Source organism: Solea senegalensis, linkage group LG2, assembly GCF_019176455.1.
Source record: "Solea senegalensis isolate Sse05_10M linkage group LG2, IFAPA_SoseM_1, whole genome shotgun sequence".
NCBI classification, from domain to species: Eukaryota; Metazoa; Chordata; class Actinopteri; order Pleuronectiformes; family Soleidae; genus Solea; species Solea senegalensis.
Window position 1 is genome coordinate 4,486,019 of NC_058022.1, and position 121,896 is coordinate 4,607,914.

At 40.1% G+C, this 121,896-nt stretch overlaps 12 protein-coding genes across 31 annotated transcripts in view; 5 read left to right on the top strand and 7 right to left on the bottom strand.

Moving 5' to 3' along the window:
• Positions 1 to 2,209, bottom strand: part of LOC122761489 (immunoglobulin-like domain-containing receptor 2) — a 24,334-nt gene extending 22,125 nt beyond the window's left edge. For all 4 annotated transcript variants that reach the window (XM_044016761.1, XM_044016744.1, XM_044016751.1 and 1 more), the window contains exon 1: positions 1,646 to 2,209. In XM_044016761.1, coding sequence (XP_043872696.1) covers positions 1,646 to 1,685 — 40 coding nt within the window. In that variant the 5' untranslated portion in view covers positions 1,686 to 2,209. The remainder of the gene's footprint in view (positions 1 to 1,645) is intronic.
• Positions 2,210 to 2,261: 52 nt separating this feature from the next.
• Positions 2,262 to 7,980, bottom strand: LOC122784556 (cell surface A33 antigen-like). The gene is made up of 7 exons (XM_044049874.1): positions 7,772 to 7,980; positions 6,641 to 6,813; positions 5,943 to 6,156; positions 5,507 to 5,671; positions 5,301 to 5,417; positions 4,264 to 4,387; positions 2,262 to 4,166 (listed from the first exon to the last, which is right to left on the bottom strand). The coding sequence occupies exons 1-7, from the start codon at positions 7,851 to 7,853 to the stop codon at positions 3,512 to 3,514; spliced, it is 1,530 nt and encodes a 509-aa protein (XP_043905809.1). The 5' UTR covers positions 7,854 to 7,980; the 3' UTR covers positions 2,262 to 3,511.
• Positions 7,981 to 11,444: 3,464 nt separating this feature from the next.
• Positions 11,445 to 28,525, top strand: pou2f1b (POU class 2 homeobox 1b). 8 transcript variants are annotated; one of them, XM_044019899.1, is made up of 15 exons: positions 11,445 to 11,515; positions 20,263 to 20,328; positions 20,846 to 20,937; positions 21,915 to 22,010; positions 23,036 to 23,218; positions 23,763 to 23,862; positions 23,985 to 24,052; positions 24,450 to 24,623; positions 24,710 to 24,851; positions 25,026 to 25,180; positions 25,524 to 25,712; positions 25,822 to 25,936; positions 26,327 to 26,627; positions 26,720 to 26,808; positions 27,862 to 28,525. In XM_044019899.1, exons 1-15 carry the CDS (start codon positions 11,470 to 11,472, stop codon positions 28,104 to 28,106), a joined length of 2,061 nt encoding a protein of 686 aa, XP_043875834.1. In that variant the 5' UTR covers positions 11,445 to 11,469; the 3' UTR covers positions 28,107 to 28,525. The 8 variants fall into 8 exon arrangements, with proteins under 8 accessions (XP_043875834.1, XP_043875835.1, XP_043875836.1 ...); XM_044019900.1 differs by having other exon boundaries at positions 25,527 to 25,712; XM_044019901.1 differs by having other exon boundaries at positions 25,035 to 25,180.
• A 5,690-nt stretch (positions 28,526 to 34,215) lies between these two features.
• On the bottom strand, positions 34,216 to 40,939 carry LOC122762622 (high affinity immunoglobulin epsilon receptor subunit gamma-like). Its single transcript, XM_044017812.1, has 7 exons — positions 40,728 to 40,939; positions 37,450 to 37,553; positions 37,152 to 37,178; positions 36,973 to 36,996; positions 36,822 to 36,878; positions 36,690 to 36,719; positions 34,216 to 36,052 (listed from the first exon to the last, which is right to left on the bottom strand). Exons 1-7 carry the CDS (start codon positions 40,789 to 40,791, stop codon positions 35,996 to 35,998), a joined length of 363 nt encoding a protein of 120 aa, XP_043873747.1. The 5' UTR covers positions 40,792 to 40,939; the 3' UTR covers positions 34,216 to 35,995.
• Positions 40,940 to 43,539: 2,600 nt separating this feature from the next.
• Positions 43,540 to 50,426, top strand: LOC122764274 (lysosome-associated membrane glycoprotein 1-like). Its single transcript, XM_044018537.1, has 7 exons — positions 43,540 to 43,624; positions 43,778 to 43,982; positions 46,899 to 47,092; positions 47,186 to 47,314; positions 47,452 to 47,518; positions 48,060 to 48,230; positions 48,320 to 50,426. The coding sequence occupies exons 2-7, from the start codon at positions 43,925 to 43,927 to the stop codon at positions 48,457 to 48,459; spliced, it is 759 nt and encodes a 252-aa protein (XP_043874472.1). The 5' UTR covers positions 43,540 to 43,624; positions 43,778 to 43,924; the 3' UTR covers positions 48,460 to 50,426.
• Positions 50,427 to 50,561: 135 nt separating this feature from the next.
• LOC122764262 (growth hormone-regulated TBC protein 1-A-like) lies at positions 50,562 to 57,291 on the bottom strand. Its single transcript, XM_044018533.1, has 8 exons — positions 57,056 to 57,291; positions 56,409 to 56,551; positions 55,662 to 55,820; positions 54,772 to 54,896; positions 54,285 to 54,381; positions 53,032 to 53,204; positions 52,758 to 52,943; positions 50,562 to 52,271 (listed from the first exon to the last, which is right to left on the bottom strand). The coding sequence occupies exons 1-8, from the start codon at positions 57,115 to 57,117 to the stop codon at positions 52,170 to 52,172; spliced, it is 1,047 nt and encodes a 348-aa protein (XP_043874468.1). The 5' UTR covers positions 57,118 to 57,291; the 3' UTR covers positions 50,562 to 52,169.
• Positions 57,292 to 58,305: 1,014 nt separating this feature from the next.
• On the bottom strand, positions 58,306 to 65,852 carry dcun1d2a (DCN1, defective in cullin neddylation 1, domain containing 2a). 2 transcript variants are annotated; one of them, XM_044016606.1, is made up of 7 exons: positions 65,802 to 65,852; positions 62,863 to 63,079; positions 61,382 to 61,550; positions 60,997 to 61,127; positions 60,816 to 60,898; positions 59,876 to 59,972; positions 58,306 to 59,792 (listed from the first exon to the last, which is right to left on the bottom strand). In XM_044016606.1, exons 1-7 carry the CDS (start codon positions 65,802 to 65,804, stop codon positions 59,713 to 59,715), a joined length of 780 nt encoding a protein of 259 aa, XP_043872541.1. In that variant the 5' UTR covers positions 65,805 to 65,852; the 3' UTR covers positions 58,306 to 59,712. The 2 variants fall into 2 exon arrangements, with proteins under 2 accessions (XP_043872541.1, XP_043872533.1); XM_044016598.1 differs by lacking the exon at positions 65,802 to 65,852 and having other exon boundaries at positions 62,863 to 63,430.
• A 2,854-nt stretch (positions 65,853 to 68,706) lies between these two features.
• Positions 68,707 to 79,844, top strand: LOC122761346 (transcription factor Dp-1-like). Of its 4 annotated transcripts, XM_044016586.1 has the most exons (13): positions 70,283 to 70,334; positions 72,145 to 72,205; positions 72,368 to 72,453; positions 72,633 to 72,699; positions 72,853 to 72,974; positions 73,650 to 73,771; positions 73,898 to 74,063; positions 74,146 to 74,292; positions 74,381 to 74,449; positions 75,010 to 75,161; positions 77,093 to 77,259; positions 78,471 to 78,549; positions 78,647 to 79,844. In XM_044016586.1, the coding sequence occupies exons 3-13, from the start codon at positions 72,442 to 72,444 to the stop codon at positions 78,783 to 78,785; spliced, it is 1,242 nt and encodes a 413-aa protein (XP_043872521.1). In that variant the 5' UTR covers positions 70,283 to 70,334; positions 72,145 to 72,205; positions 72,368 to 72,441; the 3' UTR covers positions 78,786 to 79,844. The 4 variants fall into 4 exon arrangements, with proteins under 4 accessions (XP_043872497.1, XP_043872506.1, XP_043872521.1 ...); XM_044016562.1 differs by lacking the exons at positions 70,283 to 70,334; positions 72,145 to 72,205 and adding an exon at positions 68,707 to 68,847; XM_044016571.1 differs by lacking the exon at positions 72,145 to 72,205 and having other exon boundaries at positions 70,259 to 70,334.
• A 3,208-nt stretch (positions 79,845 to 83,052) lies between these two features.
• Positions 83,053 to 89,800, top strand: LOC122765474 (rhodopsin kinase GRK1-like). Its single transcript, XM_044019733.1, has 7 exons — positions 83,053 to 83,929; positions 84,964 to 85,091; positions 86,112 to 86,269; positions 86,358 to 86,441; positions 86,539 to 86,663; positions 86,764 to 86,965; positions 87,228 to 89,800. The coding sequence occupies exons 1-7, from the start codon at positions 83,231 to 83,233 to the stop codon at positions 87,515 to 87,517; spliced, it is 1,686 nt and encodes a 561-aa protein (XP_043875668.1). The 5' UTR covers positions 83,053 to 83,230; the 3' UTR covers positions 87,518 to 89,800.
• A 67-nt stretch (positions 89,801 to 89,867) lies between these two features.
• mettl21cb (methyltransferase 21C, AARS1 lysine b) lies at positions 89,868 to 94,660 on the bottom strand. The gene is made up of 5 exons (XM_044019734.1): positions 94,635 to 94,660; positions 92,395 to 92,517; positions 92,120 to 92,283; positions 91,922 to 92,039; positions 89,868 to 90,385 (listed from the first exon to the last, which is right to left on the bottom strand). The coding sequence occupies exons 2-5, from the start codon at positions 92,510 to 92,512 to the stop codon at positions 89,988 to 89,990; spliced, it is 798 nt and encodes a 265-aa protein (XP_043875669.1). The 5' UTR covers positions 92,513 to 92,517; positions 94,635 to 94,660; the 3' UTR covers positions 89,868 to 89,987.
• Positions 94,661 to 99,372: 4,712 nt separating this feature from the next.
• On the bottom strand, positions 99,373 to 104,200 carry LOC122783849 (probable inactive protein kinase DDB_G0270444). 5 transcript variants are annotated; one of them, XM_044048768.1, is made up of 8 exons: positions 104,047 to 104,200; positions 102,967 to 103,226; positions 102,853 to 102,894; positions 101,854 to 102,781; positions 100,896 to 100,978; positions 100,639 to 100,779; positions 100,446 to 100,551; positions 99,373 to 99,730 (listed from the first exon to the last, which is right to left on the bottom strand). In XM_044048768.1, the coding sequence occupies exons 1-8, from the start codon at positions 104,081 to 104,083 to the stop codon at positions 99,660 to 99,662; spliced, it is 1,668 nt and encodes a 555-aa protein (XP_043904703.1). In that variant the 5' UTR covers positions 104,084 to 104,200; the 3' UTR covers positions 99,373 to 99,659. The 5 variants fall into 5 exon arrangements, with proteins under 5 accessions (XP_043904703.1, XP_043904696.1, XP_043904709.1 ...); XM_044048761.1 differs by having other exon boundaries at positions 101,854 to 102,643; positions 102,680 to 102,781; positions 102,853 to 103,226; XM_044048774.1 differs by having other exon boundaries at positions 101,854 to 102,673; positions 102,853 to 103,226.
• A 2,944-nt stretch (positions 104,201 to 107,144) lies between these two features.
• jam2b (junctional adhesion molecule 2b) lies at positions 107,145 to 113,901 on the top strand. Of its 2 annotated transcripts, XM_044019188.1 has the most exons (11): positions 107,145 to 107,230; positions 110,060 to 110,125; positions 110,353 to 110,463; positions 110,583 to 110,732; positions 111,569 to 111,750; positions 111,844 to 111,952; positions 112,032 to 112,139; positions 112,820 to 112,849; positions 112,934 to 112,952; positions 113,057 to 113,105; positions 113,266 to 113,901. In XM_044019188.1, exons 1-11 carry the CDS (start codon positions 107,176 to 107,178, stop codon positions 113,302 to 113,304), a joined length of 918 nt encoding a protein of 305 aa, XP_043875123.1. In that variant the 5' UTR covers positions 107,145 to 107,175; the 3' UTR covers positions 113,305 to 113,901. The 2 variants fall into 2 exon arrangements, with proteins under 2 accessions (XP_043875123.1, XP_043875124.1); XM_044019189.1 differs by lacking the exon at positions 112,820 to 112,849.
• The last annotated feature ends 7,995 nt before the right edge of the window (positions 113,902 to 121,896 follow it).

The window sequence follows — 121,896 nt, forward strand, 5'->3', positions numbered from 1 at the left end:
GTATTGTTTATATATTTAAAGAATATATGGGTCACTTATATTACCAATAAACCTGCAAATTATTCATTGTTTTGTGTAAAATTGGCAAATGTATTACCGCACACCAAAATATTCATTCTGATGTCATAAATGACCAAGAAAAGTATCAAATCTTCATATTTGAAGGCTTGAATCAGAGAATGACTAAGTGTCACAAGATCAGAACAGTTATGGTTTAGTTTACTGTCGAAATCTGTTTTAGCTCTAATACATTTTTTAGACACCTTGATCGAGTTAAGAATAAAAGCTTTCCTAAATGTGGAGAAGTAGAGAACCAAAATGTTAATGTTACAGTTCTGGGAGTCAAACTATTGTGTGAACTCACTGATGAATTCAAATTTAAAAGTAAAACATTCTTTTATTTTTTTATGAATCATACTACAGATATTCTGGGATATTTATTTGATTGTAAATATAAACAACAAGCCTTGAGCTTCAGCCAATTTATTTTTTATCTACTATATAACCAATAAACAATAACATATGATCATCTAGATTGAAAGTGTACAATTTTACTCAAAACGTTGGCTTCTGTATGGCTTCTAACAGCAACACTGTGAAACTGGAGGATTACCAGGCTAGCCCTAAAATATTATTAATAATAAAATTAAAATAAACTTATTTGGAAAGCACTTGTTACAGAGTGCTTTATAAGATTGAAAAAAATAAAATCAGACATTGTTGTTTTAAGTATATAGAGATGATGAATTTGGTGTGTTTTTTGTCCTGTGTTTAATATTTGTTTAGTCATTTCTATGTTTTGGCTGTTTTGGCTTACATATATATACATATATATGAAAATACAAATTAAAAAGAAATACGTCATTTTGTGATTTTACTGCCCTCTAATGTAAAAAAAACAAACAAACAAACAAACACGATAATTACGATGCAATTTATAGTGTTACATAGGTAGGACTGCAACGATTATTTGATTAATCGATTATTAAATGATTGCGAGATTACTAACTGCGATGGACTATCGAGCTGTCCAGGGTGTACCCTGCCTTTTGGCCAATGTCAGCTGGGATTGGCACCAGCGACCCTCATGTGGAGGGTAAAGCTGTAGAAGATGAATGGATGGGTGAATGAATGAATGAATTAAAGATTTCTGATTTTTCAGCTTCTTAAATGTGAAGATTTTCTGGTTTCGTTTATCCATATAACAAAATGAAAACTGATACATTTTTCGTTAGTTGTCGCCCCAATACATTGGTATCACTAACAGTCAAGCATCGTCTACTACGAGGTAGAGGGAGGAGGGCCCCCCAAAATCAAATTCCGCTTAGGACCCCATAAAGGCTTGGGCCGGCACTGTTCTATATTGTTCTATGGATTTTAAGCTAGGACTTCTTTCAATAAGTACATTTCACAACAAAATTTGTACATTAAGTATGAAATAGGGTGAAATACGATTCGAAATATAATATTAGTTAACTTAAATGATGTATAAGGCAAAACAAACAAGCTGTTTCCCAGGGGTTCCGTTATGTATGAAGTTAACGGTGTCTGGGATAATTGTGGGATCAACCTGTTGCGCTGTTGTCGTGAAGTTTGCACATTTTTAACAAAGATGGCGGATTTCATGAAAAGCAAACACACTCACATGATGCTCCCAGTAGAACAGCCAGTCGATAAAAGGTCATTATATTGTCCGGTGTTACAGTGAAGTGTAGTTTATCCGCATGTTGCTCATGTCGGTGAAATAATCCTCAGACTGAAGCAGCAGACAACAGGCGGCGCAGGCTCCGACTAACGGGACTGTACCACTTCACATGGAGGGGGTGGGGTGGGGGAGTCCAAGACCGAGGAACACAACAAGAACAAGTGCTGACGACTTTTCGCGACACAGCACCAGGTAACACAACAGGATTGTGGTACTTTTGTGTGTGTGTTTTCAGTTCAACTAATGTGGTTTTATGTTCTTAAAACAGCAGCGTCACTTTTATTTAGTAAGGTCTATCCAGGTGCACGAGGTACGGTAGGTGGGGGTGAAATCTTCTAACAGCACACACAACAGCAATCAATTCAACTGAATACGAATTACCACTCCATAAACACATTATAGTCAATGTAGAATACATGATCTACGGAAGAGTATTCAGGCCACATGTAAAGTATCTGAGATTCTGAGACAGAATTCTGACTTTAAACTCATAGGTTACTCATATGATTAACAAAAAGAAAAACAAAAAAGCAAGGAATAAAACATTCCCACTAAATATGATTAAAAATAGTATTTTATTTGCTTATCATTGGATAAGGATTTTAATTAATAAATCAATTCAAATTACAAATACATTTCTTTTATGACAGTGCCTTGACATTCGTTTGATTTCTGAATCTGCCATTTTAATGCAGATTCAGGTCAGGATAATCAGAAGGCTGGTTTCTGTATCTTTACAGAGTACATCATTAAGTGTTTGTACTGTATAAAATTTTATTTTAATTGTATTAAAATAAAAGTTTAATTGTATTTTATCATGCCAAAAAAAATGCAAAAGGAACACAAACTATTCTCTGGAGCAAAAGAGGCTCCACAACATTTCCGTAGGACGAAAAACAAAGAGTCAAAACTTAACCTTTCTGAAACATAAAAAATTGAAGAATAAGTTGGAGTGCACTTGGCCCATTTCAATCCTCCAAGGCCTGGGTCATACTTTCTGTATGTGTTCACAGATTGCACACGCTCCCTATAGGACAACACTTTCCAGTCCAGTTGGTGGTGCTCACTTGTCCAAAGAGACCATGGAAAATCAAGTCCACCAGAGCCCACACGTCCAAGTAAGCTCTCAAAGAATACAATAAAATACAAAAAAGGGAAAAGGGAGATATGATTTCTTCTGGAGAGGAATATGAGATTGAGTCTGCATATGTTAGATGATTTGACTGATGCTGACCCTCGTTTGAGCATGAATGGAACCAGTTGCCAGTTTACTAGCATCGGTGGGGTTCATGACCTATCTTGCTGCCAGCCACCAAAGGGTGCTCAAGGTGGTTTGACTTCACTTTGGGGAGCCGTCTTGTCAGCTATGGGGAAACCAATGAAAGTAGATTTTGAAAGTTCTTCAGTTCAGTACCTGTTGTGAGAAGGGGTGGCTGCTGCTCTTTTAACAATATATCTGTCACGTTTTTCCAGATAACGCTTGCATTTCTTATCTAAACAAGGTCAATGTCGGCACTACCCAAACTGGTGCCCTTAGTAAGTCACCTGCCAAGTTTTGAGTCTGTCAAGCAAACAGCCAGACAGACAGATGTTGGAATATTCATGCATTCCTAATTGTCTACTCATTTATTTTATATCCATATTGTTTCCTCAGATTGTATGTCTTTTATTTGTCAGAATGTAAAGAGAATTTCAAGAAATTTAACAAAAAAATTCTGAAATAGTTGACGGACCCTGCCTTTATGGACGTCATATCATGTAAGTATATAAAAAAAGGGGGCATCAGTAACTCAAAGCTAAGTTAAATCAATCTCTGTACTGATCGTCACGGTAATCAAGGCGATCGCTGCTGCCACGGTATTGATCACGTTTCTCATCAAGACGGTCGCGACTACCATGGTACTGATCACGTTGGTCATCGAGGCGGTCCCGGCTGCCACGGTAATGATCGCGTGGCTCGTCGAGGCGGTCCCGGCTGCCACGGTAATGATCACGTGGCTCGTCAAGTCGGTCGCGGCTGCCACGGTAATGATCGCGTGGCTCGTCAAGTCGGTCGCGGCTGCCACGGTAATGATCGCGTGGCTCGTCAAGTCGGTCGCGGCTGCCACGGTAAGTATCGCGTTGCTCTTCGAGGCGGTCGCGGCTACCACGGTAATTGTCGCGTTGCTCATCGAGGTGATCACGGCTTCCACGATTGTGATCGCGCTGGTTTTCCCGGTTACGTTGCGAGTCAACATCACTGCCGTGGCCATCCTTCCTGTCTCTGCCACTGTTTTGACTGTGTTGATCATCCTCAAATTTGCGTCCCACCGGTTCAATGGGGTCATTTTTTGGAGTATGAGCAGCATCTTTGTCCTCATACTCTATGTGCTGCCTCGTCTCGCTTTTTGACTTGTCGTCCAAGTATTCCTCTCCAGCTTCAGGGGCGTCTTTGTCATAAAACTGCACTTTTCCAGGAGCACTAACAGACACAAACAGCCATGTTAACAGTCAATACTATGATAGACTTTTGTGGTGCTTTTGCAGTGGCATAAACACGATGGACATGTGATACATACCCCTCAGCATACTCGGCCTTTTGGGCCTTTTTCCGGCAGCAACAGAAGATGATAATCCCCACAATGAGGACACCAGCGACAACACCTACAATTATACCTGCAATGAGCGCCGCATTTGAGCTACCTGTGAAGAAGAGAAGAAGAGAAATTAGTTTTTTTCCAATGCTGGGTTTCCATCGCAATGCTTGCATTTCGACAGAGATTGCCTTTACTTGGTAGACGGTGTGAGGGCCGTGCATGATGGCTGCGTAGCGTGACGAACGTCAACAACTAACGCAACACAATAGACAACACTGGAGGACATCTAGCATTCTACTCTGGTACCCCAAGGGAAGGCTGCCAAAGTTTGGACAGCTAGGGCTGGTTATTCTGGTACTAATCCTAATGAAAATGCAAAGAAATACATACTGTACTCTACGGAATCCAACTGTTCCACTCGGTGGAAACATGGCTTTATAGTCCAGGTCTAAGATCATCCTTCAACATTTCTTTTGGCAACTTTGAACACATGTATGTGAGCTACATCTGTATTGTTTTTAAGCCTCTAGGTGGCAGAACAACCTGATTTTACTGTCCAAGGTCTGTGCTGAGGTCAGTCAGTCAGTCATCATCTAACCGCTTAATCCTCCACCAGAGGGTCGCGGGGGGTGCTGTGCCAATCTCAGCTACATCGGGCGATAGGTGGGGTACACCCTGGACAGTTCGCCAGTCCATCGCAGGGCCACACACAGCTAGAGACAAACAACCATTCACTCTCACTCACTCAATTTAGAGTGTCCAATTTACCTAATCCCCACATTGCATGTTTTTGGAGGAGGAGAACGGGGAGAACATGCAAACTCCATGCAGAAAGGCCCTTGTTCCAACCGGGGCTCGAACCCGGGTCTTCTCGCTGCAAGGCGAGAGTGCTAACCACTACACCACCGTGTGGCCCCCTGTGCTGAGGTGTATATTGATATATTCTAAGGTAAGATCCGAGTTACTGAGCAGAACTGCAGATTTGAGAGGAAAGTGAATCATGATGTCATCACACTCACTGGGCATCACAGCCAAGGTTAGGGTGCAGCTGGCGGTGCCGATTCGATTTGTTGACGAGCAATGGAAGAACCCGGAGGTCTCCTTTGAAATGTTGAACAGGGACAGAACTCCGTCTTCTGCAAACATGTGGAGACGTTTGTTCAGCCTTTATTCATGAACCAATGTTGCATGAAAACAAGACGTGTGAGAAGGAAGGCCAACATACTTTCAGTGGTCTTAGGTGGAAAATGTCTAGAAATATTTTCAACCGTGAAGCTCTTCCACTCATATGTAGGTGTTGGTGAACCTTCCTCAGACACACAGGTGAGGCTGATGTTGTGAAAGTACTCTGCCTCGCCCTTAATCCCGCAGATCGGTGGGGACGGAGGAACTGCAGAAAAACGGAGATTATCATGTAAAAAGAACTTAAACACTGTGATTCTGACTAATTTGATAATGTTACCTTAAAATTAAACACTTGACTTAGTCTAAACAACCTTTTTCTTCATGCTCAAATAGTTTCGATTTGAAAAAGACTTAATGGTTTAAGGCAATTGTATCAACTTCCTTCAACAGTACTTCTACATTTACCACAGTCTTTTATTTGTTTTTATCAGTAATGTCAGTACTTTAGCCACATCTGGTTTGTGGTTAATTCTCACCAAGCACCAAAAGGGAAGTGGAGGCGATTGTTGTTCCCTCGTCGTCGTTGGGGATCAGAACACTGCACTGGAATCTGCGACTGTCCTTCATGGTCACCTTAGTTAAGTGCAGTTTGCCCACGCGTTGGTCAGTGTCCACCACCAGAGTGGCTCTGCCTTCATAAGCAGGCGCAATGTCCACTGGAGTGTTTAGAAAGAAAGTGGCCACGGGTTTCTGAAGACATAAAAAACACAACTTACAACAATATCTTCTCAAGAGAACTTTAGATTTACTATGTTAGTGCTGATGCATGGGTAGATAGGTAAGATAAATGGATAGGTAGATAGGTAGGTAGGTAGGATGAATAGGTACGTAGGTAGAAATAGGTAGGATGGCTGGATAGGTAGGTAGGTAGTAATAGGAAGTTGAATAGGTGGTAGGTAGATAGGATGTGTGATGGACGGGTAGGTGGATGAATAGGTAGGTTGGTAGGAATAGGTAGGTAGGTAGGTAGAATGGATGGCCTTCAGTATAACCAACATCTTTACCATAATTCCTCTAATAATCGTCCTCAAACATATTTCTCATGTGTTAATATTTCAAATGGAAGAAAGTCAGATAATGACTTTGACTCATTGTCTGACTAATCTTAAAATTTGCTAAATTGTCTTTGTGTATCACGACACATTTTGCAAGTGGTTTCACTTGAACCTCTCACCATTGGATCGTCGACATTGTCGGGGTCTGCTTCCCATCTGAGGACGAGTGTTGTGAAGTCAGGTCGCGCTGGGGCAAAGTTACACATCAAGGTGATGTCGCCGCCACTCGCTACCTCGTATTCTGCCTGTGGAATAGAGACCTCTAAACTCCTGCAGCTGGGCAGCACTGAAACTGAAAGCAATATGTCATATTAGACCAGTGGTACCACCTGAGAAAATATTGAGCTCTTTAAGTTACACCACGTTGAAGTATATACCTGGTATATACAGGAGAACAGTATTTCTGATTTACTACCAAGTACCGCCAGAGGAAGCTGACATATGTCTGGTGGTACATGTACCACAGTTTGAGAACCATGGTATTAGCACAGCAGACTCCTCCCTTATCAGTTTAATGTGGTGTTTTTTGTGTCATAAAATACCTATTTTGTCTATTAATCAGGAACGTCCCATTAACATTAAGAGCAGCCTTAGCCCTCGTCAAACATAAAATCACATCTGTCTCATTGTTGGTAAAAAACAATACAGTACAAAACAAAAATTGGAGGACAGGCAGAAATCACAAAAATCATTGAATCAAACTCAGGCTGCAATGATTATTCTAAATTAATTGTCAACTATTTTGATAATCCATTAATCTGTGATCGAGTGTTGTTATTTATTAATTCAGAGAAGCTCCCTAATTTTTCAGCTTTATTTGCTCTATACCAGTGTTTCCCAGCCCTGGTCCTCAGGGAACACTGCTCTGTATGTTTTAGATGTTGCCCGCTCAAACACACCTGATTCAGAGGAACAGCTCGTTATCAGGCTTCTGCTTTGGTTTGGCAAACACCAATCAACATTTTCTGACATTTTATCAACCAAGCAAGTGCTCAAATAATTGGGTAACAGAATAATCAAGTATGAAAATAATCGTTAATTGCAAAAAATCACAAACTAAGGTATTAAATATATATTATACCTACACACAAACATAATAATGGTTATATCTACAGGTTTCTTTTGAGTCAAACTGCATGCGTTTCCCGGGTTAAGTGGTGAGACGTTAGGTGAATGATTAACAGGTGTAATAATCACAGAGGTGTGGCAGGGCTTCATAGAAAAGAGGAAGAATGAGGCTTGAATCTCACCTGTGAGTATCACAAATAGCTTTTGCCATGGAAGCTGCCTCTTTGTCGTCATCGCTGTGAGATAATTGAAACGTCCAACCATTAGCGACAGAGACAGAGAGAAAAAAGAAGAAATAAAGAAAAAGAAAAATCACAAAACTGTTGCTTTCAGTCCAGGACCTGAGAGCACGTCCGTAACCTTCACGGTGAAACTGCCAGGTGTGGAGAGGTCGACTCTTCCAGTTAATGAGTCAATGGCTATGGGTCACATGTCACCATAGGCCCAACCTACTGTACATATGGCACATGAAACTGTAAAATGTTGAAGTTGCAACAGTTTTAACAAACATTATCAAACAAACGTTTTAAATATTCATGAGGGAAATATTTACGTTTTCAACAAACTGCACTGTCGCTGTAAGCAGATTTATTTGTGTCTACAATACAAAAGATATTAAATACAGTTAATATTATAATAATAATAATTATTATTTGCATTTTGAATGACGTTATTCACAGGCACACAGATACTTACTGATTTGTTAAATATCATTCGTGGACGTTAACGAATGATTTCGATTCTATTGAATGCTGTGAAAACCAACGTTTGGTGCTGTGCTCAGTTTGACCTGCAGGGGGCAGTGTTGTATTGAACACACCAAGATCATAGCAGTCGACTTGTGTGCAAACATAAAAAGACAATGAATGTAACTGGAGAGTAAATGGCCTTTAAACTCTTTCATAGCACGGTAACAGTGAATAGTGTGAATGTGTCACTCGTGGGGGAAAATGACATAAAACTTGATTTGTTTCGAGGGAAAATACTAAGCGTAGTTTATTTAGGTTGTGCAAAAATAATCAGTGAAAGTGAAATAAAACCGTATAAAAATGCCAAAACTGCTGGTGCGGTCCTTTTGCAAAATGCACACATTAGATGTTTTTAATCAGCCTGAAGAGAGGACGATGATGTAAACTAATGGATTAAATTGCATTTCTATGGATAAAAATGCAGTTGCAAGTGGCTCCGGGATGAAAAGAAATGCGGCTCCACTTCACATCCAAACATGTCAGGGGAAGTGAAAATTGTAGGTTGTGTATAGGTCAGCGCAAGGCCACCGACTCACAGAGGATTCCATCATTTATCACATGCAGTTTATTTTTGTTTAAAATTGGAGTATGCAATGATGAAGCAGGTTACAAGGCTGTTATTTCCCACATTCTACATGATGAATAAATACAGTTGAGGTGCAAACAGTGACTATAAATGAACATGATTCAAAGTAGGGCTTAAAAATTACTGGATTAATTGATTATTGAATTAATATTTAACAGTTTTCTGATTTTTTTTGGCTTCTGAAATGTGAATAATTTCTAGTTTATTTGCTCCTTGTAACAAAGAAATAATTAAAACTGAATAATCTTTGGTCTGTGGACAAAACAAGACGTTTGAGAACGTCATCATTTCAACATATGGCCCAAATGATTAATCAAGACAATAATCAACAGAGTTAAATGAAAAGTTCCAGGAACTATGACATAAAAACTGTCTATTTTTTTCATGCCTTTTAAATAACATCAAATAATTATAGAACCAGAATCATATTTATTGGCCAAGTATGTGCACACATTGATTTTGACTGTGTTTTTCCCATCGCTTTCAGTGTGAACAAGGCAAAAAAAATAAAATAAAATAGTGCAATAAAATTAGAGCAGTTCTGGGCTTTTGTCAGTCTGGGATTAAATCAGTATATAAATAAAGATGATGGTGATTATGACAATAATTTGAAGGAGCTTTTGTTGTTTTGCAGACATTTAAGGAGCAACATTTATTCTGTTATGGTGATAGACAAATATAACATTAAAGCAATTTTTGTTCAAGGGATCGGTTGTTCAATGTTTGGCCGTTGTTGCTGTTGTTGTCGTTGTGTAACTAGAGCACATAAAGCATATGAAAGTGTTCACTGTCCTCTGTGACAGATCCACCCATGTCCTTGTGGGATATAAGAGAAAACATGTGATTATTTCAGTATGTAAATAAGTCACAGCTAACAGCACCCAGTGCACACTCCACCCTGTACTCCACTGTGTCTGGGTGTGTGTGTGTGTGTGTGTTCCAGGTATTACTCATGCTATGGAGACCTAAATCTGTTTACACACTCAAATTATGGGGACACCGTAGTCTCCACAATGTAAATTATTATATTTTAAGGTGAAGACTAAGGATGAGGTTAAGGGAATGCATGTAAGTCAATGCAATGTCCTCTGAAGTCATGGAGACCAGACTCTGTGTGTGTTTCAGGTATTCCTCCTCTTGTGGGGACCCAAATCTGTGTACACAGTCACATTATGAGGAATTGTCTTCCTCATGGGGACAAATATCAAGCCAGTGTAATGTTCCCTGAAGGCATGGAGACCAGACTGTGTGTGTGTTTCAGGTATTTCTCACCTTGTGGGGACCCAAATCTGTTTACACAGTTACATCTTCCTCGTGGGGACAAATATCAAGTCGGTTTAATGTCCGCTGAAGTCAGACTGTGTGTGTGTGTTGTCATTGTAAACACAAATGTAAGAGCACTGACTTTGTCAGGACCAGTAGTCCTCATGAGTCCCAAATCCTGGTTCCGATGAGGAAGAACATAATTTCTAAGGCTCTGGTTAAAGCACGGATTAAGTTAACCTGTGTGAATTGTGGTTAGTTAATATTGTGTTTAATAATAATAAGTCTTTAGTTAGCTGTCCACATTAATGGAAGTCAGCACATACCTGTGTTTTCGTGTGTGTGTATATACCACACTTTCTCACCTATTTAGGCACTTTCACTTGAATAAATACTGACTTTATCGAGGTCAGTAATCCTCACGAGGACCTAAGCCTGAGGCAAAACTTCGTTAGTTGGGGTTAAAATGTGAATTTTGTTTATATCACAGTCAGAAATAAGGTTTCGGTTTAGACCCCTGGTTCTCAAGCTGTGGTACCTCTTTGAGTAAATTGGGTATTGTTGCATATCATAACACACACACTATACCTATTCCCTGAAGGTTCCCCCTAGGTTCTCCTGTGGGTGATATGGAAGGTTTCCTTTACGTCCCTTTTTTTTGCTTGCACATTCGGTTCCCATAACGTTACTTTGTCACAACCTTCATACAAACTTTAGAGAATGTTCTCTTTTGGTTCCCAGAATGTTCCCCTTAAAGTTACTTTGTCCCAACCGTCATACATTAACATGACAGAATTCATTGTATATTACTAATACTATTTTAAACTGTAACACATTAGTAGACATGCTTGGATAAATGAATAGGCATTGATAGAATTAAAAGTTTTATTTTCAATGAACCAAAATATGTACAAAAGTGTATATGAAATAAAAATATAATCGAGTCAAAGTCAAAAAACAAACTCTAAATAAAAAAGAAATAATAAAAAGAATAAAAACAAATGTATACAAAAAGAAAACAATTTGGCAAAAATGGCAAATGTTCATATAAAGTTAAAATTACAGCAGGGGGGCAAACAGTGGCAGTCCAACGGGGCCCCTAAAAAAGTTGAAGAAAACACAGGTTGGGTATATTTACATAAACCCCAGCTGGTCTAATGAAGGAAAAGTCAACGCTGGGTCCTCACAGGAATAGCGAAACAAACCCCTGCGTGCACGCGCGCGTGTGCGCGTGCCATACACAGGCAGGCTCAGGGCTGGGATTTCGGGTTAAATATTCAAAATGGCGGACGGAGGAGCAGCGAGTCAAGATGAGAGTTCAGGAGCAGGTAATGATTACAGCATTTTACATATTCATACTCATATTCAAACCGCGTTACTCACAATCTATCACTGAACGGTACATGTATTAAAACCGGGTGCCGACTCACGGGGCCACGCTGCTGCCGGGCCGTTTTGCAAGCGCACACTCGGGGCGAGCTAACTGTAATTTGACAGAGGAGGAAACGAGCTATTGCAGTGCCACGGTAAATTACATGGAAACATGCCTCCCCCCTTTGTGTGATTAGACGGCTGTACGCCGCTACATATTCATACCACCGCGGACAAACACGGTTTAGCATATTTTATTAGTAAACGGCGACGCGGCTCGGTTCGTATTTGACATATTTGGATAGTTTGACGAACGCGGGCTGATTGTAACGGGGGATGCTAGCGGGCTAGCGTTAGCACGGCGGCTAGCGCCTGGCTTTGTGTTGATGCACAGTGGAGCTTTTGAAAGAGGTTTGCATATTCATTTTCTGGGGGGTGGGGGGGGAGCCGGGCAGTGGCTGCGCTTGTTTCTTTTCACGGTGCGGGGAAACATCAAAGTAAAGTTAAAGCTAGCTTTGGTGTTAGCTTTGTGTGTGAACAGAGCGAGCTCGTCGTGATTTTTTTTTCTACAGCAGAGCATTTTTGCCTCAGCCTTTTGTGTGAGTGAGTGAGCTCGGCGCAGGAGAGCAGCAGCTCCGGCTGCCTGTTGTGTTATTCATGCGGGCCTGCCTCAACCAGAGTGTGGACTTCAGCATAATATATCAGCCCCACGAGCAGCCGCCGCTCCCTCTGCGTGTCAACACACCACGTTTGTTTTAAATACGCATTCAAAAATATAAATAAAACAACAAGCGACCTCGTCATTCAGATAGAAATGTAAAGCGCTGGTGTCTGAGTGGCGAACCGGTTGACCACCTTTCTCTTTTAACTTGCTCCACTGGTTTAGACCCCCAATTTCACGTGTGAGGTAATTCGATCCCTGTTGGATAGTATTGTAGACGTTTAAAACGTTTGTTTTGAAAGTGCAAGTTTGAAGTCTTCAATCGACCTCATTTGAATCTATAATATATTCTTCCATCTTATCATCGCTCCATGTTCAGTGCCACTGTTTGTTCTCAACTCTTTAGTCTGTGTCTGTTCTGGGCATCAGTTACAGGAGTTTTGACCTGTGCTGAGTACAAAGATTGTACCTGTGTGTAAAAAACCCCCTCCGTCCTGCACGGGGAGGGGTAGTGAGGCCCACTTCCGGAAGGCCACAATAATAACAGGCAGGGCATTCTTACTGTTCACTCTGCTGGTTTCATTACTGGGCAAGACACAGCTTGACACTGCCTGACGACTGTGTGTGTTTTAAACGCTGGTACTTTATCTTTAGCTCTAGTTTTCTTTTAACAAAGTAATTTCAAGTCAGTTCACAGGAAGGTATTGTTGTCTGTTTATGTGAAAAAAAAAATCAAAAAACATTTTTTAACTTAAGAATTGCATTGTTGTGTGTGTTTGACGGAAGGTCTGGGCGATGAGCCAAGACACAGTAAAACAGTTTAAAATCAGTTGACATTGATAGTTGTAGGTTTCATGGCTGGGTTTGATACAGGCTGACGTCACTTTAATTTAAACTTGTATACTTAAGTTTGCGCTGGGATTTATTTAAGTTGTTTGAAGAAGGTTGTGTGATCTCCTAGTGGGTTTTATCAGCCTGTTTTTATGCACACTTGTGATTAACATATGAAAAACAAACTTAAATAAGAAACATTCTTAAAACATCACAGTTTTCAGATATGAACAAAGACATTATATATACGTTTCACATCAACAATTGTAGCATTAAAGAGTCAGATATATTAAAGTTTTTCTGCTGTAAAAGATTCTTTATGGACATCAATTGACAAAATAGAAACTTTTTACAAAACGAAGGCACAGCTTTTAATAGCAATTATGCGTTGTGTTTCAAAGTGTGTTTGCAGAGGACAGAACGTAACACCTTTTGTGGTATTGATATTAAAGAATGTTATATCACACTAATTTAGGTTGAAAAGTTAGCATATTGATAATGTGTAAATGTGAGTAAGTGCAACTGAGGTATAATAAGGATAGTGTTTCTTTCTCAGCTGTGTGAAAGCGTCAAATATTACTATAATGCATGGAAGCAGCAATGAACACAACCATGTATCAACAGGTACTGCGGCTCTTTATATCCATCATCAAGTTGCACCTTCTTGTTTTTCTTCTATGGTGAAACAGACTTAAAACATAGCATCACCCACTGATTGTCTCTGTATACTAACTCACTCAACTGTTCAAATATTTGTTATTTGATTGAAATTTGCAAAAAGATAGAATCCAGGTTGAGATTTCAACTCTAACTTTTCTGGTTGGTTTTAAAAGTCCCTCTTTAAAAAGGTGTAAACATTTTCAAAAATAGGTTCTAACCATGTCTGATTCTGAGTGAAAGCCATTGCATGTTGTAACAAAGACATTCAGCTTCATGTCTCATGCACTACTACTGTGTTGTTCTTCTTTGAGATGCATAACACTCCATTGTTAAAATGAGAATCACAGGGTAACCCTATCCACTACAAGCATAATAACACATTTCAGGTAATTATGCGATACATTTTAACACAGTCACCCAACTAAATTATATCCTTTATTCCAAGCCAGAATGAGTGGGTTTAAATAGTAAGTGTTGTAAATTGTTACATTTCTGTTAGCAGTTTGGAAAATTAGATCCCATAAATAAATAAAAAAGGATTGACTTTCAAAACTAGCCTACTTAAAGAACAGATGAGAAATAATTCTGTCATGCCCATACTTATGCTACTTTTCTCATTTAATCAGTTTTACAGTTCCACCCTCATTCCAGCCTAGTAGTTCCACCATGAATATTCATTGATGTAAACACAGTTGCTATGAATAATGCATCATTTGCTGTAATAAATTCTGAACATGCCGTCTCAAAGTACTGAGACGGCCTCGATGAAGGCTCCAATCAGACAAGTTTTTTCACTACGATGGAAAAACAAACAAAATGTGTGCTCTAAACTGAAAACAATTTTTAAAATGTGTAATTCCTGACGAAACAATGCAAAGCGTCCCTCTAAAAATCCTTTATCTTTAAAATACAGTAATTAGCACACCTATCCTTCAGGATATATTATAGAGTTGGCTTTAGCACTTGGTAGAAACACACACATAACCTGTTTAGTGAATTAATGAACTACTAAGTGAGTATTTGAGATTTTTCACCACGGCAGGTCTGCATGAATGCAAACCAGAGTTGCACGACTCCTGTGTCTGTGATCTTGTTTGGAGCGTCAGTAAATGTTTGTCATACTCTCACAAACTGGTTTTACACTTTACACAAATTAGGACGTTTTAAAACACAATAATGTGAATTAATCGGTTGCATCAAGAATGAACATTAATAGGCTTCTCGCATGTTCATACGGGTCCCAGAAAACCTATAACAAAGTTGTCAAATTTTCCAGACATGGCAAACACGCGGAAAATGAGATGTCCAGGAATTCCTGTGTTTTCCTAGAAAATAATTAAATCATTCCCCCTCTGCTGCGAATGCACCACTCGGATATGTCACACCTCCCAAAATGGTTAATGCACCCACGTCATGTCACATGGTTGCAAAACTTGGTCACTGAAACTCTGAATGCTGTAAATTACATGACCCTAAAGCAAAATGTTTGCTTTTGAATTATTCCTTTGTGAAATTGAACAATGAAACCAATGATCAAAATAGCCGACGATTAATTTAGTCATCGAATAATCGCTGCCCTAGTTTCATGACAACTCCAACTTTACATATAAAGCTGGATTTATGGCGTCTCACAAAAATTTGCATAGTTGTCCTAAAAATACAAAAGTGCTCTTTGACATTTTAAACAGTAACAGTTACAGTGTGAGGCTGAAACATTTGATGATTTCCCTTGATGGCAGAGGCCCCTAACATTTACATTTCCTGTCTTAGTCTCTCTTTTTAGTAAATCGTTGAGAGAGCTGTACTATCTGAAACAGAATCTTGTCAAAAAAACACTTCTTGAAGGTCTCGTCTCTAAATTGGATGCATTTTCTCCCAGTCTTATCTCATTGTGGATCATAGACCACAACATATTGGTCTGTATGAATCATAGATTTCCATCTCCAAATGCAACCATTGACTTTAGTCGTGAGGATTTTTTGTCATCAATAACAGCTGCTTCTATTTCCCGCCCTGTTTACACAAAGTTAAATTAGGTTCATGGAGACAAACTGCTTTTACAATTCTAGCACTACTCTGGTATTTTGCTTCTCCATTAGGGATAGTACCTGGTACCTTTTTTCGTACCTGCTCTGGCAAGGTTCCAAATGAGCTGAACCGATTGATTGATTGATTGAGCCACTGATTGGCCAGAGAGTGTCGTCACTGGAAAAGTCATGAGCGAGATGTCTGACACAAGAATCAAACCCGTCGTTTTTTAAAAGAGTGTTACAGTGAGTACACATGGCTGTTGTCCACAAAGATACAGACTGAGCAGGGAGTGCCACCATCAACTCAATGTCCCCTATTGTTTTTGTGTTGTGTTGTGTAGCATATAAAACAACATGCCGACCCTGCCCACGTTGAGGAGGTACTATGAAGTCAAAACAGCCTGCCTTTTTTCTTTTGAAAAGTGCCAAAAGAAAAGCTGTGTGTTTTGTCTGGGAGTGGAGATGTTGCCACGTTCTGCTACAAAGTTTACATAAAAATGTATTTGCATAACTACGTACAGCAAACACAACACCCTGTAGAACTGCTCCATCACTTTGAAGAGAGATAGAGATAAGACCGTAGATAATAAAGTTGAAATTATGCACCCCAATTTCTGTGAAAAAATGTGTAGCCTATCAGGCAGGTTACTCTGACTGAGTTTAAGCAGCTAGGGTGTTTATTATCAGTGATACATTTGTACCCAAATACACAGTTACGGATCTAATACACATGTCAAATCCTAAAACCCTGTGTGTTTTCAGTGTGATGAGCTGGCACAATTATAGACAATCAACTAATAAAACATTAATGTTGTATAAACTATTGGATATTAGCTGCTGTATTAGTGGGTCACAGATATATCCCATAACTTATTATAGCAAAGTAGCAACCTGGACTGGAAATGAATAGTCTGCATATGCTAAGCTCTGCTTTTCAAGAAGAATATTGAGTTTACAAAAAAGTTTAACAAACGTATGGGTCGATTATTCTGAGGTTTAAATACTAAAGTTTTGAGAAACGGGTGAGGGAAAATGTACATAGTTGCCGTAAATGGAGAAGAATCTAGTTAATATCTAAAAATTGGACATGAATAACAAGCGGTAGATGCTAATGCCAGCATCCTATTTACCATCATGAACTGTATTAGTGAATAATATCTGTCCTCTGCATGTGCTGGCTGGAAGTTGTTAAATACACCCCCCCCTTCCCAATTTAATTGAGTGGATAAAATGTTTCTACCTAGCCCGTAGACAGTTGGCTAATGACCACTCAGGAGATAAAACAGTAGCTGACAGTGGTTTAACTTTTCATCAGATTACCCTGCAATCTCTCAGATCTAATTTGCGTTGCAGTGTAGCACTGCTGTTTGTGGCTTTTACTGTGAGACAGTGTATATATGGACTAGTATTAAAGGCTCTTTCTAATAGTTTTGATATTTGTGTTGGATGTTGCTTTAAATTGGGACTTTTTAAAGTTAATAAGTCTTTTAAATTGAAAGATTATGTATCGTGACCTCGCATCCGGACTGTTGCGAAATCTGTTTAGTGCTCTGAGTGGTGGATGTGTGGAAAAGTGGCCATGATGTATTTCTGTGTTTAAGGGGAAGAATATAGGTATCGGGACAGAATGTGGATGTGCTAATTAAGTTTTTGCTCAGCCTCGTGTTGAATGTCTCCGCTCACATTAACGGCTCTGCAGTATTCAGTCAGCCCTCCCATATTACAGAGCTAATGAGACACCTATTTAAAATTCTCTTCACAGGATATTTGTGTAATGCATTGTTCCACAGCAGGGCTTTTGCAAACCATTCAACCAAGAAACTCTATATATGTTGAAGTGCAGTGCTGATAACTGCTCTTACTTTCACATCGCATTCTTTTCTTTCCCATTTTGGTTCCATGATTTGTTTGCTGATATTGTTAAGACAGGCTAATGTCTTTGTGTTTCAGGCACACTTTGTTTGGATGACCTGTTGTAGACATTTAACACTAGCGTGCCAACTGTGTATACTCTGTGGTAGATACCTTGGTAAAGAGCAGGCTGTAGCTAAACTTTACACTGTTTTGAATTGACAAACTGTAGAGCAGTTTCCAAACAAACTTTTAAGTTACTTGTGATTTGGATAAGAAAAGAAAAGCAGTCTGTTGTGTGAAGTTATATAATCACATCAGTATGATTACAAATTGGTTTAAAGCTGAATTTAAGTGTTCACATTGTCACGGTAATGCACAGCAGTTAAAACAGATTACAGAAGACACCTCTAACCAACCTGAGTCTGATGCAAACCACCACTCTCAAAGTTTGTGGCAGGTCAGTCGAGCAGGAACATTGAAATGAACTTCACTGCAAGTAAAATGTTTTTTAAAAAAAGGTAATTGTATAGAGGAAGTTTAATCAAAAAAACAAATAAATACATTTAAATAACAAAATAATTACATGTATTATTTTTATTTTAAGTTTTCTGTTAAATATTTATTGGTGGTTGTCACATTATGTCAACCTAATTTTAAAACATCTATGCAACTAAGCAGTTTGTTCAAAGTAACGCAGTACAAACCCAGAAGGTAATGAATAGCGATGATTCATGTGCTGTTGAACGTGTGTAAAAGCTTTGTGTGATTATTTTAGAAGCTGTGGTTTAGGGCCTCAGACATGTGTGTCATCATGACAACACGCTGCTGTACACAAACAGCCGCCGACGTCGCTGCTTTCCGTTTGAAGCCTTGCCACTCAGGTCAGGGCACTGCTGGTGAATGTCTGTATGTTTTTCAGTCTGTGTGTGCCATGTTATCACCACCATGCTCTCTTGGCATTGTTTGATCCGGTCAGCCAGTATGCAAATGTTTTCATTTATTGTTTGGCAGTTAGGGACAGGTGAAGGAACTGATTAGAGCTTTGGCCAGGAGCAGTTTTGTGGATTTAGTTGGTAAGCCCCTTCCTTCTGGAGACCACAATACAGTCATGCATTCCAGTCCACTCATTCTGAATCACTGAACACCTGTGCAGCACTTTCCCTCCCACTAAACCTCCAAGCAGGCTGGAAATGAATTTAAAAGGGCCTCAAAATGAAATAGTAATGGAATGTAAAGCTAATCTAAATATGCTAATCCCCAAACACTTCATAAACATAGACAGCAGAAGCCTGCCACCCACTCTCTGTAGTTGCTGGCTGTGGAATGCCTTAGCCACAGGGGGTCCAGCAGTAATGACAGGCTTGTGTCGGATTAATGTGGAGTTATTTATTTCCGATCGAGCGAGTCCCCCTCCCACTAGTACCCCCATGTTTTTAGCAGTTAGACTGGGTCTCCACGACTCATAAGAGTCTTAGATGTTGGACTAATGCAACACAGCCAGACCACCACTGACAGGCCTCACATTGCATTCTGGGATATCTTCAGCCATTTACCTGCTCTTAGCTAATTACTTTTTAGCCGTGCACTCGCACAATAATTGGTCTTGTGCTGCTGCCTCCCCTCCCTCTGCTGCGCCAAGTGCTAGTTTGAGCACTTTCTTTTTTCTGCCCTTTTCTGTGTCGCTCTTATTCCCCTGTTTTTTTTTTTATCGTCCTCCAAAAGCTATCCAATTAATATGCTAATGAGCTGATAAATATTTATAGGGGTTTAAATTATGCGGAAAGCTTTCAGGGCCCGGTGTGAAATGCGTCGCTCGCAGGACTTCAAAGCCTTGCATTGCTAACGAGGCAGTGGCAGATTTGCATACAGCTTTAATCAGCTGAATACTGATTATGCTTCATTATAGAGTTGGGTTTGGGGGGGCTGCAGAGGTAGAGGAGGCTGCCAGCTGCACTTGTCGTTTGTTTCATTCCAGCGAGAGAGGGAGAGGGTGAACTTTTACAGGAGTACAGACAGTTTTGGCATGAAAGAGAGAGAGAGAGAGGGGAGAGAGGAGAGGGAGAGAGGAGAGGGAGAGTGGGGGAGCTGTTTTCCTAAACGCTGTTGGCTTTCACAGCGAGTGTATCCCAGTGTTGCTCAGTGAACCGTGTGGTGGACAGTGCCACTGTGTCTGTGTGTAGCCGTGGTCACATTGAACTCTGCTCACTGCTGACCACTGGAGAGTGAAGGAGTGGGAGGAGGAACAGAGAGCCGGACACCCTGTCGGTGGGTTTGCCCGGCACAGGCAATTTCCCTTAATAGGTTCAGCAGCCATGCTGGAAAACACAGGTGGAACAGGAGTGGGTGAGTTTTTCATGAGCTGGGCTTTCTGTTTGTTGTGAGGCAGGACCTGACACAAGAGTTAATTCCATTAATCTGACAGTTGTGTTTTTCTTTTCCCAATGAATAGTGTTTCTAATGCAGCTGGTGTGTTTTTGATGATTTGTTTTTAGCTTGTTCTTGTTGTCTGCTGCTCTCAAACGGCGAACCTGATTAAAATACTATTGTTGAGAATTATATAGAGGTGACAAAAGTGAGACCACTCTTTATATGACTGAAATAGTGTCATGATCTTAAAAGCAGTGGGTGTGGGTGTGTCTCACCGTCTGTCTCTGTCTGGCTCTTCCAGATGCTAAAGTGAATAATCATTCAGAAACTACTAAATGTGCAATGGAAAGCGGTGATGGAAACACCGGTGAGTGACCTCCAGATTTTTCTCATGTACCTAGTTCTTTTTTTCTTTGTTACCTGATCTTGTCATTCAACAGGTTTTTCAAATCCACATCAAAAAATGTACAATATCGAAGCTAAAATTTGAAGAAGCTCGCTCATGTCCACTCTGTTTTGTTTTACTGGGTCATTTTGAAAAAGATGATGGCAGCTATCCAAAATACTTGTAAGCAGTTCTCCACTTTGAATATCACAGTAATTAGCTCCGTCACAACGATTCAGTTATACAAATGAGCATTGTAGCTTCACTGCTTACATTTATTTGTCATGTAATGATGCATTAAGAGTATATCAATTGTAATGTATGCTTGTAATGAAATTTTTGAGACCTCATGAAATTAATCATTTACATTGCAACTTGCAATTTTCCCCCTAAAGACTGAGCTTCTATTTTAATAGTAAATAATAACATTAAGCCGTACTGAAAAATATCTTTGAACTTTTTGAGGGCACATTTCATGAAACTGTATTTCTGTCCTCAGGAATCCAAATCAATGGATTGGACCTTCAGAGGCAGACGGCGACAACCACCAGTGCAATCACAAATGCACATGCACAAGCCCTCCTCCAACAGGTAACACATGCTGCACACTTGACCTCAAATAACTTTTAGTTTCCCCTTTCTTTTGTGGCAGGGGACGCATGTTAAAATATTGTCTTGGGGCATTATTGCCCTTTAATTGTAGTTTCACAATGAATTAATGTATGAAGTTTGAACAGAGGTATGCTCCTGCACTCAGACATGCACAAGCAGATCATTTAAGTGTGCCAGGCTCTACTGGTGTCGCCTGGCAACGAGGCAGATTAATCAGCCCTATATGCTAATTAGCTGCTCTGCGGTTGCTCGGAAACAGATGGCCGAGAATATGCAAATCTATGCAGAATTTACATGCACTGCATAACAGTTATTTTAATTAGCATCTCAACTCCCCCTCCTTCGCTATTCTCGTCTCTGAAGGCTGCAGCACATTTGCAATGCCCACTTTCTCACTTCCTTTTTAATTTAAATTCCTCTCCCTGCTCAAAGAAAGCTCAGAAGGCTTCTCAGGTACTCAGAGATTTAATCTTGAACTGGTTTCTTACTTTTATGCATTTTAAATATGGTAATTTAAAAAAAAAAGGTTTTGAGTGAAAGGTCCAGTGTGTACCATTTAGGAGGGTTTATTTGCAGTAATAATAAAATAATCGACCCGTAAGTTTGTTTTTATAGCGGGATAATCACTATAAGATAAAAATAATTGTACAATACATGTACTATTTTACGCTGTGATACTTTATTTATTTTATACTGTGATACAGCATCCCAAATAGACAAGTGCGTGCTTTACGTTTTGAGGCAGAAACTCACTCAAAGAAGCACATCATTTCTGGTCCTGTTGCAGTCTCACCACTAGACGTTGCTCAGTCTTACACACTGGATCTTTTTGAAACCTTTTTCTTCATGATAATCGCTATGGTACTGTCTTTACCTTACACTGTCACCAATGGTCAGTAATACCTGTAGGAAAATCTCCTCTAAGCCCCGCTCTTTGCTTCACCTCCCTCCACTAGTCAAAGTCGGAAGACTCGAGTGCTCTTCCGACCTCCGTCCAGCAGAGTGTATTGCCTCAAACCCAGCTAATGTTGGCTGGGGGACAGATTGCAGGAGTAAGTGGCCTGTTGCCTCACTGCCTTGAGTTAAATCCTAGTTGTAGTCGTGTTTCTGGGGTGACACCGGAGCGTCAAACCTGGCTGAAAGATTGGCTTGCCCTGATTCTGTGGCTAAGGCTGGTGTCTCCTCTGCCTGCCTGTGTGTCTGTTCATCCTCGTGGTTGTAAGGCTATGTCCAAACTCCTCCGTAGCGATGAGGAAATGGAGTGACTTTGCACATAGTCGACATGCATCTCCACACTCATGGTTGTGCCGACCATATATGACACAATTCATATCCATCTTTCGCCCTGTGGCTGTGATGTGGTTGAGAAGAGACCAGGCGGGTTTGAATGCGGCTGCTATTGTGCAATGCAGGAGTGATTGGCCCCTGTGCATGTGGAGTATGTGTGTGTGTGTTTGCATGTCTGAGTTTGAACATGACATCAACATGCTCATTTGTACTTGTGACTGGCTCAGCTGCATGAGTCTTCCCTCCATGTGCTTGCCTGGGCTCTTGTTAGTGTTGCCGTGATAGTTGAAGTTTCAAAGTTGCTTCGAAAAAAAACCTTTTGTGACACGTCAAATACAAATCCACATCGGCATCCTCTGTAAGGGCGTGCGCCGATTGGAATAATGAGAGAAAGAACGTCAAATATGTGGTGCTGTGGTTGGAGCAACAGTTTTAAATTGTTTGTAATCTAAGCAATTCACCTGCTGTCACTGTAACGAGATCCAAGAGGGAACAAGTTAATTGTCTAGCTAATAATATTTAATGAAGGCATGTCAAGAACCGTGTGTAAGATTTGTTACAAGTCTTTATTGCAACACACGTTCCTTTAACGTCCTGTCATGGTGTTATAGTTGCGATGTTGCATAGGTACCGAAGCCAGAACTCAAGTATTGTGACAACACTAACTCGTCCAGTCTGAAAGTGATTTTTCTAAACGGAGAGTATTGTCTTCCTGTCTTGCCTCCTCTGCATCTTTCTGTAATCTCATGCTTTCTGTGTCCCGTCTGCTTCTCTGTTGGTTTCTCCTCAGTTGACCCTGACCCCAGTACACCAGCAGCTGTTGTTCCAGCAGGCCCAAGCTCAGCTCCTGGCTGGGCTGGCCGTGCAACAATCAGCCAGCCAGCAGAACAGCAACACCGGGGCCAACATCTCAGCCACTGCAGCCACGCCCATTACCCAGCTGTCCCTTACACAGCCCATCCAGATCACCCAAGTAAGACACAAACATGCATGGAGTTTTTGCTAAACCTCCTGTGTCCCCTAAAGTATTGGAATCTATTTAGTGCTTACATTTTTGATCTGTTTCTCAGTAATCTAGGACTTGTATCTAATTTCAATCGGTTTAATAAAACCTGATAACATCAGAGAAAGTTTGCATCTGGCTTTAAAAATATTAAGTAAAAGACGACATTTTTACTTTTAGGTTTATTCCCGTGTCGCAGTAACTAATAAAAAAACAGATGTTTATCAGGATCACAATTAACTCGCAGCTATGAACATTTCCTGCAGTTGCAAGTGAATGCAGATAACAAGTGCTCTAGATTTTACGAATGGTGCGCAGGCCTCCGAGCACTTTGTTTTTCTACCACATGAATCCACTGCTGACGTCTTTCCAGTGGCAGCTGTTCACTAATTGCAATGTGGATTATATGAAAATGGAATATGTCATATTTGGTTTCAGAGGAGACAAATCACCACAAAGAAACCTGTTCCAGCACACACATTTTTGACTCCTTTTTATTTCCCTTTTCCATTAGCTACAGCAGCAGAATATGCCTCAGTTTGTTCTGCTTCAGCCCGGCCACCCGATCGCCACACCCCATCAGTTCATCATCTCACAGACACCGGCCCAACAGGGTAAGAAGAACACACGCACTCGTTGTGGTTTGTGTGCAGAATGAAATGAAAAGAGATGCATGTCAAGAATTAGATTGTAATTAAAAATGCTCTTCCCTCCCATGTCTTTGGCACGTTGCCAGCCCTTCAACTACCTCACAACCAAGGTAACCTCCTGCAGAATCAACCAAGCATCACCCTTGCACCTCAGGTTGGTAACGACACAAGCATCTCTTCTAAAATGAGATTTTTAAAATTTTTAATTGAAGCAATCATTGCATGTTGTGTTATTTAATCAACGAATGTTTTTACCCAAACCTTAAAAACATAAATATTATTGAGTGAATGTCAAAGAGGAGCAAAGAAACCATCAATATTCATATTTAAGATGCTGAAATCACAGAATTTTAACTTTTTATGACTTCTTTGTCATATGGATGGAAAGAAAAAAGAAAATATTTACATTTAAGAAGCTGAAAAATCACCCCGATTTGATTATCAAAACTTAGTAATCGATTAATCTTTGTAGCCCTATTACAGATATGCCTCATATATTATCTTCTAAGTGATCTAAGTGATCACATTGTGTGTTTTGATGTTCACTGCAGCCTGCAACTCCAAGCCGCACACCAGCAACCACACCTAATCACTCCCTGCCCCAGAGTCAGACACCACCCAAACGGTTGGACACCCCCACTCTGGAGGAGCCCAGTGATCTGGAGGAGCTGGAGCAGTTCGCCAAGACCTTCAAACAGAGACGCATTAAACTGGGCTTCACGCAGGTGAGTAGGACTAAGCGAGGAAAGACTTTGCTGCTGGCAAAACGGAACTGTGATGCTCGTGCTTACGCGACTGTGTCCGTCTCCAGGGTGATGTTGGCCTGGCAATGGGGAAGCTGTACGGAAACGACTTCAGTCAAACGACCATCTCTCGCTTCGAGGCCTTGAACCTTAGCTTTAAGAACATGTGCAAACTGAAGCCACTGCTGGAGAAGTGGCTCAATGATGCAGGTTTGTCCCTGAACCCACCTGCGTGAATGATACAGGAGCCAAATGGCACGAGGAGATGTGGCTTTTGATCACTGTGCATTCTCTATACTTCATAGAAAAAGGCAAAAAGACAGCTTGTGTATCTTTCCAGTACCTTGTCTTTACCTTCCTCCCTTTCCTTTTGTGATGATGCTGTTTGTGCAGAGAACCTGACATCTGACCAGGCCCTGTCCAGCCCCAGTGCCCTGGGCTCACCAGGCATGGGCATAGAGGGGATTAACCGCAGACGGAAGAAGAGGACCAGTATCGAGACCAACATCCGAGTGGCCTTAGAAAAGAGCTTTCTGGAGGTGAGAAACTCTTACATACTCAAGTTGCCAACATTGATGTAAGCAGAGGAAGCTGATTTTTATTGTTTTTTTTACAAAATTAGACATTTAATGGTGAAACTGCAGATTGCAACTAACATCACTTCCTTTCCCAAGCATATCAAGAAACTATGAAGGCTGTCGCCAATTAAAAGATGGCACCATGTCAAGGCTTAAACCCAAAAAGATTGTTGTCTTTTTAAAGCAAGACCCTCGTCTGAAATTACATAAAAAGGCTTTGATATATATATCGATGTGGAGGCAGTGAACGTTTTAGTCTCCTCAGTGCTGACAGGGAATCCCTGGCTTCTTTGCCCTCTTCAAGCAGAACCAAAAACCTACCTCTGAAGAGATCACCATGATCGCCGACCAGCTCAACATGGAGAAGGAGGTTATTAGGGTCTGGTTCTGCAATCGCCGGCAGAAAGAGAAGAGGATCAACCCCCCCAGTAGTGGAAACAGTGGAGGCTGCAGCACCCCCATCAAAACCATCTTCACCCCCAGCAGCCCACTGGTAAGAGCGGACACACCTCGTGTGTCAAGCTACATGTAGATTGTAGCTGCAGATGAATTTTAAAGCTGCAGTTCGTTGGTCCAATCCTCCTTGTTATTCTGACCTCCAGGTGGCCAGCCCAGCAAGCCTTGTGAGCAGTTCAACCATTAACACGCCCACCACGCTGACTGTAAACTCAGTGATGCCTCTCACCAGCACCAGTGTCTCAAGTTTGCCTTTCCCAGGTGTGTGTGTGTGTGTGTGTGTGTGTGTGTTCACCTTCATGAAAATGTGTTTCTTATTGCAAAAATAGACAACAATATATGCAAACGTTACTTAGAAGACCAGTAGGAGTCAGTGTTGAGCTCTCTGTCGTGGAAATGTCTGACCAATATTAACCCTGGTCCAAGCAATGACCTTTTCTCTGGAAGTGAATCAAGACAGTCACCTTCAGCTGGACACTTTGACATGAAACTCATAAACTTTCTGAGCCTTCAGAAAAGTTGAGAGTTAATATGACAGGGTTGGGTGTTCTGATAACGTACAGCGTTCCTGATGTCTTGTGCTACAGAAATGTTGTAATTTGCACCTTTTGTAAGGGTTACATGTTCATTATTTTTCACTGCATTCTCAAGGCTCAGTTGGACTCACAAACACCACGTCCGTCATCTCCAACGCACCCATGGTCACCACAGCCATCAGCTCGCCGCTGACGACTATTCAGTCCACGAACACGGAGAGCAAGGCCGGCATGCATGCGCTACCCGTCACATCCATAGCCACCACTTTAGGGACGGGTCAGGTGATGGTGGCGTCTCCGGGGCTGTCGGCGGCACTGCAGGGTGCCCAGTTACCCACCAGTGCTAGTTTTGCTGCTATGGCTGCTGCTGCAGGACTCAACCCAGGACTCATGGCTTCCTCACAGTTCCCTCCAGGGTTCGTAATAGGACATGGTCTTTTTGTTTTGTTGAACTTCTTTACATGGCTACTCTCTCCTGACTTACATGTTCTTTGCCTTGTGTCTTTAGGGGGGCCCTGCTCAGTCTGGCCCCTGGTGGCCTCGGCAGTGCGCTGAGTCCTGCATTCTTAAGTAACAGCACCCTGGCCACCATTCAAGGTATGTGCTCTCACAACAATACATTAACTCATATAATGAGATAAGTAAAGCCTGGAATGGTCTGATGAGCTTCTAGGCTGTTTATTTTTATAATCTGAATGGGTTTGGTCAGATATCTGAATGAATTTTGGATAAAAAAAGTGACAGCGCTAGTCTTCCGCTGAGGACACCACTCTTTGTTTTTATGTCTTGTTTGGTTGGTTTTTCACTTTCCTGAGTAAAAACCTTGCAATTGAGATGAATGAGAATACCGAATGACTTTAATGTGACTTCACTGTATTTCTTCTTCTGAATACAACTTTCATCATACCTCTGAATGATGAAAGGTATATAAAAAAAAAAAAAACGCACTCACACACAGTAGGTAGCTCACATACTGATGATCGGTTCATGCACATGTGATTTTAGCTTTCAAATCAAATTAATTCTCTCATCTTCTACAAACACAGTTTTGGTCTCTGGCTGTGGGATTTTGTATCTGTGACTTAGGTCCAAATAGAAATCGTCAGGAAACATGAAATTACAGAATAAATTGAGGGAAATATGGATAAGCAGAACAGGGCTGCAGCGATTATTAACTATTTTGATCATCGAGTAGTAGGTTTGATCCTTTTTTCAAAAATTAAAACATTTTAATTTTGATTTTTCAGCTTCTTAAATGTCAATTTTACAAAGAAATCATTAAAACTGAATAATTTTAATCGGTTAATCATCATCATTTCCAGGTTTTTGGTAAACACCGATCAACATAGTCTGACATTTTGCAGTATAAACTACAGATTAATCATTAGTTGCGGCTCTGAAGCAGAAATGGGTTCAGATATCTGAAAATTCAACGACATGCTGCATCACATTTGCATATTTTAGTTAAAATAATTCAGGCCGTGCATGTGACGTTAATCCTGCTGAGAGAAAATTACTTTAATTTAATCCTGCTGCACATTAATACGCTTTGATGATGGTAAAAACAAACCCTGTCCACCGCTTTGTCCTCTGATGATAAAAACACACATCTGCTTCTTCTTCTTCTTTTTTCCCCGAATCCTTCCACAGCGCTGGCGTCGAACGGCACAATCCCCATCACCTCTCTGGACGCCAGTAACCTGCTGTTCGCCAACGCCTCCGGCAACGCGTCCAACATGGTGACCTTCCTGAACCCGCAGAACCTGTCGCTGCTCAACAACCCTGTCAGCCTGGTGTCCACCGGGGCGGGCCTGCAGGTCGATGCCCATCACCAGTCCTCGGTGGCCGTGCCCGTGACAGCCTCCACCATTTCCACTGCCTCCAAGGCCCAGTGAAGCCGGCCCGGGCCGCCAGTTCCTGCGTTAACGCCCTACTTCTTATGTCGTGCACTACGCTCTCTATCACGCCACGTAGGGAACAGGGAGGTCGTTAAAAAGGCTCTGTGCTTCACTAACCACCATTGTTTCTATCATATCTATCATTATTTAATCCTTTTGCTGCCACCAAAAAGAAAAGAACCTCAAACGTGTTGTTTGAGGTTGACCTTTTATTATTTTTCTTTTTTTTTTTCTTCTTTTTCTTTTGATTCTTGGATGTTTTTTCCACTAACAGTAGCCAAGTGGACACTGTTGTTGGGCCTGCCGCTCCTCGTGAACCTTGACGAAGTGACGGGGAAGAAAATCTCCTCAACGTCATCAAGATGTTCACATTTTGTGTGTATGTGTGCGCGCGTGTGTGTGTGTGTGTATATATATATATACACACATATATATATATATATATATATATATATATATATATATATATATATATATATATATATATATATATATATATATATGTATATATATATATATATATATATATATATATGTATGTATATATATATATATATATATGTATATATATATATATATATATATATATATATATATATATATATATACATATATATATATGTATATATATATATATATATGTATATATATATGTATATATATATCCTTCTCTTTCCAGGTCAGAACTTTCTGAAACACTTCTAACCAAAAACTTTAGGATTTTTCCTCTTTTAACATTCAGCCTAAACAAGATTTATTACTAATTTCACAATATTCGTTATCACTAATGGGGATTTGTGTGTCCACACCCCGTCTTTAATGATCTCTTTTTTGGGTTTTTTGACAGGCCTTGATGTAAATCATATCAAAGTTATATTTTCGAGACTTTTCTCCTTTTACTGTTACTGTCTGTAATTTCTTTTTTTTTTCTTCTTCTTTTATTTTTTGGACATTTTTCAGAACTTTGTAAGTCTATTATTAAGTTAAGATTTAACTATCACTTTGTAATCGTGGTTATAAGGCTTTAAAAACAAGTAATAAGTGGCCGATATAAAGGTTATCATTGCTTTAAGGGTCGGAGGGACGGGGCGGGGGGGTGCGTCTCTCCTCGTCTCTCTCTCTTTGTGGAAACACTGAGTTTTATGCTGCGCCGTGGCGGCGGCGGCGAGCTTTTGTAAATCGATGGTCTACGCGCGGATCATACACACACTGATAGAAGCGTTGCGTTTTAAAAGAAGGAGCTGCAGACACGTTGTCTCGACCGAGGTCGACGATCCGTCGGATAAGTGTACATTATGTTTGGATTCAGAGGTAGAACGTAGGAGCGCGTGTGTGTGTGTGTGTTGTGTTCAGCTCAGGCAGATGCTGAGAGTTCAGTAACTGTTGGGGAAAAAAAAGGCTCAGTGGCTGACTGGTCTGTTTTGAGGAAATCTAGTCACAGGACACCGTCGTCATATTACGCGTATATCGGCGTTGACGGCGAGGTTATTCTGTTGTGGTTTTTTTTTTTGGTTTTTTTTTAAATAGTACCGTTGTATCTACTTGTGCACAGTATCTGTACCAAAAACTGGATTGATGAGCTGCAGTCTGCCTTTTTTGGGAGGAATGAAGTTCTGTCTTCTTTTTTTTTCTTCGTTTTGTTTTGTTTTTCGTCTGCAGTCACTTGCGTACTTTCAGATATACCAAAAATATTTGTTAAAATAATTGCTGTGTGTAGTCGGTGTGGCTTAGTCTATTCGATATATTTATGAGTACAGAATTTCTCTTCATTGTCAACAGATTTTAGAAATGCAATATTTTGATGATCATTTTCCAAAGATTACCTTTTTCTTTACTTTTGTTTCAATTTGACCAAATGTCTCATAGCTCAACACTTAATTGGCAGTTTTGGGTCATGAGAAATTTCCTTTTTTTTTTTTATCTTAATATAATTTTTTTTCCACCAGGGCCCCGGGCCCCTGATGCCTGAGTCTGGATTTCCCTGAGTCATTTGATGGCTCTTGTTTTTTTCTCCTTTTGTTAATCAGTTGTGGCCGCCTTGGTAGCAGTTTTTGGACTTTTCTGAAGCATAAAAGAAAAGGTTCTGTTGTTTGGTTTTGTACTAATATTCAGCCATAAATACAACAGCTTGAACCAAAGTGGTTTTCCTCAGTAGTTGCCGTGCCTGTCCGAGCACACGCGTCGCTGTCGAAGATCTCCAGCCTCCACAACTGCTAAAAGCGACATATTTTCCTATTCTCTCACCTCGGTGTGTGCGCGTGTGTGTACGCCACGGTCAAAGTCGGTGATTTCGGTGCTGTTGGACAAGGATCGGATGAAACTTAGCTTTAACAACTTGCTGCTGAAGCTCCAGGTGGAGCTGTGCTGTCGAACAGGCCTGCATGCTTTTCTTATAGCTTTACGACTCCAAACCTGTGAAAAAGCAGGTTTGTGGTCTGGACACACCCCGCCTACAGGGCTCACCTTTGTAAATGCATACACTTTCCTCTCGGCACCTTTTTTTTTTTTTCAAGCATTAAAACGTTTGTGCCCTGACTTTGAAAACATGCCAACTCCCAAACAAAAGAAGCGCTGTGCTGCTGCTGCTTCCAAATAACACAACGAGTTACCACAGGGATTATCATCATCATCATTATTATTATTATTATTATTATTATTATAATAATTATTATAAAATCACTGAAACTGTAAGCAGCAAAAATTTGTGCACATCCTCCTCCTGTGTACTCCTTTCCTCTCGTTGATTTATTTCGACTGAATATACCTCAGCAGCACTTAAACATTTCTGTGTATCGAACAGTGTAGAATGTATGAGTACTGTCTGGCTTACCATTCAGACTTTATACTGATGAAACCGCACACACAGGAACCATACATAAGACAACCTACTACTGCTATTTTCTAGTACTACTATTTATGGGGGTATTTCCAGGTTTGAATATTATTTTGAGATCCTTCTTGCCAAAGTAAAAAGCCTTCATTTGTCTCTCTCTCGTAGCTCGGCAGGTGTCTGGCTGCTTCACAGCTTCCCCTGACGCCGAGGCTATGACTGCGATGAGGGCCTAAAAAAAGGGGGCCGCGGCCCTTTTCTGTTCCAGTGCCGTCCGTCGTTAACTAAAGAGTGGGAAACGTGCACGCGTGAGCGTTATTATGGAGTCGATTCCAGTTGCCCTGTCGGGCACCGTAGGATGTTACTGAAATATTTATGAGGAAAGACTCGGGAAGAATTAGAGAAAACAAACTTTTTTTTTCTCCTCTCTCTCTCTCTCTCTCCTTCTCCTTTCTCCTTTATTCTATACATATAAATATATATATAAACACTTGTAAGATATTCATATTTTATATTTGAACACGTATGTTATCAAGACTGAATGTAGTATTTCACCATGCTTTACTCAAAACAAATTCTCCCTTAAACCTTCCCCCCCTTTTTTAATTATTATTATTGCAAAAAACGTCTTTTTTTTTAATGAAAAGTTTGTCAAGACCAAAAAACTAAGAGGAAAAAAGGAGACGTTCGCTCCTGAGGTTCGGGAGGAAAATCTGAGGCATCTGATCTTAAATCTTTTCATTAGATTTTCTTTTTTTTTTGGTAAACTTGATTTGCTGTGCTGTCTTTAACAATCATTTGAGTTTTCTTTCGTTATTATTATTATTGTTATAATATTATTACTTTATGCCTTTAATTGTTTTGTATAGTGTGAGAGGGCAAGATCACTGGCTTTCTTAGTTTGACAAAGATTAACATTATCTTTTTTTTGCCTTATTGTTACATAGAAGACATGAGCATTGTAGCGTTGTTGTGTGCGTGAGTGAGTGAGTGAATGAATGAGTGAGAGTCGGTGCATTGTTTTCACAGTACAGTGTACTTGGGGCATTTTTGGCGTTGTTTTTTAGGCGCGACGCGGACAGGTGGAGGTAACCTGTGAGAAAAGCTTTACTAATAATTCCAGCAGGTGTGTGTGTCTGTGTTTGTGTGTGTGTGTGTGAGAGACAGCTCGGTGAAGGCAGTCTGCAAACCGTCATCGTGCGTTTTCCCCATCTTCCAGCAGGTGTTTGAGAGTGATTTTTCAATAATAGTGAGACATGTTTTGTTGTTTTTTGTCCAGGAGGGTGAGGGTTCCTTCTACTGATCAACTAGAGCCTTTAAGCAAGCCAGTTTATTTGGTTCGTAATGTTTAAAAACTACAAAGATTCTCTTTTGTTTGGTTTTGATGCTTCCAGTCGCGGCGGGTGTCCTCTGGATCGATTTTCAAAAATGCCCTGGCGAATCGGAAGTTTGTCGTCTGTAGATTTGCCACACACTGGTTTGCTGGGGGTGGGCGGGGGTGGGGGCGGGGTGTTTAATGTTGACAAAAGAAAAAAGGAAAAAGTGTGGAGGCGTCGTCGTTAAGGTTAACGGAGTAATGTTGTATACCTCATTTCTAACTCAAGACTGAGTAAAAAAAACAAACTGCTTTAATCTACTAAGATTTTATAAAATTTCAAGAAAAAAAAACATAAATAAAAAAATACATAAAAAGTTGAAAAAAATAACACAAACTGTTGTCAGTGGAGAAGCCTGGTCATCATACCTGTACTCGGTAAACAGTTGTGGGACATGCTGCCACAAGGGGGAGACATAATATATACCAGTACTCATGATGAATGTCTGCTGTTTTTGTCACACACTGATATAATGCAGCATTAGGTTTGAAATGAATATGTTGTAACTTGAGTTAAATATTTTCGTTTGACCACTTGGATCAATGACTTCTCTTTTCTTTTCTTTTTTCAACACCTCCCTCCACCCCACCCCACCCCGCCCTGATGTTTAAGTTTGACAATCTTTAAGTTTTTATTCTTTTTATTTGCTTCCACTTTGACCAAGTGCAGATATGTGGGTGTTTTTCAGATACGCGACGGTGCGCTGTCATCGCAGCCCGTCCTCGCTTCCCTGTGGTACCAACATTAACCAAAGACTTGTAACTTGATTGTAAACGTGCGACACCATCTCCCACCGATCCGCCGCCTCACTGCTCAGCATAAAGGACACTCACAAGGTGTCTTTTTTTTAAACTGTAAAGTTTGCTTCTTCTTTTTTGTTTTGTTTTTAATGCATGCGAATGTGTTTCAGCCTGCGTGGAACAAAAATGTTTTTCGGCGTTGAGCCGCTGCAGTGGTTTCAGTGCCTGTGGGCGGAGATCGGCAGGGTTTGAATGGGAGCTGAGCGCGGGCTTTTCTCTCTCTCTCTCTCTCTCTCTCTGTCTCTCTCTCTCTGTCTGTCTGTCTCTCTCTCTGTCTCTCAGTCTCTCTCTGGCAGACACAAAGCAGTCTGGTGGTGGTAGTGGTCAGGTGGTTTTTGTTGAATACACACTGAGGGTTAATCCTGTGCACACTGTACATGCTCAAGACTCTGTATGTTTTGAGCACTTGTTGCTAGGAGGCTCCACCCTCTCTTCGCTCTCACTCTCAAGGACCCGTGGTGAAAACGCCGTCTCTGCCGTCTCTCACGGCCGCGTCTAGTCTCTTCTTCCTCGCCACCTCGTACACTGTAGTCCCGGGACTTTACCCCTGCTGTCTCCAGGAATACACATCCTGCGCTCACTCAAACTCACTGCTGTGTCCCATTCCCCCCCGTCCCTTTCTCCCCACCCCCCTCCCCCTCCTCCTTTGACATTGTCTCTTCACTACAGACTCTGATCAGCTGTGACACTATGCATCATGGTCCTTCACTCTGCATGGACTGTGTCCCTCCGGCTCAGACCTCTGGCCACCGGGCTTCAGTGACACTTTTTCTGTGTAATGCTTTACTCTCGGTGAGGTTTGTAGGACCTCACAAGCGCTATCCCAAAGCAAAAAATAAAAGATCCAAATATTTAACTTTTGACAAATGCAGATACCAAAGAAATCTCTCTGTCCTGTGTCTCTCTCTCTCTCTTGTCTTCTTCCCTTCCACCCTGCAGCATGTGTATTAAGAGACAAACCCAGCACTGGCTTTAGTCCTAGCCTCAGTAATTCCAAAGCTTAGATGTATATTTTGGTATATTTCTGAGAAAGAAAGAAAAAAAACTTGCGTGAAAAGCTTTTGTTTCTCATTTTGTTTGTTGTAATATCTCTTCTTTCCTGTCACAGCATGGAACTAACTGACAAAAACTGTCTTACTCTTCTTGGTAGGTTGAAGATATATAGTATTTTTGTATTTTGTTTTTTTTTTGGGTGTGTCATGTGTGTGATTATCAGTTCATAGCCCAAGTGACCATGGCTTTTAACAAAAAGACTAGAAAAACAAACAAAAACAAATGCCAACCATGTACATATTAAGTATGTGTCTGCAGAAACGCATTCTGTCAAACATTTACTACTCATGTTGGAGGCTTGGGTTCATCTAAAGGAATGTGTCCCCCGTTTCCCTCCCTTTTTTTATTTTTATTTTTTATTCTTAATCTGCAGTCTGATAAGATTTGACTGTCCGGGACTCTAACGTAAAGAGCTTTGGTTTCCATTCTGGACTACAACACTGAGGGACACTGCTCCGATATGACTACAACATTTAAAAAAGGAAAAAAGTACAAAAAAAAAAAGGCCTCCAGTCATGGCGGCATAGAACTGAAAGATTGTGTAGGAGTTTTAAGTATGTGAATCAGGATACATAGTAGATTTTGATGCATTTGTCTGCTGTATTTTATTTTTTTGTTTTGTTTTATACACATATAAAGATAATCTTTTACTGTAACTGTACAGTTCTCTTTTGTTGTAAACATCATTAAACCATTTTCCAAGTGTTTTGACATGTGCTTTGTCTGTTATTGGTTATTTTTAAGCTGTAGACGTGTTGCTTACGTTGTTTGTTTACGCTTAGGCCGTCAATGGCTAGCCCGAGATAGTTTCGCCTCAAAAACTTCTCAGCGAAAACGCTGTGCACTTGGTGAATAGTTCCATAAAATAAGGATTTTTTTCCCGTGTTTGAAAGATGACACGTATTCTACATTGAACAATAAAGAAACACTTTATTCCTTATCAAAAAAGAAATAATGAGGAGGGGAAGTGGCTGCAATGTGTGTAAAGTGCAATATGTAAAGTATATCTGTTCCTTATTTTCTTATCTGACATAAATGGAATATTGTGTGCTGGTTGTAGTCTGAGGTCATATTTAACAGTTAAGAGCAGGAAGTTTAAAGTTAAGCATCTGCTCAACGTGTAGTTTTTTGAATCACAGTTCAAGATGGCTGCCGTTAGCATCACGTTCTTCTCTCCACGCTGTTCTACTGGTTTAACCTCACGTGGTGAAGTTCTTTGTGAAGTGGAATGCGCTTAACTTCAGTTTTGACTAGGTCAGTAATGTTATAATAACAAAACTGTCGAGTCCGATTCATTAATAGCCGGTAGCAGTTGAGCTAAAAGGCTATTCATTTGAGCCTTTTGATTAGCAAAGAAAAAGGACAAACACAAAACGTATATCTCTGTTTATGTCTTTACTATACTGTGTATTTAACAACTGATTGATGTTTACATGTCTAACATATCTTTAAATATCATATATGCTGACAAAACAAAACTTTGTTTGGAAGATGATAACACAAACCTTCGTTAGCATTAGCCTTTTTGTAGCAAAGTCAATGCAGAGCCACTAGCATGACTTTAAGCTTCCCTTTTCAGACAAAATGTGATGCTTTATTGATAAGTGGCTCATTTTCTATCATTATATTTGAAAAGTGTAATAAAATAGTGAACTAAAAATGAAAAACTGTGTTTAATAATACATAATTTTGCCTACTTGACAAATAAAAATACATTTGATACTAATTGTAAGCCTATTAACGTATTGATTAATCAATGAACCATGTCATCCTCATTGAGGTCAGTGGTGACCCTGCTGGACCTCACTGTGGAAGCACAGGCGGTAGTTAGGTGGTGGGGGCCAAAGTCTCGTATTGATCATTGTCCGTCTCCACTTTGGCCGGCTGTGGGGACAACGGACAGACGGTGTATTATTTCTGCACTTCCACTCTAAACGGCATGTTTCATTCACACAGAAAAAAGTGCTTTTAAAGAGATTATGCATGTGTTTGTGTGGCACAGTCACGCTGCTATTTAATTTAAAGAATATATGTTAAATATGTGTCAATTTGTGAATATCCCATGACCAAAACTAACTAACTAACTAACTATTCACCACTCTTCCAGCTGCTAACCAACGTTTTATAAAGCGTTCTCTCCCTACACCAAAGTCCATCATCAGTTTCACATGACGGCACACAGGAGTTGATTATTTTTGCTATTTTGGTGTTTTAAATCCTTAGTTCAGGTTTACCTAAGCAACAAAAACATATGAAACAAGGCAGCAGTTAACAGCAGCTCATATCCATGAGAGCTTAAACGACTAGTTTTCTTAATGGGATTTGGTGCAGGAGAGTGATTAGTTGATGAAACTCGGTTTCCAGGCAGAAAAGGCTGCCTTATAAAGTCAGAGATAAAGTCAAAATCATACTGAAACAAAGGTCTGTGTCTGCGTAGCTTTGTTTCCACACATGGTGAATTACTATTATTTGATATTATTCTTGTGTGTTCTTTAAAAAAAATCTTTTGAATCTCTCTTACCTCAGATTTCTTTTTCTTCTTTGGCTTTTTCTAGAGATAAAAACACACAATAATGAATAATGATGATGATGACGGACAGTTGTGAACAGGTGGAAAAGTGACACCATTTACCCACAGATAAAAGCAGCTTACCTTGGTCTTTGTTGGTTCAAGCACCTGATAAGGATCAGGCTCCTTTGTCCCAAGCTCCTAGACGGGAAAATATTAAAAAATATATTATTATTATTATCATAGTGGCAGAGTATGTGTGTGTGTGTGGTTGTTATAAGAGAATCTTCCTCACCTGATAAATGTTGCAATGTTCCTCCTGTTTATTCACAGATAAATGAAAGAGAGAAAAAAAGTGAGAGTGAAACACGTTACGAAAACGTAAAAATATCCTCATACACATATTGTTATTTATTTTATAATGATCTGTTACTATAGTAATGGATGTGTGCGGACGGATAAAAAGAGACTTACGATAGACTGAGATTCTGCACAGGATAACTACACACACACACACACACACACACAATTAATCACCAGTAAATTTCTATATGTGATAAACTTGTATATGAGGCTTTGTATGTAATGATATTTTTTATAATAATGATAACAGTTGAATTTGATGGTGTTAGCGTCATAAAAAAAATGTGTTTATTTATTTTAAAATGTATCAAATTACAATGCTCATAACTCCACTTTAACAAAATTAAACAGTGAATTCACTTATAAATAGAATCAAATAAAAATAGCTAATAGCTAATAGCTAACTGACTTTTTCTCTGAAGAAGAGCGCGGTGGCGACGACGCAGTAAACCATCAGAATCCCGTCCAGGACATAACAGACAACAGGTTCAGAGAAGAGCTGCTTCACTGATCCTAAACACCACACAACAACAAATAAATACAGTGTCAACTGTGGCTCAATAATAAAGGTAAATAATAAATAAATGTATGGTTTTATTCGATTTTTCTCATCCCCTATAGTGAGGAAAATGGTTTGTTAACCTGATAATATACTGTATATTCATTTATGTGTAAGTATTAACACACTTTGAGACTCAACATATAATTACTGTTTTCTGTCCATAAAGATGTTAGAAACACAATTCAGCCAAAAAACAACAACGCGGGTTTTTTACTCGTTTCCTGTCATTGAGATATATTTATATATGGTCGACATCAAAGTGTAAAATAAAATCCCTACACGTGTTATAAGAAGGAAAAACAGTTCCGATTTATTCCAGCACTTTAAAGAGAGCGTGGTAATAGAGCAAATGCTGCAGTATCATCATCATCTTCCTCAGGATCTTAAGTTTATTCTTCATTTGACCAAGTGGAACGAGGAAAAAAAACAACCCTTTAACTTTCATTCAATATCTGACATTTTGACAAAAATAATTAACAATATCAACTGGTTTGAACCATTGTATTTATTTAAAAAATGAATTGTTTTTTAAACAAAAACAACTCTGCATAAAAAAATTTTTTCCACTAGATTTGTCTGAATTTTCAACGTGATTTGATTTCTTTTTCCTGAAAATCTCATTAATTCAGAAGAATAGCTCTTTTTTTATTTTAAGTGAATACAATAGGCCGGAGTTATGATCCATCCACTACATGATGACTGATTTTAATTATTTAAAAACAAACAAAAAAAAACCAACATAATTACTGTTATCTGAACTATTCTGGTTGTATTTATTCATGTTATCACGGTTCATTTCTGTTGTTGATGCTGTAGCAATTGGTCAGTTGTTATTTTCTTTCCCCATTTTATTCTATTATAATTATAATTATAACAAATTATAATTCTTTATAATTCTATATAAGCCTTTAAAATAATAACATTTTTCATACAGTTAGACACTTTTGCAAAACGCAAACAAATGAAAACAGTGACAGTGCCTCACTGTGCAGATGTGTTGCAATTTTCCACATATGCGTTTGGAAAATGGGTGAGGTAAAGATGAGATAGTTCGACCTCTGAAACAGGAAGTGAGAGTGACTTCCTGTCAGTGCAGTGGTGTGTGTGTGTGTGTGTGTGTGGTCCTGGGCTTGAGGCCCACGTTTATCTGCGCGTGTGGTTGGAAATAAAAATGTTGTGAGAAAACAGCCAGCGCTGTTTATTCACTGAAACCAATCTGATCTTATCCGCTTCATCACGTCACACGGCTTCTTCTTTCCAGATCATAGATTTATCAAAAAAAGAGTTATATGAAGCTGACTGGACAAAAATGGTTGCAATATTACAAGTTTCTATTATTGTTTTCTTCTTTGTGTGAATATCATTTGTTTTTTTTAAGGTTTTTTATGGTCACATAATCAATCTGATGTCCTTTTTAAAACTTACTTATGTAGATTTTTAAATAAAAACACAGTTTAGCTTCAAAGAGTTGGCCGTTATGATTAAAGGATTAGTTGCAAATGTTTGGGAAAAACCTTATTACAGAGATTAAAGAATAGACTTATTATTATAATCTTATGTTTGTGTGACGCTAAAACCAGTTTATTTACTGTCGATAGAACATTTAAATCAACTGTCGTTGAGCAAAATGGTTTAAAAAAAGTTTAAAAAGTTTAAAAACAAAGAATAGTAATAAGATTTCTCTTCAAATTAACACTAGTATTTTAAATGAGGTTACCTTTATGAATTAAAATAATAACAATTAAGAGACTGCATTTGTCGCATCATGTTTCTACTGCTAAACATTGAATCTTTGTTCAAAATGCGACGCAGTCTCCTAAACCATATTTTATTAAAATAAAGTAACATTGGAGACATTTATTTACATATTTCAGTTAGCATATAGCCCACATTTGAAATATTTTGACCAAAGCAATAGATCATACATGTGCAGAATATGATTATGTTTCCTATTTAAATTTTATTTAAAGGAGAAACTCATTTCTTTGACTCATTTTGTAACTGTTTTTCAGTTCTTACAAAATTCTGAATCAATAGCTTTGGCGAAGTCGGCGCCTTGGACATAACGGGATCAATAGGTGACATTGAAATAAATCTAATAAACCAAGTTAAAAAATATTTAATAAATAAAATAATATGTCCATTATCACACTGTTCATTCATGAAAACAGTTTGGCTTTGATGTTTATTTTCTTTCATCCTTTCATCACTTTTTTCTCCTATAATCTTTGTACATAAAAGACAAAGTCTGCGAAACACATTTGTCTTTAATTAAGGAAAAATAGGACTTTTATTTTGTACAGGAAATAATAGTTTCACACACTTTTGTTCATTTGAACATGTTAAACATGTACGTTGTTCTCTGTTAGTTTGTTTCCTGTGCGACTGCAGTTGAACGCCTCCTATTAATTCATGGAAATTATTCATAACTGAGCAGTCTGAGAAAATAGAACGGAATAATCTATTTTATAATCAATTTTTCTGTCACAAAGGGTTAGTGTTTCCATGTGTGGAGGAAACATCTTCTACTTGTTCTCAACAGTCGAGATAAAGTATGCAGCGATACAAGTAACATCATTTATCCCTTTACTCATTCCGCATACTTCAAAATAGAAACTTAACTTAATCTTCAAAATAAATCAGCATATTCAAATTGGAATATTTATTCAATTCAAATTCCAATTGTGGATACATTTCCGACTCTAAATCCCTAATTTTTCCCTGGTTTCAACATTCAGACACTCTTGAACTTGAAACTTGAACTCCTCAATTCATCTCCTTCCTTCCTATTAAATGCCTTTTACTCATTTTTACAAACTTATTTTTACTTGTAAGTATAGGAGATGGACACCGGGGTGACATAACATCTCGTTAATTGTGTTTTTTTTACATGTGGAATGACAAAAAATAGCCAATCCTGTGCATTTTCCTCAGAAATGAGCTTCTCTAGATTGATTTGATTTAATTATTTGACTCCTCTTTAGATATTATGTCTATTATGTAAGATGAATTCACTTATATAGCACAAAATCACAGCGTACAATTTGACATCAACACTCTCATCAGAGCGTAAACATGATGCGACTTTACAACTTATTATTTAGGAAAACATGAATTTGTCTCACCTAAACAGGAAACAGGCGCTAGGAGAAGAGAGAGCACAAAGACACATGTCATCAGTTTGTCCATCTCTGTCTCTCTGTCTGTCTCTCTGTGTACAGACAGAAATGCTGTCTTTGTTTCTGTCGACTTGTGATTTGTCGCCGTTGCCTCTGTCACTTTTTCCTCATCACTCTCTCTGTGACAGGAAGTGGCTGAAGTGACTGTGTCAGTGGACTGACTGACTGACGACTGACTGACAGTCAGACTGACTGACTGACTGACTGACTGACAGACTGACTGACAGTCAGACTGACTGACTGACTGACTGACTGATGACTGACTGACGTTTACTCTAGGATCGTGGCTGCAACCTTTGACGCCCACAGAAAACTCACCGTCACCAACTGTTGAACACAAACACCTGACAGAAACTCTTCCTCCAGTCGCTTTATTTGTGTGATTGTTTTGTTTTTTTCCCCTTTTTTTGTTCTATATATGATTCTCTTTGTAGTATTGTAAGTATAATAGGATTTAATGAGATGACTCTTCTTTCTGCTCCCTTTCATTCAGAATATGGACATTTTGTGTTCTTTTAAATTGTTCTTTCCTTTTGTCAATGGACACGAATTAACATAGTTCTTAAAACGGTTTTTATGTGAATTGTCCAGTCCAAATGTATTTCTATAGCACATTTAAAAAACAACATATTTGACCAAAACATAAGAGACAGGATATAAAACAATATAAACTAAACAATTATTACTATTATTGTTATTATTATTATTACTACAACAGTTATTCATTATACATAATTACAGCAAAAGCAGATTAATGCATTCTAAAATAATCTAATCTAAATATATATTACAGATATAATCTCTGTCCCAAATGTATAGAAAACTACAAATAGAAAAAAATAATAAATATAAACCGAGGATAAAATGACTGTAGAATAAAGTAAAACTTGGGTATAATTAAACAAAATAAACATTTATTATATTGCTTTTGCAACCATAAGTCATCATTTCCACATTTCCTAATGTAAATTAACACAACACATTAAAAGATATTACATTTTACACTCACAGTCAATCACATGACTCTGACTCAGTGCATGTAGTCATGTAGACGTGGTCAAGATGACCTCATCGGCCTCAGGATGTGTAAAGAAAATGTGATTGGAGTGACTTTTTTGCTGATGTACTGGGATTTTCATGCACAGTCACAGTCTCAAGGGTGAAAAGGAAATGGTCCAAAAAAGAGAAAATAATGGGCAAGAAAATGCCTTGTTTATGTCAGAGGTCAGAGGAAAAAGATCATAGTGGTTTAAAATAACTACATATTTATAATAATATCCATAATATTGGTGTATTTGTTAACGCATTGTAGTGTTTTGACAGCATCAATATTTAAATGTAAAATGAGTGTGAGATACACTAGAAAGAAATGCACATGGACGTGAATTCAATACTATTTTTACTCACAATGTTTATTGCAAAATTGCATTTTGTAAATGAATGTTCAGGCAAAAGATCGTTCCAGTTTGTTTGGGTTGAAATAAGCCATGAGAATAAATGTAAGAAACCCCCGTTTTAACCTACAAGATAGCAATATAAGTCATTTTATGTATTCTGCATTATCAAACTCTCATCAGTGGCAGGTTTCTAAAAAACAAAAACACAGAGCGTGTTATCATGTACGCTGTCAAGCAAAGATAAGGAAATCTAAAGGTACACGTTAGAGGGAGAATGATTTGACATTTACGGCCCGTAAACGGCAACCGTTTGAGTAGCCACGTGTTCAAAAGGTCAAACCCGGCGTCGGCCGCGTGACACTCAAATGTTAGTGTGTGTGTGTTTGAAAGAATGAGTTTAAAACACGAGCTGTGCATCTTTCCAAGAGAGTGAGTAACGTCTGGTCTGAGTTGCATAATCGCACTGATCTGTGACTCCACTGAACTCACAGGCAGATAAAGTAGGTTAAGTTGCACAAAGACTTTATTTTGACACGCGTGTGCAAAAATGTTCAGCGACTTCAGAGGCCTGACCCAACTCGACCTTTTAATTAGACGTCTGCGTCCAAGCATTTTGGACCCTGTGTGCAACTAAATTTAATTTACAAACATTATTTAAGTCTAGTGACTAGTACAAACACTGGAGATACAGAATATGATTAATTACGAGGACGCTAAGCTGTAAATTAATTTAAAATAGAGCAGAAAGGTCTCTTAAATCTGTACTTACAGTACTTGTAAACCTGCCTATTGAATATCCAGTAAAACCATGTAAAAATCCAAATATACCGAGATAAATATCCAGTAAAACAATCTCAAAACCGTTTACTGAAACGCAGCACTTTAGTAAATGTGCTAAGTTGTTTTAAATGTCTAAGAAAAGAGTTAAAAAAATTGTACATGAATGCATCACAAAAACAAATCAACATTTCCCATAAAACAATATTATGATTGTACTTCATAATAGCAGCACTAGCATAAATGTACTATTAGGTATTACTCAAATGCTGCGTTCAGTGCAATTTTTTAAAGGTTTAACTGGATATATAGGCACTGTTTTGCTTACATGTATCCAGTAAACAACGTAAAATTGTACTTGAACGCAGCACAACATTTACTCTGTTAATTTCCACCAAAATTGATAACAGATGTTTTTTTGACAGTAAAAATTAAACTTAATGAGACATAGATTCAACACATACATACATATATCATAATATAATAAGCGTTTTTGCACTTTTTTGACGTTTGTTTATAACATGAGACAATAGTCGACGGCTGAGTAAACACGTGACCTTCTGGGTGTTTCTTAAACCGTGTGTCACATGACTGTGACGTCAGTCCCTGCTTCTGTCTAGCGACGCTGGCTGATAAACTCTGGAGTCCGGAGCTAAACTAACATCGCAGGTAGCGTTTTATTCGGCATACACGCGTAAAATACGTGCGCTCCAGAGACGTGAAATCGCGTTTTCCCCTCCAAAGAGCAGCGATTGTTTTCCTTCCTTCCTACCCTAACTAATTACTGACTTGTGTTGTTTTTTTTGTTTGTTTCCATCGCAGTTGTTGTGTCGCTAATGTTAGCTTAGCCAGCTAGCACAACATCCCCTCACCGAGCTAAGCTGAAGCTATCGTTTCCCGAGCAGCGAAGAGACAGAGGCAGCAGCAGCAGCGGCGGCAGGGAAACCCAGAGAAACCCGGAGGAAAACCATGAAGCAGACCGGTGTCAAGTCGGGAATCGTGGGGCTGACGTTACAGCTGCTGTTGGGTAAGTTGTAATTATCGACCCTGAAGGTGACAGTTTGTCGGGGCCCGCGGTGAGTTCACGTGAACATGAGTCAGTGATTTAAGTTCACAACAGCAGGTTAGCCCGGTTCAGTTTAGCCGGGTTCTCTGGGCGCCCTGACCTCCACCGAACTCGAGTTCAGTGACTGAGGAAGCAGCGAGATACAAGTTAAGCTTTATATTTATCCAGGGACAAAGCAGGGGATATCACACCGTGGTTCTCAAACGGTGGTACGGGCAATACTAGTGGTACGCGAGCTTCCTCTGGTGTAAAATCAGAAATACTGTTTTACTGTAGGTACCAGGGTTTGTGACCAGAATGGAGCTGTGGAGTGTGTCGAAAATGAAACAAATAACGAAAATAATTTTCACTGAGGAAGAGCAGGCTGATGAGAGGCCAAATTGGGAATAAATAAATGTCTCCTGTAGCTGACTCTGCTCGACCTATGTACACTACTGGATTATAATGTTGGTGGTAATGGTGTTACTTCAAGAGCTCAATATTTGGTGCTTCTTGGTATACATTATCATATATAGTTCATGCTGTGATCACATGATATGGTAGTCAGTGGACTTTATAAGAATCTAAATTTACGATTGAAGAGGAACAGAGGAATGTAATAAATTATCTGCACTATAAAAAAATAATACATAAACTACAGAAGCTTAGGATAAAGAAGGATGGAGCCTAACAAAAATGTTTGTTTCAGATTAATAAATGATATCTAACATTAAAGATTGTCAATCGCCATCTCACTTACAGCTTTTGTGACCTTTCAAAGCAAGTTGTCACTGGTCGTTTTTTAACTGAACAGTAGCTCAACTGAGTCAAATTCACTGTAACATCTCGCCTCTGAAATGTTACATTCATGTCACTACTTACTGCTTGACTATATCTGAGTTACTTGTTCTTTTAAAAACACAGTTTCAGATTTGTAAATCATCTTGCTTAAACTTACTCTTTCGTAAGACGGAACTGAGCCTTTCACAAGATTGGTCTTTTTGTGAAACCAGAAAATGGCAGCGTCACTGCTTGCGTACTATCCATTCAAGACTGGGTCTCTGATTATCCGCCTTATTCCTGGACGCGCTACTGAGTGAAACTTCCAGGCAAAAAAAGGGAAGCAGTAGAATGCGGTCTCCTTCCTGTAATAAGACGTGGTGGCGGTGCTGCACGAGCATCCAGGAGTTAGTAAATCACCTGATGACTTGGTGATGTGGATCACCACGGCTGCATTTGAACAAATAAGATTGTGTCCCACCTCCTTTTTAACAAAGTGCACCTGACCTTATTGCTGTGTAAATACTGATACGCCTCAGAGCTTTTCATATTGGTCACAGCTTTGCAGTCTGTAGTGAGGGAGTACATTTAATTCTTTGTTATTATTATTATTATTATTATTATTATTATTAGGGAAATGACAGTGTTACAGTTAAATTGACTGTTTTAATGATACTTTAAGTGTTAAAGTAACATTAAATGAGTTCAATTTAACACAAATCCCGATTGTATCTTGTCCTAATCCGTGTTTACAGTGCTACTTTCATGGACACTTTGGACAATTTACTGTGTAGACGAAGGCAATGAATGGATCACATCATCATCCGTCTTTAAATTTCAGTAATGGTTTCATGTTCCCACATGTTCAGTTTCACAATCACTCTCTGTGATTGTTGTCCAGTCACCATGGGAAAACACCGGTTCAGCTTCGGCGGGCGGGCCACTTGGGAAGTGACGCCCATAATTTCACGCAAAAGGTATCATGGCCAAAGGAATAAGGTGGATAAAATAAACAAAAAAAACGCAGATTTATAGACCTGACGTTTGTTGTACAGTTTGTTTAGACCAGGGCAGATGAGGCCAGGTTAAAAAAACTCTTGGTGATCATGTTACAGTAGTTACTATTTTGCATCGTTTACTTCGAGTCTCTCTTTCACTCAATTGTTTCGATGATCCCATGGATTAAATAAATGACACTGAGCGCCGTCCCAAGGAAGGATCACTAACAATATTAATGCTGACAGCCAGAAGGTGAATGTGCGACAGCGTCATGCCAGAAATGGCACGTCACTGGCAAAAGCAGAGAAGGAGAAACAAGTAGAAACAAGTGTGTTTCACCACCCCGAGTCTTATGATCTCAATCTGAGCTGAAGCTGCTTAAGAAACCTGCACACATTGGATCGAGTCATTTGACCCAGAAGCAAATGCTGAGTGAACGCATCACCGCTGTTAAAAACTGGTTTAAACCTGGGATTAAATAGTTGTTATTTTTGACCAGTGGGGACACGGAACAGGTCAGACCCGTTCGCACCCGCAGGTAATCTCTGGAGGAGCGAGGTGAGTGCTGTGTGTCCCGAGCAGGTGAGAAACGGCGCACTCACGGTGGGTTCTCCAGGATTTGGACTGCTGCATTTTCACGTGAAAAAACAGAATAGAATTTTAGCCTCTATTGTCATTATAACAAAATTAAGGATGCTCCCGCAGAACAACCATACACAAACAACAATAAAGGATGATTAAAAAACAACGCAACAGAATAAAAAGTATTCAGGATGCAAACTTAGGGTCAGGGGAAGAAGCTGGTTGTCTCTCTGGTTGTGTGGGACTTGATTGACCTGAAACGCCTTCCAGAGGGCAACAGGTCAAACGGGGGTGGACAGGGTGTGAAGGGTCCCCTGTGATGGCCTTGTTTTTCCTGAGGCAGCAGGATATGGATGTGTGCGTGTTCCAGAGGGCTGCTTGCAGGAGAATTTTTAATGAAAATATGTAATCTTTCTGTTTGTGTTCATACATGTAATGAAATAATTGTACTTCATATTGTCACACGTGGGTATTTATGTATAATTGAACACCTTGCAGCCAGGTTGCACTTGATTTACACTTGTTTACCTTTTGCAGCTGCTGTTCTGCACCAGAGTTTTGCGACTGACGCCCCGCCCACGGTTGCCCCGACCAGCCCGGCACCGCACAAAGTACCCAGCAACCCCGACAAAGGACACTACGTGGTCAACGGCACCAACGGCACGGCCTGTTTGCTGGCTTCAATTGGCATCCAGCTCAACATCACCTTCATGTCTTTGTCCAAGAATAAGGTACTTAACCAGACTCGAGCTGAACTCCTTCACAGTAAAGCCACATTTGTGGGATTTCAATGCTAAATGTTAAATAATCTTGCACACATGCAGACTGTGCAGGAGATCGTGAACCTGCAGTCCAATACGACAAAGAGCGCTGGGTCGTGTGACACGGACAGCGCCTCCCTGCAGCTCACATCGGAAACGCAGAAAATCGACCTCAATTTTACCTTCACCCTGGTGAGTTACTGCGTAGCATGCACTTGAAACCTTGCACTATTTCTCCTAACTGCTTACAGTTGAGTACTTCCTGGAACCGCCACTAGGTGGCACCCAGCACCCAGTCTAACTTGAGTGTAACTGACTTGTTTCTGCAGAACACGACGTCCAGCAAGTACCATCTGAGTGAAGTGTCTCTGACAGCCGCGTGGACAGACATGAAAAGTAAGTGTTTGTATTGGCTTCCTCTTATCACATGAATCTGTCTGAGGTCATGTGATCTTAGTGTTGCACTGTTGTGCCGCTGTTGCACAGTAAATATGCTCGGTTTACATTGTAGGTAAACGGTGAATATGGTGGAGGAAACTTTGGGTTATTTTAATTTATAACTAATAAATCATTAAAACTGAGTCATTGTGGTTTGTGGACAAAGAGGAAGTCATCATTTCCTGGTTTGAGGAACACTGATCAGCATTTTTGGACTTTTTGTGAACCAAACATGTGCAGACACGTTAAACGATTATGAAAATAATTGCATTTTCATCAATTCGATGTAAAGCTTTTGGAGGCAAATCAGAACAAATGAAAGATTACTACTTTTATTATTATAAGGAGATTACAAAGACATTAAAGTTAAAAAGAACTTCCTCAGTATCCATCCACCCCTGCTGGAAATTGGCTATTGAGTCTCCAGAACTTCAAAGAACTTAATTTTAAATTTCACTGTCTTTAATGATTTGTGCCTTTTCTGTCTTCCACATTAAAGTCGGTTCCGTCTCGTTCCGTAACAACACTCTGGACTACCTGAGAGGAACCCTGGGATTCTCGTACATGTGCCGAGAGAAACAGACGCTGAGCGTGGCCCAGAATCTGTCCATCAACATCTTCCAGGTGCAGGTGCAGCCCTTCGGTGTGGTGGGAACTCAGTTTGGAGCAGGTAAAAAAAACACCTCCTTCTTCTTTTTTTTGTTTGAGTTTCAAGAGTGAGGGGATGATGAGAGTCATTTTGTCGTGGTTGTCTCTCAGCTGAGGAATGCCAGCTGGACGAAGACGACATGTTGATCCCCATCATAGTCGGAGCAGCTTTAGCGGGTCTGGTCCTGATCGTGCTCTTGGCCTACCTCATCGGCAGGAAGAGGAGCCACGCGGGCTACCAAAGTATCTGAGGCGGCTCGCCTTCCCGTAACTCCCACCCATGATTATTAATAACCACTGTTTAATGAGACTAAACACTCCCACCCTGTGTTCCCTCCCTCTGCTCCTCCCTCCATTCTTCATTGCTCATCAGTAACACTAGTTATTATCACTTTGTGAGATTGATTATCGCGCTTTCTGAACTGACCCACTCATAAACAGCGGGGGAGGGAGGAGGGTTTGTGTTTTAGAGATTGACAGAAAATCTCTTTATTTTTGGTGCCACATAAAGCAGAGGATGTTGATCAGAGGGTCCAGAAAAAAAGAAGTCATATTTGTGCTATTTATAATTTCTGTGAAAAGGGATTGTGGGAGTTTCTTAGTTTGTTTTGGGGGGCGACTTCAAGTCGGGGCTGAACGATTTTGGGTCAACTATCCGACAGAAATTGCAAATTATGTCATTTACACGACGGAGCATTAACACAAGACGTCATTAACAAACTTAGAGAGAGAGTAATTGATACCAAAATCAATTTAAACTGACCTAGAACAAATAAAGCAGCAGCTTTTGTGACTTGCTGATTTCATTCCTTTTTTTAAAAAAAATAATAATTGTGATTTCTATTTGAAAACGTTGAAAATCTTTTCAGCCCCACTTGAAGTCGTCGCACCTGAAGGTTTTCTTATTATAAAGGGAATTTCTCTGGGCTGTTGGAAAAAACCTGGTGTACAGATCTGACATTTTTAAGAAAAAAACGTAACTGCTTATAGGGAACACACTAAAGACGCAGTGAACTAACCGTAAGAAGGAAGTATGAGGAGATTTTTGTCCACAGAGATCAGTCAGTCTTGGAATGTACGTCGGGCCTTTTTGTTTGAAGGTTTCAGACATTTTAAGCTTCTTTCTTTCACCATTTCCCATTAAAGATGAGTCGTATGGTACTTCTTTTTTTTTTTTATTGCTTTGTTGCCAAGATTTCTATAAACAGGTCAGCGTAATTCTAAAATATCATGTTACTGTGAGGTTAGTTTGCCTTACTACAGCCTCTAAAGTTCATGTGCGTTTGCTTTGTACTGAAGCTGAAGAGTAAAAATGGACAAATTGCTGTCAGTTGAGGTTGATTCTTTAGTTGGAAACTGAAGCTTCAGTGGGAGACTCTTTTACAAAACTACATTTAAACACATTTCTTATGTACAGTAAGGCACAGTGGTCAAGTGGATTCAACACGTTTTCTCTTTTATTGAGCTTTAGAGGTGCTGGTATGTGGATATTCCATGCTCAGATGAACTTAAATGTCCTTATTTACTGCACATGCATGGTTGGATATGATTTTTTTTGAGTATTTTTTTCCCCTTATTTTACTCAGCACAAAAAGTCCCCCCCCCCTCAAAGTGACAACAGTCTCCAATTTGCATTCTACTGTTACATGAATGTCAGCTTCAACAATCTGTAAAAGTACTGTTGGCTTGGTGCATGAAAAAGCTCAGGACATTGGCGTAAGAACGTAACGTTGCTTTTCTTAATCCACTCTGGTGTTGTCTATTATCATCATTATTATTATTATTATTATTATTATTATTATTTGTTGTTTTTTGTTTTTCTTGGGATTTTGGTTGCTGCAGGGACAGGAATTGCACTAAAGTCCCGAGAAGGAAAATAAGCCCCATGTAAAGGTTAAAATGGCCAAAAAGCTGTGGTCAGTGTTTATCAGTGCCTTCCTAGCTGTGACCTGGATGTGATTTCGACTGAAGCCAACACTCACAGAGGTACTCGCGCTCTCATTGACACCAACTGCTGCCATTTGGGATGTTTCATTTTATATTTCTTTTGTCCCCCTCATAGCTCTGTACTGTCACATCCAGTAATATGCATTGTTCGATGTCATGTTTTTTTTCTTCCTCCTCATCTAAATATCTGTGTAGTGACATTAAAAAGGTTTCTGTGGATTCGTTTGAACTGTTTTCTAAAGGAAAAGTCAATAAAAGTGAACAAACATGACAGCTTGACTTTTGTCTTTCGTAGACACTTTTACAGTTGGCTGCCAAACCTGTTTCTGGTCTGGTCTGGTCTGCGCTGGACTCTGGTTCATTATTTAAAGAGAGATGTGAGTATTAAGTGGAGCTGACACACGGACATGTTCAAATACAGTTTATTTCTCCTTAAATGTAAGACTTAATTCAGCTTTTATACGTGGAAAAATGAAGTTATGTCTCAGTCATCTGAGTTGACCTCCCAGTTTGACCTTTTAACTTTGGATAAAGTACATTTTCATCTCTGATCAATCTTACCACCATGTTCTTCATCAGTTCCTTTTATGGTCCAAAAATGGAGAAAAACTCATATCTTCCACCAGATGTATGTTGTACCCACAAACCAAAAACTTTTAGCTTATGATTATAGGAGCAAAGAAAGCAGGAATAGTCATTTAAATAAATATAATAAATATTAATAAATTAATGCTCATAGCTGAAGTAATTCACAACAATTGGTTACATGTTTATTGCTGCCACAAAGTATAGCTCTGAATTTGATTGTTAAATTCAGTTTTATAATCATTTTACAACTCGACGTGTCCGTCTTTTAAAATGTTGTGTATCTTTACTTTGCTCAACAGCAGTTCAACCGGTTTGTAACCACTTTTAAAATTCAGTTAAACGAGCAAACAGATTTGCAGTAATTATCTGGTTTCTTTTTAACAATAAAATAAAAGCAATAAAAATATATGAAAAATAATGTAAATATCCATTTCCATAAATCAAATTATGGAAAGAGTGGTGAAAACTGTTGGGTTTTTGTGTTTAGTGTGGAACCATTTGACCCAGGGAGCAATGGGGGAGTGGATTGAGTACCTTGCTCATGGGACCTCTCCCAGGATTTAAACCAGTGACCCTCAGGTTAAAAGTCCAATTCCCAGTGTTCCCATAGGTCCTTGAAATCCTTGACAGTTTGTGAAAATCGCCCTAAATAGACATGGGTCATTGAAAGTGCTTGGATTTTGTGCAAGAAAGAAGTTAAGTTGATGTTTAGGTAAATGTCTCCCTTGTTTGTTATGTTTCATGCCCTGCATTACTTGCCTACGCAGAACAAAGAGTCATAATCACTAGCGGTGTTGTGGACACCGTCCACTGACGCTCTCTCCGCCGTGGACCGAACAAAATGAGCGAGTAAAGTTGAGCAAGAGAGAGTTAATGAGGTGATGGCTGGGAAATGGAAATTCCAATATCTCTGTCTCACTGAAGAAAATGACAAAGACTGACTTTGACCAGGATCCAAAGGACAATCACTTGTCCAAGTTCACCAAGTGAATTTGAGGGGAACAGGAAAGTCCTTAAAGTCATTGGATTTGAGGAGAATCAAGCTGTGGGAACCCTGAATTCCCTTTTTTTTCCATGGCAATGGTCTACCATTAGTTAGTTAATCACCCCTAGTGGACATCTGGGGAACTTTACTCATAAACAGGGAAGGGTACAGTTGGGGCTGGTTATTTCACTACTACTTCTAATGGAAATGCAAAAAAAAATGCAGGATAACAATTGCTAAAAGTCCTCCGATATGATGAGTGTAAACACTTGGGTCAAAGCGTCAGGCAGGTGATGATCGTGAAGGATCCACAGCTGAACCATGTTCCTCAGAAGAAGGAAAAACCTGCCATTTAAGGAGCTTCAGAAACATCCTCCAGATCTGTCAGTGAGTCCATCATGATAAGCAAGTACACGGCGGTGGATTCAGAGCCAGAAACTTTTACGACTGTCCAGATTCTTCCACGAGGATTCGTTGTCTGTATTTCTCTCTCAGTCTCTCGATGGTTGCCATGGAGAGACTTCCGGGTTCTGAAAATATTTTCTGTCGAGAGAAAATTTGACACTGTCAACAAATGGATGAGGTTTGAAGATGTTTAGTTAACATAAATTAAACAAACGGTAGCTACAAGTTCTATTTGCATAAAAACCTTTAATGCACAACTCAAACATAAATCATAATTTGTGTTTGTTTGTGCGTATCATGTTATCTATCATGTTGCCGCCTTTTATCATCACTATTTCAGGGACATACTGTATATGTATTTCACTCGTGACATACTTTATCTTAAAATAAGTCTCAAATAGTCTTAGGCACGGAAAATGAGGACATTCCTGTTCATTTCTGTTGCCAGGTTTGCCACATGAAGGCAGACCTGGAAGTAAGAATATAATGAATTGCCACCAGGGGGCAACAAAAGATCCAACAACCAGCCAACTTCTCCTTGGCAAGTTTCGGGTCTTTTTCAACAGAACACGATCTGAGTTTTACAATTTATGATCCCATTTAGGTCAGTCTTACTCATCTCACCTGCATGAATGCGTGACAGTCCAGAGTGAAAGCTCCACAGGTGATCTCCTTGAAACAGGTGCACACATCGCCCAAAGAGCGAGCTCTCAGGATCTCTGGCTGGTGGTGAACGATGAGCGTCAGAGCGACGCGGAAAATAACCTTGGAGCCTTCATAGAAAAGACAATCCCAGATCCGCAGGACTGTCTTTAAGGACAAGAAACGAGGACGGTATGTCTGTTAAATCGTCTTCTTCCCAAAAATCACGGTGATAATCTAATTTGTGTTAACTCACCTCAATGGGGAGAATGTCAATGTAGAGGCAGATGAACCAGCGTGAGACGACCAGGGTCCATATGCCAGGAAACTGGTCCATGAGTTGTCCTATAGCAGGGGCTTTAACCTTCACCAGCTCCCCAAGAACCTCATGGTCTGTCTTCAACCCCAACATGGCAGGTTTGTAGTAGTCTACAATATCCCACATTAACATAAGATCACTTTTATTTTCTACATGGTGGTGAATCTTGTTGGTCTTTATTAAAAACACTTTTTTCACATCATGTTAAAGTGTCAAAAGTGTTAATGGAGTATCACAAGGCTCAACCCTGGGCCCACAAGTGTTACCTTCGCCGAGAAAGTAATGCTTTTGGTGATTGTCTGTGTAATCGCCAGTTCTAATTCAATTCTGATTCAATACAGATCTGATGGCTCACATTCGTCAGTACAAGTGTCGTCATTTGAATTTCATTTTCCTGGGAGCTGATTGGTCCTGCACAGAAGGTTCCAGTATAAAAGGCCTGATCATCGCAGCTGCAGATGACGTTCTTGAACCACTTGCAGACTAAGACTGCCAGCAGACATCTCATGCTTGTTTTAGTGAACTTTTTCTTGGGATTTGGAAGAAGATCTGGTTTTCCTAAAAACCTGGTCGCAAGAATGCAATTATGAAACAAATGGCAAATGCAGTTTATGAATATCTATGAAAAGGTCAAATTTGGAGCAGACCTGAACTTGTTTTGGCCAAGTATTCCAAGAGATCACCATGAGCAAGCAATATTAATTTGTGCTTTACTATGCAGACGGCACATGATTCTATGTATCATTATTACAAAGTTAATTGGTTGATTTGGGTAAACTGATACCATCCACACATTTGATCCTTAACCGCTCATTCGTTCTTTTCCTCTTTATCTACTTTCTCATCTCTACAACGTTGTAGTTGTCTTTCTTCCCCTTATAAATAACAAATACATAAAATCATAAAAATTGACCTCAATTGGAGGCTGAACTCCTTTGACTTTAAGTAAATGATGTTCTTGTTTCACCTGTGCAGGTGTTTTCACTTGTGTTGCCTGATTGTCAGGACCTAATGTGAATCTGCCTGCTGACTTTGATTGACATCTACTCTTACACTCCTGTTTGTATTGTGGCACCTGTGAGGGAGAGATACCGCACCTGAGCTGACCTTTCATCATATATTCATGCATCGACCTGTTTATCGGTACATACGGTTGTGCAGTTCAGTTGTGAGTGTGAAGAATTAAAAACCTGGGAGAATTCTGCCCAACAATGCGTCCATTAGCCAGAAGGACTTCTCTTCATCTTTGGTGACAAGGATAAGGTAGCCTGCAATGAAGTTCATGCCCTGGAATAAACAGAGATAATGTTAGGTAATGTATGCATTACAACCGTACATAAATATAGATTAGAGGTGATAAAAACACATTATATATAATTAAACCAGTGTTAAATGTGGACTTTATAATAGAGACTAATGATGAGAAACGCAAGTTATTTACATTTATCTTTGTTTACCCAGAGTGCGTGCTGTCAACTTGTGTCTTTAGTTTAAAGCCGTGTCAACACTGACATGTGATTTTGATTATCTAAATTTGCTGAACGTGGAGAGATAACTCATGTTAGCGTGAACAAGAACCTGTCCTCAGTCCTGTTCTTCATGTAAACAGACGTAAAGACATTATTATGAAGCAGGGGAATTGTCTCTTGTCTTGTCTTTGATGGTGTTTTTCCTCACCTGACAGTAACCCACTGCTTTATTATGGTGTCCATAGGCCAGGAGCACATTGTTCAGAGCCTTCTGCAGGCTCGGCTCAGCTTTGCTCTGGAAGAGGACGTTGTCAGGAAAGGTTCTGTGGATGTCTGCCGAGAAAAGACAGAGAATCTTTTAAATGAAGGTATGGTACTGTATCAACATTCTAAGAAATAGTTTTCTCCTAGAGTTGTGATATATTTAGCTGCTACTAGCTCAATAAGGCTAGTAGCAGCTAAAAGTAGTTGTGTCAATTTAGGCTGCTACAAGCTTGAGTGGGCTAGTAGCAGCTAAATGTAGCAATTGCCAGTTTAAGCTGCTACAAGGTTGATATGGTTAGTATCAGAAAAAAGTATTAGTTGACAATTTAAGCTGCTACTAGCTCAGTTAAGCTAGTTACAGCTAAAAATACCACATTTTGCCAATTGAAGCTGTTACAAGCTTGATTGGGCTAGTTGCAGCTAAACGCAGTAGCAGCTAAAAGTAGCAGTTGCCAATTTATGGTGCTAACAGCTTGATTGGGCTAGTAGCAGTTGAAAGTAGCATTCACCAATTTATGTATGTAAAATATGTATGTGTATATATATACACACATATATATATACATATATATATATTTAATTAGCAGGGATGGCTAAATGAAGCGGGTAAAACCTAGTTATTTTTCCACTGTCCCATTCAATTTAGGTAAATGTCAAGCTGTCTGACTGCAATGCAAAATAATCAATACTATATACTACAATACTATCACAATACAAATCAAATCGACACCCAAGTATCGTGATATAATTGTACTTTGACTAAAGCATATCATCCCAGGTTTCGATGTTGAGGTGTGAATGTTTTTGTGATGGCGGGAAACGGTTTTGTCTCACCTGCGTCAATGGTGTCCTTCAGTTTGGGGTCGTGTTCTATGGCCAGCAGGGACTGGTAATAATGCGGGTTACTCTCCAGTTGCTCCTGGGCGCCACTCGCTGCCATCCAGATCGTGGCTCGGAGCTCATTAGGCACTCCTTTACGCACATACCGCTTCACTTCCGAAATAGACTTTTATTAATACACCACACAAGCACAAGGCAACAAAACTAAAACAGTGTTTGAAAGTTGTAGCCATAGACTTAAACTATATGGACAAAATTATGAATTAAGGTGTTTCAATCTGGCTTTGGGCTCTAGGCCCTTTATCTTGGTATACCAAGACATTTTGGACAATGCTATGCTTCCAACAGTTTGATGAAGGCCCTTTTCTATTCCAACGTGACTATTCCGCAGTGCACAAAGCAAGGACCATAAAGACATGGTTTGACTTTGGGTTTAGTGTGGAAGAACATGACTGGCCTCAACTCTATCATTGTGAGCCAGGTCTTCTGGTCCATCAGTGCCTGACCTCATAAATGAATGGACACAAATTGACATAGAAACACTTCAAAAATCTCGAGGAAAGAAGAGTGGAAGCTGTTGTAGCTGCAAAAAGAGAGATTAACTCCATATTAAAGTCCTGTATATGTATTTGAATACTTCATTACAGTCCCTGTTATTGGTCCCTGGTATGGATCGGGTAGCAACAAGGCAAACACACTTAATGTGTCGTCTACATACAGCATTTCTATGGTTGTAGCTACCTGTCAAGTTCTTCTCTATCTGGGGTGTCTCTTGGAGGAGCTTGGACCACCTCATGGACCTCCTGTTGAGGACCGCGACGTACTCGTTCATCATCTCCGTGTACGAATCGAAATCGTGTCTCCTGAAGCCGTAGGGGTCGATCCTGCCGGGACAAACTCAGCGTCCATTATCACGAAACAAAGGAATACGCAGAGCTGCAGAAAGAGCTGACAGTGGGGTGACTTTCCTCCCCTCCACTCTTTCTCTGTTTACCTGTCCTTTGATAATAGACACTACAACAGCCTCGGCTGGGTAGAGTTTCTGTTGTGGGCAGATCAAATACCCTATTTGAGTGACGGGTAAGGTTTAAATTACTTTCAGGTGGCATAAAGTAAAAAAAAAGCATTTTTTTTCTGCAAAACACTTAAACATAATACACTTTATTTATTAGCATGTATGTATATGTATATATGTATACAACTGTATACATATATATCTTTTTTTGGAACAATATTTGCACAAATATGGTCAATGTTGAAAAGGTAAGGTGAGGTAAAGTATTAGTATCCAGGCAGAAAGCAAGAATATACGTTTACTGAAACATTCAAAAACTGAATAAAATAGAAATGACAGGTGGAGCGAGGTGAGGCATTAACAGGTGACTCACCTTTCACTGCCACACGTTAGAGTCTGAGCAGCTCTTCCTTTCATTTCCCTCTCCATCATCATGGCGCTCACCTGATGCTGCAACAACAGCAGCAGTTCACTCAAGGCTACAAACGACCAGCTCCGTGGAGGTTACTCCATTTTTATCAGTTGGAAAAGAACCGGCTGCTGTCGAGATAAATGACAAAGTGGCCTGAGTTTCCAACGTGTCATCTTACAGAGAGGAGGAGGAGGAGGAGGAGGAGGGAGAGGAGGAGGGGCCATGTTGAAGGAGCAGCCAGGTAACGTCCACAGGTACAAGCTCTATTTGCATGCAAAGCAAATGGAGGAGGAAAAACATGTTTGGTAAAAAAACTTCAACTGGCAAAATAAGCAAGTCGTCCTCATATAACTGCTGAACTTAATTCATTAAGGTGTTACCAATTTAAATAATTGTTTATAGGTTTGTTTATTGTTTTTTTTTTACACGATGCAAACATTCTTTTATGCTTTACTTAGCCAGGAAGGTCCCATTGAGATACAAGATACTCTTCTTGCAGGGAGTCTGACTAAATTAATGTAAATTAGTTCACCTCAATCTTACACACTGGTCCTTTAATTAATGAACGTGGCAATATGCAATAGTTTTATCTCCATAATAGATAAAAGAAAAAATATTTGCGTGTGAAAGGTGTCGACCCACAAATACAGGACTGTGCAAGAGTCAAATTCTGTGATCTTTAGCACTTGGATTGAAATGATGCGACTGGACGTTGGTCCTGTGTATTAACAAGCTGTTGTGTGTATGTAAAGCTCAAGCATGTCTTGAATAAATAGACCATTTTCATGGCATTAATTATAGAGTTCCACTCGGTAACTCCAAAGACACTTATATTTTCTGCATGTGTTTCCATGAGGAGGTTGTGAAATAATTATTCTGTATACTGCTCATTGTAGCATTTGCTAAAACAACAAAACAAATACTGTTACATGATAAATGCATCAGCACAATGACGATCTTATTCATGTTGGGCTTAAAGGTAATTTTCCCTGTTTTTGCAAATGAACTCCACCCAGCAGTGGTGGGTGTGGTCGGGCTTTTCCTGCTGCACCTCCAACACGACACATACGAGTCTCCGTTTGCACCACTAGAGGTCAGCAAAAACATGACTCCCTCAAGCTGTCCTCTGATCCTGATAAAGCAGTCAGTGAGTGTAGTGAAGAACGGAAACGTGTCCATTGCCCCAACAAAAGAGCTCCATCCGTGTGTGGTCATGGAAAAACTCATGCTTTATTCATCTTCCTTAAATGAACAATATACTTACTACTTACAAGATGTATCGACATTATATTTGTGTTTTCACTACCTTCAGTAACACTGAGCAGATGGGCTGGAACAGAAACATGAGTACTGGACAGACAGGTATTTCATTCTTAAGGCTTACTTTTGTCGTCCTGTCGCCCCCTGTAGTGTCCTGGCTCCTGCGCCGCCGTTACATACAGATATGTGCCATGCAAATTCTGACGCCCCGCGACGTCTTCACTTTACATTTGATTCGACTGCTGCTGCTGAACAGACTTGATTCAATAACGAAACACTTTTTTTTTTTTTTCTTCTTCTTTCTCTCAAGACATTATCTATTGAAATTAAAAACAAAAAAAGATGAATACTGTGGATGGGGCCGGTTATAATTGGGATTTTTTTTTCCAACCCACTGCACCCCCAACTTGCGACTGTTCCAACAATTGAACCCCGCACAAACCAGGATCTAAATTAAAGCACTGTCCTGTCATTTATTTGTGAAACCAGCCCGTGTGTGACAGTGTAGCAACAAATGTGTTCAACATGCTTTCAATGAGAAGCTCATGACTCAGATCCACCAACGTTTAAACTGACAGCATCATCATCATCATCGTCATCCACAACACCGAGGCATCCCAGTAGAGATCTTAGCACTTCCTGTACATAAATGAAATCATCATTAAACTCAACATATTTATATTATTCTTCATATAGCTCTCTTTGTAAACTGTCTCCATAGATACAGTATGTACAGTAAAAACTGCAGCAGTTCTGGTGGTGCTGGTGTCGCGAGCACGATGTCCCCGTTTTTGTTAGTTTGCGAGTAAAACAGTGGAACCTTTGCGCAGCCGCTCAGAGCTTCACACGTCACAACAAAGCCGACTAGAAAGAATCCTACAACACACCGCTTCCTCCTGTCCTGTCCTTTCAGAGCGCACACACACAGGTGGTGGACGTCCTCTCAGCGCCGCCAGAGTCCCTCCTCCCCCCACAGGAGCTGAGGCCGGACAGGTGACGCTCCTCCCGGAGCCGAGCAGAGCAGAGCAGAGCAGAGGGAAGTCCACGATACTGAGAATCCAGCAGGTGAGACATGAGGGTGAATCTGTCCATGTCCATACGCCGCCTCAGTCCCGCGAGGACAAAAAACAGAAAATAAAAGAAAAGAATGTGGCCAGTTGTTTTTGTCACAGTTTTTGCTCAGCTCCCTGATGAACGTGGTGTCCCGACAGTTTCAAGTGCTTCTGTTTCCTCTCTGAAGTCTACAATTTTTCACCTTTATTTTTTTTTTTTCTTTGTGTACAAGTCTTTAAAAAAAACTATGAAGTCACTGTAAAAGAAACAAGGTTCTGGCTTTTTCCCCAGAGTCAGGATCGGATTTAGAGAGTTTTGCGTTTTGATCCTGTTACAATTGGTCGAGCAAATTCCACAAAATCATCTATAAGAACCGGCCATGCTCCTGAAAAACAAACACCAACACGACATCAGTGTCACAGGCACGGACAAAACATTGATTCTTCACCTTTGTTATTTCACACTCACCTTCCTCATCATAATTTGACATGTCGTCTGCGATCATGTTCCCAAAGTCCAACAATAGGTTCCACGTGTCTTTTGGGATGGATCGTTTATGATGTTCCTATAATAGATATAATTTTTTTTCTCAATAACAAAGACAAATATGACAACACATGAACATTCTATTCTACACTCTTTTCAAATCTCATAACTGTCTGGAGAAAATCCGCAAATTTGATTGACTGGCTTGTGTACTTGTCGATCTTTTCCCAGGCCTTCCTTCGACCCGTGCAAGTATTACCTGCCTCGGGGAAACGGTTAACACTAAACCAGACGCGTGAAAGCAGCAACAGGTCTACAGTGAGTCCCGGCAGAGAAACTACGGCCAGAATTCACGGTTCCTTTGACCTCCGGAGCAAAAGCGACTGAGAGAAGAAAGTTTATTGACGCGGCTTTGCACAAAAAAAGAGATGGACAGCAACATCGGTCCCGCTTTACAGCGATGGCACCACCAGCTGAAGCGACGTTGACAGGTAAAATATGTTATAGATTGGGAGTGTGTGAAAGTTGCATAGCGTGTTACTTAATTAGCTCCGTGTGTGTTCTTGATTAAAAAAAGCTTATAAACCATAGGGAGTGAGGATATTTTGGGAAAGTGAGGATGTTTTGGCTGGTCCAAAAATAGCTTTTTGAGGGTTCGCTCGACATGTGTGAGCGTGTGTATGTATGGTGTGTTCAGGTTCGTGTGGGGCTTTCACAAGAGCACCAAAAAGGGGAGGGGGGCAGGTGTTGACAGCTGAAGCTGTTGTTTTTTTCCTGAATAGTAGAATATTTAAGTCTCAAAACTGGTTTTCTTATACTATGTCTTAGTGAATGCAGCTAAAAGCAGAAAACAACTAACCACCGGATGCAATCCAGATTCACTTTATTTAGTCTGTGCCTCCTTAAATTCACTCTGACTCACCAAAAGGAATCTATTCCAAAGATCGAGGAACTTAAATCGTCCCGAGAGAACCAGGTTCCAGTAGGCTACAGCCATGTCCAAGTCTGCACACACACACAAACACACAAACAAAGCACAACTCCTGTTTAATTCTATAACAACACCTGAGTGAGGAGGCTGATACCGTTGTCACTCTGCTTACCTAGACCCTTCTGTCCGGGATTTTTGGCAAAATTAAACGTGAACTGGTAGAAGTCCTTGAACTTGCCAGTATCTTTGAGCTCCTGCTCTAATCTTGGCAAAAGAGCTTTCAGCTTCTCTGGGCTGTCACACCTGGAAAACAAACAAAAACAGGTAAACAGGTTCAAAATGATCACACATGGGCAACTCTTGTCTTGACACATGAAACTTGGAAGTCAAAACAAGCGGCGCTTCTCCTGAGTGATTCCACGAAGACACTGAACACCCAAGCTGTGGTCCACTGAGTCTATATATAGACGGCCGTCCCTCCCTAGAGCGACATGAGGAGACCGACCGTGCCGAGACACTTCAGACGGCGTCCGTGTGCCGCCCGCGTCCACACTCACCCCAGCTCCGTCATGCCATCCAGAAACTCCTTCTTCGTGAACTCGCACTGAGTGGCAGCGCGGAACTTCCACGCCACGACCAGCACCGAGATGCTGGCCGGGTCCAGAGAGAGGTCGTCACAGAACTGCTGGATCCCATCGATACCGATCTTATTTTCATCCTGTGGATCTGTCAGGGAAGAAGACAACATTAATGTTTATTTTCATAATCCATTCATCGATATCACACAAACCAAAATGATTCATCTTATTTCTTTGTATACGGAGAAAAGAAATATTCACATTTAAGAAGCTGGGAAATCATTTAACCAATTAAGCGATTATTAGGATAGATAATTTAGTAATAATGATCCTTTTATTCTGGTAAATATGTTTAAGAGTTCGCCCAGACTCTTGAGGGATGTCCGAATCCCAGTCTCAAGTATCAGATTGGAGCTGACGCGGGTGTTTTTAACAGCTGTAGACTGTAGCAGGGCTTTATTTGGGGCAGACAAGTAACCGTTCATTTAACCTGCGTTTGGTATAATGGGTTATATGTTAATACGATGCCACTCCAGTTCCTTCTATCCTCTCTCTCCCCTGTGGTGCACATTAGAGCGTGGACCATCCGGGTTGGGTTCAGACAAAAGTGCAGCAATTATTATTGGGCTTGGCTCGTGTTTGGTCACGTTTATAAATAATTTCAAATATTTCAGTGAGTCAAATAGGATTTACTAATTTACGGCAGTACACTGAACGCACCACACGGTGGACGATATCCTCCAACTCCACAACAACTTTAACCACAATGGTTGGATTATGTGAACATTTATCAGCAGTTAAAGTTCAACAAACGCTTATAAAGATGAAATGATAGTTGTTAATGGTGAGTCTGAAATATGTGTGACTGGTGTGTATCTGTGCGTGCACGTGTGTGTGTGTGTGTGTGTGTGTTCTTGGGGCTAGCATTTGCTTCCTCCTGGATGTTATGATTATTTTGTCCTTAACCATAAATACAGGCTAACAACAACCTGGGTGACATTTAGAGACATTTTGCTTGAGCTTACTAACCGTGTCCGGTATTTGTCTGGCTTGGACCAAAAAAAAAAGCAGTCGTCTCAGTCAGGTTTGGTGAACTCAAGTCAACAATTTACAACGACACTAGTCAGTGTTTGTGCAGAATATAAATGTTAATGCTCTACGATCAAAAAACACCTGTAGAGAAACAAACACAGCACTGGTTCAGCTAACTGACTCAGTATTAGTGGATACTATTCTACAACTTAAATAGTATAGGTTGATGGGTGTTTCCCTTGAGATCATGACGTTCTTAAATGTCTTGTTTTGTCCAAAAACCAAAATGATTCAGTTTTAATGATTTGATAATGAAAATATTCACATTTAAGAAGCTGAATAATCAGAGAATTTGTTTTAATCATTAAAAAAAACATTTGTTATTCTAATACACATGTATACACAGTTGATTAGTTTTCCCAACTCACCTTTATAGCGGTTGTAGAGCTGCTCCAGCTTTTTCCGGTCGACTGAGATTTTCATAGAGTCCTTACAGTAAAGGTCCGGGTTCTGAAAGTAGTTGTCGGTGGCGACTTCTAGTTTCCAGTCATTCTGTGTGAGGCAGTACACGGCTGTCTTCTCCCCAGCCTGTGTGAAGGACATGAACTGCCGTACCTTGTCCCTCTGCGAAGATTTCAGCTTATGCTGTACAAGCACAGGACAGGGGCTGTCAGAGACCGGCGCGATCAGACCGGGCAACACAGACAACAGCACACAAACACAGAGCGACACGCACACATAAACACACAGCGACACAAGCGCATCTACAAGCATTCAGGCAACGGTGAGAAGGACAGGAGAGACTGGGAGACACTTAAAAACACCCCGACACACATTCGTCTGCCACAGCGACGAGCACACGGCACAGGAGGTGAGCCAAGGCGCTGCCGTGATAATTATGTCCTGTCCGAAAGTAAAGTCACTGGCTGAAGGGGGATGTTGTGGATTCTTAAAGCACATGTTGTACCCCTCAGGGCCTCTCAGATAACTACATTCATAGATGTAACATGAGTAGGGAAAGAGAGGGGAGGGATGCCATCACCAGGACCCAGAGGTGCAACAAGTCTGGAGTGTAACACAAACACCCTGCCAGGAATACTGGGGGAATGTTCTTATTTTAACAAATCAAATGATTCACTTTCATCACAGTCATTCTGCGAAAGATTTAGAGGTCTGTAAATGTGCACTTTATAGGACACACGTATATAAAAAGATTTTAAGAAGTCACTGAGTCACTATACATGTCAGTGCTGGCCAAGTAAATTTGGGAGACTGTGTCATGAAATTGTAACGCAGCTATTAAAGAGCAGTAATAAACAAGAGTCACTGTCATACTTTAAATCTCCAGATTATATCTGATTACCACTCCATCAATGTTACGAGTGACTTATTAATGGATTACTCAGACAGACAGACTGATGAAACAATCAGTTGACGAGTCTATCTCTCTCTATTAATCTTTTTCAGTGCTTGCTTCATTAACACGAGACGACATTTGAGTTTGTCACTTAAAGTTATGGGAAAAGATGGCTTGCATACAGACAGAACAACAAATAAATTATTGAAAAGATGAATTGCAGCCTGATTAATGTAGGATGAAAATGATTGCTTGTTGCACCCCTGAATAATTAATCAGAAACAACTTTGAAATTAAATAAATAAATTAATTATAGATAAATCATTTATTTAGTATGTCTAAATTAATTAGACATACTTTAGGTCGGGCTTGGAAAAAATTAATTAAAATTTATTATTATCATTGTGTTATTTTCATAAGTAGCAAAAAGAAACACATGCTCCGGCTGGTTTGTCCACAGATAGTTGCCTCTATAAAGCAAACGTACATAAAAAAAACTTTTTGTAAGATTAGAAGGACCTAAATATATTATTTTGAATGATATTACACCATCGATTACACCATCGACCTTTAAATCACAAGTCTTCCCCATTCTGACGCCTGGTTTTAACGTGTATGCGAAAACAATCTAAAGTAAACAGACGACTTCGGCGTCACGACTTCAAGGAAACTTTGGCGAAAGTTACCTGGCCAAAGAAGAGGAAGTTTACAGTGGTATAATGGCGGAGGAAGTTACATTAATAGATGCCTCATTCATGTTCAATACATAGACTATGCACTTTGTTCTCCATGTTGTGAAGAAATTTTCACTTTTTTTTTTAACCTTTTCATGGACGTTTTGTTGTCTTCAATTTGACAGATATCGTGATGTATCGCTATGGTGATTGTCTCCCAATAAATTGATCATTACAGAATCATTGTATCGCGATATTATTGGTATCATGGACCGCGTATCATATATCGTGAGGTACCCCGTAATTCCCACCCCTACTAAATATTACACCATGAACCTTTAAATCACAAGTCTTCCCCATTCTGAGAGGGCTGAACGAAAACGTATCACAATAAAAGTCTTTAAGGCCAATTAATGCAATAATTGTCAGACAGTTAAAAACTAATTTTTACTCCTGAGTGGAAGTTGAAGTAAACTATTTATTATGGGTTTAAACTTCTGTCTGGACAGAAAACAACAAACGTTTTTTAAAAAGGAAATCTGAGGTGAAACACAGAGTGATGATGCACCATGTTTTAAAGTATATCTATGTAATTAACAGATATCCTGCAACTGAGGTAAATTTCATCGCTATATACTGAAAGCCGTAATAGAATTATTACCCACGAGCAGCTGAACAGGTGTGCCTAATAAAGTGGCCGCTGAGTGTAAAGCACTTGCACTTCAATGAAGAGCAGCATTTCCTGAAACCCGAGACTTTCCCCCGAGCTGCTAATGACTTCTCCAACTGATACCGATTCAAATCATCGACACGGGACCAATATGAAGTCAAACGCCGGTGCTGACTCCTGCAGCTCGGATTAATGTGTCAACAAAGCAGGTACAACGTCAGGGTTAGCATAGTGGCACACAGTGTATACCACCGGCTAGTAACTTCTGCTGGCTAACATTAGCCATGTTAGCCGGGGCTGTGTGTCACTGACAGCAACAATGGAGATACAAAAAAAAACAAAACCACACTGGATTACACTGTCACTGTGGTTGAGCTCATGCCTGAGACCCACTCGGACCGGCCCGCGTGTGTCCACGCACTGACCCGCTCACAGCCCCAAGTTAATAGACTGCCAAAAAAGGGGACGTGTAGCTTCAAGCTAGCTGCTCTCAAAATATCAACTGACCTTCCCTGTTTAACAGCAGCGAATAGAACTAACTGAGCGCTGTGAGCGCTGTCAAAATAAAACACCGCTCGTCCTTTAATCACACGACACGAGCGGCGAAGGTTAGACTGAGTGGTGGTAAAGCTAATGTCTGGGTTTCTGTTTATTTTGGTTACCTACCATTTTTACACCCGCTGTTTGACCAGTTTGGTAGCCCGACTGTCGCTCATTTGCGCATGCGCAAAAGAAGAAGCTATTAAAGCAGGGGTATTCAATTTACATTCAGAGGGCAGCATTGCACCTCTTGTGAGAAGAAAAAGAGTGTTTGAATTGTGTGGAAGAGCTTAAGGGTCACATGTGGAAATCTTTTTGGAACCATATAGGGAAAAAAAAAAATCAGAAATCTGAGATTAAAGTCAGAATTCTGAGATTAAAGTCAGAATTCTGACTGGGAGAACAGGCAGAATCCACACAGAAAGGCCCTTGGTTGAACCGGGATCTGAACTGGCAAACTTCTTTCTTTGTGGCCAGGCCTTCTTCATAGTGAGGTGCTTATGTAACTCGAGGCACTCACCTAAAACAGTCAGAGGCCCCGTGCACCTTGACAAGTGCTTTTGACCTGCTTTCGTTTCAGAATGGTGTTCGTCGTGTGCAGGAAACACCCAAGGTTTGTCACAGACTTGTATGGCTGCCTAGTGTGAAACTGAATGCTCCTTCAAGCCCCTCCAAGCTTGTTAATCCACATAAAACCACTTGTAAACAAGATATGATGGAATATTTTTGCACATATTTACTGCTGGTCCATTTGCACAGTATTAGTATTAGCTGGGGTAGTCTTTCGTCCGGTATTCATTATTTTTGAAGCATTCTGATTGGCAACAGTAACTCATATATCCTCTCATTAAAACCATTGTATATAGAGGAAGCAGATGAACAACAACAGAAGACCTCACTGTAACTCCACCCACTTGATCTCATAGACCCCCTTTACACCTGGCATTAAAATGTGTTTTCTGTGATCGGATTGCAATCAGATAGTGCCTGACCACATGTGCGTACAGATGTAAATACACACAAGAACGGATTCTTATCTGATCTGCCAAACCGCTCCGAGAGGTGGTTGGAGACACATTGTGACCACGTTGAAGAGAAGTGTGAATGCAACGAGTCTCCAATGCGTCTCCACTCCACTCACAACTACGTGAGTGTAAATACGTTGGTGGCTCCGTTCACAGGCGTCACCTCACCTGCAACCAGGAGGACACCTATTGGATGATACCAGCTGTCGTTCACACTGCTGCCCACTCATATGTACCACACTTTATCATGGATTTTCCTCTAAAGGAGAAGGTCACTTACAAAACTGCTGATATGCGATAATAGATTTTGAAGCCATATTGTGTCAGTAATACCATACATCCCTAACCTTTTATACACAGTCTGTCAGATACAGTTATAAGATGTTAATTTTGTTTCACTTTTGTGCTTGTTTCTTACACACACACATATATATATATATATATTGTTTTATGTTTGCCCAAATTTAAAATCCTGGGACCATGTGTTCAGTACAGCAGGATAACATGTGTGGTGTGAGAGAGTGTGTGGTTTCTTGCTCAGCTGTGTTTTTATCTCACATGAAAACGACTCCACCCTTCAGTAATTTTGAATGGCGCACACAGCTGATAGAGTATCTGTGGGCACCAGCCTTTCGTTTTTCTTGTTTGATTACAGTGAGGAACGCCACTTAATCACCCTCACAGCAGCATGTACAGCAAACAATTATTAGATTGCTACTACTGCTGCTGAGGGAAAACTATTGCTATTACTATCTTCATACCAACTCATTCACAGATTGTGAAGTGTTTTTGTTTTGTTGTTGAACTGATAATGTGAAAACTGCTGCAGGTGGAAAACCGGCCAATTTATTAGGTACACAGTGTTACTGTTGCCTCTCAAACCAGTTTGGTCATTCTCCTCTGACCTCTGGCTTGATGCCAAGGCATTTGAACTTTTTTTTGTTAATTTTCTGTAAACCCTAGACATGATTGAGTGTGAAATAAGGTGCCCACAGCACATTTCTATGACAAGTGTGCTGCATAATAATGACAAAATTGCTGTGAATAATTGGTTGATTATTGTGATCGCTCATTGAATTGTCCATCGGAAAGCAAAGACTTGCAGCTCACAACAAAATGCTGACCATTAATGACTCTTTCTTTTTTATTTTTATACAACTAATGTTCTTTTTTATTTTCAAAATATTATTGATATCGTTGACAAAAAAAATTGTGATAATCATTAGGAGTAAGCACTGAAATGAATGTATTCACAATTTACTGCATAGTGTTCATAAATTAAATGGTAAAATGCAAATAATATGGTAGTCCTCCAATATTGTTCTCTGCCCAGTGTTGTAATGTAACACAGCACAAATACTTAACTTTCTTATTTATATTTCTAGCAACTTTTATTTTTACTCCAATACATTTCCTCTAACTATCTTTACTCATTACTACCAAATAAAATCAGAGGAAGAAGACTTGGTAATGGTCTAGTCTTGATGATCTATCATACCCATTCACACGCTGCAACATGGGGTTAAGCGTCTTGCTCAAGGACACATATATAGACTAGCAGAGCCAAGAACTGAACCCACAACCTTCCAGTTGAAAGAAAACATGCCGTACCACTGATCCACCATTGCTCAATCCTAAATCCTCAGTTTTTAAAATACTTTTACTTCTAAAACTTAGTTACATTTTATATCAGAATTGCTTTTGATACTTCATTACAGTAAATGTCATATACTTTAAGGTGTTTTACTTAAGTAAAATGATAAAAAGTGACTTCAACTTTTACCAAATTCATTTTCTGGTAAGATTCTTTATGCAAATCTGTCTCTACCTCGCAGGTAGTTCCCAAAAAGGTTGGTTAAGGGGTAACTGAAAAAACGTGAAAAATCACCTCCACCCTCCTGTACCGCAGGTGGCAGTACATACATTCAGAAGACGGTTGGTGCTCTTCCAGTACCCGGGACATGCAGGAAGTGGGCAGGAACTACTTTGACTGCTCTGCTGACGTCACGTCGATGTTGCCCAATCAGACGGCTCGAAAGTGAGGCACCGCCAAGATCAGATTGTGAGACGCGCTGCTGTAGCGAGGCTAACGGGGAGCGGACAGAAAGGGCTAAACACAGAGTGACGCTAACTTGCGAAGTGCACCGGTAAGTCAAGCTTCTCGACGTGTTCGCTGCCAAGCTCGGCCTAAAACAGTGTTCACCGAATTATGCACACGTTTTAGTAATCACTTTGGTCAACTTGTGGTTAAAATAAGCCACGTAGTAACGCGCAGCTAGCCGCGGCGAAAGCCCGGCTAACTGTGGTGTTGTCGATGACAGCTGTGGGGTTAGCTCAGCGGCTAGCTACCAGGCTAGCACAGCAACAGCGGGCTAACAAAGCGCAGGTGTTCGGGGCTTTTCTAACCGTAATAGCTTGTTTTTGTCGTCACAAATTAAAAATTAACGCATTACTTTCCACTTTAATGTAGTACTGTACACAGCCGTTTAACTTCCATGCGTCGTACAATTTGCCAATTTGTTTGTACGTAGAGAAGACTAATGCAACCACCAGCGGGGCATTTAGTTGAATGTGACTGTAATCGATCGATTATGATTGGTTGTGTTACTTTAATATAGTTGAAACATGAGAACACTCGTTCATGAGTCAACTCCCGTAACGTTAATCGTTTCGTAGTTACACACACCTTGGTGGTGTTTTCAAGTTGAACGTACAGGACAGTTTAATAGGTAGTCAAATGTTAAATCGTAAATTACTTTGTGTATTTTGTAAAGTAATCTATGTTCACTCAATACGGTGAAGCCACCGTTTTATTTACTGACTCCTTAACAAGTATTTGGCATTAAACCGTCGACCAAGATTTTCAATAAAACAAATATTCATTGAAATAAACCATTAACCCAATTACAAGCAACAGGCTTTTCTGGCAAAGTGCGAATGACGTTGGCTGTGAGGTGTTTCTTTTAAAGATGGATAGAGAGGTGTATTTTATTGTTCCCAAAAGTGGCATAGTGGCTTGATTTTAGGATCATAGGGAACCGTTCAAATATAAAACATGGCAAAAAATATAAAATACTACTATATAAAAGAAGATGTAAGTACAGCAGACGAAACGGTAACACTAAGGATGAGTTAAATATTGAATACAAGGACAAACATCAAAGCTATACAGAGAATATGGAATAAAATATTGTGATACATCTACAAAAATATGCACTTAGTGCATGTGAAAAGTCATGAAGGGGCATGTATTTGGATGCTCCAATAACAGTGTTTTGTCACAAAAGTGTTGTAAAGTTATCAATAGTAAGTCGGAGTAAAGAAGCTGTCATTTCTCTTTTTTAACCCCATTCATTTTTCTGCCATTTTTCATCAACCTCCTGCCAGTATATAATCCCTTACTTTCTGACCGCAGTAAACAGTGAAATACACAGACTTGTAGCGGCAATAAACGCACTTGTCATGTGCTCGTCACACTTGGAGCATTTTATCCCTTGATACGAGTGTAGAAATGTTAAAAAAGTACTTCGACAATACTTAGTTTGTTTCCTGTTTGGAAGGGATTTAGACCTCCTCTTCCTCCGATCTCAAATGCCAACAACAACAGCCGTCGAAGAAACAGGAGAGTGCACTCGTAAGTGCACACAAACCACGATTTAAACTTTATCCTGCCACATACTCTCCCTAAATGTTAACCCCGTGCACAATTTGTGCGGGATTTGTAGCACTGTACCAAGGGATGCTAAATTTTTTTAAGGAAACCTCCTCAAAGCGTGCACAAGCTAGCCAGCTAGCTTGCGCCCGTAAGCTGGATGTAACGCTAACTGTTAGCTCGTTGCACTCAACAAAAGACTGTCCAGTGCTAACGTGGTACCACATGAATGCATGCAGCCGTCACGTCTGTAACCGTGTTGTGTAGTCGTTTAAATCCCGTTAATGTGTTTTTGCGGTCGGTGTGATGAAGTTGGCACGTTTGTGCGCCCTGTAGTAGAAGTTTTTGACGATGCTTGTGTGGAGGACGTGCTCGGTACCTGGAGTAGGCCTCCTGCACACTTAGCCTGGTAAAAGTTGTGACCATCGAGGGATTGGTTTGATGTGTTTTTCTGCACACACGCCGCATTCAGGAACACACCCTGCAAGATTCTCACGGTTAAGCTTGTTCTCAAAAATGTGGAAATTTCCTTTACTTTCGCATTGTAACTCAAGCGAACGTCAGTGATGTAGCTCACACATACACACACACACACAATGTGCTTGGCAGCAAGCACTTCAAATGGGCCTCACTTCAGAAACAAGTTTAATTGCTTTGTAAATACGCAAAAACTAAATATTTTTCAAATAAGGCCTGTACAGTATTGAGGGAACATGCAGAATGCAGTAATGTCTTAAAAAGAGGTATGCAGACTCATTTGATTGAGTTGCATCTTTTTTAAATTCAGTAGCAACTAGTGTGTATCATGTAGGAGGGTTTAAATGTAATTTACTACACATGTTTGTAAAAGTGTGTATTATTGCTTTAGCACAAAAACTGTTGGATTTATTATGCCGTGGAGTAATGGCGCTTTTGCAATACAAAGTTCTACTGTAGCATTACTCTGCTCTTTTCGACACAGCTCTACTCGGTTTGGTTATCAGGCACATCGTTTTACATTATTTAGTATGTCCTCACAGCACAGCTGTGCAAAACTGCTGTGAAGTTGTTTTATATGCAACACAAACACAAACTAGTGACGGGCAAGGCAGTTGTTTTCAGTGTATTGAATCATTAGAGTCGGTTCATTAAAAGTTTAGTTCAGTACTTCGTGAACTGACAGTCACTGAACTGAAATACGACTGAACAGGTTGTGGTTCGGCTCACGATCGCCGGCTTTTGGCACTGCTGTCGCTAAATACACCAGACTGCTGTTTAATATTAAGGTTTTAGAAATGTCCTTGCTAAATGTTGGAGATTAATGGATATTTTGGGATTTTGAAGTCTTTTTAACTGATTCGGCATTGTATGGTTTGATTCTTGTGTCGGACGTCGCACTCATGACTTCCAGTCATGACACTGATCAGTCTGTTGGCGTCACAGTTTAGTATCGGCTCAGCTCGCTTGGAAACTCACCAGGGCAGGTACCAACAACAAAAGCAACAGGGACCAGATACTATCCATAATGGAAGAGGGAAAAAAATCGATTCGAGCTGAGTAGTGCTGGAGCTGTTTAATGGAGGGTAAGGGTCTTACATATACTTAACCTATACAAGGACCTTGCTCTATGGCAGCTGCCATCTTGCACTGGCATGTATCTACAGTGGCCCAAATGGACAAAACTATTTTGAAGCAGAAGCATACTATACAATCAAACAAAAATGGCTCTGCCCACATAAACCTGATGCATAAACCAATGTAAAAACATCTGTATCCATGGTATTCTTATCAGCTTATTTGTGCTTGCTGGCAGCTACACCTGGTGTGGTTTTCAAAGGCTACCAACGTTCCCTCATGCTCTTGGAAAGTGTGGGGTGAGCTGAGGATATTTACATTGTTCTCTGAAATTTCATCAATGTTTGCAGAGGCACCAAAACTGTATTCTGCCATCCGACTGTGCAAATGCATAAAAATTTAAGTTGAAAACCAGATAATACCATGTCAAAATGTTTGTGTTTCTGTGTTTCTCTCTTTAGGGGTTTGAAGAGTAAAAAAAAGAGGAAAATATTTTTTTTAACCTGAATCTCAACTTCTCCGGTCCTTTGGGATCATGGCAAAAGATGTAAGTACTTATTTATTTGCTTTACAAAAAAAAAAACATTGTGATTTTATGGCATTTTGAAGGTATTGTGGCTAATGTTAGATTAAAATGATTTTGACCCTTTGCTATAACTCACTTAAGTCATCTGCCATAACTTTGTTTTACTGCTGCTTATTTTGAACTAATATTAACTTTTGTAGGTTGGTCTGATTGAAACAAATGGCGAGTTGAAGGTTTTCATCGATCAGAATCTGAGCCCCAGCAAAGGTACAAAGTAGTTACTGGAAGTAGTTTTTTCTGACATATCAAACAGTGCGGTCTGTTAGTCCAGTATGGTGTGCTAGTAGTTGGACAACAGGGGGCAATGGAGTTTCAAACAAGGGCTCTACTCATTACTGGTGTTCTCATATTTTCTTCTAGGCGTCCTATCTTTGGTTACTGTCCAGCCCACAGCTGCACCTTTGGCCAAACAGCTACTCCCCAAAACCCTTGGGCCATCGAACGTGAACATTGCTGCACACATGCAACATGTGCCACACATGGTGAGTGATGCTCCACAAAAATCAGGGTTCTGTTTTGTAACACGACAACCCCATTTGTGTCGGGAGTTTGGAACCTTGAGGTCTGCTTTGTAAATGGTCAGTGTCCTGCAGGCGTGTTTGTTTGTGTAGATGTGCTCACTGGGTTTCTCTGCAGTGTCTTACTGTTGTGTAAGCCCCTCCATTATCATTGTGAGGTGACCGGGCTGAGGTAGGTGGAGGCAGTTGATCCTAAGCTTATCAACTCTACAGTCAGCAGGATTACACCCATCATCTCATTATACTGTATATATGGAATATATACAGAACGGGAATCAGCTTAGATAACACCTTTAGTGAAGGAATAGATCACACCTCTTAGATACTTCATTACAAGGGATGTGAATTTTAAGTTAAGCAATGTCTTCAGTTGATCAGCAGCCACAGTCATGACTGATAATTTGTCAATAAAGATGTCTGTAATAGTTAAATTAATTCTTCTTGATGCAAGTGAGATTTGTGTAGATTGTTTCTTATCAGGAAAAGTAAGAGATTTTTCTCACATTTACTCATATCCCACCATGTAATTTACCAAGACTTCAATAAACACATTTTGGGGATTAATTTATTTTATACTGTGAGCCTCACATTGCCAGTGCTCTATATGAAAAGTTACAACTCTTCTCATGTTCTTTGCAGGTGATTGGAACACCCCAGAGGCCCACAGTATCAAATACAATTTTGGTAAACAGTCCACACACACCAAGTTCCCAATTCCTCACTCAGAGTCAACCATCGGACGCCTCCCCTTGGTCATCAGGGTAAGTTCTCAAAAAGTCCAAACCCTGTGGAGGTTAGGAAACATGTAATTAACATGCTTTGTACCTTTTTTCTTTTTTTGACAAAGTAATCATTGGTTTAATGTGGGTGATGTGTTCTGCCTGCAGAAAACGTGGAAAGAAAGGGGACAAGAATGGAAAGGGCTTGAGGCATTTCTCTATGAAAGTATGTGAGAAGGTGCAGAAGAAAGGAGTAACCACTTATAATGAGGTGGCAGATGAACTGGTGGCAGAATTCAGCTCTGCAGACAACCACATGTCGCCCAATGACTCGGTGAGCAAATCTGAATCTTATACGCATGTTTAAAAATGTTTTGTATTGATCAAAGTTTAAAGCTTCGATTTTTCCCTTGCAGCATGTGTATGACCAGAAGAACATTCGGCGGCGTGTGTACGACGCTCTCAATGTGCTCATGGCCATGAACATTATCTCTAAAGAGAAAAAAGAAATCAAGTGGATTGGCCTGCCCACCAACTCAGCACAGGAGTGCCAAAATCTAGAGGTATAATCTCAGTAAATACACATTGTGTATGGGCTTGTTTGGAGGTTGTTTACCCTCTTTTCACCTGTCACTGTTGTGTTAACTTTAGGTGGAAAGACAAAGGCGGCTCGAGAGAATTAAGCAGAAACAATCACAACTTCAGGAGCTCATACTGCAGGTGAGGAAGACTTGAATGAGTTTTGTAACATCTACCTTTTCCTCGTGGCATTCATGAATGCCAGAATGTGTGTGATTACTTGTCAGTAAAGCTTGATAATGTTACCATAAAGCCAATTTTATTTTGTTATACTGTCAGCAGAATTTACCCCAAAAAACATGCAGAGCTACAAATCATTTGCGTTGCTGAATTTTGCCGACATGAGAAATAATGCTTACTTTGTTAAACAACTCCAAAACAAACTCTTTTTTAGTTTACCAAACTGGTATTTATTTATTTTTTATGATGTTCATCTTTCATACAGTATATCACATAAACAAGAAGAAGAATTTTCTCCAAAAAGAGGATCTGCGTCTGTAAGATTTAATTTGATTTAATTCAAATCTGGTCACGGTAATGTTGCTGCTGGAAGCGGCAACACGCGCACAACTGCGCCTCTCGCTCGCTCAACCACTCACTCATTGTCATGCATGAAAAAATTGCCGTTGGTACCATGAAAATTACAGTATTGTACATTTTTGGTCACAGTTTTCGTCTCTCTTTGCTCTTCTCGTTCACAGCAAATAGCTTTTAAGAACCTGGTTCAGAGGAACAGACAAGCGGAGCAGCAGGCAAACAGATCCCCACCTCCCAACTCCATCATCCATCTTCCCTTTATTATCGTCAACACCAGCAAGAAAACTGTCATCGACTGCAGCATCTCCAATGACAAGTATGTGGTTTATTTTCAGGCTTTTTAAATTTAACATGTTTTTTTTTTTTTAACCTCCTGGGAAAAACAGTCAGCAGCATGTGGTGCAGCAGGGGTGCGACGTCAGTGCTGCTTCTCCTTTTTAGAACCGAATGCAACATCCTCATGATTTGTCACAGGAAATAATTTATCTGTGTTTTTCTCCCCCTGGCAGATTAGCTCATAAGAAAGTTTTTTTTTTTTACAGCAGGTGTCATTTGATCATTCAGACACAGACATGTTAAACCATTAATGGCTCAGAAAACAGTGGGTAAATGAGGTCATTGTAAGCCAGAGGTTTAAGGTCAAACCCTGACTGTCCTACTAAATACTTGATAAACTTCAGAAGTAGATATTAAAGCAAAATATATGTTAAAAAAAAAACATACATAAATTAGGTTTAAATTAATCTTCTCTTGGAAATGATTAATTTATCAGATGTTTCTATTTATGGCTGGAAATAAGTTGCTACATTATGCATAATTGTGTTGTCACGCTTTATGTTTGGGTCACGGTAGTTTGCCTTCTTTAAAAAGTGGGTCCCTGTAGAAAGTTTGGGAAATACTGTTTTAGAGGACACTTTTTTAGAAAAATAAACCTTGCATAAACTTGAGAATTGTAATAGCAATTTAACCCTTAACTCCCCCTGGTGTCAGAGCAGGTGTCAATGCAGTTAAAGGGGACATATTATGCAAAATCAACTTTTTAACCATTTCAATATTTATATTTGGGACTCTGGAGGCCCTACCAGTCGCCACAGTGTGGAAAAAGAATTCTCAGTCCTTTTTTCGTGGTCCCCCTTAGTGTAAGTATAGGCGATAAAACACTCGATGTTGAATTCCCTGCGCTTATGACGGCAGCATGCGCATTTCACCGCAAATGTTACCGCCCCACCAGTAAGTTTACCTCGAGAGCTCCACCTTAGCTCCACCTTGTCCCTGCGAGAGTGCAGGCGAGGGAGGAAGAGCTGTATTATGTCAACGCGGAGGGACAAGTGTGTTGTTGGTGGCTGCACAGTGGAGCACAGTGTTTTACACAAACTTCCAGCCTCAGAGGATTTTATATATGAAGCTAATGTGCCGGATAAACACAGCAAACATGTGTTCGCACCACTTCACATCAGACTGGAGCACAGACTCAGTCTGATACAGTCACATACAGCAGCTGTTTATGCAGCTCGCCGATGGCGATCAGCGGTGATTTTGTCTGTTTCGCTTTTTCACCGGCGATCATTAACAACAATCATGATCAAAGAAGCACAGAAAACATGTCCGTCATAGCTCTCTCATAACTAATTAACAGGCTGGAATCAAACGTGTTTGGGTCTGTGTGCGCGCTCTCTCCAGACTGTTATTATTTTCAGAGAGAAGAGTTGTCACACCACTGACTGACTGAGACTTTATCTGAACACTATCATCTGTTATGTGGGAGTTTCACAATCCCATTGTTGCGTCGAAGAGTTTTATTGGACACAGGTTGTTTTTGCAAACAAAGCAGTCCATGTTTAGACTCGCAGCGAGGCTTGATAAGAACAGGAAAACAATACTGGTTAGACCATTAAGTCAATTCCATTTACCTGTGAGACAACCACCTCCAGTGCAATGCCTGAACCTGACTAAGTGTCAGGAAACGTGTGTGTGTTATATGTATAATTTAGGTTTGAGTCATGTTCTCCCATAATCTTAGAACATTTCTTGGTTTTTAGCCTCAGTTTGATAGCAATTGCTATAGTACAGCCTGATTTGTTTGTGTTCATACACGATTACTTAACTGCTCATAAAAACATGTTTCCAAACTGCTCAGTGAAGTTGAAGTTTCCTGTTTTTTTCCATTATCAGCTTCCTGAACCTCACTGATAAATGTATTAAAAATAACTATTATAATAATGTACTTCTGTCTTTTCCTGTCTACAGGTTTGAATATTTGTTCAATTTCGACAACATGTTTGAGATCCACGACGACATCGAGGTGTTGAAGCGTATGGGTATGGCCTGCGGTCTGGAGGTGGGAAAGTGTTCTCCAGAGGATCTGAAGGTTGCACGGAACCTGGTGCCCAAAGCTCTGGAACCCTATGTTATAGGTCAGTGCCTCCTGGACTCATTTTCATTGTCGGCTTTCTTGACAATGTACTGTTGGATCACTTGTACTTCACAATATGGAGCTTTTTTCCATTCCCGCTGAAACGCTCTCCTTGCTTTAAGTTTGTGAAGTGGTTAGATAAAACGTAATGATCAGAATCAGATGCCACAACTTAAAGAGTAAAGCTGATCTGAGTTCACTTAAAACACTTGAAAGTCGTCAGTTGATTAGTGTGATACAGCAACAGCAGGTCCGTCAAAAGTTGCATGAAGCAGTTCAGTTCAATTTAGATTAGTTTGGCACGTAACGCACTCATTTGCTTTTAAATCAAAAATTGTGAGGGGAATCAAAATAACGATCTGTACAGGCCACAGACAGAAAAAAAAAATGTCATGCTTTTAACGTAGCTGACGCCGATATCGTCATTTGGCTGCAGATCAAGATTTATGTTCCAAACTGTATTAGGAACTGGGTTACTACGTGGCATTCTTTTCCTTATGAAGATACTTGAATATTCCCTGCACACACACACACACACGTGTACGTGACATGTTTTTGGGCTGCAACTATTTTAATAATCAAGTAATTGGTTTGAGTGTTTTTTTATTTAAAAATTATATGTAATTAAAACAACCTCCTTGATGTATCGGCTTCTCAAATGTAAACAGTGTATGGTTTCTTTGCTGAAACTGAGAATTTGAAAACGTTATCCTTTTTGAGTTTTGGGAAACACAGGTCAGGCATTTTTCAACATTTTATGGACCAAACAAGTACTCTGTTCTCCAATCGAGGAAATAATTGATGGATCAATCAAATATGGAAAATAACGTTTATGTATTATCACCCGTCCAGAATTGATGGATTTATGCATTGCGCTGAAATACTCACGGCATTATCGTTTAGTTGGCTTGTGTCCGTTTTCACAGGAAAACGTAAGGTCACAAAGTTAATCCCTTTTTTGAGAACAACATAACGTCACTTATTTTTCTGATGGATTTAAAGTGTATGTGAGGGTAAAAACTGCAGGAGGGAAATTGAATCTTAACTTGCTGTGGATGAATGTCTAAGGGATTTGTCATTTCGTTTACTAATTGCTCTCCGATTGCGAAAACAAAGACGTAACGTGATGTGATCACTTGCAGCTGGTCGTCATTCCAGCAGAGCGATGAATTTGGGTCTCATCAAAGCATTTGTGTCTTTTTGTGTTTTCAGAGATGGCAAAGGGTCCCATCAGTAATGTCTACATCACTGGAGGATCCTCGGCAAACGGAGCGCGTTACCCAGCGAGCAGGTGAGAGAAGCCTTACAAACAAAACCCCTCCCAATCCAAACGGTCTTGTTTTCTAACCGTCTCCTCCTCCTCCTCCTCCTCTTCGTTGTTGTTGCAGTGACGGCTGCACTGATGGGACGATGGCCTCCAGCTCAAACGACTCTCACTACAGCGGCTCCCGCGTGGAGACTCCAGTGTCGTACATGGGAGACGATGACGACGAGGACGAATACGACGAGAACGACGACGAAGACTAGACCTGGTCTGCGTCTCGCCGCTCCAACAAGCACAGTCCTAAAAAGAAAAAAACACCCCTTCCTGTGTGTGCTTCTTCAGCCCCTCCCTGTTTCCCCCATGCCTGTATTTCTGTCTGGCTTTCTCAGGGGTGTACATGAAAATTGAACAGAGGTGTGTTTATGGCACCCATCTTTTTCCTGCTCCTGAATCACGTGCACCTGCACTACAGCTCTGGGGGGGGTGGTGTCATCCAAGGGAACTGTGGCCTTGGCTGCCACCACACTGAAGTCTTTGTATGTCCCGATCCACTTCTCAATAAGCCATCCCAGTAAAAAAACAAAAAAACAAAACAACCCTCTGTAAAACCTACTGCTGTTGGAGAATGTATAATGTACTTGTTTGAATAGTTATTTCCTATTATTTTTGCAGTTGCGTATAGCAGACGTGATGATGTTCAAAGTGTCCCATGACGGCCAAAAAGGTCTGCGTAACCATGGTTTCGGGAAAAGGCCTGATTACAGTTGCCACGTCATCTCAGGATGGGGCTCCATCAGATGTGTTGATACTTTTTTTGTTTTTCTGTTCTGGGCAATAATTTGAGATAGTTTTTCTCCCACCCTCCCCGGTTTTGTTGGACTGGCTTCCTTCTGTTCTGTAGGCAGCTGCTTTTCTGATCTCATTTGCTAGTTCTGTTTTGTTTTTTTTTGTTTTTTTTGTATTTGTATTGGAGTTGAGGAATTCTCCATCACCACCACCCTGTTAACGCCTTGGTAGTGTTTACAAAAATAATGGCACCAGCAAGGTCAAGGACTTTCATAACCCAGGCTCCTGATAGGTAAATAAGCTTTGTTTGTAATTACATATATGAATCCTATGACGATTGTAGCTTATAGTATCCTTTAGAGGCCAGTGGTAAAGATAAAATTATTGATGTAACAAAAAAATGTGTGGTTGTGTAGGTCTTGATGTGCTCCCTTCAAAGATCTCTTTTAAAACTGAGCAACACATGTACTGACTCTTCCAAATACCTTTTTCTGTAATCTAATATAAGTTTGCAAATTAAATATAGATTGTTTTAATAAGTTTGCATCTATATTTCAATCAGGTTTGAACACGGTTCTCAAAATATCAGACACTTAAAGCTACTGTCTTGGAACCTTGGCCAAACCTCAGAAGTGGAATATTTCCTGTGATCTGATAGGTTTGGAAATTAAATTTAGATTATTTTATTCATGTACAAATATTCTGACCGCCTTTCATGTTGGGCTTTTCGTGTTTTCCACTTCCTCGACGAGTTCCTCGTCGGAAGTTTGACGGTGGATATTTCCTAACATAGCAAACTCCGATATAGGATTTCAAAATGGCACGACAACAAAAAACCACGGCTTCTTTATCTTATTTCTCTCGCATTATGTCGATCGTACACACTCGCATACTATTTCATTTTAATCTATAGATGTATTTCTGCTCTGTTCCCAAGCATCACTGTCAACAGGTGTTGCTAACAATGGCTAGCCTGAGATACATGTGCATACATTTGTTTACCCTCCAATTTCTGAATTTTTATGGGTCTAATTGGAGGTAAGGCCACACCCACTTCTGACTTTAAACATAAATAGAATTCACTATTTGACCCATTGCCTCTAAATGTTTGACACTCCTGCGAAGTGTTGAGGCTAAAAGCTGCTGCATGACCATGAATCAGATTCATAACTATCAGATTAAGGACTGCACCTTACTGAAGAGACACAAGTTTGATTTGATAGTCAGATTAGCATTAAAGGACAAATTAGGATTTAAATTCTAAGGTTAGATGAAGTGTTTTTGGGATCCTTGGAAGTTTCTTTGAGACTAACACACGTCACTGAGCCAAACGCTCCAGATCAGTGACAGCAGGCAGAATATTCGGCTTCTAATCCCAGATTTTAATGAGAGTAATTCACTGGCAGCAGCTTTAAAGCGACAGTGTGTAAAATGTAGCAACACTGGCAACAGCTGAATATCCATCACCTCACTCTTCTCTTCCAAGTGTGTTGGAGAATATGAGTCCTTGTTTAATCTGCAGCCCTAATCCTAAACCAAATTGTATCTTGCTTGATTTATTTATTTTTTTTAAATATGGACAGCTAAAAAAAAACCCACATGAAATCTGATTTTTTTTTTTTTTTTTTTTAGACAATAGTTTAGAAATCTTATCAATTTAGAAATATTTGTTTTTCTTGGGGTGTGGCCTGTAATTATAGAAATCCATGTAGAACATGAGACTCATGTTGAACATGTTCAAGATGATGATGATGATGATGTGCCTGGTGCAGCTCACTGCCTCCCGTACAGTAGATTTCCATGTGGGTGGGGTGGGTGGGGGGGGTTAAAGGTGGGTTTGGGGAGGCGTCTCTCAGAGGACAAAAAAAACTGCATGAAGACGGTGGCTGCGTGTGAGGTGAGAACTTAGACTTATTAACTGGTGTCTGCATGTCATACGTTCAGCCACAGCTCAGTTTCATCAGTTTCACGTGTCGTTAAAAGTTACATTTCATTTAAACGTGAGGATTGTCCTCGTGTGACTGCTGTCGTTGACACACTGAGCCTGTTTTTAAATGAAGGGTGTCCAAATGTTTCTGACATGGAGAACAGACGAGAGCTGGTTTACGGGCGGACTGTGGAGACTGTGGTGAACCCTTGTCCACACACAAGCACAGAGAATATGTCGATGCATTCTATTAAAGTAGCAAGAGACCAGTGAGGTAAAAAAAGCTTATTTTAATGATTAACATTTTCATTCTGTCTTTTAAAGTATGATTTATTGACTTTTATGGCTTCTTTGCCTCATTGAGCTCTCGGTCTAAAACATTGCAGAAATAAAGGTATTCCTGCCAAGTTCAGACAGTGTATGATATGATGTAAGTATTTTTTTCCCTGTTTTTAAAAAGAACAGTTTATGTTTTGGTCAGATAATTCAATTATACACATCAGGATTTAAGTAGACTGCAAAATGAATATTTATAAAAGCTGGGAAATTGTCCGTTTGCAGCTGATTCTCTCTGAAACTGACAGAATGGACGTGGACGTGTTCTGTGTAACACATGCCTGACATTAACACACCCTTCTTTTAATCTGCCAGAGTCTGGTATTTTGTAGATATGAGTCATATTTCACGACTTGTATCTATAGTATATCAGTATTAAGCTGATCATTTGATGTTGATGAGTCAAATCAAATGGATATTCTTTGAAATTACACTCAATGGCCACTTTATTAGGTACACAAGAAACCTAATAAAGTGGCAGGAGTGGTGAACGCAGATCTGCTAAAAGGCGCATCTTCCTCAGACCTTAGCTCCTGTTTCCTTTCTATCATTTCAATCTTTCCATTACATGGTTATACACTTGTTGGCAGTAGTAAGGTCTTTTTTCTTTTTGAAATATGAGTTTGTTTTTATTAACTTTCAACATGGACGTGTCACCCAGGAAGTCTGTGGGGACAGATACTCCTGTGATCTCTTTAAGAGTACAGAGGTCCAATAAACCTCAAGACAAGAACATGTCTATAGTTCCTTTTCCCTGTATGTTCTCTGAGTAAGATTACACTGTGTTAAGTTAAACGTTCAGCACCTTGTCTTACATGTGATTGGCTCGTTCGGTATTTGCTTCTACAAGCGGTTTAACAGGTGTGCCTATTAAAGTGGCTCCTGGCTGTGTAGTCGTTTCAAAGCAGTGCTATGATACAGAACTAAAACACCCATCATCACAGGTTCAAGGTTCAAGGTTCAAGGTTTTTATTTGCCATTGGAAATCTTGTAGGAGACAGAAACACAAACTTAAGTATAAATATAAATATAAAAGTATAAAAGTAGACCTCAACTTAAAATCTATAGAGTATAAAAGATAATAAAAAATGTAGAAGATGTGGAAAAACTGGGCTGTATTGCACATTTATCACAGTCACAGTTTTCACGGACACGCGTGCACGTCAGGATTAAGATTTGAACGTTTCCTTTAATAGTTCCTGCTTCTTGTAACGGTAAATGAATATAACTGATTCTAGACATCAGACAGTAGAGTTATTTCCTGAAGGCCTCACTGTTAAATGTGAGTTTTTGGACACACATGATGAATCTAAATGTGGTTTGGACACTTGCTTGTCTGGTGATGGTCCAGCTGCATATGCTGTCTGTTCCATGTGCTGTTCCAGCATGTGCCCGTACACTTTGTCTGGGGCATTAGGGTGTTAATGGATTACTGAAAGGTGTTGACTCAGGTGTGTGTGTGTGTGTGTGTGTGTGTGTGCTGGGATCTAGTTTAGGCTCCAGCCCTCCATCCCCTCTCCACCTCTCCAGCTCCTCTGAGATCCGTGTCTTCGTATTGTCCCACCTTTGCCTCCTCTTCTTCATCATCTTCTGCCCCCGTTTTCGCGCGCCATGTCTCCTCTCTGCGTCGCCTAAGCAGTCACCGACCCCCCCACGACAATGGACATCGGCGGGCTGACCACGGTGGTGGCCAATTCCGCCTACATCAACGCCCGCGGAAGCATCGACGGCTCCAACGCCGCAGCAGCCCGGGACAAGAAGTACCACTCTCGCCTCAAGCTGCCCCACATCACCGTGTGCGAGGGCCTGAGGGACACGCTGGATTTGGCCTTTGACATCATCTGCGTGGAGCAACCCATTGGCAAGCGCCTCTTTCGGGAATTCTTGGACGCCAATCCAGAGTACCACGGGCCCTGCCGTCTGTGGAAAGACATCGAGAGCTACGACCTGGCAGAGGACTCGGAGAGGATGAACAAGGCCTCAAAGATTGTCCAGCGTTACATGGAGACCTCGGCCAAACACTACTGTCCCTTCCTGTCTGAGGACATCATAGCTAAGGTGAAGGAAGGCCAGGAGTCAGTACAGGACGACTTGTTCGCCGCGGCGTTGGCCACGACGTTGGACTACCTGCGGGAAGCGCCCTACATCTTCTACCTGGAGAGCATGTACCTGAAGAGGTTCCTGCAGTGGAAGTGGCTGGAGATGCAGCAGATGGACGCGGACTGGTTCCTGGACTTCCGCGTGCTGGGGAAAGGTGGGTTCGGGGAGGTGTCGGCGTGTCAGATGAAAGCCACGGGGAAACTGTACGCCTGTAAGAAACTCAACAAGAAGAGGCTGAAGAAGAGGAAAGGCTATGAGGTGAGCAACATGTTGGTCCAATAATATTATTTTATGTTCTTAAACATTTTCAACCCTTAAGGACACAATAAAAACACACAAAGCAGGTTTTTATTGTTTGTTTTTTTTAGTGTCTGACCTACCAGCATCCTTTTAAATCAATCTGAAGTGAATGTACGTCATATTAATATCAATTTATTCATCCGTTCAACCCTCACTTTAGCTAGAAACACACAGAAAAACAAACCAAGCCTGAATCAAGTTCATTTATAAAATAAGCAAGTTATGTGAGGACAACTTGCTTCCTTTAGATTGAGAGAATTTTAACCCTAACCCTTTTAAAAAATACTCAAAGTAGTTCTTTTTAACGTAAAAAAAAACCAAAGGAAAGTAGAATCAAACTTGTAAATTAATATTTAAAGCAAATTCATTTTTGCAGAACCACCTGTCTCGTCTACAAATTAAATAAATAATCCATACAAACCAAATATCTTTCTGTAAAATCCTTTAGATTATTGATATCATCAATATTTCCTCTTAAAAATCTACTTATTATAAAGTTTGGCTCTTGTTTTTCAATCATTTACTCCCTACACCCACCACATAATTGCAATTTTTCCACATGATTTAAGGGGAAAACACAAAAGTCCCATAATTGATCCGTCGTCACGTATTGATTTACTGAATACACATGTTTTTGTTCCAGAGAAAGTGTCCCGCACTGAGGTGTGGGTGCTAATCACTTTGTCCCTGCCTCTGCCTCGATGGGCTTTAGCCAGCAGTATTAAACACTGACACAGGGATAGAGTGATTACAGGGAGCTTTAGTGAAAAGCTCTTCTGAATGGAACTCCTTGGCACAGTTGTGTCTTGCCCTTGACTTTGTCTGCGGTGGTCGTTTTTAAAATGGACTTTGACCTCTCAAACATTTGGCAATGACATGAAAACATAGCGCACATTTTTTTGTTCTCTCTCCCAGCACTTCTTCTACTGTTGTCTTTGTTTTTTCTTCTGCTGTTGTCGTTCAAAAGCGCATTTGCTAACTCTGTCCTGCAGGGTGCGATGGTGGAGAAGAGGATTCTGGAGAAGGTTCACAGTCGCTTCATTGTGTCTTTGGCCTACGCCTTCCAGACAAAGGAAGAACTTTGTCTGGTCATGACCATCATGAATGGAGGAGACCTCAAGTAACTTCACTCTCTGCTCACGCTGCTGTTTCAGATGCAACATTTAAATCTAGTTAACATCTGGAAAATGTAGTATAATTAGGAAATCTAGTTAACATCTGGAAAATGTAGTATAATTAATCTCTCAGTGGTTGTTCTGAAGGACGGTGTCATCACATTCACATGGATTATTCGTTCATTGTCCATCGCTATTCAGATGGATTGTGTGTCATATAATATTTTCATTGCTTTTTTATTGCAGTAACATTCAGAGGGGAGTCAGCTGTTGAGGATAATCTGACTTTATGCTTCATATCGACATTTATTTTTAGCACAACAAGAATAATCCTGAGTATTTCAAATCAAGCTTTGAGTTACAACATTAAAATACCATAACTGTCTAATGAGATTAGTTCAGAGTGACTTTGTCCACAGTTACATTTTAATGTGTGCTGACGGGTTTGCACTCCCATTCCTTCCTACATCAATTCTTCCTGCCTCCCACTCTACCTACCTACCTACCTACCTTAGCTTTCTTCCTCCTTCGCATCTACTGAGATTCATTCCTACAATTCTTACCTACCTACCTACCTCCTACCTCCCTACCTTCCTTCTACCTACCTACCCACCCAACTTAGCTTGCGTCCTCCCCTCACCTACCCAGCTTCCTTCCTCCTTTTTATCAACAGAGATTCCTTCCTTTTTACCCACCTTTGTTTCTTCCTCCCTAACTAGCTTCCTTACTTTCTCGTAACTAGCTACTTAGGTACCTACCTTAGCTTCCTTCCTCTTTCCCATCTACTGAGATTCCTTCCTACATTTCTTTTTTACCTACCTACCTACCCAACTTAGCTTACTCCCTCCACCACCTACCTAGCTTCCTTTCTCCTTATCAACTGAGAATCCTTCCCTTTCACCCACCTTTGTTTCTTCCTTCCTTCCTCCATTACTAGCTTCCTTACTTTCACCTACCTACTTACCTACCTATCTACAGTCATTGTATATTGTAGTTGAGGCTCACCTGTCCTGTGTTGACTGAAGGTACCACATCTACCTGGTGGATGAGACCAAGCCGGGCTTTGAAGAACCCAGAGCCTGTTTCTACACGGCTCAGATCATTCAGGGCCTGGAGCACCTGCACCAGAAAAGAATCATCTACAGGGACCTCAAACCAGAAAATGTGCTGCTAGATAATGACGGTAAACCATCACTTCTAGTTAACCACGGGTGAGTTTGCGATCGCCTGTGTCATTTAAAATTAATGGCAGATGTTCTGCTGCTGAACAGGGAACGTACGTATATCTGACCTGGGTCTTGCTGTGGAGCTGAAAGAAGGCAAAACGATGACCAAAGGCTACGCTGGGACACCAGGTGGGTTAATAAGCATTTAAAGGTGTAGTCTTAGTTTATAACTTTGTAATAATTCCTTTATTTTTTCTACGTTGTTGTTTGACTTTGATTTCTGCAGGCTACATGTCCCCGGAGATGTTGAAAGGAGAGAAATATGACACCTCGGTGGACTATTTCACTCTGGGAGTGACTCTGTATGAGTTCATAGCTGCTAAGAACCCGTACAGGAACAGAGGAGAGAAGGTTAAGTCCACCCCATGATTTATTGGGCTTGTACGCAATGACGACTGAAGCCGTGAAATAAATGAATGGGAGGATGAGAGGTTATTTGTCTCCTGTTTAGGTCGACCGTGAGGAGATGAAAGAGCGCGTGCTGACGCGGGTGGCGGATTATACGGACAATTTCACTGAGAATGCAAAGTCGCTCTGTGAAGGGCTGCTGGCCAAACAGGTCGATGTGAGGATGGGTTTTAAGAATGGATCCTGTGACGAGATCAGAGCTCACCCATTCTTCAAAGACATCAACTGGAGGAAACTCAACGCAGGTATCATCCATTATTTTTAACTTATCTATCTCGGGATTGTAGATAATTTAAAACGTTTTTGTAGCCTTAGAACAAGACTTTCATTTGTACTCTAGACAAGGGCCTCGCATTACAGGGCCTACCAAACAACACCCATTCTGGCCACTGTAGTTATCTGAGTTCTCCATTTGTTTCCTTGTCGTTAGATGTCACCAATTTACAATCTGGATCTTTACAATGTCTTCAAGATGTTATTTTGAATCTCCATGTCTCACCTCTTCAGGTATTCTACCGCCTCCCTTTGTCCCTGACCCTAAAGTGGTGTACGCCAAAAGTCTGGATGACGTTGGGGCGTTCTCTTCGGTGAAGGGCGTGGCCTTGGAGGACCCCGACAAAACCTTCTTTGACGAGTTCTCCACTGGCAACATCGCCATCCCCTGGCAGGAGGAGATGATTGACATGGGTATTTATAGAGAACTCAACATTTGGGGTCCTGACGGCAGCCTCCCAAATGACCTCCGCAGGGAGTCCATACTAGAGCAGCCAAAGTCATCGACCTGCTGCACGTCGTAGAGTGAATGGCGTGTCTTGAAAGACTCAGATATTCAGAACAGACACTAATCTCTTCTGATTGTAGAATCACAATGGGCCCGAACAGAAAAAAGCAGATTTTCTACCTGGAATGGACTAAACCATTGATTTAGCGCCCGTACAAATCACACCTAGCTAAGCAGAATTTGCAAAGTTTTTGTATTTTTTTAGCTTTCTATCCACATGGAACTGCGGTTTTGGGATCCCTGAAGCACTAGTTTTGGAAAACGTGTCCCAGAGGGAAAAATCTGAAATTGTCACCCTTGCATTTCATGTGTACCAATAGGCAAGTAAACCCTAACCCCACCAGGCGTAGACGCAAGCTTTATGCACATGCTCCATGTCTTCTTCTGCGTTTTTTGTGTATTTCTAAAGCAGCATTACAGCGCCACATACAGGCCTGGCATATATACTACAGTCGTTTTGAAAGGTTTTTGTGTGTATGAAGACATTTCTTGAAACAATGTTGTTTCCAGAAATTCTATTGGGAAAATTTCCGTGTGGATAAGGCCTTGAAAACTAAAGCCGTGTTTCCATCGAGTGGACTGGCTGTTTTTGGTATGGTGTAGTGTGTATTTCTTTTGCGTCTGCATTAGGAAAAGTACTAAAATTACTGAAGAGTAAAATGGTACGGTAAGGTCAGGGTGGAGCTTGACCTGCTCTAACCAGTAACATGTCACTTCCTTGGGACCAGTGTTTCTTCAAGGCCTGAAGTCTATTCTCATATATAGCTTGACGTCTTGTTGAGACAAACGACCACACACTGAGCTGCTGGATGTCCTCCTTTGTTGTCTGTTGTGCCGCATTCAAAGTCATTGTTCGTTGTAGTTGCACTGGTACGATGTCACTCTTCATGTATCTTGCTGACCATTGGGCACAGCCCACACCACGCCTACCAAGACGTTAAGAAGTTACTGTTCTCAGTTGAAACCCAAGCCCCGACCCAGGGCTTTACCATTCCAAACCGTACCATAATGTACACTTGTACCAAATATCCCCTCCTCACACGTACACTTGACTTGCTTAACAGTGGACATAGTTGAAGCTTGGTTCTGGAGGCAGAAGTAAGAAGACCAGTGTCTGCCTTTGTTGACTTTGCAGCAAGAGTCGCTAATGTTGCTAAATTGGTGGCGACATGGTGTCTGCTGTGTTTGCACGATGTTAGGCGCTCTCTAAATCAGGGTTTCCTCAATCCTGGCCCTGTGGACCTACTGCTTCAGCTAAAAACCTGTTCACGATCCATATTTGAATCAGGTGTGTTGGAGCAGGGAAACAAATTAAAGCTCCTTGTCCAAAAGCTCTGACTGGACAGTGTAGTGTTGGAGCTTAAGTGCATGAACACATTTGAATATTTGATTGGCTGGTGCTGTGTAAGAAGATGGAAATGTTAAACCTTTCTAGTGGCAGTGCTAGCAAAGCAAAGCAATGCGCTCACAATGCCCTTCAGCAAGATTTGATGCCATTCAAAGTGAATGAAAAGCTCCCTCCACCGTGAATGTGTGAATTGAATTGGCCACTGTCTTTGTACATATGTTGTTATTACCGTGCTTTTAGATCGGGCAATTTTCCAGCCGGTGTATAGCGATGTGGTACCGTTGGTGCTAAGTGACGGTCACATGTTGAACATGTAAGATCTTCATTTCCCTCCATTGTGTTTATATAGCATGTATGCTGTTTATAGTGAGTGCTTTTACTTTCCTAGTTTTTAAAGCTATATTTTACAGTTTATCAAAAGGTGAGGCGCCATGATAAATGCAAAATTTTATGCTGTTTGTTAAAATTTTCTCAGAGGTCCAGTGGGTGAAATTTAGGAGGGTTTTTTTTTGGTAGCAAACTGAATATACTACCAATACGTATGTTTGTTTAATCACAAACAATAGTTTTGTTTTTGTAGCTTAAAAATAAGCCATGTATTTACATCCTTTCTGGTATGCAACGGCCATAGGAATCATCCGTTTGTTACAATCTGCAATCTTTTCTGCAACCATTAGATGTCACTAATTCTTACACACTGGACCTTTTAAATATTTAATTATGGTTAATAAATACTTACTGCACTAATAGCCAGAGCACTTTTGACATTGATAAGGTTTATGTAGGTTTATTACCACAAGACAAATTTGAATAGAAGAGAAATGTTTACAATAACAGTTTATATCAGTTTATTTCTGAAAACAAAGTGTGGAACAAAAGTTGTGAATGAAGTCAGAATCAGAAACAAATGTATGGAAAAAGTACTGGTGAATAAAAAAAGGCTTATTAAAATGGAATCTGAGTGAGGAACTCTTTGCTTTCTGTGGAACAACAAGCACAGCGCTATCTAGGAATGTCATGTAAACACAGATGAGAACAGATTCAGATCACAGAGCGGAGATGCAATTTCCTGTTTTCTTGAACAGTTTTTAAAACACAACAAAGAACTTTTGAAAGAAACTCCGCCCACTCACGCCCCTCACTCTTTGGCTTTGGCCTTGTATATCCTCACCTCCTGCTGTGGAAGCTCCATGAGCAGCGTGGAGTCAAACCTGCTTGTGAAGCACTCTGTGAACCTCAAGTCTGACTGAAACCGGATCTTGTTGGCCCACAGCAGTGTCGTTCGACTCCCTGGTCGGCAGAAGTGATGCATGGTCTCCAGCAGATCCTCCAGACTGTTGTGGTGATAGACCACGTCAGCTGCCAGCACGTAGTCGTAGTGGTAGGACGGATAAGGGAAATCACGCTCCAGGTCCTGACCCCAGGCGAGGGCAGCCACCTGAGGCTTGTACCGGGAGCGGCCTTTGGTGTTTCGCAGGAGGTTAAAGGTCAGATTAGACAAGATGTCTGGCAGGTCAGTGGCCGTCACCCAAGCTCCTGGAAATAAAGAAAAACAAGGTACAGTTAAGAAAAGACATCGACAAGACACTTTGGTACAATTTCAGTCAGACTAAAGGCAAAAGGCAGAGACTGATGGAGCCTTTTGGCAATACCACCAGAAATCCTGGGAGCAGTATAGAGTCATTAGTCCAATCAGTCAAGAAAACGATGAGGAAGAGGCTGTTCGGGCTTTTAAAACTGGCTGCCAGAGCTTGATGGCTTATCCCTGCAGCCAGGAAAAGGAAAGTGACTGCTCTCACTGGCACGTCCCATATTTGACTTGAGGGCCTCTCGGGTGAAGTGAGATGTCAAAAGTCACAGCGGACATATAAATAGAAATATTGAAAATTCCGCTCATCATTGATATCTCTCACATACTACACCAATGCACAACAAAATAACCTATTCCACGGTCGCCACGTCCGTTGATGCCCGCAACTTGGTACTCGGCGCTGCCCTCTAGAGGAAGTATTGCGTAAACGTCCATAACAATGCAAAAGATGCTCAGCGGTATGTAGGGTAGTTACCGGGATAAAGTTAAGCACAGATGGATGTATAACGTACGGAAATGGAGTATAAATGGGGCCTTAAGATGTTTACATGTATTTTTAAAGTCACAATTCTGAAAACATGAAGCTGGGATGTTTGTGTGTGTGTGTAAAGCTGTAGCTGTTATTTCAGGACAAAACAACAAATACACTTTATAGAAAGATGAGACAAAAGAAACACATTCCTACACACTTGTATGGACTTGATATGTAACATGACTTCATGTAGTTGTTTCTCCACCCACTGTCCTGCATGTTCTAGATGTTTCCCTGCTCCAGCACACCTGATTCAAATGGATCGTTATCAGGCTTCTGCAGTTCTTGCTGATGAGCAGACCATTTGAATCAGGTGTGTTGGAGCAGGGAAACATCTAAAACAGGACCAGGATTGAGAAAACCCTGGTTTTAAAACATACGCCAACACTTCTGACGGTCGTGTTTATTAGAAGCTCTGTAAGACATACACATACAAAAGCTGAGTGTATTAATTTGTTGAAAGAAATCAAAGGTTTGTGATTAGTGTTTTGGTGGAAAACCAAAATAATGTCACTAATGCTTGTGTTCCTCAAATCTATGGTTAAACTAGAATTGTAGGGTTTTTGTTGTCTGAAAATATGTAGAAAATGTATTGACATGCATGTTTCCTCTATGCATAATAGAGAAGCCAAAGGAATACAGTATCATTCCTATGTCTTCACACTTTCTTTACAGTTAATGACCTGTTTGCAATGCAAGACATTTAGAGTGGGTGGATGGTCATGGTCAGTCCAGACAATGAGTCTCAGTGTTTTTAGCGATTTCCCGATGTTTCGCTCGACCTTTCGCCACCCCACTGAAACGTTGCTTTAGCACAAAAGATGAACAGATATCTGTAGAATAATCCGGACATATTTATGCACCATAGAAAATAAAACGTTGATGGCGTTTCCTCTGTCATTGTGTCAATGAGACTGACGATGTGAAGCTAAACTGGACCTGGCCTTACCGAGCAGACTCGCTACTATGGAGAGTAGTCCGGTGCCGGCTCCGATCTCCAGCACGGCTTTGTCCATCAGGTTCACTTGTCTCTGGTTATTCTCCAAGAACTGGCACAAAGCCACTGCCTACACAACAGAGGCTCATTATCAGATCAAAACACAACCAGGTCAGTGAACGTGACGTCGTTGCCGGAGAGCATACGTACCCCAGGCCAGATCAGAGCACCGTAAGTATCTATAGACTCGCGGATGCTGATGTCATGACCCGCAAAATAAAAGGACTCCTTCCCCAGCGAGTAGTAAACACTCGGTTCCCAGATGTTCCTTCTGTCCAGAGCTTCGCCCGCCATGGCTTTCTGGTCTGTTAGAGCTGTAAAGATAGATTATAATTCTGTTAATCCACTCAGAAAAAGCTCTATATCTCCTATATAATATAGAAACAAGGCTAGTGAGAGTAGTGCAGAACTCATTCACATGTTACCTTCTTCTGTGGTTTCCTGGTTTGCTGGACGCTTTTCAACCTGGATCTTGTCTCCATCCTTCTGGTCTCCAGGATTCTTCTGTTGGACTGGCTGGCAGATTTTGGACAATCCCTCCATCAAAACTAAAATAATGATGATACATTAAGCTTTTATATTTATGTTTGCTGTGACGTGCAACTGTTGAACTTGCATTTCATGCTTTTAATTGTGTTTAAGCCACTGTTAGTTCTTCAGACATGCCTTCAGATCAGCTTAAAGGTAAAGTTGGTAAATTTATTGGTGCTCAGTATTCCTCACATCACCCTTCCCTTCCAAGAAACAATGACTGTATGAACAACAATCAAGTCATTGTTCATTTATTAAGAATTAAGTATAATTATTTCATCTTCCATAAATATGTATGCATGTGTATATAATTGTATTTACGTTGTAGCCTTGCAATAACTCAACATACTATACTACTAATATGTACTTAGGGCAAGGGCCTTGCTTTACAGAGGCACTGCCTTGATTCTACAGTAGCCCAATTTGACCAGACAGACAGAATTCTAACGATATCTTAATGCCACAAAACGCTTAGTTTGCTTTCCACTGGTTTTGTTTTAACTTTGCTGTCATTTCAGTTCCATGCAATTCCATGCTCATTCCCCTCACCTGGTGAACCCTCCCCCTCCCCTCTTCTCACCTGCAGCTCATTCACTCGTCTGAGCCTCAGTATAAAAACACACACTGGGTCACATTTACCTTTCCTTTGTCATACTGATGTCCTGTTTTAACCCTCACCACGTTATTTAAAATGTCCTTGAATTCATCATGTTTTGTCAGACTTTGAGATTCTTTTCTGCCAGAATGTGACAGAAAAGACCTTCTCCATAATTCTCTATGGATTAGTTGTTTAAATATTTTAATGGGGAACACAACATGGGGAGTTATAGAAAATCATGCACTTATCTTTCTCCAAAAATACCTCAAATGAAGGGATCAATAAACACATTAAAGCATACAATACAGATGTTAGCATGCCTTAACCACTGCTCATGCTGTCCCAGGTTTCATGCTAACTAGCAGATGTTAGCATGCCATAACTACTGCTAATGGCTTGTACAGGTTTCATGTTAGCATCCCATAGCATGATAAATGGAATGGAGATAAAACTTTGATATCAGCTTGTTAGCATTGCTACTGTGATGCTAAGCACTGCCTCAAACAGCTACTAATAAAGCTAGCAAAGTCTTGTTTTTATGTATATATTCACATTTCACTCTGTAAAATGATTAGTTTTGTCCTCCCACATTATATTAAACTATATCTGGTAAGATAAACAAATTTGTTCACAAAAGTTTGTTTATCTGCTAAAAACAAACAATACACAAACACATCAAACCTCATGTTGCTAATAACCCTCTGCCATTATTTCCTGTAATCATATATTTGACATATATCAGCGTCGTTGCAAAGCAGCATCGAGTGGAAACTGTTCAAATCAAATTCTGTGAAACATATTTTGCACATTTTGACAGTTTTTTCTATAAAAGGAGCAATTACTGGACCTGTTTTTATATTATCACATTGACCTTTGTCAGTTCTTGCCATACAAACCATTCTAGGGACAGGTGTTGCAAATTCTGCTGGAAACACTATGGTGCATGCACTGGACAACTGTAGGCAGGTACTGGCTATGTCCATGGTTCTCAAACTGTGGTACACAAGCTTCCTCTGGTGGAACTTGGAGGAAAATCAGAAATACTGTTCCTCTGTATCTACCAGGGTATTTGTTCAGAGTGGAGCTGAGGAATTTTGATCGGTGTGAGTTGAAAATGAAACAAATAACAAAATAAATGAATGAATTAAATAATCATAACGTAAAAGTCATCTCTCGCTTCATCATACTCTAATTTCGCTATACCAGTGAGTGATGTATGTGAGGTATTTACACCACTGTATTTTAATGTTTGTGATAACGGTGTTAATAGTACTTGGTATAAAAAGTTTAAGAACGTTATTGTATCTGTCCCTAATAAAAATAAAGCATAAATAAATAAGTTGGACTGGATTTAGTCCATTTGTCGCGTTGACTGTTGTGAAGCCCTGAGGTCAACAAAGCTGCACACAGAGATACAGAGAGTAGATAACACATCAGTGTGAAATGAAAGATTAAATGAATAATTTTAAAGAAAAATACAGTTCTTAAAACATGAGAGTAATAGAATTTCTTTGAGGAAACTTGTGTGAAACGTACCTGTCTGAATCAGCGGCCTTTTCCTTTTTTTGTTCCTCCTTTCTGGTTGTGTGGTCACGTCTCTGCTGTGTTTGTGTTCTCGTCTTTATAGAAGCAACATCGTCTATGACACACCCCTGAGCGAGGTGGAGGTCACTGGGCTTTACTGGTGTCACTGGCACAAGCAAACAAATGGATTTCTAATGTCAGACGGACACAGACACAGAGTGAGAGATGGACATTCCAGACCCCTCCCTTGTTGTTCTGTAGTTTATATCTCTTGAAGTAACAGTATTATCACCAAGGTTAAAATACAATGGTGTAAAAAGGTCGAGCAAAGATTTCACAGATTTATTCCCAATCATCATCGTCCTCTTCCTCGCAAATACTTCACACGCTGGTATAGTGACATTAGATTAAGATGGAACTCCCTGGTATATACAGCAAGAACAGTATTTCTGATTTTCCTCCAAGTAACACTAGAGGAAGCTCGCGTACCACTGGTGGTACACGTACCACAGTTTGAGAACCATGGGTTTCGGATTCTCCAGGGTTCTATCATAAATGGTTTGCAGTGTAGTCAGCTGCAGGGTGAGGAAACCTCTCACTAAAGGTCTGACCTCTGACACCTCCCATCCGTTTATCCTCCATCGCTTTCCCTCCCCTCCCTCATAAAGCCGCTGGTTTTCTCCCTCCATCAACCGCAGAATTTAAGCGTCATATTCGTTCTGAGCGGCGAGTTCAGAGGTTGAGGGGTTTAAAATACAGCGAGCAGCTGGTTCACTGTCAGAAAGGCCGTGGAACTATTTCGGGGCGTGTAATGTTTACAGCAGTGAGCGCGGCTGAACCGCATAAATCCATGTTATTGTGATATGACAATGAGCAGCCACCACATGGATGAGTGAAGGATTGTCACAAAACTTCTAATGTTTTCGTGTCTTGCAATGATTTTGTGATTATGCCCTCCTTTTTTTTTTTTTGTTTTTATTTACACGGTCCCTTACTGCGATGAGAGGAAAACAACATATGTCGACCCACTGCATGAGCACAGAGGAACAGACCGATGCACCAGCAGGGATGTGGACAGTTAAAAATGAGGCTGTTTGACCACATGAACAAAAGATGCTCCATCATTATGTTGAACCATATGACAGTAATACTCTAAACCGACTTAATGCTCGACAGATCTGTTTTAAATGCAGCTCGTTTAATGGACTCAAATGTGTTTGAGTGTCAATATTCCACTCAAATAGCTCTAATCTATTTTCAAGCACGGTTCCCTACAAAATAAAATTAATTAGCAATTTCATTTGGGATTCTTTGCACATGTAATCTTTTACTTCAGGATTATATTTTAAAATAAACAATTTAAAAGGACAGTAAACACATTACCAACACTTAAATAAAACCGCTTAAAGGTCCAGTGTGTAAGATTTAGGTGAAATTATTTAAATTTTTTTATTTTTAAAGTTTTATTTGCTTTTTTTATCATTGTTTCTGACTGGAAGCTGAAGTTATTAAACGGCTCACTCGCCCACACCAAAGCTCATTGGAAAAATCAGCGTTTTTACTTGGTAAATCCATGTCACTGGGGTAAATCTGAGAGAGGGATTTTAAACGCTGAAGTCACAGGATAGCAGAACTGACCTGACTGAAAGAGGCAGCGTTAGATTAAAAACTCTTGTGATTTAATATCGTTGATTTTACTGCAGGAAAGAAAGAAAGAGAGAAAGAAAATAAAACACAGCGGTGCAGACCTTTGAGTGCATTAAACACCCATGTCGCGAAATTCTTGGCCACCTGACAACACACACATGGAAGAGCATTTCAAACCAGCTAAATCTCATGCTCATCCATTCACGTATCTGCGTCCATCGACTGTGGAGATAAGCGTCTGGTTCCTGGTATGTGTCTGTACTATAAAAGGCTGATGGTGTAAACATTTAAACCTGTTTTTCAAACCGCTGGCAGAGTCCATCTGCCGGTGCAGGGCTAACGACCGAACATGGATATGGGGGCCATTCGTTGCTTGTAAGCCGGGCTGTGGGGGCTTTGGATTGGAGGATTCACCGCCTCAGTGCACACACACACACACACGGATGCCAGGAAACAACTGGTTGTGCTGCATGAACCCAGAAAATGACTTGAACTGACAGATGGCAAACGGCAGCGTTGAGTCACTCGCATGTAAACAGCAACACTGATAATCAGCGGAGGAATGAGGTTATTTCCAGATCATCAGGATCTCCACTCCAGGATTCCATGTCACTCGTCAATCACGGCTCATGACCGTCTGGTTTTTGCCATGAAACCTCATCCCCTGACAGTGGTTTTTAATTATTTTACCCTAACCGTCTCACAAGTATTAGAACGAAACCTGGGTCATAACCTCCATGTTGAGATTTTCATTGGGAGTGACCAGGATGGACAGGATTAGAAATGACTATATATTCCAGGGACAGCTCAGTTTGAACAGTTTGGAGAGTCAAGGTTGAGATGGTTTGGTCACATGCAGAAGAGGGAAAGTGATGTTGAAGATGGTGGACAAGAGGAGAAGAGAGGAAGGAGGACATGAGGACAGTTGGTGTAACGGAAGAGGACATGGGGAGAGGACAGGGTGGAGGTAGATGATCCTCTGTGGTCCTAAAGGGAGAAGCTGAAGAAGAAGAGGGTCATAACCTACATCCCTTTTATCATTTACTTTTTGAGTTGTCAAACTTGGTTTAACATGATTTATTGAAACCTTAGCAGGGCTGTTTAAGACCGGGTTTAAGTTTTTTCAAGTTAGGTTTAAGTTAAGACTGACCCTGTTCAGAGTGGTCGTCCTCATGGAGACCAAAACCTGGTCCTCATGAGGCAGAACAGGGGCTGGTTAAGGTTATTGCTAAAACTTGGATTGTGATTAGATTAAGGTTATTTAATAGCATATTGAGTAGGGTGTCCTCATTCTTTCGGCTTCTTAGGGGTCACCACAGTGGATCATCTCTCTCCACTTTGTCCTCTTCTGTTACACCAGCTGTCCTCATGTCCATGGTCTTCATCTTCGCTCCCTGCCCAAGCAGCTCCATCTTCAACAACCTCTGTCCAATATAACCCCTATCCCTCCTCTGCATGTGACCAACCCATGTCTAACCAAGTCTATAGGAGTCTGTGAAAGGACGGGGGCACAAACCCGTGACCTGTGTGTGTCACAGAGATGCAGCAGGAGAAGACGTGTGTTCTTGGCGGCAGCAACAAGACATTAAACCATCACAATGACTCTAAAGCTGCTAAATTAGGGTGGTTTTAATTAATTCCGCTAAATGCTAATGACAATTTACATGAATAGTCTAAAAATATGATTTTGCTGTGTGGTCAGTGATGCTGTCGAATCTGCAGCGTCTCATCAGTAATAGACAGGAGATGCACGATCCACTGTGTGATCTCCCAAATCCAACAAAAGTCACTTTTCCTGGCAGAGGAACAATGGTGGTGGTGGTGGGGGTTGAATCTGCATCGCTCACATGTGCCGATGATTGTATGAATACGTGTGACATGATGCAGGCTGTTGCCCTGTATGTAAATGTGTGAAGAGAACTGACAACAGACGGATAAGGAGCTGCCACTCAGCACCTGAGTGTCGCTAATCCTCATCTCCATATGCAAAGGTCGGGGAAAGCTTGCTCCGGCCAGTGGAAAATGAGTCACAGTCACACACGGTAACATGTGAGGCTTTACAGTAGCCGCATGCACAGCGCCAGTGTTTGAAGCCAGCACTTACTGGGCGCTAAGCTCCTGAAATGTTAAAGAGCAGGTTGTGAATGTGCTCAGTGAGTGGAGATGACACATTTACTGCACAAACGTATACATTTGTTTGGTTTTTTTATCACAAATATGATTCTAAGTGACTTTTACGACAATGACAGATTGTTGGCGTCAGAACAAAATGTTCTGGTGAATGTTGGGAGTCTCCTGAGCTCAGTGTGGTGAGGGATGGTGTAAATGAGTCCTGGATGTATTACTGTTTACTGATAAACACCCACACACATCAACATGGTGCCAATCGGTGTTCCAATTACACCGTGGCATTTGGGGGAAGCCCTGTTTTCAGGTGGCACCGCTACTAAACCTGTCGCATGCACAGCAAAGCCCAACATAGAGCTTTACAGTCTGACACCATCGATTTTCCACAAACACACTGGGAGAACCCTCAGGATGAAGCCAGACATGCAGTAGGTGTCACGTGTTGAGAAACACGTTCACCATATTACAAACAAAACAGCACATTTACAAAGAGACCAAACGTAAAATAGACAGAAGCTTTGCTACATGCTTTGAATGGGAAAAGGTAGCGCCACCTGGTGGACATATATAAAAAATAAAAATGTAATGCTAGTAGTCCAACATGAAATCTTAACATAAATAAAAGCAATATTTAATGTTAATATAAATGTGGGATCAAAAATTATATTTTTTCAATTGGACGATTTTTGTCCTTAGGAGCAAATTAAGTTGTTTTTTAAAAAACAAACAAACCCAAAACAACTAACAAGGCAGAGTGCAGCATGATCAGTTTATTATTTATGTGAATACCCAGGTACTTATATAAGACGTTACCATCTCAATCTCTGTATAAGTTCTCTCTCTCTCTCTCTCTCTCTCTCTTATAATGTTGTTATTAGTTATACAAGAATTTGAACAAAATTAATAACGTTTTTTATTTTCTAGAAACTAGACCAACATAAATACATTGCTATATATAAAATGAAAATAGTTGGGATCAAATTTAAATTCAGTTTATTGTGAGTTTCAGAGGGAAAATAATCATAAATCAAGACTAAACCATCTTGCTTTCTTTAGCAACACAACAAAAGAAAATATCCAAACCAAATAAAAACCAAAATAATTCTTATTTACAAGTCATTTCAACAAGAGGCTTATTCATTCATTTTATTAACACAAATGAGTTGAGGTGATATAACATCACTTTTTCTTTTTCTGTTTATACAAGTGTACATGTGTGTTTGTTGTTGGACACGAAAAGAAACTGTGTGTGTCGCTGCACTTTCACTGAAGAGGGAAGGAGCAGATGAAAGGCTGAGGCTCCCAACACGTGAAGTCATTAAACTTTCCATTTGCTGAAAGACAGAGAGAGAAAGAACAATGTTTAGCAATGTGAGAGGCAGAAAATGACACCTGTGCACGATATTTAGAGTCAGTTTAACTATTTAAAATCACTAAAATCCACTTGTGGAGAAGGAAAGTCAGTTTGCTGATGTTGTGAAGTAGTGATGACAGTGCAGACATAGATATAACAACATATAACATATTACTTTATTTACCTTTAATACTCTGTTGTGAGAATTGTTTTGTCTCCATCACAATTTGGACTATTTGTGCTGCTATCTTGACCAGGACCCTTCTCTTGCTGTGTTTTCTACTTTTATTTTGTATTTATGGCGTGTTTCCACCGGCTCGCCTCAGCACGGCACGGTTAAGTTGCGTTTCCACTAGCACAGTACCTGGTACCAGGTACTTTTTTTAGTACCTGCTCTGGCGAGGTTCCGAGCGAGCTGAGGTGATACTATGCGTGACGTCGCCAGACTGCGACACAAGAATCAAGCCGAACAATGCCGAACTGTAGATCAGTTAAAAAGACTTAACAATCCTAAAGATGTGGGTTAATCTCCACCAATTACCAGGGAAATGTCCAAAATCTTGAGTTGAGTAGTATTTTTGTAGTGGAAAACCAACATAAACCGAGCCGTGCCGAGGCGAGGCGAGCTGGGACCATCGGTGGAAAAGAAGAAAACTACAATCCAACCAAAGTTGTATAGAGGAAAACAGTCGTACCCAGAACTTCCACACAATTCTCCACGTTTGCTGTGTGGTTGGGTTCTCCTAACAGCCAGTCTGCATAAGTCCACTCTGCTCCATCCAACCAGAGGAAGCGACCGGTCTGAAAACAAAACAAAACAACATAAGGTTCTTTAATCTTATTCACACTATCTTCTTTAGACAACACTCTCCAGAGAAAACTACACACGTCCAAATATCGTAAGCCTCCAATCCAGGTGCGCGTGTATCTGCCATTGTGTCTCATCATTAAGTTCATCATCTCCATGTGGGCGCTCTGGCTCGTGATGGAGGCCAGGTGACCTCCAGAGAAGCTTCTCTGGCAGAAGAACTGTGAGGAACCAAAGGCAAAGGATTCAACATCTTAGTCAAATAAATAAAAAATAATGTAAAACAAAGTTATTGTGGTGTTATAGTGGAGAACACGGTGACTAACACGGTGACTACCTCTGCATCTGCAGCCACCTTTGGTTTCTTGAAGAATTGGTAACACTTGCCCTCGAGCACGACACCAGAGGAACAGCTCCCCCCTGGGGCCAAAAGGAGAAAGTACATGCTCATGATACACATGAACACTGAGGTTCATTTTAAATGGACAAAACTTAACATGGAGACAAATGAACTGAAATGTTTTAAATAATAATAACCCAGGTTGAATAAAGGCTGAAGGTATAAATTATAAATCTTAGGATTAAAGTTATAATTAATGATCTGTTTTTCACTTGTTTAAAAACAAAATAAAGCAAGTAAATAGAATATACAGTATGTATGTAAAGATCCTTATTTTAATAGCAGTGTTCATTTGTTATATATAAGTATACTGTTTCTGTATAATCTCTTTATAGAGATTTATCATTTATTATAATAATTAAAAACGATGAACAAAGATTTGTGACACTTATATCCTTCTGTAATCTATTATAATTTTTTTTTAAATCCTTTTGCTTTGCTGTTTATAATTTAAAAATGTGTACAAAGTGTGTGTATGTACATATATAGTTAAAACTAAATATTTATCGTTTTGCTATTGATATAAATACGTATATGTCTGTTCATTTATATTGAAATATGATATGTTAAATATAATATGATAAACTATATATATACATATATATATACATATATATATATATATATACATGCAATTAATAAATAATAATGATGTATCTGTATATCGTAAACATCTTATATCTACTGTTGGGCGTTGTTTGGGTATGTCATGGTGTTGCTATTTCTTCTTCTTTTTTTGTTGTAAATTTGTTTTTTTATGTACATTTTATGGTGCTGCTGGAGCCTTAATCTTCCAGGTGGATTAATAAAGTTCTATATAATCTAATCTAATCTAATCACTTGTTTGGGAAAAGCAGCAAACTGATCTTCTTTCTGCAGGTTTTTTTCTTCTTACCTTGAGATGTTTTCTCCCCCTGATCAGAGACTTGCAGCTCTCTGACAATCCCACGGCCAGGTTCTTCTTCTGCTGGAGGAACATCTTGCAGTGTGAAGGCCTCCCTCCCCGACTCCGCCTCTGGGAAATAGCTCTCTGAAGATAACATCGGCTGCCCCAGAGAGTCCAGCGCTGGCCCTTCATCCATGATACCCATGTATGATATGAGTTCTTCATCTTGTAAGGTCTCTTTCATCATCTCAGGCTTCAGTTCTGTGAATGGATCTTCATCTGAAACCAATTCGGCGTTCCTCACTTGACGCCCCTCCTCTTCCTCCTCTACTGGCAGAATTCCATCAGCAGGATCGTTCTCCTCCTCTGGGAACATGACACTGTCATCATCCAGTGGCTCGACCAAACCTTCAGTGTGAGCTGCTCCATACTCTGCCTTCAGATTCATCACCTCACCTTCATGTTCCTCCTTAAATTCTGGTTGGTCTACATCCTCTGGCACCACCTTGACCTCCGACCCTTCTTCAGGGTTTTGCCCTGTTTGAAGCTCCTGCCCTGCATTTACATCTCGTCTCAATTTAAGCTCTAGCTCCATCATACGCTCCTGCTCCTTCTCAAAATCTGGTTCTTCTTGAAGGTCTTGCTCCACCTTCACATCTGGTTCCTCTTTAACATCTTGCTCCACCTTCACCTCTGGTTTTGCTTCAAGCTCTAGCTCTACTTTCATCTCTGGTTCTTCTTTAACCTCTTGCTCCACCTTCATCTCTGGTTCCTCTTTAACCTCTTGCTCCACCTTCACCTCTGGTTCCTCTTTAACATCTTGCTCCACCTTAACCTCTGGTTTTGCTTCAAGCTCTAGCTCTACTTTCATCTCTGGTTCTTCTTTAATCTCTTGCTCCACCTTCATCTCTGGTTCTTCAGGAAGCTCTTGCTCCACCTTCATCTCGGTTCCTCTTTAACCTCTTGCTCCACCTTCACCTCTGGTTCCTCTTTAACATCTTGCTCCACCTTCATCTCTGGTTCCTCTTTAACCTCTTGCTCCACCTTCACCTCTGGTTCCTCTTTAACATCTTGCTCCACCTTCATCTCTGGATCCTCTTTAACCTCTTGCTCCACCTTCACCTCTGGTTTTGCTTCAAGCTCTAACTCTGCTTTCATCTCCGGTTCCTCTTTAACCTCTTGCTCCACCTTAACTTGTGGCTTAGCTTCATCCTCTACTTCCACCACTGGAGACATCTTCTCCTGCTGCTCCTTGGGTCTCAGTTCAGCCTTTGGTGCAGGAACCTCCACCTCCACATGACCCTGTAGAGTAACTTTGTCTCCCACCAGAGGGCTCTGGTTTCCCTTAGTCAGACCAGGATTTGGAGGCATGGCAAGAGTCACTGTCGAGTAAATAAGGAACGTTCATTTTTGGTATTGGTAAACAGATTCTCTAACCTGGATCCATCAACAACCTGCCTGTGTCTTCCCTTTACTGCATTCTCTAGTCTCTGTTGCTGCAATTTTATATCTCTGATCTTCATAATTTAGCATTTTTATGACACAGCGGACACAAAATGAGTGAACAAGGTCCACTTGATCCTGTCCAGTTGTGGATGGAGGCACAGACTCTCCAAATAATCTTTTGTAAACTCAACTTCCTGGTTAAATAAAGGTTACAAAAAACATAAAAGACACAAATATTGACCATTCTTGAAATCTGACTGGAACTGTTTTAAGTCAAGTTTGGTTGTGCTATACAGTATGTGTTTCAATCGATCGATCGTCTGATTATCTTATCAATAATCAACAGTCACATCGCACAGATTATGAGAACCCACTGGTCTGTCTCTGTAATTCATCCACACATGCAAACATTCATTTCCTGCTGCAGATACACATCTGCTCAGGCTCAAATCCATGTTGACATACAATAAAAAATGGAAATATAAGAAAAGATCGGACTCAGAGATCAGTGTGTTTTCAGTCACAAACAACAACACTCGAGAAAAGGAAAATCTACTCTTCACTTTTTTCATTTATGTTTTTCAACGACTATAACTCGAATAAGTCAAGTTTTTGCTCACATTAAAACAACATTTTTAAGCCTAAATGAGTGGAAAAAAACAACTTAAGGTGGAATCAATCATTGTATAATATTAAATGAAATATGACTGGAAAATCAAACTGTCTGGAGACTAAACTTGAAAAAGAACTTCTTACCTGTTAGACACAGTGAGACAAACACCAGTGTCTTCATCTTCAGGTGTAAGAAGTGTAAAAATCTGAATATTTCTTTGTCGACGCTCGATTTATTTCCACCTGTTGTCGAACCCTTTTATTTCTCTCTCTTCCCACAGCTGCTTCAATTTATCGCCTTTTACATTGTTAACCTTTATGAGATTAGATCAGTCCCGCCCCCTTTTCTCTCTTTCTGTAAGTTATAAAAAACGTCCCGCAGTCTTATCTGCTCCTTATTTTTGCCCTGTGTTGTTTCCTTATGACATGAAGTCGGTAATAATTAAGCAGGGAGCGAAAAAAAGTTCACATTCACGGTGACGAGGCCTTAACACAAAGGTGAACAATGAGTCTTTTTCTGACTTCAAATGCAGAGCAGTGACTTCAGTAAACTTTAAAACATGTGATCAGAGAGACATTAATGTCTGCTAGAAACAAAGTAGAGTCAAGTTTGAATGGTAATAAATCAAACACTGTTCCGGTCATGTTGTTGTTGTGTAATGTGGACTCTGACTTGTTCTACACTAATTAATCATTATTTAAAGACACTGTAAATAACAAAAGGGGCATAAAAGTCCGTCAGTGTTGATGAATCAGTATTTTCTTGGACTAACATGTCCAAACTCTGCAATACTGTCAAAGCTCCACTGTGTTATTTGTTGTTGTTATTCTGCTTCTGTTTTTGTCTTTCATTTAAAAAAATACAGGATTTGTCAAGCAAAACTATCAGCTCCTGACTGAGGGAGCGTTTGTGTGCATACAGAGGCAGCACAAAAAGCTTTTATTCCAGTTTTTGTGAATTAGCGTGTCAATTATTATTTTATGTTAGCAATAAATTAAGTGTTTGATATTTTACCATTGCAGCTGGTCTGGATATCACTACCTTTGCCTTAATTGAAAATATTGTGTTTAAATATTTTATTAAAGAATCATGTTTTTTTCTTGTGTAAAATATCTTGATTTAAATCAAATCTATAAAAAATGCTTTATTTGAGTCACACATGTACAGTAATTGAGTAGACTGGTTTGGACGTTATTTTGGTGTTAGTGTGTGTGTGTGTGTGTGTTTCTAAGTCACATATTCAGGCACATATTCAAGTTATGATTCACAAAAAAGTCACAAAATTAGACCTTTTTTTCTGTTTTCCATTTCTTTACTTTTTGTTCAAAAACGAGCCAAGTGAACTTTGAACTGTGACGTATTTTCAGATTTCACCAATTCAATCTGATTTTAAACATTTTTAGTACTTTTTTGCTCAGGTCTCATTAGATTGCCTTGGTTGTGTTGAAAAATATCTTCTTATAGCTTCTGCATATATATGTAAAAAAGCCAAGGTTTAAAGTTTTAAAACGTTGCGTAAAATGTTTTTGTCCAGAAGACGACGAACACGAGGTGGATATGAGAGTTTATTTGTGTGAATCATGTCATGTTGACACTGAGCTGCTTGTGCTGTGATGGACGTGTGATTTATACTCATGTGTTACATGACATCAGTGTGTCCCCGGTCACACACACACACACACACACACACTCGGCAGCTGCTCGTGTCGATGGTGAACAGGTGCTGCAGCTGAGATTTGACTGAGTTAGTGTGTTGGTGCACACGTGTCTGCATGTGTGCGTCTCTCTGTGGCTCTTTTGTGTGTGCATATGTCCACAGACGCACACATGTGTGCACATTAGCCGGCGTGAGCGACAATGTTCTGTTGTGTGGCCGCTGCTGCTCGACAGAAACCTAATATCCAAGGACACAGTAGCTCAGGCAGCAGCTGCTCCATCTCTGCACCTTGGGTTACACGCGTGTGTGTGGAAAATTCACAAGAGTTCCAACCATTGTCAAATGATTTCTAATAATAATTATGAAAAAAATGTGGATATATGTATATAATAAACACTGAGGATTGAAATGAGCCAGGAACATCACTGTCAAAGTAAAATCCTCTTTACTGTACCATATATTTATAGTTTTATGATTCCACTCTTATTTATTCACCTCTCATGCTTTTTTATTTTGAAACTTTTTCAAATACTTTTGCAAGTAGAGCCACGCTTTTAAACCTGCCAGATTATTCTTAATTTCCACGTAATCTTTTTAATATCCTTGCTGTTTAGCCTAATGAATCACATGTGTTTTTTTATGATTAATTAACTCAAAAAATACCTAAAATAATGGATATACTACACAATTATTACTTTAAATTAGCAGTATATTAGGTTTAAGGTATTTTCAACTTTGCAGATGGTCTGGATATCAGTAACTTTACCTTAATTGAAAACATTGTGTGACATTTTATAAAAGAATCATGTTTTTCTTGGTAAAATCCGCTGTACTTAAGTCCAAAATACACATATCTGTACTTTACTTTATTTATTTTTCTAAAAACTTTTACTTTTACTCCACTACATTTCCTCCAACTCTCTTTGTTACTACCAAATACAATCAAAAGAAGAAGGGTTGGGATTATGGTCTGTATTTATATAGAGTTTTTCTAGTCCTGATGAACTGCTTTACACAACAGTTTTCACCCAGTCACACGCGGCAACATGGGGTTAAGTGTCTTGACACATATAGACTCAGCAGAGCCAGGATTTAAACCCACAACCTTCCAGTTGAAAGACAATTTGCCCTACCACTGAGCTCAAGTCCAACCCCTCACTTTTTTTAGTACTTTTACTTCTAAAACTTAAGTCCAATTTATCAGAAAATTATTTTTGAGACTTAAGTAATATTGTAAAAAAGTGACTTCAACCTCTATTGAAGTGATTTTTTGGTAACATACTTGTACTTTTACTCTAAAAGTATACCTTTAAGGTACTTTAGACAAGCCTACCTGTGTACAATAATGGAGTAGAAGTTTGTACTGAAGTACAAATAGCTCATACTTATATTTAAAGTTGTTTTTTTTGAGCGTTCTACAGTTACTAAACTGTTGACTCAGTCTCATCTACTCTACACCGCCTGTGCGCGCGCTCCCGTCAGTTGTCCGCTCCACGTGGACGCGCGTGCGCGCGCAGAGTGCAGGACCCTGCAGGGAGTTTTTTATTTGGACTCAAACTTGTCTCCATCCAGACTCAGCGGACACTCACACACACACACTGAGCTCAGGAGTTTAATGAGAAACAACATGAAGCTGTGGACGCTGCCTCTCGTCATCACTTTACTGCACAGTGAGTTGGTTTTTCCTGCTTTTTTTTAAAAGATAAAAGTAAACTGTGGCGTTTTTTAAACAAACGGGGAAAGTAGGCGCACGAATTGCAACAGAGCCACTTCAAATAATCTGGAAGATAATCTCTGTTTCGTGCAGAAAGCTATAATTTAGAATCAAAATCCATCCTTACAGACTAAAATATTTCATTTTTACCTTATCTTCACCTTTATCTCTACACTTAGATTATAAACTGCTTAAAAAACATTGTGTCTGATTGTGTTAGTTAATTTACTAAAAAAATACAATTTGTTTTTTGGAGTTTTGCAAATAACTAATGTAAAGTGTGCAATAAATAATATGCAAACTAATCATAATTTGCCTTTATTACCTTTTTCTTAGACATTTTTCTTAAGAAAAACAACAACAATAACTTCACCCTCAGTATTTAAATGATTCAATTTAACACTTAAAATTAAAGATTGTTATGCATTCACAGCATATTCTCTATCATGTCCCTACACATTTAATTTTAATGTGTTTTAATGAGTTTAATATAATTTGAGGAAAAGCCCATTTTCCATACAGTCCCTTTAGAAATGCTGCATCATTGTGTGTTTTCGTGCCATTTATTTAAAAATCAAACGTATGATGTGGTGTTTTATACGCTGCATATCTCTGGCGTTGGGAAGTGAAGGGTTTTTGTTCAGTGGGGATTAGTTTGAGTGACCTCACACACTCACAGAGGAGGAGGAGGAGGTGAAAGATGGGGGAGGAGGTGTGAGGAGTCCCAGGACTTCATGTCCAGGGAGTGGTTGTGGTCAAAGACTCTCGTGTTTACACTGATGCCGTTTGAACCCGAGATCCACACGCTGATGCGACGTGTCACATGACCCAGTGGAGAGATCCGTCTGTTTCAGTGTGTGGACGACGGTGACGATGATGATGATGATGATGATGATTGTGGCCCCTGAATGACCCCGGACAGAGATGAAAACAGCCACTTGCTATCTAGAATATGCATTTGAAGCTTTGCTTTGAGGATCACAGAGGCTGCTTTTCTATTTTCTTTGTCATTATGTCAATAATTGCTGCGTGTGTTTTTGATCTTTGTTGACTTTACACACGAGGATCTCACAGGGTTGAAGACATTAACTCTTCATCCTCACTTTAGATTAAGTAAAGAGATATGTTTGGAAAAAAAAAAATGTTTCATCAGTTTCCTGTGAGGTGGATGATTACGGCACAATATCTACAAAGAGGCCTTTTACTTTCATTGCATCAGAAATCTCAGTGTTATTAATCACATTTAAATACTGTAGTTTGTTAGTGCACATGTTTTAATGAATTCATTTTTTATAATTCTGGTCTTGATGTTAAGGTTTAGGTCCAACCAACCAGGCTGTAGGTCAATGTAAAGAATACGATGCAGAGGGATTACTGTTAATGTTGTAATCATTGTACAAGTGTGTGTGTGTGTGTGTGTGTGTGTGCGCCAGCTGAGAAGGGTAAGGTTACCACTATAACATGCTCCCCACACACACACACGTTGCAGCATTCATCGTAAGGACACATCACAGACTTCATGCATTCCCTATAGCCCCTTACCCCTAACCTTAACCATCACAACTAAGTGCCTTACCCTAACCCTTAACCTAAACTCAAGTATTAACCCTTAAAAAGGCCTTTTAAATGTCCTCACAAAGATAGGATTACTTGACACTTGGTCCAAACCACCCACTAAAGACATGTGCACACACACACACACACACACACACACACACACACACAACTTGATATAGCCAAGAAACTTCATGTTCTTTTGTCTGTTTGTTGTGTTCTTTTGGGGAGTGTGATATAGTGACTTTCTGTAAAGCTGTGTATAAATGTGTGTGTGTGTATGCATGTGTGTGTGTGTGTGCTGAAGGGACCTATCACTACTAAAAAGAGGTTATCAGGTCGGGGTAGAGCAGCTTGTCAGGGAGTCATCCATCACTCGCATTCCTACTCACCACCGCTCCTGGTACCACCAGGATATAGGTTGGAGTCACGCTCGTGTGTGTGTGTGTGTGTGTGTGTGTGTGTGCAGATGTGTTGGCCTAATTTTGGTTCGTACCATCCGTGTCGGACACTTCTTTATGATAAGTTTACACAAAAGTCTGACTTTTATTTTCCTAACTACACGTTTCTTGAGGTCGCGTTGATCGCTCACAGATACAGACCAAAGTAGCCGCACATATGACCTGTTGATATTCAGCAACAGCACGATTCTATGTGATTACCATGGAAACCATCTCACTGTAGCGGCGTGTTCCTATAGAGCAACTTCATCACGTTTTCATCACAATAAATATATTCATGATGAAATTCCACAGAATTTTGAAGTAAAAGTGCTTGTTTTGATATGGAATGATGTATACGTCACAATAAAACATTTATTTTTATTAATGCAAAATAAATATGTTAATATCAAATGTAGGCAGAAAAATGAAGCTGAATCTAAAATGAGGTAAATAATAACAAAACAAGCTTATATATCATTTAATGTTGAATAAATACATTTAATAACACAATGTTTATAACTGAATAACATATTATAATGTGTGAGCTGCCATTGCCATTGTGCCATTGTGAACTGGGGGGCACATTTGGCCCGTGGGCCACCAGTTTGACTCCTTGTGGATGCAGCTGATCAGAAAAATTCATGGTGTTGCATTAAATACAGAGCGAGGTCGTTCATTTTCCTGTCAGAATGGGGCAAGCAAAGGGTTTTTCTTGTTAGTACTTGGTGGTTCTGAGTGTAATACTCACTTGTTTTTAGAAGGTTTATTGATGATTCTTGTCCCACCAGGTCCTGTCTGTCTGTCAGTGACTGTGAGCAGCAGCAAACCCCAAGTAGAAGTCCACGAGCACACAGGTGAGACACATTTTTTTTCATCCTCCCGTCGATCTATTCATCCATCCATCATCTGCTTTAAGTCAAACTCAGCTGATGTTGGGCAAGAGGCAGGGTCCACCCTGGACACGTCAGCTGTCCATCGCAGCACTGACACGCAGTTACAAACAAGCCTTGGTGGTTACATCCACCCCTACAGGTTTCAACAACACTATCCAGTAGTGATTCTGTGCTGTCTGTCCTCACAGATGCAGTACTGACATGTGAGTTCAGGACAGAAAAAGACCAGAACCCTCGAATCGAGTGGAAGAAGAAGGGAAAGGGTGTGACATTTGTGTACTTTAATCACAAATTCACTGGTGAGTGACTCCAATGAAATGAAAATGTTCCAATATTTCCACTGCTATTTTTTACCATCATCTTTTCATTTGCCTAACTGCTGAATTTTCTCTCTCTGAAATATTATCTTACACCTCAGGGCCTTATGCAGAACGGGCCAAGATAGAAGGCGCGACGCTGACGATACATTTGGTCACTCAGAAAGACTCGGGGGAGTATCGCTGTGAGGTGACCGCCAGTGAAGACCATGTCAGTCTGGGAGAAGCAACTGTAACCCTCAATGTGCTCGGTATGTGCTTGTGTCTGATGAATCTATAGGTTGGTTGTCAGTCAGTCAATCAATCTATGTATCAACCAACCAATCGACTGACCAAGAATCCAACGGGCCGACCAAGTAACTTACCGTACCCAACCAACCAACTCTAACCACCAAGCAAACAACCTATCCCCCAACTGACTCAACCAACCAACCAGCCAACCAACCAACTAATTCAACCAAACCAATCAACTGTACCCACCAACCAACCCTGCACACCAACCAAAACAAACCCAACCAATTCATACACACCAACCAAACAACCCATCCCCAACTGACCCAACCAATTCAAACCAACCAACCCTACACACTAACCAAACAACCCATCCACCAACTGACCCAACCAATTCAAACCAACCAACCCTACATACCAACCAACCAACCCATCGCCAACTGACTCAAACAACTAACCAGATAACCAACCAATTTAACCCAAGAAACTCTACCCACCAACTAATCGTACGACATACACACCAACCAACCAACCAATTCAACCAACCAACCAACGAGATAACAAAACAATTCAACCCAGTAAAACAACTAACTCTGCCCATGAACCAACCAACCAATCTGAGACTGACCAAAGCTACCACATTACCAACACTACCCAAAAATAAACAACCAATAATACAACCAACCCACCAGCTGATCGCCCATAACTTATCTATCTATCTTTTAATGGTGATTTGATGTGATCCAGTCAAAAAAAAAGATCTGTTTGTTTTTCAGGCAGTTTTTGTAATTAAAAAATTGAATACATTTTCCTTGAATATCCACATGTATTGAAGCTGTGACCTCTGCCTTCTCAGTGCCTCCTCATGTGCCGTCCTGCGAGGTGCCGAGCTCCATATTTGTCGGCTCGGGCCTGGAGCTCCTCTGTAAGGACAAACTGAGCGTCCCTCCTGCCACCTACCGCTGGTACAAGGACAACAAGGTGCTGATGGCCACGACAGACACTCCTTACAGCATTGACACAAACAAGGGCACACTGGTGAGCATGCGCCGCAGTATCTAAGACATCATCCTGCGCAAACTGTAGAGATTCAGCTTCACCTCTCACCTCTCTTTGGTCTGTTTGGAGCAGAAGATTAACAGTGTGTCCAAAATGGACACGGGGATGTACCGCTGTGAGTCCTCCAACAGTGTGGGGGCGCCCAAGAGTTGTGTGGCCCAACAACTGAAAGTTATGGACTGTAAGTGGTTTTGTTTTGTTTACATTTCCTGCTCCACTCACTGGAGACTGATGAAATGATCCGTCTACCTTCCATCTAGATCCCCTGAACATGACCGTCGTGATCGCAGGCGCTGCAGGTTTGCTGGCGCTCGTCCTCTTTTGCTGCATCTGTATGTGCGTGTGTCGACATCGAGGCTGCCGCAACGGTGAGTTGGTGTGACACATGCAATATTTATTTATTCATTTTCTTTAACATTTATTTTACCAGATTAGTCTCACTGGGGTCAAATATCTCTTTGACAAAGGGGAACCTGGCCAAGAGGGCAGCAGCATCATTAATATTAAATATATTTGTAGAAAAAAAATATTTGAAGGTTGAAATCCTACGTTGTGTCACTTTAAAACATAAAGTAATACAAATAAAATATTGTCCCATTGCATCCGATTCTAAATATGTTCAATATTCAGTGCTTTAGACTTACAATGCAGCTGTATAGAACTTCACATCCTTCACATCCCTGATATTGATAATTATGACAATAAACGTAAGATATGTAAATTGTAATACACACATTTGTTATACAGTATCTGAAAGTGTGTTTGAGCAATCCATAAAAATAAATGTTTATATCACTGTACAATTTATTGGTGTTTTGTTATATTGCACAGCACCACACAGTATACACTGTTATTGATTTACTGCCCCAGCCCTACCAGGAAGTATTGTATCAACACATCATTTATTTATGTCTTTGGCTCCACGCTTCAACCAGGAAGGCAAAAATATGAAAAGTAAAACTGGAAAAGTTTGTGTATGTGCAGCAATTTTCTTCTGTAGTTCAGTGAATGCATCATATTTTCTAAGCCGATAATGTGTGTTTTCAAGGAAATTACCAAGGACTAGGAGATGTAAGAGGTAAATATTTGTGTGGATTGATGGTAGAAAGTTTTACATCTGCTGTTTTCACTGACCTCTGACTCTTTTTGTGTCTTTGAACAGAAGGGAATCACACAAAAAGGTGAGCGTCTCACTTCTCAGGCCGACTCTGTTTTCCTGTGTGTGTGTGTGTGTGTGTGTGAGTTGTAATGAGTTTGTGCTCAACTGCTGCCCTTTGTCTTTCAGCACCAAGTCCTACAACCCTCCACCTCCTCCTCTTCCTCCCACCCGCAACGTGAGTGATCAAAGGCGGTGTTATCATGTCACGGCTTGTTGTTCTTTGCTGCTATGAATTTGGGTTTGCCATTAAATGCTGTTGATAAACGGCTGATAACGCCAGTCCTTGGCAAATTGAAGGAAGTGGCTCACTGTACGTCTCCGTTCCCTCTCTGCAGCTCAAGCACTACAAACAAGCCCAGTCCTTCATGATCTGAGGCACGATGTCTTCCTCGGTCCAAAATCCAATATCTGAAGTGTATCTGGCACTGGAGACTGGCTGTCGCCGTGCTTTTGGACATCTGCTCGTCTCTGCCTTGGACCGACACATCAAATATCAACCCAAAGAGCAAAACAGTTTTTACTCCAGAAGTTTTGTGTTGCCAGTTTGGAGGAGTCTTCCTGTACACAAAAACACACTCACAGTACTGTAATTATTTTTTAAATGCTGTGTAATATATTTCATTATCGTCTTTTTTCTTTGGTGTGTTTAGTGTGACATTTGAAAGAAAGGCTTGTTGTATTCTTACTTTTTCTATGAGTTTTAATGTTTTTTTTGTTGGTTCTCTTATGTCACCTACAGGCCAGTATTTGTAACTATCCACAAAAAATATGCCAAAGATTGTAAATTTATTGTGTCACAAATGTATGTATCCAAAGCTTTTCTTTTTATCCTTTGTCAATTTGATATATTTTGTAAACGTGTTTGTGTTTTTATGTCATGTTTTATCTCATTTCATTTCATTTTGGTTGTAGAAATTTTACACGATGAGATGAGTCGAGTGATAAATGAACAGGTGTCTGCACGCACTGAACGATGCTTCAAATTCTTTTGAAATCTTTGATATCAAGTCTATTTCATAATAATAAAGGAATATGAAAAAAAATGCGAATGTTGTATTCAGCTTATGGAGGTAACTGTTTTATTGGCAAGATTTATTGGTTTATTATTTTCTCATGCCAGTACTCAAAGGCTGCAGGGAAACTGAAAACACCACATTTGACAAACCTCTCAAAAGTCTGACTTCCAAATCTGTTATTTATCTAAACGTTAAAGATCCAATGTGTGACATTCAAGTGGGTTTATTGGCAGAATATAATAGTCATTAGTTTGTTTGTATCGGTGTATAATTGCTTTGCAATAAAAATAATTTGATTTTTGGATACCCTTGAGGTCATATGGGAGCAAGAGCATTGTTTCCATACATTGCCATGTTTCTACAGCAGTGAAACTTATCGAAATGGACATATGGAAATATTGACTTCAGTAATAAAAATAATCTATTTTTCATGAAACATTCTCAAATTCTCATCAAATATTAATTAGCCAAACATGTAATAAACTTTAACTAAAAACAGCTGCACTCATGACAAATACTGCAAAGTTAAGCTAGTAAACAGGGACAACATAGCAAAACAATAGCATGTATCATGCACAGTTAAGCTAGCAAACAGGGACAACATAGCAAAACAATAGCATGTTAGCATTGTCATAGTTAGCCACGGCTGTACTGAGATATACATATATACAGTTATATACATATACAGATATTTATGTATCTGTATACTGTATAAGAATATAGTGAAGACATGTTGTGAGCACATTAGCATTTAGCTCATACCTGCCCTCCTGTATGTAAACACACTGTCACAGAGACATTCATTATTTATTGAATGATGATTTTTTTAGGTGATTTGTATGTTATATGTTCTGCCTCTGTTTTTCCCTCATATTAGAAAAACATGTCAGAAACAGAGGGGTTTATTTTAGAAAATGTCTTGTACAAACATGATTATATGACACTGGTTATTACTTCTTACTGACAAACAGCTGGCACAGTTGAAAAGTAATATCCTGTTCTTATGTGGTATATTTGTCTGTCTTATTTGTCTTTTTCCTTTTCCGGAGACCACTATAAAGCTAAAAACTAGAAATCTTTAAATGCACAATTTTTCTATTCCGCAAATGTAATCATTCATTATTATTATTATTATTATTATTATTTAAATAGAGCAGCTCTTTGGAAGTGCACACAGTTTTGACCACAAGATGGCACTACAGCACTGACTGCATGTTTATACACTAGGTGTTACTGTATGGGCCCACACACACACAACAGCGAAGATGCCAGCCTTTGTCTATTATTTGTCTGTGAACAGTGGCTCTGTTGTTCTCCTGCCTTTGTACTCATCATTCTTCTCACTGCAGCTCACATAAATTAAAAGTCTTGAGGAGCTCTGTTTTCTGACAGTTTCTCTTCCATGTGTTTTTAATGAAGACGCAGCGTCGGTGCCTTCACTTTGTGCTTTAAATATTAGTCGAAACCTCAGTTGTGTTGGCATGTGGCTGGTGCATATGAGCTTTTCTCGCCACAGTGCAAAGAGTGTGTGCACAGGAGATCTATTCTCGTACTCGGTCATAACCCTCTCTGATGATCACATGGAGTGCGTCCTATTGATCCGCTATTATGTTGGCTCGATAGCTAAGACCTCTCGGATCAATCCAGCAGTGAGGAAGGACACCGGCTAATCTATTAATCATTCTCAGTATGTGCACCTTGACAGAATTACAAATCTGGTCAGTAGTTGTGTATTTTCAAGGCAGCTGGGATATGACGTTATCATTTACTGTGCTCGTTTCTGTGAGTCAAACATTGTGTCATAAGCACATTAATGACAACCTTTCCATTTCAGTTATTAATGAATAATTAACAGCAACTACGTTGAGTTGTTCCAGTTTTCGTAAAGAATCTAACCCCATATCTGTTGATTTAGTTTGATAATTATTCATGGTTTGAGTCATCGTCAATTTTATTGGCGCATATTAGGGGTAGGAATCACCTCGCGATACGAAACGCGATACATGATCCACGATACCAATAATATCACGATTCTGTTACAATCAATATATTGCAACAGGATTTCTCTATTTATTTACAACATAGAGAACAGAGTGCATAAAGTCTATGTATTGGACATGGATGGAGCATCTCTTAACGTAGCTTCCTCCATTATAGCCAGGTAACTTCCACCCCAAATTCCCCTCATTCATTTGAGCAGCGACACCATGAGGACACATGAAGTAGTGACGCCTGGCGAGCGTAACTGGCAGGGGTTAAATAAAATAAAATATCGACAATTGCCCCGGCGCATAGATTATCGTATTGCACGTGGATGACGATATATCACCAAATGGATATTTTGACCGACGCCTAGCGCATATAATTATTTTCAAAAATCCAATAAACACCAGCCGTCAAATGGCAAAACCTACTGGAATAATATGTTGAGGAGAACAAGTACACCGACAAAAAAGAGAACAGAGAACAAAACGTTCATGTCAGAATGGAGTCTTTACTCGGCAGACATTTTGACAGTGGAGAAATTAACAGGTGCAAATAATCAAATCACTGCGTTCCATTTAGCTCGCGCACAGCCATCGTTAATATTATCAGTAACACCTGTCAAAATATCCACTGTGTAAACGGACCATTGACGTCTTGTATACTCGACCCAGTATAAATATTGATCAGTCTTGACACAATGACTTTCCTTCAGTTCCTATTATGCTTCACTGCCAATTAAATGTCAAACAAAATGTCAAACAATTAAATGGGTCAACCCGGATGTTCCTGTTTGTTCTTTATTTGGCAGCCGTTATTGGAACGCACGCACACAGACAATTACATGAGCGTCCCTATTTCAACACAGGCTCCTGTTAGCTTTGTCTGATTTTATTCTTCAGTAGTTAGCGGTGGACTTGCTCGAGTTAAGGTGAACATGTTTCTTTTCTGGGTGAGAATGTTCACATTCTGGCCAGCGATGACGGGTGGTTTGGAAGCCGTCTGTGTGGACCTGGAGAAACCATCACTCAACAGAGGAGGCGGACCTACGGTGCTCTCTTCCAAAAAGAATGAAGCAAACACAAAACGACAAGCGTGAAGTCCAACACACACACACACACACAACAATAGTCGCTCCCTAACGACCCGTTCACACCTTGTTTGTGAACTGGGAGGGGTGAACGATCCGCATCGTTGAACTTGACGACTGTCTGCGGTGAGAGAGTCAGAACTGAGGAAGCCTCTTGGATGAGAGGTCACAGTCGGCCACAGCTGAGTACTGAAGAAGATTATGACGACTGAGAACCTTCACAGACACAATGCAATGTTATTCTCCCCCTTTTTTTTATCAGCATATTTGCTCTCATGTCTCCCACTGTCTGTTTGTGCCTGCTGGGCGTGGCTGACCCATTTTCCTGCTCCTGAGACCTACCGACACACCTGCTGCTCGTTGTGCACTGATTGCCATGCTTCACCACCTGCTATAAAATCCAGGTCTTCGGCTCCAGCCTTGATCAGCTGCATTGTTTATCCTCGCTTGGTGACGTCATAGACAAACTCAGTGTCAAGTTGACTTATTTTGTGTCTATTTCTGCCTCATTTTGTCCTCCTCTGCTTCAGATTGTTTACTTTGCCCTTTCTGGTCTGTTGTCCAAGTCTAGTCATTTTCTTTTTATGCCTTTATGTCTCTGACACTACCTGGACAAATCTCATGACTTTGGCATTTAAACAGTTTGACTTGTGTTTGGTGGTCAACTCGGAGCGTAGAAACATGTCCAAGGATATAAACTGAACATTACTGCATGTGCAACAGATTTACTGTGAAACAAATAAGTGCTATTAACTGTAAAAGTAGCAGTGTTTGTATAGGTTGTTTTGGAATGTTATGTGAAGGTTTGGGAGGTTGTTACAAATGGAAACGCGACATAAAGCGAACACAAACAAACGCACCGTCACACTTCTGTCTCTGTGAGGACACGTATCCCTAAAGACCTGTCCCTTACCTTGAAGTTCAGGTTTTCTGGTTAAACGAGATACACTGTTGACTTCACTGAGTGCGCCGTTATCGCTGAGAACCAGTCTGAGGGACCGGCGTGCACCCAGTTCTACTGAACAGATTGTGACTTTGGTCTGTAAAATCCATACCACACTCACTAAATGAGGCAACAGCAGACCAGCAGGTCCTGGGTCCACACAAGCAAAAACATGCTAATTTTCCTCTTTGGACTTCAGTGGTGTGTGGAATGAGGAGTTAACATTTTATAAAATGACATAAACCTAATTTTCCAGTCCAAACCTTGTACAGCCACACTTCAAATGTTATATTTATGCAGAAGTGTGAGCAGCAGACAGTTGTAGATGTTATTAGAGGAAGTAAATTTGCTAAAAAATCTGTTGTATGTACGTTTGAATTGAATTGAATTGAACTGAAAGCCTTTATTGTCATTATACAGCAGTACGATGAAATTGGAGCATCTATTTCTCTATAAGCTAGTGCTGTTGACTAAGTTTCCTGACCTTTTACGTCACAGACAAACAACAGCAAATAGTAAAATGGAATATTTAGTTCCTTCAGCTGCCCAAGCATGAAAGTCGTCTCTTCTTCAGTCCAAAAGTGTGTCTTCTTCATTTTTATTTGTCAAGGACAATCCAAAAAACCCCACATTGTTAAAATGAACACATCACAGATGCATTGCATATAAGATTTCTAACCAAGGCTAATTTGGAACTTCATTTATACATCGTCTCCTTCTACTTCAAAGTCAAAGACCGGAGAGCGAATTTTGGTGCTAACATGTTTACATGTTTACACTCAGAAAAGCGCCTTAGTCTGTTTTAAGGTCTTCTATGAGGGTTTTGGGATTATTTTGGCACTAAAATCTAAAAGCAGCCTGTTATTAGATGTTAAAAAGCTGTGAATTCATTGGAAAAGTCACATGTTCACGCGGCCGATGTCCGGTGTGCAAAGGCCTTTAGTCCGACTAAAATCTGACTTTCAACATGTAAATGCACTGCCTGCAGGAAAAACAAAATCTGAATGATCCCTTTAACTATGTCAAATAACTGCCTCATCACAATTCAAAGGGTTCTTTGAAGTCGTGAGGACTGAAGACACAAATTGTTGTTAGAAAGACACACACAGACACGCACACACCACACGCAGGTTAATGGCATTGCTCAAACGCCTGCATCATATTTTTTTCTTCTCGTGATATTCCTTTGAACATCTTAACAAGCCTTCTTTATGGATGCTCACCGTGGATTACAGCTCTGGGCGGCTGTTGCATCACATTTTGTAAACGTGTGTATATGTGTCAGATGGCGACAGTGGTGAGAGAGAAAATGTGTTAAAATAAGTGAGAGAGAGAGAGAGTAGTGGAGTGTGAGTGGGTGGTGGCTGTCAAATGAAATCTATGTCAATACCACTGTTTTTCTTAGATGTTAAATTAAGCCTGCAGCCAGGTTTTTCTGCCACAACATCTTCTTCTTCTTGTGCCGCCTGATGATACCAGAAATCATTTCAACCTGAGCCGTAGCCTCCGTGTTCTGTGTGTGTGTGTGTGTGTGTGTGTGTGTGTGAGCTGAGCTCCACTGAGAACCTGCAGGAACACAAATACATCTACGAACAGGTGGCACAACAACTCATCCCGGCACACGCCGTATAACACACCACCCTCAAGGATTAAATTGTCTTTTTTAGACTTTTTAATTATTGTTTTTCTGCTTATTTGAATAGATCTCCGGCTCGTCGCATTTGCAAGTTTTGTTTCTCGTGTTAGTCCTCCTCTTTTCTTTTTTCTCCACAGCTTCCATTAAGCCCCTTTGCATTAGCAGCAGCTTTTGGGTTATGCAAAGCTTACATCATGCAGTCATTGCTGTATTTATGCTCGTGGGAAAAGGGGGAAAAAGACCATTGACACAGGGATTACCACAGGAAGCACACTTTTCCTGCTGTAGCAGCAAGAAATAGCAATTTTTAAATATTTAAACCTGAGCACAGCGGCGACACCCCCCTCCAGTTTCATTAAATCTTTATACTGAGCTTGTCTTACAGTACCAAAAGTCTTGCTGAGTGTGTCTGTGAAGTTAAAATAGGGGGAAGTTTGCTATTTGTACATTCAGTTTTCTGTTTGTAGTCTTAATCTGGGTTTTTAGTTGGCATCTGTAAAGGCAGAAAAAAAAGAAGGCTCTTTTGTTTTCCATCTTGTGACATTCTCGTCACGCCCTGACAGCGACGGATAAATAAAAGTCTTATCCAGTCATTTTATTCACCCTGGATGAAATGACTGGATGACAAGGTCAGTGTTTATGGCAGAGAAGGTCAGTTGCAAGTACACACACACTCACTGACACACACTGACACACACACACCATCCCATCCTGTACAAGCAATTAGTCAAGGACTATTACTCCCACTACATCTCTGTACTTATTTAAGCACTCAGATAATAACAATGTGGGCAGATTATTATTATTAGTGTGTGTGTGTGTGTGTGTGTGAGAGTGTGAGAGTGACACGTTACCTCGGTTCTAAATGCCAAACTGCCAACTTTTAACAAAATACTTCACATAAAACAGTTTGTCAGACGGATCCAGTGAACAAATGTGACCTTTATCAGGAGGCAAAAATAACAAGTGGGCTTACAGTAAAACGTGCACATGTTTTATTTAAGTCTTTTCCACTGACCAGAGCTGAAACTATACACCAGAGACTGTTTTGACAAATTTTTAATATCTTGGTTTGTATACGAACATCAACACTAATGAGTCAACTCATTGAGAGGGAAATGCCCAGAGATACAGAGCTGTAATCAACTGTCAGGCCTCTCCACTTCATCAGATCATTATACTGTGTATGTGTGTCTGACGTTTGTTTGTTGCACTGCTTGGTTTAGTTTCTGCAGCTTTTTTCCACTACATTGGCTTATTGATAAACAGAAAATGTGCAGCTGACACAGTAGAGCTAACAAGCGGAAACAGATATGACATTACGGACAGCAAGTAACTGGATAAACTGTGGAAAATCCACTCTGTTTAATATCCTTCCATTTACAATTCATAAAGCAGCACATAAACACTCAATCATTTAGTTATTATGCCAACACACAGTAACATTAACGTGAGAAAATCTAAATATTCATACATTGTTCTTGTAGGCCAGTGTACATATAAGGATATATGTACAGTATATATATATATATATATATATATATATATATATATATGGAATTATTTGAACATAGACTTATTAATACACTTATACACACATTAATTTATAAATACACTGACAATATTTCAAAAGACAACGTATAAAGAGAATTTACAAATGGAATTCCAATCAGTGCTTCACATGAAAGAAGGATTTTCATGTGAAATAGTCAATAAAAACAGCAATTAAAAATAAATAAGAGAATAAGAGTGAATTCATGCATAAATGATGGAATTTGAAATGTGGTGTTTGAAAAGGCAGATTAAAAGTAAATGACTGCATTCACAAACTGAATTTACAATGGAGTTTTATTTTAATCAGGCACATAAACGGGAGGTCCCTGTCCCCGTTTAGCGCTAACTGTTAGCCGCTGGGCCTCCCACTGAAAAAAGGTTAAAACAAATCACCTATCAGGTCAAATAAAGAGAAGATTCATGGTTCCTGCACTAGCATTTACTTCTTCACACTTCCATGTCACACATTTTCAGCCTATTTTAAAAGAAAAGAAAAGTCAGCGAGTACATGGAATCGCTAATAGGGGGAGAAACCGTCCTTTTATATGCCTGATTAAAATCTTTCAGTCGTTAGGAGAATGAATAAAAGGACTTTTGCTGTCAGTGCTCTGTTTTTATAGTTCCACATTAGTCGGGTATCTTTTGATTTGTTCATTTACAGTTTTATGTTGCCGGATTCACAGCTTTAGTGGTTTAAAGGGATAGTCTGAGTGGAAACTAAGCTAGTTTTCCTCTATGTAAACC

Excerpts from the sequence above, each read along its gene's own strand:
- LOC122784556 (XM_044049874.1), bottom strand. The coding sequence starts at position 7,853 with ATGGTTGGACGTTTCAATTATCTCACAGCGATGACGACAAAGAGGCAG. Across the intron at positions 4,388-5,300 it reads AACCTTGGCTGTGATGCCCA|GTAGCTCAAATGCGGCGCTC; the intron begins GTGAGTGTGATG and ends TCTTCTTCACAG. Across the intron at positions 4,167-4,263 it reads AAGGCCGAGTATGCTGAGGG|TGCTCCTGGAAAAGTGCAGT; the intron begins GTATGTATCACA and ends TGTGTCTGTTAG.
- pou2f1b (XM_044019899.1), top strand. The coding sequence starts at position 11,470 with ATGGCGGACGGAGGAGCAGCGAGTCAAGATGAGAGTTCAGGAGCAG. Across the intron at positions 23,863-23,984 it reads ACAGACACCGGCCCAACAGG|CCCTTCAACTACCTCACAAC; the intron begins GTAAGAAGAACA and ends GCACGTTGCCAG. Across the intron at positions 25,937-26,326 it reads CTCAAGTTTGCCTTTCCCAG|GCTCAGTTGGACTCACAAAC; the intron begins GTGTGTGTGTGT and ends TGCATTCTCAAG.
- LOC122762622 (XM_044017812.1), bottom strand. The coding sequence starts at position 40,791 with ATGGACAAACTGATGACATGTGTCTTTGTGCTCTCTCTTCTCCTAGCG. Across the intron at positions 37,554-40,727 it reads AGCGCCTGTTTCCTGTTTAG|GATCAGTGAAGCAGCTCTTC; the intron begins GTGAGACAAATT and ends TGTGGTGTTTAG. Across the intron at positions 36,997-37,151 it reads GTGCAGAATCTCAGTCTATC|GAGGAACATTGCAACATTTA; the intron begins GTAAGTCTCTTT and ends GTGAATAAACAG.
- LOC122764274 (XM_044018537.1), top strand. The coding sequence starts at position 43,925 with ATGAAGCAGACCGGTGTCAAGTCGGGAATCGTGGGGCTGACGTTACAG. Across the intron at positions 43,983-46,898 it reads GACGTTACAGCTGCTGTTGG|CTGCTGTTCTGCACCAGAGT; the intron begins GTAAGTTGTAAT and ends TACCTTTTGCAG. Across the intron at positions 47,315-47,451 it reads TCAATTTTACCTTCACCCTG|AACACGACGTCCAGCAAGTA; the intron begins GTGAGTTACTGC and ends TTGTTTCTGCAG.
- LOC122764262 (XM_044018533.1), bottom strand. The coding sequence starts at position 57,117 with ATGATGATGGAGAGGGAAATGAAAGGAAGAGCTGCTCAGACTCTAACG. Across the intron at positions 54,382-54,771 it reads AAGCAGTGGGTTACTGTCAG|GGCATGAACTTCATTGCAGG; the intron begins GTGAGGAAAAAC and ends TGTTTATTCCAG. Across the intron at positions 52,272-52,757 it reads ACTGTCACGCATTCATGCAG|AAAATATTTTCAGAACCCGG; the intron begins GTGAGATGAGTA and ends TTCTCTCGACAG.
- dcun1d2a (XM_044016598.1), bottom strand. The coding sequence starts at position 63,208 with ATGCTTGTAGATGCGCTTGTGTCGCTGTGTGTTTATGTGTGCGTGTCG. Across the intron at positions 61,551-62,862 it reads GCTCTACAACCGCTATAAAG|ATCCACAGGATGAAAATAAG; the intron begins GTGAGTTGGGAA and ends CTTCCCTGACAG. Across the intron at positions 59,793-59,875 it reads GTCAAATTATGATGAGGAAG|GAGCATGGCCGGTTCTTATA; the intron begins GTGAGTGTGAAA and ends TTTGTTTTTCAG.
- LOC122761346 (XM_044016562.1), top strand. Across the intron at positions 72,975-73,649 it reads TGCAACATGTGCCACACATG|GTGATTGGAACACCCCAGAG; the intron begins GTGAGTGATGCT and ends TGTTCTTTGCAG. Across the intron at positions 78,550-78,646 it reads GCGCGTTACCCAGCGAGCAG|TGACGGCTGCACTGATGGGA; the intron begins GTGAGAGAAGCC and ends TTGTTGTTGCAG.
- LOC122765474 (XM_044019733.1), top strand. The coding sequence starts at position 83,231 with ATGGACATCGGCGGGCTGACCACGGTGGTGGCCAATTCCGCCTACATC. Across the intron at positions 86,442-86,538 it reads AGGCTACGCTGGGACACCAG|GCTACATGTCCCCGGAGATG; the intron begins GTGGGTTAATAA and ends TGATTTCTGCAG. Across the intron at positions 86,664-86,763 it reads ACAGGAACAGAGGAGAGAAG|GTCGACCGTGAGGAGATGAA; the intron begins GTTAAGTCCACC and ends TCTCCTGTTTAG.
- mettl21cb (XM_044019734.1), bottom strand. The coding sequence starts at position 92,512 with ATGGAGGGATTGTCCAAAATCTGCCAGCCAGTCCAACAGAAGAATCCT. Across the intron at positions 92,284-92,394 it reads CCAGGAAACCACAGAAGAAG|CTCTAACAGACCAGAAAGCC; the intron begins GTAACATGTGAA and ends CTATCTTTACAG. Across the intron at positions 90,386-91,921 it reads CATAGTAGCGAGTCTGCTCG|GAGCTTGGGTGACGGCCACT; the intron begins GTAAGGCCAGGT and ends CTTTATTTCCAG.
- LOC122783849 (XM_044048750.1), bottom strand. The coding sequence starts at position 104,083 with ATGAAGACACTGGTGTTTGTCTCACTGTGTCTAACAG. Across the intron at positions 103,227-104,046 it reads TGTCTCACTGTGTCTAACAG|TGACTCTTGCCATGCCTCCA; the intron begins GTAAGAAGTTCT and ends TTTACTCGACAG. Across the intron at positions 100,552-100,638 it reads GAGGCTTACGATATTTGGAC|ACCGGTCGCTTCCTCTGGTT; the intron begins GTGTGTAGTTTT and ends TTTTGTTTTCAG.
- jam2b (XM_044019188.1), top strand. The coding sequence starts at position 107,176 with ATGAGAAACAACATGAAGCTGTGGACGCTGCCTCTCGTCATCACTTTA. Across the intron at positions 107,231-110,059 it reads CGTCATCACTTTACTGCACA|GTCCTGTCTGTCTGTCAGTG; the intron begins GTGAGTTGGTTT and ends TTGTCCCACCAG. Across the intron at positions 111,751-111,843 it reads ACACAAACAAGGGCACACTG|AAGATTAACAGTGTGTCCAA; the intron begins GTGAGCATGCGC and ends TGTTTGGAGCAG.